At 42.5% G+C, this 144,179-nt stretch overlaps 2 protein-coding genes across 2 annotated transcripts; one reads left to right on the top strand and one right to left on the bottom strand.

Annotated features, from left to right (window-relative positions):
* Nucleotides 1-20,739: 20,739 nt before the first annotated feature.
* Nucleotides 20,740-26,541, top strand: LOC306776027 (CMP-N-acetylneuraminate-beta-galactosamide-alpha-2,3-sialyltransferase 1-like; the record flags this gene model as incomplete). Its single annotated transcript, XM_079266616.1, has 7 exons — nt 20,740-20,949; nt 22,658-22,854; nt 22,948-23,127; nt 25,528-25,552; nt 25,653-25,772; nt 25,940-26,103; nt 26,352-26,541. The coding sequence occupies 7 exons, from the start codon at nt 20,740-20,742 to the stop codon at nt 26,539-26,541; spliced, it is 1,086 nt and encodes a 361-aa protein (XP_079122742.1).
* A 51,279-nt stretch (nt 26,542-77,820) lies between these two features.
* Nucleotides 77,821-136,782, bottom strand: ephb3b (eph receptor B3b). Its single transcript, XM_079267599.1, is given in 17 exon segments — nt 77,821-79,714; nt 81,756-81,911; nt 84,826-85,025; nt 86,283-86,432; nt 87,531-87,746; nt 88,208-88,455; nt 90,473-90,595; nt 90,829-90,881; nt 92,649-92,757; nt 93,294-93,456; nt 94,091-94,215; nt 96,601-96,936; nt 97,919-98,074; nt 101,532-102,204; nt 106,399-106,463; nt 136,091-136,132; nt 136,135-136,782. Coding segments are annotated over 17 exon segments (2,964 nt in total). The 5' UTR covers nt 136,175-136,782; the 3' UTR covers nt 77,821-79,605.
* Nucleotides 136,783-144,179: the final 7,397 nt, after the last annotated feature.

Here is a 144,179-nt window from a genome sequence, read left to right as displayed (position 1 = left end):
CTGACAAACAGTGTATCCCGTCTCTGTCAGCCCACCTCTCGCTGTCCCAGCCAGCGCTGAGGGTGATGAACAAATGAGAGAGTGGCAGCGAGAGTGAGAAAGTCACAGAGCCGAAAGAGGGAGATAGAAAGAAACGTTGAGGAAGGAATGTATCGAGTTTGCCCAACCCTGCCAAGTGACCTCGAGGAGGCATGCATTGTAGGCATTTTTCATCTCCAGATTATTTACACGACTCGCCCAGTATCCACGGTGCCAGATGCTTCCTTGGAGATCTCCTGTTTCACTTAGAGAAGAGGCCTTTGTTTTGCTCTGGAGATCTGTGACACGCTCATCTGGGCGTAACCCAGACCGAAAGCAATGTACAGGTTGGAGTAACTGTCCCCAGCTAAGTGCGCACAGTAACATCATAGTGTTGAGGAGTTCACTTCTTGACATTTATTTATATTTATTACAGCTCCAGTGACATGGCCATGAGAGAAGTCACGTCACACCTTTCTACTAAAATCTGTCACTCACATAATTGCAAAAGATGGAAAGGGATTGGAGGGCAAGAGAGAGAAACAACAGATGGCATGTCATGTGTCATGGAGGCCTGAGCAGATGTTTACTTCTGGGGGAAGGAGAAAACGTGACCAGCCATCTTGAGGCTCTGTTGTTTGGGGCCAATAGGAGTGAGACTAAATTGAATTAACATTCATTAGTATCGCTTCCTCTAATCGCAGGTCAGCCCTACCTTCCTAATTATTTTCAGCTCAGTATAAATCCTCAAAAGGCTTATTTCTAAATACTTGCCCTTTCTTAAAGAAAGGAATATAGGAGATCTTTATAAAAACAATATTGGAATTCCCATACTTTTCATTTGGCTGTGCTCTGAGGCAGAGGGGAAAGGTGGACGTGTTTTTTATTTCCTTTTCCCAGGGGGGCAGAAAGTCAACCGTGACAAAAACAGCATATCTTCTACATCATTGCATCTGTACTTCAGGTCTGCTTCACATATTTATGTACAGGACAAGCTTGTTGTAGCTGTCCTCTTGTCCACTTGTTATTGGCTGCCGCTTCATGCCTGACTCCATGCACTTTAACTTGTGATTCGGTGTAATTTCAGGCTTTTTACTTGCACAGATTTGTCAAAGGCGGGATCTCAACCACCTTTTGAATCGTTCAGCAGTGACATAAATCAAAATATGTACAGCATTGGTTGACTAATTCATACTAATCAAGTGTACATAGTCAGATTTTGGTAACAAGACAGTGACCTTTAAAATCTCTATGCATGGAAAAAACTAACAAACCTAGATTTCACTCTCCTCCTGCTTTACTATTTTTGCTGTTGGTTACCTTGAGATGTTTGCGTCTCTCAGTTTACCCCTCCACTCTGCCTCTCCCCTTCCACAGTACTGTGGTGCTTTTCCCAACAGCAGGTCTCGGGCAAAGTTTATATGCCTTTGAAACTTGAATCAACCATTTGATTCAAAAGAAAAGACAGAAAGCAGAGGAAGAACATCAGACAGAATAGTCATGAGAAATAAATCTTGTAATCCAATATGGGAGGACGCATTACACCGTCTTAATTTCAAGTTCAAATTAAGTCACAGTACTGTATGTACTTTTCATAGGCAAAGCTTGCTCGACAAAGGAGCCCTTTGAGAAGAAAATCAAATCTGCAGTCTGAGACTTGAGTCAGGATTTTGAAATAAGAGTGCATGTGTGTGCACTGATGAGAGTAAATGAGCATGTTGTATACTGCCGTAAGGCTGTCACGCCTCACATGGATTAGAGAAAATGTCTGTATTTACAGTATGTGTAGCAGACATTTCCTCCTCTGTAAAAAGTCCAAACCTCTTCCTGCCCAGCCTTCAACTGTTAGCTGTTGCTTCCTTTGACCAGCCCTTATTGATACCATGCATTAGGACCAGACCCCTGCAGGAATAGCACTCGGGCGTGTGTGTGCGATCACTCTGATGACATACTGAGGCGTGAGAGCTATGGTCAACTTGAGCAATGCCCTTCAAGGGATTTCCCAATGTTATTTCTGCTAAGGAAATAAACAAGCATTTTTATTTCGCCGCTCAGAGCGATGGCAGGAAAATAAGAGGCCAGTGAGTCATGGGATGAAACCCACATACAGACATAACAATCTTACCCACATGAGCACAGTCAAGGCCAAGGCATGACTACCCGTCTAAGCATTGAATCACTGTGATCAAACCAGATTCTCACAAAATTAAAGTCCAAATCCACAAGTCTCGAGTGTAATGGTTTCACATCATCATGGCTAGTTTCCAGAAATGTCTCTCCCTATGAATTACATATCATTTATTAACTAAATAAAGTAATTAAACAAAAGACATATAATGACTTTGACAATAGTATAGACTTGCTGAAGCAAGACAGGCTTAATAAACATCAGACCAAGTAATGCAAAGTAAGAATTGAAGGTGAATAAAAAATGTTTTTCTATTTTTAAGTTTCAAAAGTTAACATCAGCAGTTGTTATGATTACAAGCCGTATCAGTAAATGCCAACATATCAGTAACCTTTCACATGTTTTGCTATCAGAATAAGTGCAAACCCACGAAATACTATTTGAAGCAGCCACACATCTAATGTTAAAGCAAAAAAACAGCAGTGACATGATCTCAAGCTTCGAACAGCAAAACATACTGACTTGTTTTTTGACTTTTTCATTGTAGGTTAGCTGTAGCCAGTGCAGTGTGTTCTATGCCCAGTTTCTATTTTGCTAAATCCACAGACGACGACGTACGTTGTGGATCCTGTGAAAGCCATGCTTGTTGTCAGTCATTATAAATGAGTCAAGCCTGGAGTCAATGAAAGATGGATTGTAAGTGTGAAGTTACCAACTCAAGTGCACATCCTGGCTCAAATATCTCATTTTCTGAAACATATTTATTGTATTGTGATACATAGCTGTGTCCTATATCAGAGTTACAGTTGTATGTATTGTTCCGCTCAAGTCTATTCTCATCAGTGCTCCTACTGTGTCTCACTCTCTTAACCTCTGTGTACAGCAAAGCAGCAGTTCAATAACTATACAGTTGATAAATACTGAGATTACCGCAAGTGATTAGGGTAACAGTTCGTGAGTCATACAGCCTCATTCTTGCAATCAGCGCAGGGAAGTATCTTCTTTCTATCCCCGGTCAGCAACTTAAAATGTGGTAAGGGGAAGTCGATAAAGTAGAGGTCATTGGAGCCGCTATGCTGCTGTTAACATGACAGGATAATTAACATGCTAACGGTTGTGGAGTGACAGAAGAGTTGGTGAGATAGAACAAGATTGAAACGAGAAATAAAAGTAGATAGAAAATACGGTGAGTGACCACCCCTATGCTCATTCACAAGTAATGGCACTACATGTCCCAGAGGTTATATTTAAAGCTTGGCCATGCTGTTACCGATTTTAGATTGTTAAAGTTCCCATTCCATTTGGTAGTAGTTAGTAATCTCTGCTAATGCTAAGGTTACTTGTACAACAAAGGATTTATTGAATGAATGAATGCTTGGGAGGTAATGTGAGAAAGCAATGTGTGGTACAGAGAAGCAGAACAGGCATTTATTTATCCAAAGGTAACAGATTATTAGTTCAACCAGCAGAGTTGTGCCACGACCATACCGTAATGGTCTGGGTGAGTGAGTCAGTGACCAACAGACGCAACTCTGCTGTAAATGACGCCCCCGGCCACTGACCTCATTTTGTGGTGATGCTCTCTAAGTCATGATTGTTGATCTTGAAGAAAGACTGAGGGCTGAAACGTCATATGATTAAAAGAGAAATGCATACGGAGGCAGAGTGTGCAACTTCTTTTCCTACCTCTGATCTACCTCTACCATATGATTATGGCCACATGAAATTCAAAATAAAAAAAGACAAGGAACTAGCTTAGAGCAGTTGCTTGGATTTGAGGTCAAGAAACTTGTACATTTATTGGACAATGTTATATAATGCTGTGACGGAAGGTTACTTTGTCTGTTGCCAGTGCTCAACGGCAATAAGCAAAAGATCTGAGGTACTTTGTTTTATTGAAGTTATTACAATGCACGATAATTGGATAACATTTGATTCCAAGTTATATACCTAATGTTTCAGCTCAATAGAGCCATCATGACTTGAGTTACAGCTGCATGTCTTTCAGTCTCTGTCTGTGGGTTTGTTTGTATGCCTCCCACGCTTAAATGATCATTTCATGGTTAATGAGAATTATTTATTGTTTCCTCTGTTGTCAATTGCCTGCCTCCAATCCTCCCTCTCACTTAATCCCTCCACTTCTGTCAGTCCCATCCCTCGCCATCGCGCTCTCTCTATCTGTTTCTCCCTCTCTCTATCTGTTTCTCCCTCTCTCTGTCTGTGCAACCTGCCGTCTCTCCGTATCCAATGTGGTGGAACAGCGGCTGACGTCGGCTCTTTTCCTTCCCTCTGTGTTGCAGTGGGCCCTAATTGCTGGTCTCTCGCACAAACAAACAGAACTGCTTTATCTCTAGCTGGCCAGATCACACTTCCACAGACCCGGCAGCAGCAGAGGCAACTGCAGCATCCACAGTTCAACACCCCCTCACCACCCTCTGCATCCACCACAACTACCTTAAAAGGCTCCAATTAAACCATTACTGTAAGGGAGGGAGGTAAAAGGGGAAGAAAAAAAGAGGCAGAGAAAGACAAAGGCTGCATCAAAGAGAGTGAGAGGATGAGCTTGTGATAAATAGGAAATTAAGCATTGTTTTGCCATGCAGAAAAAAGAAGCCACAGGGAGGAAAAATATACAGAAAGTGAATAAACAGCGTGAGATTTCTTGCTATTGCAGGAGACAGATCCACCCCGTCTAAGTGTGACGCTACATACAGAAGGAAGGAAGGAAAGAGGGGAAATTGAGAAGAGATATTGAGGATGTGATTTACACTCCTTTCCGTCTTCATGTCTATGGAGCCTGAGGGTAAAGGAAATGGCAGAAGGCACAGGGAGATAAGAGCATTTGTTCCACAGAGGTGTAGAGATCGTTACATTCCACAAGATAGCCTTACACTCCTGTCGAGCTTGGCCGACTGGAAATGGATGAGAGTATAAGTAACTGTCTGAGAAGGCCAGACGCCATATTTTATTATGATTTTGTTGGTAGGTGCCCCTGGTTATTTTTCAGAGGCTTTTCTTGCAAACGCCCATTGGAAATATCTTTAAATAGAGGCCATGGAATACAATATTTGCTGAAGAAAGGAACATATCGGAAATTGACAGTTTTAGTAAAACATTTATCAAATATAATTTTTCAATATTTGCCTCAAGTAACAGTAAAACATATTGGTAAATATGCCGATTTGCTTTCTAGCTGAGATGAGAAGTTCAACACCTACCACAATTGTGTGTAAAATGTAAGGCTATAGAGCCAGCAGGTAGTTAGCTGAGCTTAGCATAGACACTGAAAATATGGGAAAAAAGCAAGCCTGGCTCCATCCAAAAGTACCGAAATCCAATTACCACCACCTATAAAGCTCACTAAAGGCATTTTCTCATATGAATTCCTTACAATGTCCAAGAAATCCGATCCGGACATTGTCCAGAGTTGGTTCTTCACAAATACATTTTACCCCTTCAATGTATTACTTTTAAATTAAATATTTTGTTATACGTTATAGAGCAAATCTTGCTTCTTGTCTCAGTGCTGACCTAACCTGCTACTGGCTGTGGCCTTAGCAGTCAAATATGAGATATTTTCATATAACTCTAGGAAAGGAAGTGAATAAGCATCCACCCCGACATGTCAAACCATTCCTTGAACATTCATTTTACATCTGGAGCTGTGAATGATTTTTTCTGATACAGATTGCAATGTCACTTTAAAATATTACATTACAGCCTAGAAACAACGAACAACCCTGACCAGTGCAGAATTTGCCAGACGTGCACTGAGTCACAGCTGCAACACAATCCTTCATTTCCACTGCTCTTGAAACCATGAGTGACTGATGAAGCCATTCCACTATAAGCAGACAGAGGGCCAAATGTATCACCAGGTATGCCATACAATTCATTATTGGCCTGCAGCTACCTGGAGGGCTGTGATACATGATAATACCTTCTGTTTTGTTTGTCATAAATATAGGCTCCCAGGCAATACAGAAATCAGCGTCCGAGAACTATGCTACCTATTTACCCAAGGCGGCCAAGCGTTGAGCCATCTGTGCCCGCTAGTTCATATATTCACGAACGCACCCAAAGGAGCTATACATCAGATATAACAGGCTGAGGGCAGGGCCCGCCGTTGGCCATTATGCAGTCAGAGCAGTGGAAAATGACACTGAATGACTCATTCGGCCCCTCTGCAGCCATGCCAAAAGGTTCTCCTTGCACAGAGGCATCTCATTGTATGTAAAGGCTTGATGGTTTTACAAGTCGAGCAGAAAACACTGAGCTGTGAACCGGTGAGTTTAGGAAAGTTTGCCACTACAGTAAGTAGGCTCTGATATGCTGCACCTCAATGGAATTTATTGTGACCTGTTTGACAGTTTTGAGAAAAGCACTTCAATCTTCTTTTTTTTTCCTTCCATTGGCAGCCTCGCATTGTGATACTTTGGTGTGAGAAAAAAAGAGAAGTTACGGAAAGGAAAGGGGAGGGACAGGGGCAAAGATAATGATGGAGTTACTAAGGGGAAATTAATTAGCTTGGGCTGTCTGTGTGTATGTGTATCATGGAAGGTGAGGATTCAGGGGCCACCCTGGGGCCTTTTCCAATGTGCTGGGTATAGGGGGTTAAGGTTGGAGGGCAAGATAAGATAAGAATGACAGTGGTGGGTGGGGTCATTTAATTGTGTTTATACAGAGCTTTGGGGCTGTTGTAAGTGTGCATGAGTGTGTGCGTGTGTTCTTAGGGGAAGCATCTCTGTGGGTCAACATGGCCTGGGAGTCATCTCAAGTCAGTTTGACACGAGGGAGACGGATCACTGTTGAGAAGGGCGGAGGACCAACACACACAGGACGTTCAGTGGTGTTTGTTAGCATCCTGTCCCCTTCTCCTTCAATAGCTTATGTCAGTGGGGAAGACGGACGAGATTTAGCCCCTAACTAAACACAAAATCACCCCCTTGGGTATTTTTAACTGCAAAGATCCAGCAATTTCCTCCCACCCACCTATTCATTCAGGCAATATGGGATCGCTGAAGGCAATGACAAGCTAAAACACCATCCCTGGTTCAGTTAATAGCTAAAAACACCCTGCTAATGGACAGAATGGTTTATTACCACTTCAATCATTCCTGACATGTCTATAGCTAGTCGTTGTGTTAGCCCCTGTTTCACAGAGGCCATTAAAGTAGCCATCTTCCAGGCTGGGGGTGGACAGGTAAATCGGTCCCCTCTAATGCAACTCATACATATAACCTGTTAGCTGTTCGGAGGTCGCTACCCTTAGGCATAGATGAATGATAATGCCTTCTATTGCCTCAGCTAAGTGTTTCTGTCTTATCACTTATCTTGTGTTGTTTTTGATACTGTGGAAGTGCAATATAGACAGTCAACTCCCAAGACGCAACAATAGTTCCTCTTTATGACTGCCGTCATTCCTGTGTTCTTAATTCTGGATTCATCTTCTGAATTGTTTCGAACAGATAGATAGATATGTATTATTTATTTAAATGAGCACTACAGCAGATGCTATCTCTACGAATGGCAGATGGCATGAAGTGTAAAAGGTCTTTGTCGCAGAAAAACTTCTGACGCAAAGAGCTGCTATAATCCAGCATACAGCAGCGGGTGATAGTTCTGTCTGTGTCGTGTTTTCTCTTTCTCAAAGTCCAAATGTGGCAAGAAAAGGCAATAACATTTACAAAAGCTCAGCCATCCAGGCGATAAATAGATGCTTGATAGAAGAAAATGTAACAGAAAAAATCTTAACACTAGATAATGCTTCCATGAACATATCTTCAATTTCCACCAAGTGAAGTTTTGAGCGTCAAGCTCTTCTTCAGACAAGCCCTGACAAGCATCACGTACACAGCATGTGCCTCCCCAGTACACACACACAAAGAAAGATCAATGATGTGCCTGTTACTGGCAATGGGAAGTATGAAGACTATCTGAGACAAAGAGGATGAGAGATCAAGATATCATCAGGGGAGAGAGAACAACATGAAGTACACCCACATGCACCCACAACACCAATTACACAAACGCACACACACAGGTGATAATCATAGATAAAGCGAATCAGCTGACTCACCTCGTAATGACTGTAGTGCTCAACTTTGACCAAATATGTACTGGTAAATAGCAGCATAGACAGAGTTATAGTCTGCCAGATAATATTCTTGTTTATGTATAATACATGAAGTTGTGTCTGTCTCGGTATGAAATCAGATGATAAAAGGTGCTCCATGTGGTCCCTTTAGATCCACCCAGAGGTACATGTATCACCACAAGAGCAGAAAGACGTCAGCGGTAATGGGCACAATACACGCTGGGTAAAGTATGCACAGGTGGCTCAGTCTTTGTAATCATTAGATCAGTGGAGTAAAAACAGAAAAGACAACAAAGCACAAAATAGAGCATGCTGTTGAAAAAGAGGGCTTGGTCTATAACTAGCCAAACCAGAACATTGTCGTCCAAAGGTGTGTCACGAAAGGAAATGACCAGGCTTATGGCTCACGCATGGCATGTTCTTTGTCTTTGGGCTTTTATAAAAGAAAACACTGAAATACCTCTATTGTTCACCACCTCAATAGATCATAAAAGAATGCTGTAGAAAGTTAAACGGCATTGAGGGGATTAATCATAATGAATGTGTTCATATGCATGTGGTAATACTGATGAAAGTTCACACAGTATCTTTGGGGAACAATGTTTACTGTACATGTATATCATATGTGAAGGAAGACAATTTAGAATACTATTTGAAAAGATAAACCTACTTCAAAACCAAGTAAACAAAAGCCCTTTTCTATCCTCGTTCAAATCAACTTCACATATCCTGGCTATAATATTCAGTTTTAGTTTAAAGGAGAATAAGATAAAGGAGCAATTACTGGCCAATAACACAAAAGAACCCCAATAACAGTGAGCCCTTGGCATATTGATTAAAGTATTGGATCTTTACTTCAATTAGCTGCTTCATTCATGTCTGTTGAGAAAATATGACTAAACTGTTGATGTCATCTACAAGCTATTGTAGATGACATAGGCTATAGGGAAGAGCATTCAGCGAGTGGATAAAGGTGATTTCTCCTTCATGAATGGGTACTCTGATCAACACATGCCACTAAGAGGACAGTTTGTTCCAAATTGCTTTTCAAAACTTCAACTTTAAATGAAACGACGAAACTGTGGCTGTGGTAATGCAAAAGCAACGATGACCCACACAGGAATGTAATGAGATGAAATGGAGTTCTAGGCCAGCAACTGGCCCAAGTGTTTCAGCAATGCATATTTGCACCTACTTGTAGAGATAGAGTTAAACGTATTTTACCACCTCCTTAACACAGGAAATGCATCCTTTCCCAACCCCAAGGAAACAAGAAAGTCGCTGAGCTGTTCTAACCTGTCTGTAGTTCTCAGCAGTCACAGAACGATGGGACAAACACACATTCCGGTTCATGTGGAAAATAAGGTCTTTCATTCACGCTCAATTGGCCACAAGTAAATACAGCTACACGCATGAAGATACAGATGTGCCTCAGCTGCGATTGCATTTGAAATGTATAATGCATATTAAACAATTACCCTACAAATAAACCTGATTATGGGAAGCTTTTTAGCAAATGTTCACATCGAATTTGGAAAATCAATCTAAAGCAAAGTAAACATCAGTCTGTTGGTAATGGGAGAGATTTTGAACACAGACAATGGATGACATATTGCATGGTACATGAATATACACACCTGGCTTTTGGGCTCGCTAGCATTGCCTATATTGTTAAAAAACATGACATTAGCCATCTGAGCTTGAAAACACACTTACCAGATATAATTCAAAAGTACATCTCTGAATTCAGTCTGGATTTATTCAGCCCAAAGCCCTGATTTCAGAATTGGCAAATTGAAAATGTTCCTCATCTGCTTAGCATTATTTCACAAGCTAACTGTCTTGACCAAGAATACTCTAACTTGACTGTGAAACTTATTAGGCAGCTGCAAAATAGAAAGGATATGAGTCAAGAGCTTTTGATTGGGCAAGGAAGGAAATGAAATAATGGAGCGAATGGGGGACATGTATTGTTAAAAAATATGATCCAGCCTTGCAATAACAGACCTTTCACATTTAACATCAAGTCGGAGGTCCAAATGTGAGGTTCTGCAGACATGATTTCATAATTCTTTACAATCATCTGATGTTTTTATAGAGGCACAATGCCCTGCCTTTAACTATCAATGACAAGCATGCTTGTTATCTGCCAACATTTTGATCCTAATTACTGTACTTTGTCAAATGTACTCATTCGTGCTGGGAACAAAACTGTAGCAACGAGGTATCCAGTTGTGTCACTCTCTTTTACGCCTCAACCTGAACTCTAACACCATGTGTCGGGCTTTTAATTTGCTCCTCTTTGAGAGGTGAGATTGGAGGGCGTTCGCTGGGGGAAATCGATGGGAAAATGGGATGGAATCTGCTGAGTGGGTCAGAGCGAATGGAGTCGGCCCCCGTGGGCATTAAGGGAACATTGGAATAAGAAAGTCTGGACAATGTTTTTAACTTCTTCCAAGAGGCTGACGACGGCAATCTGCTCTCCCAAAAGCCTTTGTTGCCGATTTGAGAACACCTAGAACATACCTTTGCAGCTGGTACAGCAGTCTTTTTAAAAAAATAATCTTAATCACTAACATCCATCCGTAGTTAAATTAAGCATCAAACACTCAGAGCACAGGCAAAGTTCAAGTGCATGCACCTAACTCAGTTAAAGCTTGTTTAGCTGGACATGTAGTGAAATCAAGGAAGGAAATGACTGTACAAGAGTTTTATCTTTTCATCTGTTTATTAAAACATTACTGGAATCACTTCATTCCTGGTATGTTAATGCATTGTTGAGGTACAGTAAAGGCTGTTGGCGCTGCTAAAGCAAAACAAGGTGAGTAACAGAGTGTGTTTTGGCTTCTGTGTGAGGACGGTGGGGTGATCAAATATCACTTTCACCAAATTCCTGGTGCAATATGGTATGATCTTAAATTTCCATCATGTAATCTGTTACAGGTGTTACCCATGTGTGTATTGCTTCACTTCGTCCCTCATATTTACAAAGCAAATTGCCCCACTTTTTGACTCAAAACTCTTTGTCCTGGACAGTACCGACGATTATCCCCATTTAGCCGGAGAGCTCTGCCAGTAACCAGCTCTCTCTTTCTGTCATCAGACAGTGTGTCATCATCACTGCCCACCGCTACAGCGCCGGACACCCTGTGATGTGTTGTCGTCTGCTAGGCCTTGTCAGTGTCACAGCAACCCGCTGTATGTCTAAGCCTCTGCCAACGCGACACACGGCCCGGTCACTGAATCGTTTGTAGCTCTCATTTTTCCTTACAGCATTTACTCCCCCCTGCGTCAACTGCTCTCTCAAGATTGTACTTCCTCCTCCCCCCCCCACGTCTCTCTCCTGCCTGCATCTCCTGTTAGTCATTATCCTGCTTGATTCCTTGCCTCCTTGTACATTTTGAGGAACAGAACAAGTCATCTGCTTCATGGTTTTAGAACCTGGTGTAAAGGACCGTATGCAGGCTCATTGTGCTGCAAAGCTAAGCAATCTCATAAATATGTTTGTAGGTTGATTCGACAGCTCGGACTATTGGTTCGTCATTTCGTAATGCTGACAGTGACTCTGCATTTTGAGATACAATAATAACGGGTACTACTCAGTCACACAAACTATGAGGGCATGCGGTTAATGAAGCTTTCCCAATGAGGACCAGCTCAGCTCAGAGCTCCACAGTCACTGATGTTTATGCTCCACGGTGAAGCAATGTTGCCTCCTACTTAGTACTACGAATCATGCCCACTGTCATTTCACTCATCAGCGATAAATATGATGTTCATAATCATGTCATGTTTTGCCCTGCTTAAGGTTATATTAGTGGTATGCAGGTGAGTTGAATCGAAGAATGAACACACGTAAAGGCTGCGTGCGTGTGTGGATATGTCACTTTTGATTCTTCCTGTTTAAATTGTGCTGGTGTTATGTTTTACCTTCTAAATTAGTTACACTTTCTGCAATTTGATGATTATTCTGGCATTTCTTCATTTTCCACCATGTTATTCATTACCTTGGTCGAGCAGCGAAGTTGGAATGCAAGACTGCAAGTTGTCATGCATACCACTTTTACGACACACGCATATTAAGCAATCATACATTTCAAATATAGCACAGGCACAAACGGAGACAAAATAATAGAGTTAACTTTTAATTACAATCATCAAGAGTCAGAGTGTAGGTCTGGTGGAGATTAATGAGCACATGTTGTGTAACAGGTCAAATAAATAGTGTTTGTGTGACCACGGGCCACGACAAGGCCCGATTTGGGTTTTCGTATTCACAGTGCACTGCACCTTTAATACCGGCTCAAACCACTCAAAAGCCCACAGATGATCTTTTTAGGGTACATGTGGCGGTGAATGACTTACAGAGACCAAGGATTACCCAAAGATTAAAACATTTATTACAACAAACAATTTAATGTTAAAAGACAATAAAAAGGTACATATCTAATATACCTGTGACATTGGTTACAATAAAGGCAGAACTATGTAAAACAAAACCAAGCAACGCATAACCATGCAAAACAAAACCAAGCAAAACAAAACCATGAATACAAATAAATTGATAAGTTTAAACAAAAAAGCAGTGGCAGTCAACGTCTCCTGCCTGCTCACGGCACAACACCCATCTGGAGGGCTTGACGGGGAATTGGGAGTCTCTTTGGAGCTGGACCGAGAGCCTGGAGGTCAGAGAGAGGGAAAGACGCAGCTCATGGTATGGCTATTTATGGTGGAACAAACTAATTGGGAACCAGGAAGTGGGAGGGGCTAAGGCATACCCCGCTCCACAGTAGCCCAGGAGGGACATTTCATTGCCGGCTACATTCGTCTCAAAGAATGCCATCATGTTCAAAATATCGATAGCCTCAGTCAAAGCAATCAGTGTCCTCCACCAAAGCAACAGATCTGCTTGCAACCTACTGTAAATGGCACAGTGCCATGATAACATTACCCTGCCGTCTTAATGATACTCCCCTATAGTCTGAGCCAACTCTCTAATGATCAAACCTGAACTGTACACAAACACATAAAACCACTCTGCACTTAATAACTAGCAGAGTTGCTTGGGAGGGTTTATAAAACCGCGCTAAACAGATAGTGTCTCCAGTTCTCACGCAACAACGGGAAGCTAATTATTTCAGCATTGTGCATAAAGACGGCTGCTGCATGGCTGTTCACAGCATGGGAGCTCCTTTGATGTCGCAAATCTGTCCACTCGTCAGCCTCAGACTCCAGACTGCTAATGATTACTTGACTCTGGGTGGCTTAGTCATTCTTCAGCACGCTCATATGATAAGGCAACCACAGGACAAACATACATACCTGCCCATAACACTGCTTTATGGCAAATACACCCTTTGATCAAGTTTGCCATAGTTTATGTTGTTGTGAATATGTAACAGCATATATTCTTGTGTGTGTACTTGCTGTGAGTTCACGTTATATACTATATAATGTGAAACGGGCATCTGGGTTCGAATACGTCTTACATTGCAAATAGCACACGTGCAGTCTTCAAATTGCAAACAGGTTGCAAGTTGAATCTTACAAAGTGTGGGATGTTTCCACCTGGTGAACCAGCGGTAGCACGAGGTCTCCACTGCGCTGTGCTCTGCAATGTGCTTTGTAAAGTCACACTTAAAGGATGTCTGTGAGCCTCCCTTCCTGTCAGAGCCAGCAGTCCACTTGAGACTCAAGTACCAACACGCATTTCACACAACCGCCCAAAATAACCCAAGCACGTTGGCTCAGCGCACCCCCACAGTGACCACGCAATGAGCTGCCATCTACAGGGAAGTATACAACAGAACCAGGACACAAACGAACAAAAACAAACTTTTGTATGAGGTTTGTTTGAATTAGTTATTTTTCCATTAGCTGCTCAAGCTTGCAATATAAAACTGTTTCTGGATTTTCAGGGTTTTTTTATGTGTCTAAGAAAAATGAATGTATATTATTCTAAACTGCTACTGTGAATTGGGGCCCTGGTGGATGGCAGTGTTTTGAAGTGCTACTACAAATGCGTAATCAGTGCCGTCAGCTTATAGAGTGGCTTTGTATCACATTAGCCAGTGGCAGGCGTGTTGTAAAAAAAGAGAGCCCGCTTTTCTAGGGTTATTCTGGGGCTTTTGTATTGTAATGGCTGCAGGCAAGTGGACTGCTGCCTTCTCAGCTTGCTGTCAGCCTCTCAATTGAATTACTCTAATGTTTTATCCCTGACTGTTCCCCGCTTGTAATGAAATTAATGCCACTTTAATTTCTGCCACCCTCTTGTTAGGTCTAGGGATGCAGAATGAATGTGGCATTGTTTGACTGCAGGACACGGCGGAGAAAAACAACACGTTAACTGACTTGTAAATGGATCTTATAAATTGTCTTTCCGGGATGCTGAAATTGCTTCAGTAGTGTGGTCAGCCAGTTATTTTTTCAGTCATCTCAGCACTCATGGTTTCATCATACGTCCATTGGTGTTGCCATCAACCCTGTCACAGGATTAGAAGTTTGGTCACTGAAGCATTATGATATACCTCAACTCAGTGTCAGGTGATGCACTGAATCATTCAGTGTGAGAATCAATGTTACATCCTCGGTGCATTCATTCTCACAAAGGCAGCAGCTCATTGATCACTCTGCCCCCTCCCATCACTGTGTCAGTCTCTCAAAGCAGAAGGGGGAAATATGTATTTTCAATGCAAAATGAGCAGAGCTATTACTCGGCATGCTGACAAGCAATCAATTCCACTACAGTGTTTTCTGCCTTCAGCTGGAAGAGATGCTCGATAAAATGAGCAAGATAAACCGGGCATGTGAATCTGGCTGTCAGAGTTCTCATACAGATGGACATTTTATGAATAAGAGTGAAAGCCAGAATGTGAGGCAGCTGTGTATGTATGTGCACGCTCCCTAACTCCTGAGGCAACTTTGAATAAGTGTGTATGTGTGTGTTACCCCGATGAGTACAAATGATGGAAGCAGTTGAAGAATTGTTGTGAGTAACAGGAAACAATCTTTAAAGACGTCTGCTTCTTAGCATCACATCAAAAATGAATTTCCTCCCACAAAATAAAAATAAAAACATGTCTCCAATTTTATTATTGTCACATGCACATATACAACGTAATGAGAGAAAAGGCACTGAACTGCGGTCACAGTAATTGTCCAGGTTTCGGAGCAGTCTTCCACCTGCTACTTGTCAAATAATTCAGCTGGTCAAAATGCTTGTAGACAAGCCCCACTGAGTCACACACAACACAACCATCTGCTTCTGTTTGCCACAATGACTCGGTTAAACCAGCCATATTATAACTGCTTGGTTATAATGGCGTGTCAGTCAAAATCAATCAGATGTGTAAATCAATGATTTCAGTGAATCGTGTAAAGCTTGGGCACATACCCAGTAAAGTTTACATTTGGATATGCAGTGCATGGCTGTTTTTGGAGTCATGCATCCTTTTAAAACATGTCACTGCTTGATGAAAGCGTCATCTCTCTTGATGATTGGACACTACTCAGGTTTGAACCATGTTCTCGATGGGTAGCTTCCCGGTGGCATTTGTTTACCTAATTGTTGGAATGCTCGCTCTCTCTCTCTGTACCTCTCTGTACAATTGTTGGTCACTCCCTCCTCATCAGCATGACTCCCTTTACCTGTTGAAGCCACTTTATAAACCCTTGCCTCTCACTGCCATTTCTACCCGCCCGTTTGGCTCGTCCAGTTCCCGGTTTTCCAGTCTTCCTGCTCTGCCTTTGACTTTTGAGACTTTGGCGGCGGGATGGAATAGACAGTGGCTGATGTCTCCGCTCCTTTGATTGGTCACTTTCCACAGCAGCAGTCTCTCTTGTGATGCACACAGCGCCGTTCGAGGCAAGGCAAGTTTTCAAAGGTATTCAATCATGAAAATGTGATGTTTGAAATGTCTTTGTTTTCTGAGGTGTTGTTTTCCCGCACAATCTTTTGGTCCTAAAACATTAGTTGTAACCAGCTGTATCTTTACTTTCACTCAAGTATGGCTTTTGGGTACTTTAAACACCACTGCCCAGGACACACAGGCAGAGCAGTTGAAAGCGATCAATCATTCATGTGATGAAAGAGGAGCGCTGAAAGGGAACAGCAGGTATCTCAAATGACAATGACAATAGCTATTGTGCCAATTTACTTCAGGTTATATACATTCAGCGCCAGAATTTGTCACTCTCTGGCTCAATGGCCCAATCCCAATCTCCACCCTTACGACCTCACGGACTTTGAGGCGCACTGCCGCGAAATCTGTGAGGGCTTAGGGTTGTCCCACTGTTAAATCATCGAGTGTTTGTGGCTCTCTGGGAGACATTTTGATCCCTTTATGAACCCTTTCTGTTAGTCAGCATAGGATGCTGACTTTGCCTCAGGGAATTACCCACAAATCATTGCAATGTGACGTTAAACACGGGGTAACCAGTGGATGCATGGAGACGTAAAATAAAAGGTAAACAAAGAGGACGGCTCACCTGTGTTCAGCCTGTTATATTACATTTATACAGAAACAAATATGACATATTTGACGTTCATATCAGCACGCGTCTGTAGTGTACATAAAGCCTATAGGCTACCTCCACCACCAAAGGTCAATAGGGGGATATATAGGCTGAGAAAACAACACATGTATTATTTATTGTATTGTGACATATTGATACAACAGTAATGCATATATTCACTGCAGCACTACTTTAAATGAACAAGTAAATGATTAGATTGAAATGAACACGCTGCCTTTTACAGACCTTTGTTGCAGACGTGTGATTGAAACATGGAGGTGTTGTTTGTGCGAGTGCTTGCTTTGGTGCAACTCTTGAATGGACACTTTTATGTCTGTGAACCACCAGATGTCACCGTTCCTGCTGAGAAGGAAGCTTTAAACCATTTTCAGCACAAATAGAGAGAAAGCCTCAACGATGCATACGGCTTCATCCGCTCATCATTACATGGAGGAAATGGACTAGGTCAGGCTCCCAAAGTGCAGATTTGTGCAAACAAACTCAAACAATTGGGGAAAAAATAGAGTCAATATACTGAAAAACAACAGCTGTGCTTCCATGCGAATCAGCTTCTCTGTAACCCAACTGAGACGTGACTCCTCCACCCTTGAGGCTCACCCATTAGGCTAATCGATCACATTCTCTCATCACCAGACGCTATAATTATTCCTCAAATAAACAAACTATACAAATAAAGTGTATATTTTTTAACATGTCTTTCCTAATATATGTTTTTTATTCACGTGGCCATTACCTCATCTGAATGCACACTGGTTACGATGGTATTTAAGTATTTAAATAATTGGTGAGTACTGTGTTATACCGACTGTGGCGCATGAGGAGAGGCTCGATCCTTGGCTGCCACGTGTCCCACCGGGCACTACTCCCGGGATAGGGATGGGTTAAATGCAGAGAATACATTTCCCCACTGCGGGACTAATAAGGGATTTATTTATTGATTTATTAATGACAAATTAAATAAATCTAATATGGTAAATACCAAAGTGACAGTGATTGGTAATATTGAAATCATCCTTGTGATTCTGGGTGTCATGTGGTCTGTCTCTGAGCTCCCTATCTCCAGATGTTTTTTTTTTTGTGGATAAACTAAATGATTAAATGCTATTTTCTTTTGGTTGAGTAACTTCTACTTGTTAAATATATATATATATACATAATAAATAAATACACTTGAGAAATTTACTTTAAATGCAGATTAGATATTTATTGCAGGTTATATTTAGTTAGTTAGCAAGGGTTAAGCTACAGCTCACATATAATGTTACTACACTTGATTCGTTACTTTAATCGTCTTCTTAGATTATACTCATTAGTTTTAGATGCCGAGACGGCTCGGCGGGAGCTGGATTTCAATGGTGCGATGAAAAGGTTATTTTGGAGTTGTTAGGAGCGAAGGTCTGGCCAGACCCTCGGTCCTCCTGCTCCCACAGCGGAGTCCGTTCAACAGTCCTCAAGGCTCAGTACAAAGTCTTTCTAGGACTGCCGCGTTCCTCCGTTGTTCAGTTGTTAAAGTCGAGCAGTGGGGAGAGGAAAATCTCCGTCTTTCAATCTTTGTCCACGAACAGCGGTCTTCTTTTCGTGAACAGAGACGAAGTCCTTGAATACTTCAGTTGTAATCGTCCGTATCTTCTTCTCAGAGCGTCTGGACGGCTCGTGTAGAAATCCCGTCTTGCTGTTTGCAAGTTTCTTCTTTTATAACACTTTTGGGCTGCCTCTCCCGTCTCTCCCCCCTCTTCCCCAACACGTCCTCCCTCAGCCCATGATTAACATGACATCATTGATTTGGTGCATGTGCTTCGAAAAGTACCTAACTTTTGTGTGTGTGCGCATGAGGAAATCACCCCAACTTCCCTGCCTGGGCGCTTACTTAATCAAGCTCTGCGCGTGTCTGGGTGTTCAACATCTGTTGTACTTCCCCTTTTCCTACACTCACACATTTCTAACACAGATTAGTTATCATAATCACAGTTACAGTTGTTAATCACTTTACTTAGTACACATTTGCTTATAAAATGATTATTGATCTCATCCTTCATCATTATTGTGCTTTGTGTCTTTTCTTCTCAACCACTGTTATTTCCCCATCCCTTGAAGCCAACACCCTGCTTACTTCCTCTTTCTCCGTACTTTCTACACTCAGACTGCACTATACTCAGATACACATTATTATTATTATCAGGTTTACATTTGTTAAAATCACTTTACATTTGTTATGTAATACATGCTTGCTTTAAAATGATTATTCGATTTCATCCGTTAAACTATAATTATACGCTCTATGTCCCTTTAGCCTAATTTACATACCGAACATGTATTCCCTCATTTAAAGCAGCTTCCCTGGGATCTCAACTATTTTTGACAATATACTGAATTTTGAATCTTCTCACTCATATTATTGTCAAAAATTGACTTCCCTTTTATACTCATTTATATTTGTATGATCTTTTTTTTAAATGTTTTTTTGCGTAATTTCTTGAACAATATGTGATCCAATCAGAAATGAAAACATGTCATTATTGTAGGTGGTATTACGGACACCATTAGAAGAGATTTAAACAGTCACGTAGAAAAATAACTTTCTGAATTCAAAACTTTTAATAGACTTTAGGTCTTTTTGACAACGTTTAAGTTTATTTTTGAAATACTAAATATGTCATAAAGATGACACTTGCGCATTAAATGTTACTTTCTCAGTATTAATTAAAGTATTTATATGAATGAAAACAATAATTCCAGGTGGCTAGTAGCCTATAATGGAACATAATGCGACAAGGCTCTCAGAAATTCTTCGTGCTTTCAAATATATATTCTTCTGAAGAATGACGATTCATTACACCAAATATAGGTCAACGCGTGTGCATGGTTTACTCCTCCCTCCTCCTTTGTGTCTCTAACCTCTTTAAATGTGCAGGTGGGACAATGGTTCATTGTAACGACTTCATAGACCCCTGGACTTTAATAGCTCACACGTAGACACGATGCAAAATATATATTTAATAATTAACCATCTTCTTCAGGGTAAAGAGGGACACAAACAGCGCCGCATGACTTCAATAGGGATAGGACACAGGTGTGTTCAAGGAGGGGCATGCCCACAAACAAACACATTGTGAGAGGAGCATATAACTGCTGCACGCTTCGGGTATTTAAAAAAATCACTTGCAAGAAATGGTTAGAACAACGACACAGAGCACAAGGAGAGATATCATGCATATACATTTCAGGAATCAAATTCTTCCACACATGCAATATTTCATTTTCTATTATTTCAATCATTTACATGTTATTAAAGGTCAAATTCAAAATGCCTCCACATCTGAAAATATTCTTTATGGTCTGAAGATGCGCTGGTAGAAATGTTATGCTTCTTTCACAAAATGTACAATTTAAAATAAGTTTGTTTATCCGCTGCACTATTATCAGCAAAAGGTACTTAAAGTTTAAAAAGTAAAAGTACCCATACTGCTGCCATTTAGTTGTTTTACTAATATATATTGGATTAATGTGTTATTATTACTGATGCATTCATGCTTGATTTGCAATTTACTTTTGTAGTTGGTCGAAGCGAGGCTGATTTGAACTGTCTATTTGTTTTACAGTTTTTTTTCACCATGAGCATCAAACAGAGGATGTCTGCTTCATGCTGCATTTAGATGAGCTTGTCATCGCTTTGACGGACGTAACGTTAGAGCAAGGCGACACAAAGCGTACGGTAGTAAGAGACAAAGACACGGAAAATAAGCTTCTTCTCAATTTACTCCAGAAAAGGTTGCTGATGTAGAAAGTACAATATTTCAGTGGAGTAGAAGTATAAAGTAGCATAATATGGAAGTACTAAGTATCACAAATTGATTAATCCTACTTAGTTACATTCCACCACTGACTACTTTCTCTTGTGTATTTCACCACATGCTTTGTTTACAGATTGGAGCAGCTTCCCATTCAGCGTCACACATCCAAGATGAAGTTAAGAGTGAGCGTTCTCAGTTTCCTGCTGGCTGTGATGGGCATCGGACTGTTTTGGAGAGCAGACATCTCACCATACTTCACACTTCTGGCTAAAAGACCCTGTGCTTGTGACCGATGTTTATCTGAAGGTGATTCGTTGTTTGATGAACCATTTTTGTCCGTAAACTACAATCTCTCAGAGGACAATTTCAACTGGTGGAAGGTAAGTCGTGACCTTGCAAAATAACAGTCTCTCAACCTGCAGTTCAAATCAGGATCAGAAAGTGAAATACAATCACTTTCAACAGTCGCCATTACTGTGGTGGCTGAACTTCAGTTCTCAGTCTGGTCTTAGTTCGACCACTTCTCTCAATGTGATCAGTAGAAATGTGTCTGACTCGTATCCATACGCCGACTTCTTTATCCAGTGGTAAACTATGTTACAGACTATCAACAGAACTCTTCCTGGGTTCCCTTCATCAGAGTCAAATCCCTTGTTTACATGTACTTAAATCAAATAAATGAATCTTATTTTGATTCCGATCAATCCTCCAGCAGATTCCACTGAGCAATTACAATCCTCGTCGTGTTACCGTTTGATAAAACTTCAATTGTTTTCCAGGTTACACATTCTACACATGTGCAGTGAGGAATTGTATAACATCCAATTAACTATCAACCAGTAAGATGCATCCAGTGGACTGCAGATCTTTGCCAGCTGTGTCTGCAACAACCACGACTGTATCGGCCCTTTTCACAGCAGCCATTTTGACATATCGTAGCACGATAAACATAGGTTTTTTTGATCAAATTATTATTCTATTTAGTATGTCACGGCCATTCCACGAGGTGGTCCAGGGCCCTAGCCACCAATGAGCTATAAAAACTCAAAAACATACAGCGATGTATGAAGGCCAGAACAAGGCGACTCACACCAAAACAATCTCGATTGATAGACCGCACTACAGGTAAGAGGAACAATATGCATTTCAGATGTTGGGGTGTACTGTCCCTTTTTAAATAACTACAAGTTATTAATACAAAAGTAAGTTTTGGGGATGCACACACATGTGTTATACCTTGTAGTCCCTACTGGCTTAGTCGTAGCAATTGAGGAGTCTGCAGGCAGCCTTGTGGATCTCCAGTACCACTGACCACCGGGGGGTCATGGTGTCAGTGGTGGAAGAGCCCTTTGATGTGGAGGGCTCTGTGCCCATGCAGCTCACCAGAGGGGACAGAGGGGGGGATGATTTATACGTTATAAAAATAATGAATTAGAAAATACAACATTCATGCATTTTACAATATGAAAAATATCTTTTGGCTTTCAATCACTGTCAAGTTATTTTACCAAACATGTGCAGTTTCCCTACTTGAGAAGCATCGATCAGTCTACCCCGAAGGATTTTACTCAATTACTCAACAATTTTTCCTTTTCCTCCTTTTTATTTTGAGGTTCAGCATATTAGTTCATTCAGTCACGAAGCCATTTAAGCCTTTGAAGCCATCTTAATCTTTTCAGGTGAAAAACTGGCTGCCTCTCAGGACTTGTAGACTCATCAGTCCTGCAGAGTCTTATAGCGGATCTCGATACCATGCGATCTCTGTCAGTGCGGGGCTCGTCAGATTATGGACCTTGTTTACTGCGACACTGTGTCACCGCATGCCTAGTGTTCCAGGCAGAGTGGTTCCGCCCTGTCTCTTTTCAGAATACTCAGATTGTGTATATTGATTGTTTTACGAATTGCTTTACCTATTATTTTATTGACAATTATCTTAAAATATTTTTAAGTCGTTTATATTGCTTCTGTTCACGTAAAAGAAAAATCCTGTGTGACTTAACAATCATTGTGGTGACAGCGACTGACAATTTGTTTATTTGGTACAATTCATGTGGTCTAACTGTAAGTAATGTTTGGTGTTCCTGACAGAGCCTACAGGGTCGAGGGCAAAACTTGACTGCCTACAGAGAAACAGTGGAAAGGCTTTTTAAGTTGGTCCCAGCCACTGCTCATGTTGAAGCATCCAGCCCTGACCGCTGCAGGACTTGTGCTGTGGTGGGGAATTCTGGTAATTTGATGAAATCACGCTACGGACCTCTAATAGATTTCCAGGACTTTGTCATAAGGTAAAAGAGTCTAGACAAACATGAACGTCAAAATCCACACCTTAATTTTCCTGACAACTACAGTGACATATGAAATATATTTGTACTATTTAGAATTAACAGAGGTCAAATCAAAGGCTATGAAGCAGATGTTGGGACCAGGACAACTCATCGTGTCATGTATCCAGAGAGTGCTGTGGATATAGACAACACCACTGTTCCTGTGCTGTTTCCATTTAAGTTAACGGATTTTGACTGGTTTGCGAATGCCGTCAGCACGGGACCTTCTGGAAGGTGAGTCTTGTTTTTTATTTCCGTTCAGGTCGAGTTGCTACGGTCCGTCCTCTGAAGCTGGCGTTCAATCCTGGTGAAGTCACCCAGCGGTACGGAGTGAGGTGGACGGACCGCAGGGTGAAATTTAAACAAAGCACTAGAACAACTACACTGTTCTTACAGTTAACTCGTTGGGCTGTACCCTATTACGTTGTTAGGTTGCACAGCAGGACTGTGCTGGCAAAGGTAATACTAGTCAATCAAGTTTGATCGTTCCTATTCTGATCCGAGGTCAATTGAGTAATGTTGGGGTCTGACGATATGGCTTCAACATGTGCTGTGGGACAAAGAGAGTCAGGCCTTCCCTTTTGCAAGCAAAGGTTTCATCCTGATTGTGGTTTGATGAGCACCAAACCTCCTCTGAAGGAATTTCACATTAGGGTGTGCATTTCCTCCCCCCCAAAAACTATGGGTTCCTGAAGTCACCTGAATGCACCGCTGCAATCTCATTGGCCGAGGGCCAAGAGACCCCAGGACCCCTGTGGCTCAGCCACTGTTCTACAAAACTACCTGCAGCCCCCCACCTCAATGCTTTTTCCACCGATCCCCTCCGGGATCGCAGGAGGCGCGCATCAACGTTGCTTCTCTTTTTAACCAAAATCCTAGGTTTAACGGTTTATATTCGCTGGCCGAATCCACCAAACTGTCTATTTTATCTTTGTTCGCATCCACGAAGCGAACCCTTTTAATCCTGCAGAAGTGAAGAGACAAGACTTCTTCAGAAAGAGAGAGAGAGAGCTCACACCCTCCACTCTCACCAAGCGCCTCGTCTGCTCCGGCCATAAGGACGCGAAACTCCCTTACCCAGACGACAGCGATCCTCTCCTACCGAGAGAAACACGGCTTCCGACGCCGCAGGCTGAGCCCACCGAAGCTCAGGAGAAGCCCCACAGAAGACTCCCCTCAATCACCACGATTGCATCGTACCGTAAGGCAAAATAGAGTCTGGGCAGAGTTAGAGAGAGTTCATTTGTGTTTATTTTATCTTGTTTTGTGTGCTTAAAGTACTGTTCATTTTTATAACGAGGTGTATGCTTAATAATCGCAGACACTAACGATCGCTGAGATCGTAGGGGTTGTGTAGGAGTAGCGTGTATTCCATGCTACTGTGATCTGTGTTGAAACAGCCGCAGTGAGGTCGAAGTTGCTTCTCATCAGTTCAGGAGGTCAGAACCGCCGGCTGAGACAAAGAGTCGCTGTTCTCTCCCCTGGCTGAGAGAGCAATCTTCCGTACTCCCGCGCGGCGCAGAGGATCGTAATCGCTTGTTTAATTTCATTTTGTTTTGTTCCTTTCCCTTTTACTAACTCACACACACATATAGCTTTGAGCTAATCTAGCTACGTGCTTAACAGCTACCAGCACATGTAGACACCGGGTCTCCCGTTGGCTCTCCGCCATTTTGGGTCTCACTTATGAGAGACGTCACCACGTCCTAACTACGTCACACATCACTGAGCTGTTCCCTCGCTCCCCCCCCCTTTGCTCACACATACCCACGCACACACACATACACACACACACACACGCCTCTTTTCAATAGTCTGTTGATTTTAGATAGCGTGCTCATGAATGTATAGTTGTTGTTAGTTTATATATTAGTTGACTAGATCATTAGTATTAGAACTTAATAAACTGTTATATTTTAAAGATCAGCTGTCTGTGATTACTTTGTGCATGCGTATTGTGATAATAATTGTATATGTGGTCTGTGCTCGAACTTAAACCTTCACTTTCACTCCGAATGTGTAATAGTACTCAGACTACTGACATTGTGAGTGAACACTAATTATGAGACTTAGTTTTATCGTTTGGTTATTGGTCCCTGTTCGCAGAGTGGTGCCCCGTTATTATTAATAATCATTAAATTCTTGACATCAATAGAATTATTGATGTAAGTAACAATTATTAGTTTCTTAGATGCTGATAACCCAAACACGCTCCTTTACGTTCCCAACAGTAATATCAGTCTGGAGCTGCTGTGGAGGCTTTGGATTTGGACTTCGTCTCTAAATGAGCACATTAACTCCAAACATGGCAGCAGAATCATTATAATGAATGCTACTAACCTAGCATATTCCTCTGCATTCCCACCACCACTTTTGTGGTAGTAAGAGTGAAGTGTCTGTGACAACTGACCGTCAGTTGCTAAAACAACTTGTGCCTCTTAACATTCATCCAAGAAAATTCTTGCAGCATCATTTCCATAAAATTCAAACACTGACCAGTGGTGGTGTTTCCTTCATGCAAGGCAAACAAGCAGTTCCATTGCGTGAAGGCCTGGTATATCATTTTACTGACAAAAAAAGTAATCATTTGGTGTTGAGTATAACATTTCATGCTTTTTTTCAACATGTGCCAAGAAAATCTAAGTTCAACAAGGATTTGGTGAGTATTATTTTTGAATGTATTTGTCAATAAACTTTATTGGCTCCAAAGGTAATGGCTCACATAATATATTTAAATACTAAGTCTGATTTCATAACAGGTGATGGTCCTTAACCCAGCGTTCATGAGGTACGTTCATGTCGTGTGGCTGCAGAATAAGGGCTATTATCCATCCACTGGCTTCATGACTGTGGTTCTTGCCCTGCATATTTGTGACGAGGTAGGTTTATTTTTTAATTGAGTGAATGTCGCGACACACTAATGATTGACAAGTTGATGCTCATGACGATGAAGAAAAAAGCGCATAATAGCATGTCATTTAGTGAGATTTATTAACACTTTTACCACATTGTCTGTTCCTAAAGTTGTTTGCCTTTGTTTGTCCAGGTCCATGTGTTTGGTTTTGGAGCAGACAGTGATGGAAACTGGAGTCATTACTGGGCACAACTCAGGGACAAAAACTTAAAAACTGCAGCACATCCTGGAGGTGAAGAGTATAAAATGATCGTGGAGCTATCGAAGCATCAAATACTCAAGTTTTACACGGGGTGGTGATGTTTCTCTCAGCATTTAACGTATTCAAGCCTTGATACTGAATCACTTACAAAGCAAAACAAGACTAAGAAGTCTTCAAGAAACATCTCTTGCCAGACTAACTCCCCTGCTGCACATGTTAAAGATTAGAAATGTGAGCGATAAATCATCCATGATCTAATGGAGAGGGAACTAACACGACATGTAAAGTTACAGTAAAGATCCTTTCACATCTTTTCACTGTGTTATAATGTTTTACATGAAGCTGTCTGAAGCTGAAGGCCGTCTTTGATGAAACTATCATCAGACAGGCCCAGAAGATCATTTCAGACCCCACTCATATCGTCCACCCTGAATACCAGCTTCAGAGTCCCCCAGTGCAGCTCAACCGCTTTAAGAACTCTTTTGTCCCCTTGTCCATCAAAGCCCTAAATGGCAAGCTAGCCAGAGCTTAACCCTGGAACACCGATTTTTATTTATTTTAATATCTGAACTATACACTACTGGTGTGTTATACAATGGGCAGTGTGAAATGCGTTTGTTGGCCGGTGGCAGTCTTTTGTAAGTACTGTAGGTACTGTGTGTCTGTGTATGTAATGTATGTGTGCAATATGTTATTTGTATTGTGTTGTTTTTTAACAGCAGACACTGTACACTGTATGTATGTTTCCAAGACAAATTTACTTCGGGACAATAAAGTCTATCGTATCTATCTTTATCTTAAATGTATTTCATTGTAATAACTGAATTTTTTTCATATTCTTTGGGTTTTGGAGCATTTTCCTGTATTTTACTTGTTGTAATATGTTACTTGTTGGTATACATTTCACTGTTAAAGGGACAGTTCATCCCAAAATCAACAATACATATTTCTCCACTTACCTGTGTGCTATTTATCTACATTGATTTCATGTGAGGTGAAATCTGCCATATTTCCATTAGTTCCTACACAAAACTGCTCACCACAAGTTCTGTGGATCATCTTGATTAACCGGGTCATGATTTCTGAAAACAGACATTGCTGTTAAGTCGAGCAAAGTGCCATATAATGCCATCATATGCCAAAAGGGGACATCTAGAGCAGGGGTCTTCAACGTTTTTCAGGCCAAGGACCCCCAAACTGATAGAGCGATGGAGCAGGGACCCCTGATTGTATAAAATTGTGTTTTATATTAAATTGGCCTAGTGTATAAACATACCTTTTTATTGTGCATTCAGTACTAAGCTATTCAAATAATACACAGGTTCATATATTCGTGTTTTCATTTTAAACTGGTACAGTGAGTAGGGAGGCCGTGCCACTGCCATTTATAAACATACCTTGTCAACTGATACCAATGCCAATATCAACATTGTCTGTCAATTGCATGATAATCATGCACACAAGCTATTCAACTTGATGTTTTCATTTTAAACGTGGAAACGAAAAATGAGTGATGGCCTATTAGTACCACTGCCATGCATAAAGATACCTGTTATCTTTCATACAATACAGAACTATTAAAATAATGGACACATTCATGTTTAGAATTCTTTTTTATTTTTTTAAATTTTCTAATCAACCAAAACTTTCGGGGACCCCCTGCAGTACCTCCTGCAGGACCAGCCGTTGAAGACCTCTGATCTAGAGCATTTAATAAACTGTCTGTAGTTGGGGAGTTCATGGCTGAGGTTTCCTTTGTTAACCAGCTGCAGCAAAATGGTCTTATGCATTTCACCATGCTTGATCTGACTGTTTCAGAAGAAATCACACCCATCTGGCCCTCCAAAAAGCTCCAAAAAGCTCTCAAAATACACGTGAAGTCTGACACTTGCTGTTTTTCCCCCTCTTATTTGCAACAGTTGAAGATCTGGATCAACCAGCTTAAATTTCTCAGGTTCTCTTGCTTTTTAAAGGGATGTCTCACATCAGGGATGTCTCACATCGCTCTCCGTGGCTCTGACTGTGTCTCTCTCTGGACCCCTTTTCTCACATTATCTGCATGCTTTAATGATCTGTAACTTGTCAAGAGGGCCTATCTGTCTCCTCGCCCCCTCATCTGACAGCCTCACTGGTGTTTCCCCCCTTCCTGCGTCAGAATGTGATCGATAGCCCTCAACCCCACTGTCTTCGCAGATGGATATCATTAAAGGATGAAAAATGCTCTCTCAAGCCAAGCGATCCTCTCCCCTAAACTGAATAGTTCAAAAGTGATTCATGAATCACTTTTGCATATGCACACAAAATTAGTTTTACAATTGTACACAAAACACTGAGCAAGTTGCAGAATCTGGTTTAAGTTAATAAAAAGTTTTTCATTTTTTTTTGAACAGTCAGCTTCTCATGTACCACTGTTGGCCCCTGAGATACCTGCACGGGCTTATTATTGGCCAGATCAGCAAGGATCTAGCTTCCGCCCACTTCTCAGTTCATTTCGAGCCTTACCCTGCGCAATACATGGCATGCTGCCAGTGAGCTTGCTCTTGTTAGCGTGCTTCTTTGAGCTTCAGGCTGGGAGCGCATAACCCAGACGTGGCACCCTACTACTTCCAGGTTTTAGGCAAATAGCCCAGTTGCTTGTCAAATAATAGCTGCACTCGAGGATCAATAAGCTTGTTCTGATGACTGAGTTACATTTCATTGCCTTTTATATGATTGACCAGGAAACGAGTCATTCTTCTGCAAAATGATATGTTAAATGTTTAATCTACACACACTTTATGACATAAACATTTCCTAAACCACTCAAGACACAATTGATATAGCTATGATGATTGGTGATATTGGGTCTTAGGTTCAATCAAAATACTATACATTTGACATTCTCTACACATTTACTGTGACATTGTTGTTAAGGCTTTTGAATTCATGTTATGACTACTACACAGTGAAACGCTGTGCTTACACAGTATCAACACCAGACAAGTATAATCGTTGTGCTTTGTAAATAGCTGTGACATTTGCACAGGCTTAAAGCTTACTGAACATCCTGTGGGAACAGTGGAACTTCCAAGTTGATATTATCAGCTCCAGGTATAAAGTTGGACTTGGTATGACTATCGTGGTTTTCACAGCAGGCACACAAAGAGACCGAACTCAACCTGGAGAGTGGATCAGATCCAAGCTGCTGGTGTTTTGTGAGTCAAGCTGTGCCTTAAGAGAGCGGTAAACTGCTCAGAACAAGCACCATGTTCAGGAGTGGCATGGGTCTTGTGCTAGATCCTTGCTGATATGCAGTGATAACAGGCTCTCTTTATCACACAGAAATACACAGACACACAGTCGCCCATGTACACACACACACTATCTTTCTGTTTCTCTCTTACAGAAACACCCACTTGCACACACACACACACACACACACACACACAGTCAGCTGCGTGAGATCCCATAACAGAACAAACATTGTCCGACAGACTACCTTAGAGGACAGAGAAGGTATGTGCCGCCACCAGCAAAAGGGCTATTATTTTAATGGGCTCTTGTGTTTTCTCAAACACTGGGGATGCTGTAGAATAACGAAGGCTTCAAGACCGCAGATAAGAACAAGAACAAACACATTACAAGGAAGGCTCAATGTGCGTTTGCATAACCTGTGTATGGACAACTGTCGCCGATGCAAGTGAGATTACCGTGTTTAAATATTGTGGTACGTTTTTGGAGCGGCCTTGTTACACCTTGCACTTTCATGATACTGCATGAGAAAACACAGCAGCTTCCAAAGAAATGCTGCATAATGCATGACTCTAGGGCTGTAGCAAGTTTGTTTCTTTGCTCAGAGCCTAAAACACCCATCAGTATCTGAGTAGTTTCCGATTAATTGATCCATTTTTCAGCACGAGAGTCACAGAGCGCTGATGCCAGTTTTTACATGTTTAAACACAATTTTAGACCATAGATTAAGCCCGAAATATAGCTTTGACTCCCTGACATGAGGGGTCTGCCTTGTCTTGAGTTATCTGGAGCTGCCGGACCCTCCCCAGGCTCTCCGAGTCCAACTCTGGGAACGATATATCAGGCAAGGAGGGAAGGGAGGAACGATAAAGGGAGGTTGCAGGGAGGATTGGTGGACGTATCTGCTAAGTTCCAGGTTCACCAACTCTTCTGTTTGACTTGGCCCACTGACGAGAACATGATCATCATAAGAAACCTGCAGAGAGTTTTATTTCTGCCAATTATCACTATCTCTCCTATTCTTCATAACAAAGCCGTCAAAACATCATGTTGAAAATATGCTGGTTAGGGGGTCAGACATGGGCTGTTTTACATCGTGCACATAATGCTGAAAGTTGTATTCTGACTATCTGACTCATGGCTTCTCTGGCATGTCAGCAGTTTTTATACATTTGCTCTTCTTGTAAAAATCACCCACATGTATCACTCTTTCCATGTCAAAATATAAAAAAACGCTTTCGTTTACTCTACAAAATATCCTTGCTTCGTTTATACTTTTTAACAATGACAACTCCGCCTCTTTGTTCCAACCTTTACTTCTAATCACACAACCCCAGTGGCAATCAGAGGAACATTAGGCTACTCAGCACATTACATTTGGAAGGTTCAGTTGAATCAGAGGACGTCCTCATTGGCCAATAGACCTTATTGATTGACGGTGAACCCTAAACTGGCCTACGAGAGGCTTCTGGAGGGGCTGCATTAAGATCAAGCTATTATTACATGTAGGTGGTATTCAAGATGCTAATTTATGTGTCCCCGCTGGCAGCTTAAGCTCCCTTTTGAATTGGCAACACCACCAGCTGGTGTGTCCTCACTCTTGCTGAAAGCAACATTGTTTATTGAGCGTTGAAAAAGTGTTTTGCGTGTACAAACCTGTCCCTGATCCTGACAGAAGTGTGGGCCGAATGGGGTGCAGCTGAAGCACTTAGAAACATAAAGACAGTCTCTGTCACATGCAATATTACACTGGAGGCTTTACTAAACAGGGCCTTCATGTAATGGTTGCTTATCACTGAGTCGTCCAGCTGTATTCCAGGAAGGAAAACTCAGTTCAGCGTTGTCTTACAGTACACTCATTGTTTCCTTTGAGCAGTTTTGTGATGGTGTTTCCCCTTTTTCTTCAGTGTAAAACCCACATTTACGTATCTGATTCTGGGAAAAATACTCTCAATGTGTCTGGTAAGTAAGAAATGCCTGTTTGGGCGTTAGGTATCTATTTTTGGAGCATGACAGTTATGCTGGCCTTACACTCATTTCAGCAATTTAACCTATTTCAGAGTTATATACTAATTTCTGAGTCAGAGTGATACCCAGACAAATATCAATACACTCCCGTCATTAATTGTGAGGGCACAGTCGGAGCTGACTTATTATCAGATGTCTTTAGTCACACAATGTGTGATGATGCATCTTCTTTGGCTGACATCAGCACACTGGTGTTGACAGGCTCTAGTAAATACAGGATGTTCATGGCAGTGTTGACATCAATTTCTGTAACTGTACAAATGCTATAAAAGTGGAAACATTGTCACACATTTCAATGGCCACAGAACACAACACAGGTAGTTCATCTTGTCTGTTCGATGAACCGCGAGTGTACCTGTGGCTCGATGTTAGCTGGAAATGATCTCTGTTGCCTGTATCGTGCACTGTGCCTTCTTCTCTTTGTTTTAGTGGTGATAGGAATAAAGGAGCGTGCACAAATCAAAGTATTGCAGTTTTATTTCCAAATATATATATATATATTTTTGTGTTGCAAAGAGCATAATATATACGTATATTCATGTAAAATGTATCAAACACGAGTCTTGGAAATCCCCCCACACTACCTCTGTATATCAATCCAACCCCAACTTAATGAAACACTAATGCCACGTCAGATACCGGATGACTCCTGCGGTAGTGTGTGCATCTAAAGGAATACAAATGAATACCTTATAGGTGGTTGTGAGTGTGTCAGAGAGAATTATATGAGTACAGGTCAGACACCCTCCATGTGCTTTCCCGTGATTCCTTACTGCCAATGACCTGTATGTGAAACTTTAGACCGACTGCCTACTTTCTTATGAGTAGCACAGCTAGAGATCTAGCACAGCGTCAAATGGATTAAACGTTACTCCCAGGAATAATTAGCTTGTTTTGTTTGGCGACATTCATTTTGGAATGCTGCCACAGGGCCAATTTAAATACCAAGCAGATTCGTTACTGATATAAGAGGCAAATAATTACACGGGCAGGTAAAGGAGCACTTGAATATGCCCCAAACCTCCTTCGGCCATCATACACAAAGGGCTTGAAATAGAAAAATGAATGAACTAAAAAAAACAGTTTAATCTGCTTTATATGGTTAGCTCCCCAGCTCAAATTTGAAGGTGTATAAATTAAGTAAAGAACAAGAAAAAGAGATTCACATTTTCCAGGTTAGTTCCATGTGTATTTACACCGTAAATGCAGTGATTGCTCTCAATTTTAAGAGTAATTATGCACACTAACTCCTGCTCCTGCTAAAGAAAATACGTCTGTGTGTGAGTGGAGGGTTTTTCCATCCTGACTCATGGTTGTCAAAAAGAACCAGAGTGAAAAAAGCGGTGTGGGAATGCATTTAGGTCACTGAAGGAAAAGAGTTTTAGAATCACTTACCTGAGTTGACCGTACATCCTTAACAAATAGCTCAGACAGACGTTACGTTGAAAATCAGTCTTGATTTTGACACTTTTTGTGGTTGTCTCAATGGAAGCAACTTTCTCAGTTTTGTCTTTTGTTTGTTAATACTTTACCTACAAACAAAGCCATGTTACAACCCTGAAGGATTGTTATCCTTTTGTTTTGATGTGTTTTGAATGCACTGCAGCAAGAAATGTGGCATTATAGGCTTCTATTCAATACCAGCACAATTCATTCATTTAGGAAGAAATCTGATGTACCATGCAACTGGTATGTCAAAAGGTGGAATCCACACATTGGTGAGAGGACGTTACAATGTACAAAGACACGAAAGCATCTTACTTGCGATGTTGTCTCATGTTGTCTTTTGTAAACAGCTAGAGGATAGCTAGCTGAGGGTATATTGCCAAAGTGATGATGTTACACACTCAATTATCAAGGGATTATGTCACTTTTTCAACATGAAAGTAAGTTTACTTCTAAGTGACTTCATGTACAATGGCTCCGGTTTAAACAGACAGACCTACAGAACTGAGCGCTAGACTGAACAGAAAGCTAAATCTCAACATTAAACAACACTCAATAATGCAAATACTAAATTAAATAAATGCATTCTTCAATAACCAAACATGCAGTTTTTTTTACAATGTCAAATTTTATATCATTGTACCCAATATATCAACCCTCACCCCTGTAACATTTCTGGGCTAAAAGTAGCGTGGAAGTGAATAGGGCAATGATCACAAGACATAGTTAAAGGGCAGATACAAAGGTTCATCCAGCGGGATGTATCAGACCCACATGTGAGATAACAACAATGAGGGAGCTAGAGCACTAAACACTGAGGCACTGTTAAGATGCTTTTTCAGAAGTAGGGGACTACTTACATCGCCAGACTGCATGTCTAAACAGCCTTGATTATATCTATGCCATGCTGCATCTCTTGACAGTCTGTAAAATAGTAATAGGATAAGGAGAGAGATGACGCAGTGTGGATCGCTGAGCTTATTTTCAAACGAGGTCAGTATTTTTTCAGACTTTGTGTGTAGAAAGATTGTATTGTTTTGAGGCAAATTACAGCTTCAATCGAATGATTTTTAGAACAAATGTATCCTCCACCAACATAAATATGTTAAGACCTTTACAGTCAACTTCGTGTATCCGAACCACTTACATTATGCAATGCAATACAGACGGTCGCAGAGGTGGACTTCAGCCAGCACACCTTCAGTTTGAACCTTATTGGATACATGTCATAAGAGGACAGTAGAACAAAGGCTGTAGGAAGCTGATCTTCAGCAGTATCCGATAAAACAAGAACATTGTGTTCTTGCCAGGGGGCTGGAACAACAAAAACAACATCAGGCAGAGAGGAGGTAAACACAACAACAAAGGACACCTCTCCACAAAAACTCACAGTGATTCAACTCATGGCCAAGATAAAGAAATGACAGTGTGGTAGTATCAGCTTGTGAGTACCGGGTCTGGCAATGCAATGTATGCAAATTGTGTGTAGAAACAATGGGATATGATATTCCAATGACTTACCTCAGCCTAACTATAGTATGACTGTTACAAAATGGGGATACAATATTATTTTGTTCACTGTTTGCACCAAAAAACGTCAGAGTGAAAATCTCATCGATATCAGCAATGCTCTGTCCAGAGGAATATTTCCATTCAGTCATGTCAGCTGGTTTACCTCCAAGTATAATGCAGTCAGGCACAGTTTTGTGTACATTTTACTGTTATCATGTTACATGTCTCCCTGGTATTTAAGTTCATTTCTTTCAAATATTCACCCTCTTCTGTGGAAGCTCATTTATACCAGGAAAATAAATAGATTAAGTATGAAAAACATGAAATGACTCTTAGTAAGACTATATCTTGGCAGTGACATCACAGCCTGATCCAAAAATGGGCACAGTGAAGACATCGAACACAGTCAGCATTTTTGTATTGTTTTTAAGTCACATATCCTGCCAACCTAGCCTTAGTCTGCCTCGTTCTACATTTTTAAATAGTTTGTCTTATCAGAGAAGAAATGCAACAGTACATACCTGCATGTCTCCTAGTTCCAGATTGCTATCAACCACATATTTATCATGTTTCACCCTCCCATGATCTTTCCGAGATGCATTTTTTTCTTGACCCGCATCAGTCGGTAGATCTCTCATCACTGTGCTGTACAGTAGCCACGAGAAAGAACAAGACAGGGTGGGGGTGAAGGGAGCCGGAAAAGAATGGATGGAGCTAGAGTTCAGAGGTCGACCGGAGTGATGACGGCTGTCCACACCTATCTAGGACAACGGCCATCATGTTTACAGGAAACCAGTTTGACTCGCTGTTGAAACTTGTGGTTCACAAACAATTCTGCTTAACAGTCTGAAAAGACCTGACTTTTTATTGGTTATTTTTTTCAGGTTGTCTCATCCTGGTATTTCTGGCCATCCATCATCCACGAGGATCAAGCAAATACAACTCAGAAATGTCAACAAAATCAACATCAACCCGGCCCTGTTCTCGCCTACACTCACTCTCCATACGTGTTCTAACAAGGGACCATTAATGTGATTGATTGGGCCAAAAAAGAACAGATTTAATAAAATATACATTCATTTAATATAAGTGTTGGATAATATACATCCCCAAATACATTAAAAGTGGATTTTTCTTACTTATATATATTTTTTTAAAGTCACTTGGTCCACATCTTATGAAGGCCGTCATGTTGACTGCTGTGTTCAGAATGAGTATCCAAATGCCTTAATTTGCTGTAGAAGAGGATCTTTGCACTAATTAGCTAAAATTGCAGCAATTTACAACAGTCCCTTGTGTGTCTAGTGCAGTGTTAGCAGAAACAATGAGAGAGTGTGAAAGAATAAGAAACATGATCATAAAAACAAGGCGAAAGGCACGTGCAAATACTTTTTTTTCTTTTGAAAGCCTTGTTGTTTTGGTCGATAATCAACAGATGAATAGATCCTGTTTTAAGTGTGATATGTGCAGTTAAACCAACATGATGACAATGCAACCTACTTTCTAATTTGTCCTTATCACACACACACACACACACAAAAGCTGCCACATAACTACAGGCAGTCTTAGCCAATTCAATTATTATTTTAAAGATGAAACAGATTATCATCTTACAATTACACAGATGAAAAAGTCCACAGTGTCAGGTGTCACAAAGGTTCATCACCTGCTGGATTGGCATCAATTTCAGGTCATTAAATCCTTAAATCTGATGTCAGTTAAATTATCTTTCTTTCACTTAGAGTACTCACCACTCTAAAATAGCGAGTGTTCTTTGTTAGTGTTTTACCTCTGACAACATGCTGCACAAGTGGAAATATTGATATCAATGAACGTTATTGCATTGCTTAGGTAGGGAAAATCTATGAGAATATTATTGATTCATACATTGACTCTCTTTCCCTTTAGCTCTCATTTAACGTATTCTATTGTTATTTAGAACACTGTCTTTCTCAAAGTTATACTCTTCAACATGTCATTTGTGGCAATGTCATATCAACTGGTTATTTATTGTGCTGCTGCTCTCACTCCATGAGTGAATAAGTGCAAGACAACATGTTCGATGAATGTCATCTTGTCGTCTAGTGCAGCTGGGAACACGGCATTGACTGAGAGGAGGTTAATTGTCTTTATCTGCAGGCAACAGTTGCTGTTTTGAGTGAGGATTTAAAGATGCTAGATTCTCTTGATATGCGGTTTCGTTTAAAGGCTTGAGTGTAGCTCAGTGAACAGTGATTGAAGGGTTGCATTGCAAATTATGAGTGTGTCATGGTGATAATTATTATTATTATGAATAACTCAGCAGGCTCACGAGCAGATGGGCACTGACTGCACTGTGTCAAATAATGTTGGTTGGATCTACAAAAATATGCTGATGTGTGTTTAAAGCAATTTTGGCATATAGGAAGGAGAAAGCCACTGCTAGAGGGTGTCAACTAAACTCCCTATGTCGGTCAAATAATCGATAAAATCTAACCGGCTCTGTACCAAACCTACTGTTATAAAGTCCTGCATTCTGCATAATACTTTGGGTGGCCAGTAACGGCTGCATACTCAAGGATCTGGCTGTGGGGATGCACACTTTCTCAAAAAAACTTTTATTGCCAGATTTTTATTGCCATTGACTGCCTGATGACTTCTCACTCACTATTCTTATGAGACCTCTGGTCATTAAGGGCCACGAGTGATTACACAGCTGAGTGCATTGCAGACCCCCAGCCGCTACTCTGGGCCCAGAGACACAATGGGGGGGAAATACTTTGCACACTTAAACTGTGTTGGACAGCTAAAGAACCTACCAGTACACTACTGAGTACCCTTCTGCACTATACTGAGTGGACCTCTCTTGTTCCCATCAGTAATAACATTGTGTTCCCAAAGGTAATCACTGAGACTCAGCTTGGCTTCAAATAAATGTAATGTCTGCAGACAGCAGTCAGTCAGTCAGTGGTTTTGGAACAATGACAAACAGAAAAATCATCTCCAACACAATTGACAGACTGACTTCTTGGTTCAACTTTGACCTAGTGCACTTGCTGTATTTTTTCCAGTGCAATGAGGAATTCTTACAACATTTTGAGTGAAGTCAATTTAAGTTTTATCTTCAAATAAAGTGGTTTAGCATGATAACCGGGCTTTTTGCTTGACGTTTTGAGTTTTCTTTTAAGTTGCATCCGTCTGTCTGGAATCAACTGTTCCCATCAAGTGCAAAAGGGACAGCCACAGAGGAGGAGGGGGACGGAGAGTAAGAGTAAGAAAGAGAGGATAATACCTCGTCTCTTGTACCGCCTTAAGCAATACATCTCCCTGGAGAGGTTACCACTGACAACAAGAGATAAAGATAGAGAGAGACAGAACAAGAGACAGAACAAGAGACAAGGAGAGAGGGAAGCGTTAGAACGGTAAATCAGTTGCTACACACGTGAGAGGTAAGGAAATGAGAGCATGCTCTACTTTGCTTTACTTTGCGATCACTAGAATGGTCATTTTAACATAAATGCAAAAATCACTAACATCAGCTGCATACAGAATGAGTGGGGTAGCACCTTGTACAAGGTGGTCACTCATGGTTATTCATAAAGAGCCCTCAATGGGAAAATGAATGCAAACTTTCAGAATTTTATAGTGGAGAAAACGTTGTCTTTGCATTTGTTAGAGGCAGCTGCTCTTCCATTTTAGGTTCCAGAGAAATGGGTTGTGGGTATGAATGTATCAACAATTTTGGGTTTGGGCAGTGAAACTGTTTACTTTCATATGGCCTAATGTAATGCAAAGGATACAAGTGGCACACACTCACACTCACTGGACAGTTGTGGGACGAAGACAATATAGTTGAACATAATAAACATTCTTGTTTTCTCTGCTTCGTTTTGTATTGATTTGATTTCAACCCAACTTGTAACATCACAAGTAATACTTCTACTGTATGACTAGTTTGGAATATCTTGGGGATTTGTCTATCAGCTAGTGCTACTTGTCCTGACAGACTTGCTTCAGTATTACCAGATATCAGCACTTTGAGTTACAATCTCATAACTACTAATACGCATGATGGCTAAATCTAAACTACATTCATCCTGTAAGACTTGTCTTTCACGAGATGGTGATGGCCTTTCTAAGGCGACGTCCATTGCTCAAAATATTTCAGCTGTTTAATTTGTCAAACCAAGTTGTCGCCTACATTCATGAAGAACTGGATGAGGCCTCACAGCAAGGCGTTGCTCTAAAATGTGTCATTATGGCCTCTGAGAGCAGCAGCATCTGAGGAATGCAAGCAGCTGACTTGGTTTTCTTGGCACGTTGTGAGTGACACTTGCAGATTGACACTGACTGACTGACTGTCTGACTGCCCCTCTGAGAGACTACCAAAGATTGTATTCCAGTGAGTGTCGGTTTGTGTGACTATATCTCTCTGAGCATGCTTCTCTGTGGTGACAAAAGCACAGATGTGTGTCAGATTGACAAAGCATTCTTGTCCATCAAAGTGGTTGGTTATCTATCTCTTAAAGGCTGTCAGGGTAAATGAGTTATCTGGTTTACATATTAAGTTTAGTACATAATGTTGGTTCGTCAAAATTCATATTTTGCAGGAAACAAGTTCACTGACCGTAATTGTACTTTCTTGGAGAGATCCTACGCACACACACGTCATGTTTTCATGATTTCTTTATTTCCTGGAGACTTACTCGAAACATAACCATAACCGCTACCAGCCTTATAACCCTAACCTTAACCTACACCTAAACCTAATCTTACACTATTCTTAAAACAAGATGTCACCCCAAAATTTTAAGATTGAAATGGAGATGTGAATTTTGCCCCCATAAGGAAAGTGAGTCCCCACAATGTGACAGTGGAAACATTTTTTGTCCTTACAAGTCATGAAAACACGCCCACACACATCCACAGACATCCACAGGTTTGCATTTCTTGCAGAGCACTGCTCAATGTTTTTCTTTCTAAGTCTTATTTCAATTATGTTGCACAAAGCAGAGGCCTGTGTCATACTGGATTCAGCATTTTTGCTTTAAGTGGCTTAACAGACAAGTAAAAACATTTCAAACTGATGAGAGACACCCATGTCTTTTGTGTGGTTAAAGTTGTAATAAAAGAATTCTCACACATTGACATGTTTGTCCCCACAGAAGACTACAGCAAGGAAAGCTATGTTCATCAGCCAAAATCATTCAGGTAACTATGCACTCAAACACAAACATAAACAGACCTTGTGCTATTGTGACATGGATCCAAACACAGACACGAGACAATGCGGCGACACAGACACTCCTCGGAAGCAGAGTCGCTCGAGATAAGCTCATCAATTCGGACTAAAGTATGGTCTAACTGTGGTTAGAGTATGCTAAGTGTATTTCAGGTTGAGAGTGAGACGCTAACTATGTTACGGAATTGGCCATTTATTGTAAAATGCTTTCACAAAGGCAATGAGGATTCTGCATCGACAACTAATAAACAACCTTAACAAACGTGAAGCTTAAAACTTAGTAAAATGAACAATACAAAAAGCTTTTTCATGAATACAACGTTGGTAGTGGTGGAGGGAGAAATATACATATATATATATATATATATATATATATATATATATATATATATATATATATATATATATATATATATATATATATATATACATATATATATATATATATATATATATATATATATATATATATATATATATATATATATATATATATATATATATCTTTCCTGCATGTGCACGAGGACACACATACATGCAGTATTCATGCACAGAACAGAGAAAAACTGTGTTGGGTGAAAACAATGCAGATTTGAAAATGTTCAAAACATTTTAAATTTCTTAATTTGAAAAATGAATATGAAATGATCTCCAAAAAGATACAAATCTTTGCAAAGTTAAACCGTAATTATATTAGAATATGTAAAAACCAGACCAAAATACAATGTTTTAATGTTTCTTGCAGTGGTTTGAAACCTTGCAAGGTCCCCTGTGAATGTGTTCGTACAGACACACAAACACACGATAATACTTGAATACACACAAATGCACACACAGTCATGCATGTACACACACACACACACACACACACACCTTGCCCAAAGCCAGTCCAATTATAGGAAGAGCACAAAGTCCTTCTTCATCAAAATGAGGAAAGGATTAAGACCTGGGAAGGAAGGAAGGCAGGAGAGAACTGGCATGCAAGTGACTGACAGGCCCTTCAAGCATCATACTGCACTGGCTGGGCATGTATACTGGCGCAACCTGTGTGTGTGTGTGTGTGTGTGTGTGGTTGTGGGTGCCTCATCATGGATTCTACTTGTCATAATCTGCTTCCTGTACTCTGCTGCCAGAGTTACATGTATTTGGGCTTCCTGGGTCACAAAGGTTTAAGAAGGTGGCAGCAAGATGGAACCTACGTAAGCCAATGGGAACCAGAATGGCTCTCAAACATTGAGCCTTGTGGGTGAGAATGGAGTGATCTGGATAGAGCTTTCCTGTTGTTTTGCTATTATTTGTGCTATTCATAAAACATATATATTTGAAAGGGTCTATTTTGACAGGCTTTATTCAGGTGAATTGATTTATAGTGTCTAAATGTCTTGACACGAGTAATCTTGATTGAAAATAGCTCCCTTCTGTGAGTTCAACCAAAACAATTTCTTAAGAGAGCAAACCACATGACGTTTGCTGCATTTTAAACACGGTCACATGTGTGCATGAGATAAGGGGTGCATAGGCTATCACACAATCACCATCACACACAAGCACACACACACATACAGTATATTGTTTCCCTTTTTTTCACAAGCTGAGCCTGCAGATGGTTGGTTTCACAGGCATGTTTTTGAACTCTCGGGTTGGGTCAATCAAACCATTTTACGGGGCAAAGAAAAGGAGAAAGCACATGCATATTATATTGTGTTGCTCTCCTGTAAAAGCAGCTCTCTAAATGAACTGTTTCTAATGTCTGTCTACAAGTCTTATAAACAGAACTAACTTTACATTGTCTTATGCAGGGAAGTGTTTTAAGGTAGACTCGCAGCATACAGGTGGATGCTGCGGAAGAGCCAACGTTACAGCATCACGAAGGCAGCAGGAGAACACTCATGAACTGCCATAATCTGCCATAATCAAAGGCCTACATTGGAAATATACTGCTGAGAGAAGAGTAAGCCATGTGAGTGTAGTGCAGACTCCAGTTGACTCCCTGAACTAGCTCACAGGCTTCATTTCTACACATTCGTAATTGAAAGCAGTTGATCAACCATTCCTCTTCTATTATCTAAGTAGTTGTTAGAGGAAATTAGCTTTGCTCAAACACCCTTTGACCGAGGTTACTGAGTGAAAGGAGAGTTCTTGTCTTTACCATATAATGAGAAGAATTGAATCTGGAAACGAGGGTTGCGATATTGTTACCCTTGTTCTATAAGCACAGGCTCCACCCTCTGGTGGACGATATGGGTAATGCTCTCCTCCAATCACAAACTGAAGATTTGCATAAGAGTAGCCAGCCAATCAGGACTTGCCATCCTAAAAGTATATAATGCACACTGCTGTCCACCAGGGATATTGTGATGTTGAGGTGTTCTGTTGTTGACGTCTCTTTTTGTTGTTGGTTCTATCTATCTATCTATCTATCTATCTATAAGGGTGTCAAATCCATGATTCTGTTTCATTTTCAAATTGAAGGACACAATTCCATTTGATTTTCATTTTAAACATTTCTATTTCAGGACTGTCATTTACATTTGAAAGGGGTGGGGGGGCAGGTGAAACCCAACAGCAAAATGTTGACAAGACTGCATTTTGAAGTAAGAAAATTGCTGAAGTGAAAAAGGTGCACATTCAGAAAAAAAAACTTTGCGTGAGGGCTGGGAAAGGGTTCATACAGTTTGTTCTGGCTGTCAGAGAGACAGTTTAGATCAGAGTAAAACCTCAGTCGAGGATCCAATATGCCAGCATAATTGCTGTACGGCAAAATAACAACCCGGCGTAGTTCTCCCTCTCACTAATGAGAGTTCACCTTGAATTTGGCCTCTCTGATCTGAGAGACAGTAGCACACTTCACCCTGCATGAGCTTTCTCTATACTTTTAAACTTTTAAATCTACCTAGAAACAGAAGTGTTCGCAATCTTGACATCGACCAGTTTTCAGTTATTCAACATATTGTGTTGGGATGCAAAAATGTGATAGTCACATGAGGAAAACACTATGTGTTAAAGTAAGAGTGTGCACGTTTTAGTGATATCTAGTGATATGTGGCAGGTTGCAACCAACTAAAAACCCCTCTGCTCACCCCTCCCTTTCCAAGCATGTTGGAGAACTACGGTGGCCTACAGATATATAGATATAGGTATTTTTAGGATTTTTGTACAACTAAGATTTATTCTAAGATACTTGGTTCTTCTACATGACTAAATAATAGTTTTAAAAAACATATAGCATTTTTAAAAATAAACCCAAATGTTGTTTATAGGGCAGCAAGAGTTTACAACAGCAAAGTCATTAATATCTTAGTGGAAACAAATGTAAAATTAAATTTATAAAGAATGAAAAACACAGACATTCGTCAGTACCAGTCCCCTGTTCTCTGTCCTCCTAGTTGCTTTGTCTCAGCCAGCATGAGAAGTTTACAAAAATAAAGCTTTTTGACGATCATGCGTGCTGTGCTTGTGTAAAAATTGCTACGGTGGATGAGCGCCTGCGGACACATCGGATTGAATTAGGGTTCACTTTCGTTTACATGTTCATCGATGAATTGCAAAAGTTTTTGCTTTTTATAATTATATTGCACGTACAGTAACAAGCGTTGTTGCTGTCAACTTGAGTATCCTTCACTTCACCACAGCTGCCTCTCTGCTCGCACTTTGTGCGTGCGTTTGTGTCGATGCGTGCTTGTAGTTGGAGGAGCTTAGCCCGTCAGAAGGCACAGTGTGATAAAAAATGACTCAGAAACTACAATGAAAACACCAGTAACGTCTGGGCTTATCAATGCAATGATGAGTTTAAGTTTAGGAACGCAGCCCTACCTTTAGATAATGTAAAAGCATGAAAGGCTCTCCCTAGAGCCAGTGTCCATCCAGGCCTGCTTTAGAAACATGGTGATGCAAGACTCCACTGAAGACGACCCGCCCCCATAGATATAAATGGCTTTTTCTAAGCTAAAGAAAACATTTAGTTTCAGATGATTGCACTCTGATTAAAACATACATAGGAATATTGTATTTAATATCTGCCAATATATTACCCCTAAGTGTTAGACACTGCTACTTTAATTACCTCCTAATTGCCTCTAACAGCGTATATTTTTGTTCACCATTTAGTGGCACAACGATTTGGGAAAACATGAAATTTCACTGCTGTGCTGTCTTTTTAGAAGTTGTAGTGTTCTACCCCTAAAAACGCTGCATTATGTTGGCCAAGGTAATTTAGACAAGATGATAACAATTCAATAAAGTAAATACACTGGCACCATTTAAAAAACTTTCCTGCAGACAAGATTAAAACAAATGTAGCTGTACTGTAGTTTTATTTATATTGAAGCAATAATGGATACAGATCTCTGTTCACACAGTTTAATGCTCTGGTTAAAAGCAGCAAATCTTATTTATTTTGCTGACAAAGACTGGAATCAATGTTTACTCTCAATCCAACCGATGGTTTGGAGTAAGATCCAAATAAACAACAACACTGTGCCGGTCAAAGCTTCACAGTTTGACGGCATACCACAGCCAACTAAACAAATTCTGACTTTATTTGATGAAGCATATGATGGATCTTGTTTAGAACATTTGAGAGTTTCATTATCAACTCAATGTTCTTCAAAGTAAAAAGTAATACCAACAGCTAACACCTATTTTGACCCCTCATATTTTCATTAGTAGTTGCTGCTTCTACTACTGCTGCTAACTCCGGCTCTAGCAAGCTACCACTTGGCTTGGATTACAATATGTTCTTGTTGTTGCACTGTCTAGTTCGGTCTACTGAAGTGTTTGGCTGTGGGCTGCCACCAGCTTGAGTGTGTTTGTGTGTGTGTAGTCGGCTTTTTAACAGATTGTACCTCCCAAGGTTGTGCCTATGGGGAAAACACGAGGAGAAGACAATCCCACTCATACTGCCATTGAGACAAACACTTGGCAGTGTTACAACTGTCTTGCTCCCAGGAACGGACTCAAAGTTCCTGTGCAGGAGGAGAAATATTCCAAAGGATCTGCACAGTAATTCATATAAGCAAGCAATGCGAGACTTTGCAGCAAATGCAGAAGGAAAGAACTGACGCATCTTAACAAGGCCAGGTCGTGGTGATGAACACAGATAGAAATTGAAGGATAAACAAAGGCCGGGAAGGTCGTAAATGGCCGTGAGGTTTTATGATCCCTTCGGGCCAAATTTGCTCAATGGAAGTTCTTTCAGCAGTACACGGTGTCTGTGAAATTGCTTCCCTTGAGACGTGACGCCTGTATATGTCATTGTCCTCGCAGGGCTCACGTCCACACACAGCAGGAAGGACCGTCGTTGGCAAGAGGTCAGACCTCGGAGGAGATGACCTGTCTGTGTCCTGCCTCTGCTTGTACTTGCCTTTCCTCTTCCACTGTGTCTCTCTGTCTTTGTCTTCTTCCTCTGTGTCATATTCCTTTCTGTCTATAATAGTCTGCCTCTTCTGCCTCACTCCTGTATTTTATACTTACTTCTCACTCTGCCCTTCTTTGTCCTTGTTACCATGGTTACTTCTCCGAATGAAGTGGGGAGGCAAGAGGACTGATACAGGGGCCTATGATACTCTTGCCATTCATCATTGTCCTCCTCTCTCTCCTGTTAAATCTTTATCTTTCAAGTCTTCAATTAACCGCCGCCAGGGGAAAGTCATGCTGAACAAGTACCAGATCTATGCTTTCTTGCTGCCCTGTTTGTCCAGTAATTGTTCACCTCAAAGACTAAAAAAAATCATAAATTTGAGACAGGCTTTCACGGAGCATTTGAGGACTATGTCAAATTCTAATTTGGGTTTAAGGACATAATAATCGTGATAATACCAGGCGATCTTGGTTGGCTAAAGTGGGTATTAGAGATTGTATTGGTATAGTATGAAGAAACATAAGCAATGGAAGAAACCCAGAGGAACAAAGGTATACTCACAAAATGCATGTTAGAGAACAGCAGATGAAGAGCAAAGGGGGAACAAGAAAGGTGAAAGGGATGTGCAAGTCTGGGATGCAGATCAAAGTCCAGGTGATACCCAGGGTGGGAAGAAAAGAAAAAGGGAGAGAAAGGACAAAACACGGATAGTGTTTGTGTGTGTACAGCCACAGAAGAAGTGAGGCTTGTGAAAAGAAAGGGCAGTGATCAAAGAAGAGATGAATCAATGGAGGAGGCAAGGGGGAGACACAGGGAAGAGTGGGAAGTACAGTCGGAGCTACAAGGCCTGTGTGTACATAGCAACTTTATTGTTTTATGGGAATGTTTCTCTTTCATGATCTCTTCCCTCTTTCCTCCTGGCAGATGCGTGCAGACACCCAGCCGCACATAAACAAACTGTCACCACCTTGCATGCCAGCTTATCTGCCAGGCAGGGGAAGCACCACGGCCATAAAAGATGTGGCCAAACTGCACATCACAGCTTTGCCTTGTTATCCTGACCATAGAATAGCCCCAATCAAAAAAACGTCAACTGATGTTGCAGATGTCATACCACCTTCCTGCATGATCTTCAACGAATGAACAGGCACCAGTGGAGACCAAGATGAGGGAACAGCAGGAACGTTTAAATACACGTGGCTTCCGCGCAGCAGAAGAGGAAGTTATTTACATAATGCCTCTCTGATTACACATCTCCCTTCCAGCTTGTACTTTTATGTGTTAGTCTCATGGGTGAGGTGAGAAAGAAGGAAAAAAGTAGCATGGGCTCAATTAGGATTTCCTGTGTAGTGCGGTGACGGCTAATGAGATACTTGTTTAAGACATTGACTTTCATGGCCTTGGTGTGCACAGATCAAAGGGAGAGGATTTGTTTTATTTATGCAAAATATTACAGTTTTTCCTGAGCTCAATGTTTTATGTTGTGCAAATGTGTATGCAAATCAGAGGTCCTGGGATGCGGGAGTTAAAACAATAAAGAGTACCACCCACACGTTTTTTATGATAATGCTTACATTAAACAGTACGTGCACAGTACTGTTAGGAGTATAAGCTATGGTCATAGTTGAGTTAAGCTGTTTGACTTTGATATCCTGGAATTGTGTCTCCCTACTTGCCCTGACTTCATGCAGTCTCCTGTCAACGGACTAAACGAGTGTGAAAAAGATGAGATGTTTCCTCCGTCGTTTGACGAAAAAGGGAGATAACTGCTTATCCAAACGGAAACACACTTCTGACGGCCTTTGTACTCCCCCCCCCCCCCCCCCCCCCAAATCAAAATGGAACACATCGCCCTAAAGAAGACATTGCTGTCAAAGCTTTGCTCGAAATAAAAATCATGTAGTCTTTGCATCCAGGTTGCAAGGGTACAGCAGACTTTATTTTCGTGAAGTTTTCAAAATGTGCTGTGCTAGCATCGGTGTTGGTGAGTGTGTGTCCTTTATCCAAATGTATGCAAAAGACGAAGTCAGAGCCTAACCTGACGGCATAGAGGAGAAAAAGTTAAAGCAATGAATTATGTATATTTGTTTTTAAAAGAGACAGACACTATAAATGTTCACAATAAACATTAAAAAATATAAGCTTAGCTCAGTTGCATAATGCATTGTGCCAATCAAAGCTGCAAAATGTTACATTAGAAAAGCTCTGCAGACGCAATGTCATGAACCAAACAGACCTTGTCATGAAAAGTTTAATTCAGAAGTACTTTCTGCAGAGCTGCCCTCACTAGTTTGTGTTCATTGTTATGGATGAGCAAACTTTAGTGACGACATTGAATTGGATGTAAAAACACAACTTTGTGGACTTTGTGGACATTTGCAGAGATTTGTATGCACAGCAGCTAAACACTACTGCTACAGTACTTCAGCAAGTGCCACTGCATCATATCTTTACTGTGTACAATGTTTACAACCTTTTCCATGTTGACAACAGCACCTCTTTTAGCCACGAGAACTATTTTCTTCTGCAAGTACAAATTTAGTTGCCGTGTGTAGTTTAATTGTATTTTTTAATATGACCCTTTAACAATGTTCCCGATGATCACACCACAGACTTAACCAGATTGTATCCAAGTAATGACATTTACGGTACACAACCCTCTAGATTACCAAAGTAACTGAGTTAAGAGTTGGATAGATAGAGCAAATGTTAAAAAAGGACACAGTAATTCACATTATCGTCGTCATATGAGACCATCCACCACCTCACACCCCCGTAGAACGTGAGTCACTCCATAGTTGTCTTATGATGGTCAAATACGGTTCACCCAGGTGACAGTTCTTCCCCGCAACTGAACACCTTGTCACGTTTACAGACAGGCGGGAGAGAACATAACTCACAAAGGGCACTGGGGGGGCCGGCCTTGGCCTGGAGGTTGGATGGCCCCAGAGCTGCTGAGCTTCTCTTTACACTCCTCATGAATGATGCATGGCTGGCTGGAGTTTGGTACAGTGTGGGGAAAGAGAGGGAATGAGAGACAGCAGCCATAGAAGCAAATGAGCATTGATCAACGGCGCTACAATTACACTGACCTCAGCTAGTTCCTTCCAGTGGGTGCCCCGAGGAGCGGAGGAAATGGCCTTGGTGTGTGTGTGTGTGTGTGTTTAAATATGTTAAGCAGGGGAGATCTTGTAACTGTAACTTTTGAATTTGTCTTTTCCCTGCTTGAATTGTAATTTTTCATTCATTTTGATCTGCAGAAGAAGATTTAAAAGTCTTAGAAGTGAAAGAATCCAAAGGACAGACAGAGAGGCAAGAAGGAAAGAGTGATGTCAGGCCTGAGAAACTAATTTAGCGCACATGCATGTATTTTGTCCAACAGCCGCAACTTGGTATGATAATGCTTCAAATGGGACTGTGAGTAGGTGACAGGGATAGACTAGGATGAGGGAGGGAGATGTGGGGCGAGGGTGGGGGTGTAGGTGTGAGATAAAAGGGAAAGATGGGAGGAATGCAAGAGCGAAGAGGAAAGGTGATACGGTGGGCTGGGGAGTCGACAGATTGATGGATGGCTTCGCTGCAGATGGATACTGAGCAGAAACAGAGCTGCAAAAACACACATTAACACACACATGCCGACACACCTAAATGCATTCATACACACACACCCACACACACATTAGGGTTACCATTATGAAAAGACTCACAAATTGGTACGTCCATAAACAGACACTCTTATCCAAAGGCGGCATTCAGGTGCAGACATTGAACCCAGAACGCTTCCTCCTCTCCTTCTCTAACACACACATTATTAATGTGCGTCATGCAGCACTGGGTAGTGCGCTGACTAATAACTGTAAACAAGTATCACCATGGGGCCTATCACGCAGCCCAGTAATGGTTATTACCATCATCACTCTTCCAATGATTATCTAGGCCCGTCGTTAGCTAGAACACCGTTCCTAGCCAAATGTACCACTGGCATTGCAAAAACATAGGAGATCCCTTCCCATTCTGCTCATTTACATCCCGAGCACATCTGTTCGCAAGGTGTCACCGCCGCTGCATTAAAGGTGTCAAGCTGATCTTCTGTCAAAGACAAAAAAAAAAAAGAATGCTTGGTTTGATGTATCTGTAACAAGCAGCAAGTTACTCAAGAAGGCTGTAATGTCCCCATCTGTTGATGTGTTGTAGCGCACCGTGGTGGCAAACTATGCAAGCTGAGTGTACAATATCCACATGGGGAGCGAGGGCTTGTGGGTTGCAAATGCCAGAGAATTGTGTATACTAACAAAACTAAAGGCAACTGTGAAACCCTGCCAGATGTATCGAATTTTAAGATTGAACAAGTACCAAAATGTATTTCCAATTAGGAGGTATAGTCTGTGTTTGCTTGGTGTTTTTTTGTGTGTTTTTGGATCTGGGTGCACATTTGGGATTACAGCTTTAAGTGTTGCATGTCTTTATCTGCCGAATACAAAAGCAATCTTTCTTAGGTCTTCAAAGTATGTGTCACCAGCTGTAGGTCAGAAGGAGGAGGATAACAGGATTTATAGTTTTTGTTCTCTAAATATGTCATCCTGGCAATCGGAGACATTTTATCCGAGCTTCTTTACAGTTTATTTTGTCCTTGGTCTGAGGATGCACTTTATTCCCTTCATAACTCCACAACCTGGCCTGATCAACACTCATGCTGTTTGATGATCTGCTTAGTGTAAGGTGTTTGAGGGCACAAGTATATTGGCGAGTGATCAGGTTTCTTACCGATTTGCATTATGCTGTCAAACATGTTCATGCTTTTTTTAATTCATTATTTATACACAGTTATAAAGCCAGACCAAGAGGCTTGTGCAGGATGTTCTGCAATGATATGAGACGTTTGTTTGTATCTAAATGCTATCAATGTTATTGATGACTGTTTACATGGGTGCTAACAGACATATTTAGATAAGGTGCCCAGTTTCAATATGCAATTATATTGGCACTTTTGTTGGTTCACCACTGCGATCTATTCATGCCACAGTTTTATCGGTATACAAGTCGAGTTATTGATACACTTGATATTAAGGGGGACAATTGATTTATCTTAAATTATTCAAGGTGAATACCACTATACCACTGCCAAGGGGATTGTTGTATATCTTTAACAATTACAAAGCTCAAATCACATCTTACCAACAATGTCTTTTGTTGTGCATGCTCTGTGTATTGCAACCAGTCCAGAGTTTATTTCTTCAAATGTTGGTCACCTCACTGTTTGTGTATTGTAAAGGCAGAGGTATTCAACACACGCTCTCTCTCTTTCTCTCTCTGGATAGATAAATGCTTGAAGAGTTATGTTTTCAATAAAATAAAATGAAAATAAAACAGTTAAAAGCAGAGCACACAGAGGGGGGCTTAAACGGGAGGCCAAGACTTTGAAATTGGCTCCCCATGGAAAAATAGGCATCGCAGTCTGCAGCTTACACTCTTAGGTCAGGTTTAACGGAGCCACAAGTAGTCAGACACTTTTTTTTTATTAACAGTAAATACAAAGCCTGTAGCTGTCTTCATATTTTGTCCTACGGCAGGCGTAACCACGACTGACCTGTTTCAAGCTTGCTGAAACACATCCTTTTTTGTTGCAGCTTGGGACCACATTTTTCTGCTTTAATCAGGAAATTAATGGCCCTTAGTCACAGAGGCCCCAATAATACACTCATTCACTGTAAATTAATTAACAAACACAACAGGAGACAGTAGACAGTAGAGGGAATTATGTAAATTGCTGCATGCATACATAATGGTCGTATAAAGTGTGCTAATGCTGCATCTATCAGTGTGACATTTAATGTTATCCAATGAGACAAACAAATCTTCAAAACAAGTCAAGGTCTTTATGTAATCCATAAGCATTTGTTTTCTTATCATTTGGTCAGCTACAGTGACGTTATTGTGCGTGGGAGGATTGTTGCTTATGGACAGCAGAGACAATGCCTGGAAACTTTGGTTTTTAATGTGCTTCTTCTGGTTCTGCTTCCTCCAAAGAAGTTAGTGGCAAGCCACAGAATAAATGGTGAAGATCATGGCAACACAGCAATGGCTATAAGCTGGACTTGATCCCACAACAATACAAACCTACGCAAAAAACTCCTGGTCACTGAACCACTCTGCCTTTCTCTGTCACAAAATGATTACCATCATAATGCAAGTCATCTATATTTCCCTGGACACAGGTGCCTTCTTCTCTCTCTTTCCTGAGGAATAGTGGACACAGAACCGCAAGCAGTTGATTGTGCTTCAGAAATGTCCTCCCACCGAGTAAACATGATGAAGGCAAGGGAATATTTAATGTTAAATAATCACTGCTTTCAACGCTGTGGCAAAATGGGCTACACAGTGTTTGTTGATGACATTCTTATACACCAAAATGGCAAACTTCAGGTCTCAAAACGACAGTCCACAAAGCAATGGGTGACGTCATGGTGACTGCCCTCAACCTCTTATATACATTAATGGTATAGACCTTGCACCACTCACTGACCGTTTATTTCCCTGGAGACAGCGTTTAGTGGTGTCTAAGCTTGAAATGCCAAATGGAATTCCCATTTTCTCCCTTTGTTCTACTACTGTGTGTACACAAGCGGTATGGCTTTCCCTTCTCTTTGCTTTCATCCTCTCTACAGTCATGGCAGGTTCACTTTTTAATGGATTAAAATGGCAAGTGAACCAGAAGCTACTATGATGAACAACAATACTTTCTACTTGACATAAAGACACAAGATAAAATTAATTGCTTATATGAACAAGCCCCCAAAAGGCAGAGAAACACCAAAAACCCATTACTGGCCCACAGTGGCAACATGAAACACGTCGTTGGTTTGTTTCTGCTTAGTGTACCGAGAGATGTATACACAGCCAGATGCTTGTAATGTACATGCACACATAACTACTGAAGATACATGCACTATGATGCGCAAAAGAATGCTTACAGTTTGAATTTGTTAATGTTGGGCTGTTGATTTTTGTTGGATTTACCAGAAATGAACGTTGTGTATCCACTAATTCTGACCAGTAACAAGGATTCTGCTCCAACCACTAATTTCCTGCGTAACTCATTCATGAACATTAGATTTCTAGCATGAGGGTATCAGTAGAGTTGTAATGACGCACAAATGAAACAGTGGGTGGCTGACGGGCTGGTGTCACTTCCCTGCTTTACAGTGCATGGCAGCAGGATTGTAGCGATATCGTGAGATCAAGCGAGTATCGCAGGATAAAGAGATCACTAGAATATCCATCTTGTCATAATTCAAGTAATGCGACATTGTCTGCACCAACAGTGTCCAGACCAATCAACTCCCTGTAGAGCTACTGGCAGCTACAGGTGTGGTTTAAGGTGCGCGGGACGACAGATTGACAACAGAATAGATGTGTGTATATACATATATATATATATATATATATATATGTACTTAAAGTACCAAAAGTAGAAGTACCTGTGCAGTAAATAACCCCACGCCCCTAGGGTTCATTCTGTACACACGACATCATTGCACTTCTGTCCATCCTGGGAAAGGGATCTCTCCTCTGTTGCTTTCCCACAGGTTTCTTCCTCTTTCTCCCTGTTAAAGGGTTCTTTGGGAGAGTTTTTCCTGTTTCGGTGAGAGGGTTCTGGGACAGAGGATGTCGTATGTGTACAGATTGTAAAACCCTCTGAGGCAAAAAAAAAAAAAAAAAATCTCCTCCGCGAATCGCCACCGTATCGTGGTGGAGGAGTTTGAGTGGCTCAGTGATCCTGGGAGCTATGTTGTCCGGGGCATTAGCCCAAGGCAAAGAGGTTTCAGGGGAGAGCCCAGACTAAGAGCGGTTCAAAACGACCCATAGATAGCCCACGGACTTTAGCCACCTCGCCCGGACCAGGGAAACCGGGGCACCCTCCCGGAGCCAGACCCAGGAGGGGAGCTCGTAGGTGAGCGTCTGGTGGCCGGGCCTTTGCCCATGGGGCCCGGTCGGGCTCAGCCCGAATAAACACCATGGAGCAGCCACCCTGTGGACCCACCACCCGCAGGGACATGCATCGGGTGCTATGCAGACCGGGTGGCGGATCGGGCGGGAGGCTTGGGCATGCCGATCGCCGGCGGCATGGACCAGCTCTAGGGACGTGGAACGTCACCTCGCTCGCGGGGAAAGAGTCTGAGCTGGTGCAGGAGGTAGAGCGATACCAGCTAGATATAGTTGGACTCACCTCCATTTACCCCTTTTACATTTTGAACTTTTATTGAAAAAAAAGTTTTCAAACATTTTAATATTCAATATATACACAAGACTCCGGTTTAATTCTCCATCTCTGTGTTGTCTTCGTTAAGTTTGGTCTCTGAAGTTATTCTGCCAAGTACACAATGCTGAGGTTATCTGTCCTTAAATGTGTTTGAGGTACGATGAAGTGACAAAGTTCTCAGAGTCCCTGGTTTTGTAATCATCATCCATCCTCAATTACTTTCCGCAACAGTGAAGACAGAGTTCCACCTTTACCAAACAGCACAAAACATCTCTCCCTGAAGATTAATTATGTTCTGAAATTGGTTTCTTCAGAAAAAAACTGAAAAGCTGACCCTTTAAAGGAATTGCTGCTTTTGTAGTGGTTCAGTGCCCCATCTATAATGAATTGTACTTGCGAGGGACATGACAAATGGATTTTCTTGTGTCTTTTGTGGCAGTGTTGGAAATGTTAAAATACTTAGGAGGGCCTGAATCAACACAAGAAAGGGCAGCTCGGCTCTGCGTAACAGTGTTGGACCACACTGACTCACACACACCGTTAGGGACGTGGGATGAGCTGAAACACCTCACAAGACCTGCAAAAAGATGAATGACGCAGTGTAATTATCTATTCATATTGGAAGCTGAGAGCGAGTCTGAATGCTTGACAATCACGCATCTGAGTGTTACGCTGACAGTTGTATTATGCTTTAAAGGGCAATCAATTCATCCTTGAATTTTTGCTTTGTTTTTACAGAGACCAGGAATTAGCTTGAGATCATTTTTCCCAGCGAATATTTAGCCATTTATTGTATCAATGTAATGTTATCATATGCAGTTATAACCTTATTTCTCAGTGCGTTCCTCTGATATTTGAGAGCTTCTCTTATTTTTCTCTGTTTTTGGCTGAGTGCAGCTGAGGGCCGAGTCTATGACAAGATAAAGATCATGCTATGTTAAAACAACAAAAAAAAAAAATGAAAGAGGAGCTTTGGTATTTGTCAATCTGGACTCATGACGAATGGGGACAACGACTTTTCAAAATCGGCCCAGTTTTTGAGAGCAAGAGCGCTTTAACTGCCAGTAGCAAAACGACCTGTGAGGACAAATGAGATGCATGGGACATTGATAGCTCATCACATTTCCTGTCATGGTGTTAAATGTCACCTCTGTAGCTTGCAATTATGAACGCAATGATGTGGTTGGTTCATCATCTGCAGTGTTCACTTCCACAAAAATGTCCGTCCAAGCACACATACGCACACACACACACACACACAAACACACAAAGTTACAGAAAGACAGAGAGGTCTAGAATAATTTTATGTTTTTATTTATTGATATGATGCTTGATGCTTTTTTGAAAACAATGATAAAATGAGTGTCTGTGCATGGGATGTTGAATACATAGTTTTCACCTTATTGGAGACTGCTAGATGAAAACATCAATGCCCCTCTCAAATAAATAGAAAGCTGGTTAGCTTAGCTTAGTTTAAAGGCTGCAAGCAAGAGGAAGCAATTACTTCTTGGAGTGTTCCTCAGTTTGATTTTGGCCTCTTTTTTGTTGTTGTTGTTGTTTTTCCTTGTCTTACCTTTTATAATATATTTTGGCTGATTATGTGTCAATGTACTTCACTTGTTCCAAAAATGCCAGCAGGTAACATTCTTTTTTTCTTTACGTTGGGACCTCCCGCCATAGCTGTTTCCCCGTTTCAAGACTTGTGCTAAGCTACTCTAAGCTTTTCTGTTTGCTGCTGCCTTTAATTGAACCACATTCAATTAATATATTTATCAATTTCCTGCATTTCTGCATTTTAGCTGTAGTAAAAGGCCTCGAAAGAGCACCCTGGCATCAGGTGAAACTGAAGGAGAAGAGAAAGGAATAACTTCAATAGCTCAGCAGTGCAAGGGAATTATTACACAATTATGAAACGGGGAAATAACCTCGGTTTGCTGTAGCATTCATTATGATTCTAAAACATTTCTAAAGGGGAGCCTATGTTGCATACAGCCAGGAGCTAGACCCCTGTTCCCTCATGCATCATGTCAAATTGCCGCCGTAAACAACCTATTAAGTGACCTACCGGTAATTAACTGTTTGCTGTCAACTTGGCCCATCACTTCATCCTCCAGTATCTGGACTCCCCAGGAACCTACGCCAGGATCCTGTTTGTGGACATCAGCTCTGCTTTCAACACAATCATCCCGTCTCTGCTGCATGACAAGCTCTCCCAGCTGCACGTGCCCGACTCCACCTGCAAGTGGATCACAGACTTGCAGCACGTGAAGCTGGGAAAGCACGTCTCAGCCTCCAGGACCATCAGCACCGGTTCCCCCCAAGGCTGCGTTCTTTCCCCTCTGCTCTTCTCCCTTTACACCAACAGCTGCACCTCCAGTCACCAGTCCGTCAAGCTCCTGAAGTTCACGGATGACACCACCCTCATTGGACTCATCTCTGGTGGGGATGAGTCCGCCTACAGGTGGGAGACTGACCATCTGGTGACCTGGTGCGGTCTGAACAACCTAGAGCTCAACGCTCTAAAGACAGTGGAGATGGTTGTGGAGTTCAGGAAGAACGTAGCCCCACCTGCCCCTATCACTGTGTGTGACTCCACCGTCGACGTGGTGGAGACCTTCCGCTTCCTGGGCTCCATCATATCCCAGGACCTCAAGTGGGAGCTTAACATCAGCTCCATCACCAAGAAGGCTCAGCAGAGGATGTACTTCCTGAGGCAGCTGAAGAAACCCAACCTGCCAAAGACAATGATGCTGCATTTCTACACAGCCATCATCGAGTCCATCCTCTGCTCCTCCATCACGGTCTGGCACGTTGCAGCCACGGCTAAGGACAAGGGCAGACTGCAGCGCATCATTCGCTCTGCTGAGAGGGTGATTGGCTGCAATCTGACGTCCCTCCAGGACCTGTTTGCTTCAAGGACCCTGAAGCGAGCACGAAAGATTGTAGCCGACCCCGCTCACCCTGGTCATGATCTGTTTGTGCCCCTTCCATCTGGCAGGAGGCTGCGGTCCATCAGAACCAAGACCTCACGCCACACAAGCAGTTTCTTCCCGTCCGCAGTCGGGCTCATTAACAAAGCCCGGGTCCCCCACTGACTCTGTCACCCCCAGGACATCTCCTTCTGGTCTCTCCCCTGCACATCCCTGTTTCTTTATTTAAACACACTCATCACTTTTCACTTTTCACTTACACTTCACTTGTTTTACAGTCCTGTTATCTGTTTTGTTGTACACTTTATTCTGTATTTTGTTGTAAATTTGAATATGTTTCTATTTCTTGCACTGTGCTGATTGAGATATTTTAATGTTATTGTTTACTGTTAAATGTAGCTCAAGCGCAAGTTCAGTCAGGAAGACATTCACTAGTAATCGCTGTCTCTCCTCTCCTTGTAATTACTCTATCAGCTGATTGGGGGCGTGCACGGTTAAGCAACCAACCAGATTCGGCACACAGTTTCCTTAAGCCAATCAGCTCGTTGCTGTCAAACTTTAAAGTGTTCTCCTCTCTGCTGCTGTCAGTTGTCATTTCAGCGTTAAGCAGATGCAACCCGCCTCCACCCCAGTCGCCTCCAGTCAGCAGCACAGTCAGGCTCCTGATGCATCATCAGATTGCAGCAACTCCTTTCACCACAACCACCAGTGTCTGGACTCCAGGGGGGATGAGGCCTGTTGGACCTCAGTATCCCTACCCTCGGTGATAGTACTTCAGGATGGAGTCCAATCGCCAAAGACTTTGCACTTTGCATATTTGACGCTTGTATAATAAATCATTGTTAAATTATAAAACAAGTCTCTCCTGATTGAAATGTTACGCACCACCCGCCACGACAAATACCTTGTAGGTGCAAACTTGCTTGGCAATAAACAGTTCTGATTCTGATTCTGATTTATCCAAATCAAACATCATCACTTAATCACATTGTGGGGACTAAAATCAAGCACTTCATACATTTTAGCAAATTACCATTTTCACTGGCTGTACTGAGGTGATAGAAGATCTTCTATTGTAATCATAGAATATTCTATTCCTTCCATTATTCGTGATCTGTACTCATTTTGATATAATATTATGATGATCCAGTTTATTCTCCGGCTTACACTGTAAATGCTTTATCATGGTGACCCTCTTGAGACAACTCTTAATATAGGTGTAATTCTATGAGGAGATGCCATACCCATTAGTTTTATAGAATTTATTTACAGTAGTATTTATTAAGGCAAGGCAAGGTTAGTTGTATAGCACATTTCAACAACAATGCAATTCAATGTGCTTCATATAAAACCATCAAAACATAAGGCAAAAGAAAAGGAGATTTAAAAACAATTAAAACATTGATTGACACATTAAAAACATTAAAACACTCATTAAAACACTAAAAAGGAGTGTAAGAAATAGAATAGAGTAGTATCGCAAAATGCAGAAATTGATCTCAATTAAAGGCAGCAGCAAACAGAAAGGTCTTCAATCTTGATTTAAATGAGCTGAGGGTCTCAGCAGACCTGCAGCTTTCTGGGACTTTGTTCCAGATATGTGGAGCAGAAAAACAAGGAAAAGAATCTTCAATGTACATGCAACAGACATGTTGTGAACTCGAATCCTGCTTTTAAATAGATTTTGTCTGTCGAACAAATATATATTTTAAGGCACAAGAAACAAGGAACTTCCATGTTCTCTTGACAAGCAGCTTCCTTGAGCACTGGACAGTATCCAGCTTTACATTCGTACACCACATTCATATTACGTTTGTATTCATATTTTTAGGGAATTAATCGAATTAATCAATGATAGCATTTTATATTGGAATGTCATTGAAGTGTTTGTTTATTTTTTTATAACAGATCCTGTTTAAATCACACAACTTACATCTTATTTTGTCAACGGGACTTTTCTGGTCAGGATGTCATAATATTAAGTGCCAAAGGGTTACGTATAGTATATGCTGTGTTTAATGCAAATTAATAGTATTCCACTTAGAACACACTGTGGTAAATACTTAAATTGTAGTGGCGTAAGCATATATCCCCAGAGATAGAAATGATGTCCATGGCTCGTATCGATGTACTTCAGTGAGGGTCTGGGTTGGAGAACGAGATGGAGGTAGTGCTAGAGAGAATACATAATAAAGTCCTCTGAATCTGATCTGAGTCACACCTCCAACACTTATCAGATATGATCCGCAAGGACTGACGTTGAATAATTTAGTTGGATGCTACTGAAGGACATTTAAACACATACACCTGTTTTGAGAATTCTGTTGAATTCACTGGCCAGAAAGAAGCAGTGGAGAGCTCTGTTTTTTTACTGGAACAAGCGCTTTGCTGTGGAAGTAGGTCTGAGCTGAACCTCAACCCTAATCCGGCTGCTCACACCCAAATGTTACTAATAGCCTGCCTGCACTTCAAATATCACTTGAAAGCTGATTGGGAGAGGGGAGAAAAACAACCAATTTCCATTTTTCAAGCACCGTTCTGGCAGGTGGAGTGCCAATGAACAGTTCTATGATCCATTAATCGGGATCTCGTTTGTACATCGGCCGTCATCACAAAGTGGCACTTGAGTTTGCAGGGTTCCATCAGAAGGGTTAATGGAGACAATAGTACTAATCAGTCCAAAGCAAACAGTTATCCTCCTGTTTCGATTCACCAGCAGCCAATCAGAAATGTAAGATCTCAGTTTAAATGTCATCAATATGGCCTCGTACAAGGAGACTAAAATGGTACGATGGTCTGGTATACAGAACAAATGCTGACAATGAAAAATAGGGGATGATGTATCGGCAGGGCGTTAAGGACGTTTTATGACCCCACTGACTCCCAAATGTCATGAATAAAGGTGCATAATGCATTTGTGATTTTAGGTGTGATCTTTCTCAGGGATGACATCCAGACCAGCTGAGGGAGAATTCTGCACTTAAGTCCCATTTTAGATTACGTTGGTCTTTATGCTACCAAAGCAAACTAGCTCTTACCAAAGCTTTGTGTTTACACGGTCATACCACTGTTAAACCTCAGACAATATTACCTCTCCTGTCCCCTTCCATCATATGTAAACCAATGCAGCACATTCCTCCCATTTTATATAATCCGCAAGTTCCTTGGCACTAGTCCTCTATCCCCCTCTTCTCTCCACATTGACATTTACACCAAATAATGTATATTCTCTGCCTGTTATGTAGTCCACATTTGAACCAGTATTGTGAATTGAGATGTCAGGGAGGACAAGGTGAGCTGACATTGGCACATAAAAAGCAGGTGATACAACACCTACGTAGGTGCTGAACATAAGGGAGAGTGTGGAGACATGCTGGCCCAGCCTTGACCTTATGAGTTAACCACTATTTAAGAGCCAGATGACGAGAGGTGACGATGACTGTTGGTGTGTAACAAAAGGAAGCGTTGAGAACTCTGTGGCAAATCAAATGGGTGGAAATTACATCTTGATAATAACAGTAATGTCCTCCTGTATAGCTTCCATTTTATTGAAATAAAAGTGTCATGGGGGGAAAGTTCCATCTGTGGAGAATGTACATATACATAATAATATTTTGATGAAGGTTTGTCGGTAGAGTAGGTTCACTCAAAAGATGCTTTTACCATGGTAACATGCCTTATTTCCATGACAACATTACCACATGTTCTGTGGCAATATTGAAGTTACATAAGTTACATAAGTTATTTATGTCAGGGCCATAATATAAACACTTGACAGGGGGAAGCCTTAATGAGTCAACACAGAGAGCTGTTAACTGTGCAGTGAATGATTTATAGTCATGCTGGAGACTGTGGCCAGTTAAGTTGAAATATTAATCAAGACATGTAGCAATTCATCTCAGTTCATCATTTTGTTGGTTTGGCCTATTATGTGTTTTTGTCTCATCTGTTGAACCGATATTTCTTCTCTGCATATTTCAATGTCCATAACTTGTATGTGCAGCACATCATTACATAAAACCTATTAACAATAAACAAGTGAATATGTTGAAAACAAAATGGAAAAGATCAATGTTAACCAATATAAAATGATCACGGCACAAAGGAGAAAATGCACAGTACAGACAAAGGGGACATGGCAGGCAATGGGCCCTGATCTAATTTCCCCATTTGGGAATTAAAACAGCATCAATGCCCATTGTAAACAGAGTAGATTCTCTGCTCCACTCCCCCTCTCTGCTCCGTGGTAAATACTTGAATAAGGTCCCACTGTTAGTCATGTGTCATCTCCAACCAATGCGTAGTGATATGCAAAATGGCTCCGATTTACTCGGGAGACAAAAAAAGGAGACAAAGCAAATGTCAAACTGTGTTCCTGAGACGGGGGGGGGGGCATGTTGGTGTCATGGGGAGGTTATGCTAAATCTATCTGTGTATGTGTGTCTGCTCCCTGGCAAGGGCTTAAATGTGCAAGCAGATGTGCGCAAACACACGTTAGCTACTTATGCGTGTGTTCATGTGCGTATGTGTGTTTGAATATGCAATTATCAGATTCATCAGACATTACCTTGACACAGCTATCTCCCCCTGTCACCCAACCATCCTGGCAAACACACACACACAAGTCTCACAATGCTTGATACTTAATGCATGGGAAAAGAGGGTGTCTGGTGTTACTGTGGGGCCCTAAGCCGGTTAATGACGCCGGGCACCAGAAGCCCCACAGATGGCTAATCTAACCATTGTCTTCCCCACCCAGCCCCTTCAAGCAAACTCCCATCCCATTGGCCCCCCATGCAGCATGCTACTGTTTACCCCTATTCTACCCAATTCTAATCCTGTTTAGCAACATTCTCAGAAATCTGAATGGCCTCCCCCGCCCCCCGCCCCAACCCTCTCCCCTCTGCTTTATCTAGCCCCTCTTCTTTTGTTTTTTCAAATGATAAAACGGGATGGCCGGGTGAAAAAGGGCCACGGTTATCCTCACTTGTGTGAAAGGAGAGATAGGACCACTGGGGAAGAAGGTGGAAGACTGAAAGCATGAGGGAGGGTGGGAGGACCTTGGAATGCTCAGGCTTTCTTTCAAGGCAAGTTCATGCTCCAGCTAATTAACGAGTATGCTTCATAGTTCTTGCATTCACTAATATGCGGAGATGATGGATATGGTGCTGACGTCTCCAGCCCCCTGATGCTGCTCCCAGAGCCTCCCTCTCTCTTTTGCTCGCGGAGCCTGTCAGTCTAACTTCGCTGTGTCGACACTTCCCTCTATCTAGGGAAGTGTCTGTGTGTGAGGACAGCATTGTATGTGACGTATAAAAAGGCCTTAGTTTTTAATCACATTGCTCCTAAGCGCACATATGCATAACTAGACAACTACAGACACATGTACACACACACACACACACACACACACTGGCTGTCTGTAACCTCTACCAAAGTGGGAATGTCACAAAGCAGCCTAGAGAGGATCAGTGGATTGGGTCTGTGTGTTCACTTTGCCCTTTCTGCTGGTCTTTTCACTTTTGTTTCCAGACATATCAAAGCATTTTTTGCTTCTTTTGCTTAGCCTGCTAATATGACACGTTGCCATTTATACTGGTTTGAATAAGTGGATAAGAGGCACAAAGGCCCACACAGAATAGGGAATGACTTGAAGCTCTTTCATCGCCAGCTGAAAAGGACATTGTTACTGTCCGACCTCACCGCCGAGTTCCAGAGGCGTTTCAGCAGCGCAGGGAGATTACAGGCGACGAGAGAATCCACTTAATACGTTTTGTTTTGTATTTCTATCTTTTCCTCTCCTCCTATTTGTTCAGCCGTGGACTTATGAAAAGGAGGAATGATACTCAAATGGGATTGCTGTCTATCTGTTGCACCCAGGTATTGGCACACTATGACTTCAAAGGCCACCGCAGTGCTTTGAAGTGTAGCTTGAAGAGAGACACCTGTTTTTTTCTTGTAGTAATAATTGTTGAACACACTGATATTTAACACCCACGCCGAATGACAGGCTTGGATTCTGTGAACCTGACAATCAGCACGGGGTCGTAAAATCCTCATATCCAATGACATGGCAGAGGGAAGAACACCAGGCACGCTCAATGATACCTTACTGAGGCGACTTTTAAAGGCAACTCCCCAAGTACTGGCTAATGTAGATAGTTACTGACCAAATACTGTTACAAACTGTGACCTCGTACTTTAATTGATTTGGTAAACTTGCACAGAGTTGTTGCTTCAGTTATTTAATATGCTTGTACAGTGTCAGCAGCTATCAATTCCCCTTATAAAAACAGTTCATGTAATTAAGAAAACCAACCAGCAGTCCACAAGGCTGCTGACTGTGCAAGTGATTTTTATTTTTTACTCTTAAATATTCAAGATGTCATGAGGCAACTTTGTCGGTAAAAGGGTTTGTGAGGCTGACAGGGAAGGTCTTGACTACGGGTGGACCCAGTAGAGCGGGTCTGCCTCAGTTAATCTGTGACTTCTCAGCCTCGCCTGTGAAGATGAAAATAAAAAAGGTATTATTTTCTGACCTCAAGCCAAGCCCTACTAAATCAACTTTGGATATGGTTAGTGTCAGGGTTACAGCACTTTGTATTAAAAATGTTTAGACATTTCTCATGGCAAATGTGCCAACCAACTGTTTTTTTGCTATTGCATCCATCAGACTGAAAGCAACATTTTGGCATTCAATTGGTGTCATGGCTGTCGGATATATGTGTCTAACATTCATTCTGCTACTGAGACTCAGTCGATATGCTGGCTCAACAAAAATAATGAGCTTGGGTGAGTCATGAATGTAATTCGAAATATACTGATTAATGCAGGCTAAATGTGGACGAATTATTACAATTTGGTAATTTTGGATGCATGAACACAATAGTCAACTTTGTTGGCTCAATGAGATTCCAATACAATTTTTCATATTTCCGTATCATGCATTTTTACATATCTGGTATCATATTATTTCAATAAAGTTGATTAGAAGCAGAGGAGCCGAGCTCTTTGCAGGCATGCAGAATATGGAAACATGTGTGCCAATGAACACATTCTGCTAATCGTTGGGTCTTCCCCATCTAGTTGAAGCATAGGGTCAAATTTTTATGACAGAAGATTAAATGATCATGTTCATATCGGTATGTTTTGTTATTTTTGAAATGGAAACTGTGCTTTGCATACGTTTGAATTTGTGTAGTTGAGGTGAGGATAAATATGCACAACCATCCTCTATCCTCACTTCTAATATTCTCATTTTGACTCACCTCCGAGGGTAGTTATTTTATGAAGGTGCAAAATGTATTTTTCTCATTTCTTTAAGCCCAGGGCACATTATTTACATTTTAAGACATTCTGCTCATTCTGAAATGTCATGAGATCAATTACACAGGTAGCCCATCCTGGAAGGGGAATGGCAAGCCAGCAGCATCAGCAGCATGGATCTACACTGTGGTTTCCAAGCTGAGCAATAGGAAGGCTCCGACACAAAGAGAGGCTCTGTTCCCCCACTGATGAGCCAGCACAAACTGCCAGTCCCCTCACTGAATCATTCCCCTAGCAAATGTCCTTCACCGTCAGCTTTTATGCAGCACAGCTCCCTCGCCCAGACTTCAGGCATTGTAAACGGCAAGCAGGGTCAGAGTAATTGAAATCATTAATCGTGTTTTATTCCACTTTGGGGCAAAGTAAGCTTGAATTGGAAAGAGGTAGGTAATGGCTTTGGATAATGTACCAGTCTTTGAGGGAAGCGAATGAAACAATATTGAGTTGCATAGAAAGGCAGAATAGTAGTAGATCATGTACTATTATGCTGTCATAATACAATCATTGATTTATCTTTTAGATGAATCGCTCACTGTATTCATTTTTTGACTTGAATTCAAACCACAAAGACATAGAAAGACGAAGAACACAAACAACCTCTGGCATACACCTTATCACTTATTATCAAAGCAAAACTGCAGAGCAAGAACAAAAGGGTTGCCGTTGATACACACAATGAGATGGGAAATAAATGCCGAAGCTTTACGCATGTTTTCACTTTTTCAAAACGTCAATAGGACATTGTTACTGTTACGAAAAACAAAATATTATCAGACAAGGTAGGTCAGACTGAATTTGAATGGTCTGCCTCACACTGGATCACTGTTTGACAAAGTTGGTCCCATGAACCAAAACTGAGCAGTTTTCCTGTAGAGCTGACAAGTGAACACCCCAATGAACATTTCAACTTATTTCCAGAAATAAACAGTAAAAATATATTTTAGTTTTCTCGTTGGGTAATCTATAGGCATTTAACCCCGTGTTGCCTCCCAAAAGCCAGAGCAGTAACTACTATCATATGTGTCTGAACCAGACAGGGCTTAAGTTCAAAAGGTGACTGTCTAGTTGACTTCATGTCCTTAGAACAGAGCACCCTGATGTGCAAGGGCAAAACATGTCCTGTACCCCCATGAGCTGGACGCCATGCTGACCTTTGGCGCCATGCTCCCAGTTTGGCTATTACCTTGTGATGTTCCCCCGTTGGTTCAGAAAGGCCAACAATGTCAAAGCTGGTGTCTGACTTGTTCCACCTTACTTATTGGATGAGGAAAGTATGGTGGGATCTTCATTCCCACAAAAGCTGCTCACCATGCACAAAAAAGTTGACTCTGTCCCACCCCATAGCACATGCTCATTTTCATCTTTCTCTGCCCTTGCATGGCCTTTCCTACAAGAAAAAAAACTAAGTTAGTTCACAATGAAATATTATTATATAATCATTAATATTATATATTTATATAAACATGTACATAAAAAGCTATGTCTAATTATTATCATATCATCTAGACAGAGACATATTAACAATATAAGTTGTTGAGGGTACTTTAAAAAGTACTCCCCCTCTGTACTTCCTGTTTGTCAGTTTGGACCCATGACCAGCAGGTAATATGCTCATGCAAACAAACATTTAGGGGATTGATAATGAACATAACCAAGAAATTAAGTTGGATTGAATCTATTTTTGCTTTAATTAAATGTGTGTGCCTGTGACAAATGGATCTTTACATTCAAAATGTGAATGTGGCAGTGTTCATATGTATGTATACTGAAATGAGAAGATATGTTTAGCAGGTTAGCGTGCTAAACTCCATACGTTCCACGTGCTACCTTAGCCTCAGGCTTTAGGCTTCATAATGCAAAGATGGTTGGCCTAACTATACAACTAAAGGACCACATCCCAATATTGTCTGTTGGATGAATGAATGAAATGAATTATAGAATTGAAGGTACTAGTGTGTATCCAGGCAGTTTGCAACCCACTCTGAGAGGGCACAGGTTAGCACAGTGATGGCTCCCACCTCTGGCTCTGCTGCTTCAGTTCTGGTTTGCTGCCCTCCCCAGTGACCTGGAAGAAGTCATCAGCCTTCTTTGCTGCAGCTGTGCAATCTGCTATACTGACTGGCTGTTGTCCCTCAACCTCTTACTGAGCAGGTGTTGTGAGATGCTGGACTCAGCGTTTCTGGGACCCACCAAAGTGTTGGGAAATCTGAGTTACCGGAACTACACAACTTCATCCCCCTTAGTAGTTTGTTTAGCTGACTCACTGCCAGCTGCAGGTAAACTTCACAGGCCATCCTGAATCGCTCACACCACCTCTCTTTCGATTGCCTGTCCAGCGCTGAAATCAGCAGATTGTTCAGATTGTTAAGCCTTCAGCACCAGCTCAGGCATGATATGTATATTTTCCACTTGTATTTTCAAACCCTAACCCTTTAGAGCAGGGGTCTCAAACTCCCGGCCCGCGGGCCGAATCCTGCCCGCCACGTCATTTTATGTGGCCCGCGAATCCGCCAGCAAAAAAAAGTACATTTTTTTTTTTTTTTTTTAAAGTTCGACTTGATAATAAAAATATCCCCATAGTCGAAATTATGAGATAGAAAGTCGAAGTTATGAGATAGAAAGTCATAACTATGATAGAAAGTCATAATTCTCAGATAGAAAGTCATAAAGATGAGATACTTAAACACAGAAGCAGCTCTTTGGCTGGTTACTACATTTGAAATGGAAATGTATTGTGAGTACATTGAAGACTACTTTAAACGTGGCTTTAAAACACATGAAATACTTCACGTGGGATTGTGCAAACGCACCCTTGAAAGGATTTTAAGCTTTGAACAAAGTTATTGTAATAACTTGTTTGACATTTGTCTTTGATATTTTCTGTAATAGTTTGAGCTTTGATAGAGTAATGTGGGGTTCTTAACCCTAAATTAAAAGGATTTAAGTTATAATAACAGAAATGTGCTGAAATATATGTTTACATTTATATAACTGCATGTACAATATTTTTACACTTGAATAAACAACAATCAAATGGTGGAGGTTGAGGCCAAGCATGCCTGCGCGCTCACACTGTGCGGCATGGCAAGGCAAGCTTTATTAAGCGCTCACTGGAGATGGAGTGGGATTGCTTTCCCTTCCATCATGCAAGCTGGCGGACCTGTCCTTATCAGGTTAGCTGGCTTGGGACAGGTTCAATTGTGCTCACTCACTGACACACAGGGAATACGAACCGTGAAGGCAAGAAAGAGAGTGAGAGCTGCTTCTGGAATGCAGTTTCTTTTTTTAGTTTTTTTCGGGGGTTTTATTTCATGATTCTATTTGCCAGATAGCCTTGTTAGCATATTAGTAGCATTGGCATTTTTCCACAAATGTATTTATTGACAATGTAATACAAGCAAATGAATCTAATACACATGACAATTACAGGGAAACACAAAGCATTCTTGTATATCCAGTTTATGTGACGCCCATTACTATCCCTAGACAGACATTTTCAATTTTCTGTTGATGAGGTTTGTGTTTCTGTTGTCCTCAGGCGTTTAAAGGTGCAACCTTCTGACGATGATGTATACCATATCAGCATGCATATTTTGCCAAATTTCTCACAATTTTCTGCTCAGTTTCTTTTCTTCTTCTTCAATCTTCAATTAGCAGGTTAAAAAATTGTAATCTTTGGAAAGGATAACACAACTTTATACAATGGTGAAATATGATTAACGAAAATGTAACTTCACCTTGGCTTGATCAAATATCTCATACTCATTGCCAAATCCTCAAAGAACTCCAGAACTCAACAATTATCAAATCTCAAACACGCGAAGTTAAACTTTCAGAGATCTTTTTATTAATATAATTATCTTAAACATCTTTCACAAGGCTAAAAGTTTGATGTTATCCACTGATGAGCTTCTTCAGACTGTAATGATTTCCTTCAAAGTAATCCAAAAAGCCTTTCTTCTCAACAGCAATTATACGACAAACCCCTTCCAAGAGGTGTGTGAACCCATTTTGTGGCCTGATTGAAAGCCATTCATCACAGTTGGCAGCCTCCTCACTTCCACATCGCACGCGTACGTGTGCCACGTCTCAATCCTCCGCGAAAAGGTTCTTAATTTTAAGATCTGAGCAAAATGGTCTATGCCTATATTCACTGCTCACGACATACCTTTTAGCTTTTATATGGTAAACACTCGAATACAAACTGTATTCATTCATTGTGGATTTGTGTATACGTGACACTTGAAATATTCTCATCTCTCTTTGGTCATCATCAAGCTGCAGTCTTACGGTGGCATGGTTGAAGTACTTCCAGTATGTTAAAATAAAACACCTGATAGGTATTTTGTACCATTTTCAACAAGCCTGCACAAAAGTTTATATGCACATACATCATGTGTAAATAAGCAAAAATATAAGCTGTCACATTGAAACGAAATGGTGCGTGGGAGGAGAAGATACAGTATTGGAGAGGTTTCATTGTGTTTCCTAAAGGCTACACGGAGCACGTACACTTAACTCCCCAAGTCATGAATATGGGTCAGGGAGGACGGTGGAGGAGGACGCAGGAGGAGAGAGTAAGAGGAGGCAGGAAAACATGATCGAGGGAGAGACATATTTGTAATAAACCTACCGTATGTCATCATTTTTCACCAGAGCTGAACTCCCTTTTAGTAAACATGACCACTATTTGACCATCGGAGCAGGGGGCAGATGGTGTTGAGGATTAAAACGAAGGCAAGAGGCAAGGGGGGGGGACAAAGGCATGGGGGATCAAAGAGAATGCAACACTGGAGAGTGAGAAATTAGTGTCTCTTTTAGAGCTTGGCTGTGTTTTTTTTTTCTCTTTTCTATACACCATAACAAAGATATATTACCATAATCACCGCTTCTCCACTAACATCAAATCGATTCAACTCCCCATCACTGTTATTAAAATCCCCTGGGAGAAGCATCATTGTGTTCAAGGTGAACCGTGTGCAGGAGTGCTTGTTTTGTGCGCGCATGTAATGTGTGTATGTGAAGGTTGCACTTCTGTGAGTCCTGTTTGTCAGAGCATGTAGAGATACCTGGCAGAGGCAATACAGTCTGGCAATAATCACCAGTCCAGTGAGAGGGTGTTTGTCCTCAGGTAAAAACCGGCTCAGCCAGCAACCACGGTGACATTATCTCGACGACACACAGCGGCAAGTTAACAGTGAGACACCTTTTGACCAGAGGGTCGGCAGTTCAAACCGATTTGGAATGTCTGAACAGGAAGGTGAATGAAATGTCTGTTTGCCTCTCAAACTCAACCTGTCACTTCTATTTTTCTCCATGGTACACAGTGTGCCAGGAGAAGTGATCGCTATTGGATTGAGCTGTGTCGCTGCATGTCTTTCTGCATGTCTGCCATGCCTCTCAGCCTCTCGTGTGATGCTTTTTATCACATCACACGAGACCACTGGAGCATGTGTGGTCGGAGGTGTGCTTGTATTGTTGTTGTCAAGCATGTCTCGATTTTTCTTTTTTTTTTTTAAACCTGCTGCTAATCCTTTTTTTCTGCTCCTGTCAGGGAGGAATGGTGTTCATATGTCAACACAGCAAAACCGGCTCCTCTGAAGACAAGCACAGCTGAGTATGAAGACATGAAAGTAAACATGAACAGCCAAAGGTATGACCACACACAGTCACATAGACATACAGCGGTTACCTGTCCAATGCAGGTGCAACCATCTGAAGGATGCAAAAATCACAACCATCAAGAAAGATACTTCAGTTCAGAGCATGTCAACATTTGAAATAACTGAAGGAACTAAAATGTGAATTTAGTTACTGAACTCATTTTGACAATCATACCATACTGATTGTTACATACCTTGTACAATAGCTGAAAATCACTGGATTAAAGCTTTGTCTGTAATTGAACACCAACATACAGGAACCATTAGGTGTAGGATTAAGGGTAGACAAGAACAGCAGAACAAACAGGACATCACTGCTGCTAAAATGTTCCTACAACCAATTTCCTTTAAAATCTCTTCGACTACTCGCAACATACTACAAGATAATACTGCCCCACAAATTATCACATCCTAATTTTATTATAGAAACTGGGTTTATGGGCAGCCTTTGATGTGTGGAGCATCTCTTTTATTTCACATTTTCCATGTGTTTAATATGACACGGCTCTAATCTAGAATGTAATGAGAGGCAATTGTCTTTGCTAACTAAAGCCTTTATTGTTCTTCATTGGACACCATTTACACCCTGATAGCACACTGCCAAATTAGGCTTGATGCAAATCTTTGTTAATGAGCGATATGTGAGCAGTCTGTGTTTAGGTTTGTCTCAACACAGCTATTAAACACAACACTCGCTGATGTAGCATGAGAGCAACACCTATCCTTAAAGCGTGAACGTCTGATTAGTGTATTTAAATCTGTGTCTAGTTTAACAGAATGATAGCTTCTCTGTTTACCGGCTGTCCTACATTTCCGCTTTCACAACTGCCCTCCGCCTCGGAAAAAAGGACACATTTTACCCAAGATGCATCTCGATCTGGCCTTTGTATGACCCCATCCACCATGATGCGAGTGTCTGGCCGCGGGCGGGGTTACATATCGGTCATTTTTGTCCAATCAAAATCCTCTGATTTTGTGTGTGGCTGTGATTGGTGCTGAGCCGGGTGATGCGATTGGTGTAGCGTCGCAAAGCAAACGCAACAATAATAACGGCAAAAAGAGGAGAAAAAAAAACAACATAACGTGGCCAGTCTTTCAATCTGTGAAAGCGGACGATGTCCCGCTTTCCATGATTCATCCTATTTTATCGGAACAGAGAGCGCTTTGGCTTTCCCGCTGCGCTCGCCTCACATTCAAGCCGCACTGTGTTTTACCCTCCGTCTTTGTTTCGTGACAACTCTAGGCAACTCGTACTGTTTCCAGGTCATTGGCGGTGCAGAGAGGTGAAGCCGAGTTCGTAATGAGGTGACACTTGGTTCCACATAAAAACACGCACGAAACCACACAGCTGCACAGCCCACAAGAATGTTAGCACATTAGCCAACACCCCCCATTGTCTCACCTTTGTCTGCCTGCCGCCTGACATTAGGCTGCTTCACTTTGGCCTTGTTAGAGGTCCTTAGCGAGGTCAAGGGGTAAGACTGGACACCTGATGGTAGATTTAAAAGATGACAGTTTGTGTGTGAACAAAAAATGAATTTGCCCCCTTTTTATTTATTAAACTGGTGTATTGTTTTTTTTTTGTGATTAAAATCTCAATTTGCACAAGTTTGTTTCAAGAAAACCATAGTCCACACGTGAAACAGGTTTTTCCTGAAAGATTATAGTTCAATTGTTTGTCTTTTTGTCTGTCAACTCTTGATGGCAAAGTTTCTATTTCTTTCATGCACGTCTCCTTTGTTGATGCTATGGTTTGTATAAGGGGATTATTTTTCCTCCCGTTGATTCCTGATGGCATTATTATCAACTGCTTTAGGCTTCATATTTGTTTTCTTGTGGTTAAGTATTTTGAGGGAACAGGAAAGAATATTATTATGTGTCAAAAATACTATCGGCCGACTCTGTGATATCTTGTTCGATTATGATATTTTAACCATATCAGTCGAATTAATGCACAAAACAATTTTGGTAATATCTTTTAAGGTGGACAATATGATTTTACAGACAAAATAAATGTGTTTTGATGGGGGTGAAACAGTCAGTGCAATAATTCTTTCCATTGCGAATGTAGAGGTATAAATTCCTGTGACAAGGTAATTTCTGGAATGTAAAATCTTGACAGTTTTCTAAACCCCCCTATTTGTTGTGGCCGCACAATAACACAACCCTCGACTGAATCTTTTAAGAGAGAAAACAAATCGTCTGTCATTATTGCCAAGCTTGGATGCTGACACATTTTATCTTTTGCAGTATGTATTCAATAAGGAGAGATAAGGCAGAAGCTGGGAATGTGCTCCTTTCAATTCCATCTTCTGTATTCCCCCCGTCCCTCTGAAACTTTCTCAAACATGCCAGACTGTTTCCGTAAATCAAGGACAGTGGGGAGGACGAGGTGTGATTGCTTTCACACCCAGGAAGTAATCACACCAGACCTGCCACAGCTCTGATTAAGACTGATAAATATCGACAAGCAGTTAATGAGATGTCAGGCAGGAACAAGGCCCTTCCCTTCATGCCTACCGATGACACCAATGGAGAGGAAAAATGGCCTTGACTTGGCAATGTCACGACCGTCTTTCAAAATGTGCAAAGCACAAGCTATTAATTATCTTTAGTTGTTGAGCAAGATTATCGATGGTGCAGCGGGATTATTCACGTTAACGAAATAGGGGCCAGCAGGTGCTTGTTGGGATATTATTCTTCATAATAACGTCAGCTAAAATAAGAATGATTGTTGTTAACAACAGACAAACATGAAATCAACAAAAGGCTATCTTCAGACAGGTGAATTCGCTGATTAAACGATTGATTGGTCCCCATCCTTGAGTTTATAATCTAAACCCTATCAATAAAGTTGAAATGGGTACAGATTCACATTGCAATGTTGAGATCATTTATGTTTTTGGTCAGCATAATGACACTGCATTGCTAGACGTCTGTTGAACTATGATGAGGATGCAAGCTCACCAGGGGGCTGAAAAAAGCAGGATCATTATCTCGCCGAGCATCATGTATGCATTGCTCTATGTGTGCGCTCTGTTCCCCTGCGTATAGGCCCACGTTAGTGCGCTTTCATTCTAGGCCATGTGATTTATGCATCACGGAACTGGTATTACGCTCTGTTTTCAGTCAATTAAGGCTCTATCTTGATAAATGCCGCCATGAGAACATCTTATCTTCCCACAGCGGCATTTTGATGTGCTTGTTCAATGGCCTTGCTGTACCTGAAGGCTGCCATGCCTCTCACATGTGACACATTCCCACCAACTGTCCAGCTTTGACCGTGAACTCCAGGTCACCCCACGGTCCCCAGGCGCAGTCCTGTTGAATATTGTTTCCCTGGCAGACATACTCAACCCGTCAGACAGAAAGACCATGCAGCTGCACCCAAACACCCAACAATAGGATTCTTGTTCTGGTGCAGAAAAGGTCGGGTCCCCTTTTTTGGGGAAGGGGGCGATGTGAGCGGGCGGTCGAATATTTCAGGGGTTTTGCAATAGGATAATCCTTTGTGATGGAAGCGACCATCGGGAGCATTCGATGAAGGGAAAAACTCATTATATATATATATATATATATATATTAGGAATTGGGCATTTGTTCTGTACAAAACACTTGACTATTTCTAACAATGAGTTATATTAGTGACAGTATGTAATAAAATTGCTAAACAAGAACTACTACTGTTTCAGTTATGTATAGTCATGACTGGTTAACAGGCCTAAACAAATAAAGGGAAAATCAAGCCCATATTGGTGCAACATGATGAATCCATTGTTAAAAGTAACAGGAATTAATCAAATGCCAAAAACCCTGGGAAAGGATAATCAGTTCAATCAGGTCTGCCAGAAAGAGCATGTGTTGGAAAGATGGTGTGGGGCTGTTGAAGAGTGGTATAAAAAAAAGAGTAAAAAAACAAATGCATGGTGTGTGGAGAAAGTCTGGAACGAGCTAAGCTAATCAAACAGGACATTTAATTAGCATTGTCATGACAAACAGCAAAATAATACAACAATAAATATCCATGACCATTAGAAACGCAATATGAGGAAATTAGTGACACATTTTGTAACTCCTGCAGCCAAATCTCTGACTCATATTGTGCACATTGCTTATTTTTTCGTGGTATTTTTTTGTTGTTGATGCTGTTTGTTTCACAGGACCCTTAACTGAAGGAAAGAAACAAAGATGCAAACCAACACACACATGCACACACATACCTCTTTGTTGGAAGTATTTGCCAATTAGCAAGTTGCGGGGTCGGAGTGGTAATTAGGCTTTCCGGTCGGCTGGTGTCTGTGTACAGCTTAGCTGAGACCGGTCCGAAGCTAAATGCCTCGCTATTTGTCCAGCAATTATGTCAGGTCCCCATGTCACAGTACCGATGTGACCAATTAGCTGTGCCAAGCTAAAGTGAAAGAGGGGGATTATGGCGGAAGCGATAGGAGAGGATGAAAAAGTAGACAGAGAATGGGTGTGGGGGTGTGTTCGTAAGAGGGGGTGAGTGAGGGATCGTCTGCAGGGAACAAGAGAGAATAAAGAGCGACAGAGTTTGGCTGTGGAAATGAGGGGAAGGAGTGGGTAAGGAGGGTTTGAGGGAGCGGATTTCTTCTCTTTTTTTTCAACGTCTGTGTAATCATGTTTCGCATTGATCCTCGTCCTGACCGACATGTGGCAAAGACATGCTAATGCGTTGCAATATTTATGCTAATACCGCCTCACTGACGAGAAGGGATAAGGAATTGATCTTAATTGACGTCTCCATATTATCCCCTCACATTATATGGCATATTTTGATGAAACAGGCCTGCATACAATCAATATTCTCCAGCTTGGAGTAATGTGACTGTGTATGCATGTGAATGCACATGTGAATGTAAGAGGCATACAGTGCTCTAGTTCATCTTGGCATTGGTCCATATTTTATTTCAAACTGACATATTATACTATGTATCGAGCACTGGAGGAGCACCCGCTATCTGGGTCATTCAAAACACCTCAAAACCGATGACGTGGTCCCCAATCTGTCTCAGGACACATGCAGTAGTCGTGGTTATTTTTCTTTCTTTACATTAGGTTTCCTCTGCCAAAGTGGTGCCAAGAAAATGCTGATTATTTGTCCATGAAATGCTGCTGGACCTTCAATACAGTGTGTGTCCATCATCTGACAACAACAGTGGAGAAAAGTTGGGGAGATCAGAGATAAAATGTATTCTGCCTTCTGCAACACAAAAATAACCCACATAATCCTCTGTTATAAGTTCTCCGAGCGCATCTAGGGGGGGAGCGCTTCAAAAATATCTGCCCTACCCAGACACCGAGACCAACCGTTCCAAGGCTCTGTATTTAATTGGACAGAGAGAGGGAGAAGATGGGAGCCAGGGGACAAGGTGAGGGGCGGATGAGGTTGAATCTATGATCTGAGCATCTTTCCTTTTTTTTTGCTGGAATAACAAGACTGTTGGCTCAGTGCCTGCAGAGATGAGAGGAGCTCATATAAATGAGTGGGCTTGAAAGACAATATGGGGAGCTTTAGTGTTGCATGGCATTGGCATGGCTCTGTGGATTGCAAACCTTTTGATTTGATTTTGACAATGTGCCTTGCAAACTTGTGAGCCATGTTAATAAGGTAACTTTTGGTAAATTGGATCTGATTTGGAATTAGCCAGCTACATTTTTCTCTTCCTCTGGTCAGATGTGCAATTTAACTCGGGCTAATCGCAGCTAAATTTGGCAAAATACTTAAGGATAGTGGTCTTTAAGTTGGCAACTAAAGGAGCATTAGAAATGAATGAACTCTGGGTAACTTCTCCAAATGATCAATATCCATTCATCAGATGCATGTAGCTATAAATGATGAAAGACAGCATTACAAAATATATTTTTACAGACAGTGTTACTCTAAATACCCTCAGGCTTTTCCAGGGCAAGGAGAATGATGCAGGCTAAACCTTTTTGAAAGACAAACATCAAATCACAGAGCTTTGGATGAAAAATGAACAATTTCTACTTACATGTACACTTTATAGTGATAAGCAGAGTTAAATCTGGGAGTGTGGTCGATTTTTCTGAGCTGAGGCCTTTTGGTACCACTTCATCAACAATAAATGGTGATAACTGCTGAAAAACGACATACAGTTCTGGTCATGACTACAGGAGTGAGAGACGGCCATACATTTAAACAGTAAAGTGAATGTGTTTGTATTGAAGGTCCAGCAGCATTACTCGACTGGATAACGTGCGGTTATGTGTTGGCATTGCACCTCACGGAAGAACGATATACTTGAAGTCCACATGGATGAATTATCAATTAAAAACACAACATAAAGACTCAGGAGATCGGGTCACATTTCTTAAATAATTTAATTGCAAAGGTATTTAAAAAATATTTCTACAAGAATGCATCATCATTTTTTCTAGTAATTTGTTGTGTATGTCTGCAGCATTACAATACATCTTAATGCTTTTCAAAGAGGAATTAACAATTGCATTTCTCAACGCTTTACTCCGTCCCTCTCGCGGATCACTATACACACACAGTACTCTCTGAAACAGCTCACTTCCTTGTATGAAGAGGGGGTTTTCAAAAGTGACCAAAAGACAGATGTGAAGTGAGCTTGTTAGAAGATAGCAGAAAAGACAGCACTGTATATATTTATTTAAAACAGACAACTGAAGAAAATAAAGTTAGAAGGTTGTAACTGATGGGGTTTCGGGAAGGGTGGGTGTGTTTGACGGTCTTTGGAGGATGCAGAATAGGCAGAGAACATTTGAAGGAATGTTGGGAAAGTTTGAATCCTTTTGGCACACAAAGAGAGGCACCACATCTGACAAAGGCTAAACTATGCTGATCAAAGTGTCTCTGTAATAAAGAATGGCGATCCTTTTATTTCACACACTCTCTCACACACTTAAACACAACAGTCTATCTTAATTTCAGCAACGGGTGCAGTCAGAAGTTCCTTTCCTGCATGTGAATTTTAAATATTAAACACTCCCATAAATGTGGGAAAAATCCAGTTGAAGAATAATTGTTAGCAGTTGATGTGGGAGCAGTTTAATCATTTTAAGATGCGCAACAGTGCCAGTTGAGCTCATCACTCACGGCCGGTTGACTTTAGTGAACACAACTCCAGACCCCAGCGCACCATGTGCACCTCATCAATAGTTCATGCAAGCTCCAAAGCGCTGACATTTGTAAGAGTGGGAATGTCTGCCATCTGATTGTGTTTAGCTCCTATATGCCCCCCCCCCCCCGCTTTATGTTTATGCTCATCAGCTGTGTCTTTTTTGGTGCCACATGCCACTTTGCAACAGAGGGGCTTAGCTGATTAAATGATTGCGCTGAGGGCCGCTGGGAGTATTATTGTGTATTCCCGGGAGACTTTAGGTGAAAGTGAGCTTCTGATTGCATTAATTCTGGTCTTAAAAAAAAAAAATACTCTGTCAATCTTTTCCTAACAAAATTATGTTTTGCCATGTGGAGAAACTGAATAATTCTGCCGAATGATATCAAGACAGATGTTTGCTCATCTAACAGGCTCTTATAACATTTTTTTCATTGTGATAACAAATCTGACGTTACCTGCGCTTCTGACCTTCAGCCATTGTAGTAAAGATCTGAGCCGACGCCAATCTAAGGATATGATGCTTCGTGTATAGTTTGTGTTCACAAAAGTTAAATTACGACTTGATTTTGTACTACACATGTTGCGGGTTGGTAACACCCTTTGCAGAGGGTACGAGCAGTAGTGAAAACATCCGTATGTGGAATAAGATGGAACAATAGAAAACTGGAAACTTTGTTGTTTTGCATAATATCCTCCATGGCTTTTGAAGGGACTTGAGAGAGGCTGACAAAAAGTGATATGGGAAGACACACTGCAAGGCCGCTAACATCACGCTATCATTACACACCGAACTAATAATATAATATTCACCTATTGCATTGATCAGCTCCAACCCAAACAATATGGAAGATCACACCAGTGGTGCAGCCCCATCCTTTAATTCAAACATCTTTAAACACCCCTCTGTTAGAAGTGCAAATAGTATAGCGTCCGTGATGCAGCTGCTATCATTTAGGATGAGGTGGTCTGCAGATTTGGGCTTTCTGCCAGGGCTGTTGATCCTGCACTGTACTAATCACGCAGCAGCCTGAGCTGAGACAGGATGATTGCAGGCCCGACAGGAAATGAAGAGAGATAATGATAGGTCAGCCAGTCGTATGTCTGCGCTCACCGCATGCTCGTATCCTCGCAATGCCAGATTGGCTGCTGCATTAATCGACCTGACAGACAAGGACCAATAGGTTTCACTTGACAGCTCTGGACTCAGATGAGGATCCTGTTGCAGGAGGGCAAACAGCGGGTCTATCGACGGAGCGCCGCCTCTACGGTCATTGAAATGATGAGCAGGTATAGGCTGCATCATCTTTGGACCATCCTCCTAATAACTCCTTAACAGTCCAACATCAGATTGATTGGGAGGATCCCATTGAAAATATGTGAAATTAATAACGAAATTAATAACTTAATAACCACTCAAACACATTTGAGTGGTCAGAGGGACGTTGAGATTTGGAAAATGTGCCGAAGAACTGCTAAGTGCTTCACAGATGAATGAGAATGGACTGGGGAAGCATAATATCCAGTTTAGGTGGCACAAACAAACTTGAACACACCGACACAGAGAGTCGCACAACAATGGACGGAGAGCAAGAAGGCGACATGTTGTCTAACCGTGGGTGTTGTTCATCTCTTCCTCTCTAACTCCTTTACCTATTCTCTCTCTTCTTACTTTACTTTCTCTTAATTTCACTCTGAATCAAACATGTCACAACAACAATTCCATTTTATCAAAACACCATTTTTCTTTTGTTATTTATCGTATTTTTGTTACAAAACATGTACAGGCTGTTTAGAACAACAACAAAAATACAATATCCAATTCATATGCAATTTCTTTTGTTTAATAATCAGCAATTCATAAGGTGAATCCTCTTAGAGTTTCTCTTCCCTCTGATTGTTTCAAGTCCTTCCCAAATACAGTCCATCTGGGTGTTGGTGGGGAGTCGGGGTTGGTGGGCGAGGTACAAATAAATACATAGGGCAGGATGTCAAGAAATTGAAACAAAAAATTTCGATTATTTCTAAATCCAGATAATAGTACGTAGAAAGTAAGGTGTCCATCATGGTTTCTCTCCGTTTCTGCATGTGTGTGTATACATATATATATATATATATATATATATATATATATATATATATATATATATATATATCCCCTAAGTTCATTTTTTGGGATTCAATAAAAAAGAATGTTTAACAGTTGTCCACAGAATATAGCGTAATTGTTTCAGATATATTTGCTCCATGTCATGGTTCAGTTCATGCGTTAGTTCTCCATGGTGGCAAATAGCGGAAGCTGTATTGTACAGTATACTTGTGTGCAACTTGACGTACTCGCACATCCAAGCACACTTAATCACACACATACGCACACATGTGCACGCACACATACAAAACCGCACACAAAAGGCCGAGTGGTCTTTCTATAGTGTTGCCACAGTCCTTGTCTCCCCTTAATCACATGCAGTGTCCAGTGGGGGTACTTGGGTTTGACCGGCCATTTTGAAACCACAAATCTCCCAAAAATGTGTAAGAAAGCCAAACAAACATGAAAGAAAAAAAGGTTTGTGGACAAACAAATATAAAACATTGTATCTGTAAAAACACACTTGATGAGCAGGTGATCCCATGTTTTGGAGCGATCCTGAGTCACTTCAGGTCAGGGTGAAGAGGTCATCTGGTGACCTTTTGATGATTCAGCAGTCAAAACAAGGGTCCAAAAATGTGACCGCCCTCCTTTGACCTATTTGATCCCCGTCATCTTCTTGACCTTTGATCTCAGCCCATCATATATCCTCTTCCATCACCTCACCCTTCTCCAGCAAGTGCCCTTTTACATTACACACCTTCAATATGAAGATGGAGAACGACACGCACGTGCACAGTAAAACAACTTCTATCAGGGAAAGAATTGTCCTCTATCTCCTGTGGGTCCAAAACACCTCTGCTGTTTGTTTCGTCTTTTTGTTTTTGTTTTTTTTGTGTGTGAACCTTTCGTTCACTTATTTTTTCATACCAGGGCGTTCATTCCTTACTATGTATCGCGTCCATCAAAGCTGGGTTGAGAGGTCACGGAGAGGGGCTCTCGAGTGAGGATCAGAGTGTGTCATTTCAGTTACAGGGCTAAGGCCAACCTCACTAAAACACACATGCATGCAAACGTCAACCCACACCAGAGCTGGTGAGGCACGCATGGAATATAAGGGGGGTAACTCTTCCTCCTCTTTCAAAAACACACAAATTCTGATTGGATGGAAAAAAAGAAACAATGAGGAATAACAAAAAAAAAAGCAGGAACAGGAAATGGAAGTGGTTGTGAAATAACGAGAAAAAGAAATAGTCAGAGGCACTGCAAGCCAGTTTCGTAGCGTCTAATTGGCAGAGATGGGTCAGGCAGCTAGGGTTTTCCAATGGTTCTCTCTGGCACAGTTCCTCCCCCCTTTTCCTGTCTGGCTGTCCTTCGACTGCATCGGTCTGTTTGTCCTGACGCTCACACCTGGACAGGAAGTGTTTGGTTCATCTGTAGTCTCATGTCCTGAATGCTACCGAGAATCTTCTTCTGATGGCCAGCCAACGTGACCCCTATCCGCAGCAAGTCCCTGTGGAGTGAGAAGAAAATAAGAACAGGTGGCTGAGTCATAAACAATAAAATCAAAAAAAAAGTAGACAAACATCACATGTTCAAAATTGCAAATTTCACTTTTCACCTACTAGTAATCACACGCTCAACCAGGTGCGAACATGGGCAGCACCTTGGCAATCACCCATAAAATGGCATCCAGAGGGTATGCCAACAAAATGGGAACGCTCAACCAGCTACAGTGAATGTTGGTCTTAATGCAACATACTTCTGTTGCCTGGCAGGTGGGCAAGATGAGGAGAGTCAAGGAGCCATAATGCGATAGTTAATGATTAAAGAGCAAACTTAGCTACTGTTCGGCAGCTGGCAGGCTTCACAGAGTCCACAGCAGCCTGCCACTTAGCTATAGAAACGGCAAAGTAGAAGATCTTTTTTTGTTTTTTGTACCTTCTAAACAGATTACTCGGTTCGGGGCCTGTCATTCATACTTAGAATGGGTCTGTCAGTAAATCAGCTTTAGCTCAGCCACTGTTGCAAACCACATTCCTCATTGCTCAAAAATATCCAAGAAAATACAGCTAATAAGACTGGAAAGTGTAAATTAGTCTTATAGCCGAGGGCTCACAGCAGCTATACGGTGTAATCTTTAGAGTCAGTTGAAGGTGCAGTGGGAAAATGTGAAATGTTGGCATACTGTAAAGTTGACATTACTACACCCTGGGAGAAAAGGCCTGGGAGAGTGCACCTGCTTTGGCCGTCATTAGTCAGTCAGCATAATCTAATCACCATGGCTCTGTTTGTTTAACGCTGTACAATTATATCACGAGAACCTCTCTTTTCCGCTCCCTTGTTTGATTTCCCCAGTCGATAGAAGAGAGCGGACGGCGTCTGGGGCAGCGATTAGCTAACTGTTGGGCCTCTGCCACAGTCTGCGTCCTCTCCGTTCAGTCACACACACACACACACACACAAATACTGGTTAATCTAATATCACACACAGACACCATATACTCTGCTTGTCTCAATGACTCTGTGGCCCCATCCATTTTAGTAAAACAGTGTGCACCGAAACTCACACATGCGCAAGCAGACACATAGACATACACATTCAGTGTGTGCGTGTGTGTGTGCACACACACGCACATACACACTGCACATCCATCCTCTCCAAAGCCAAATAAGGGTGCATCACTGCAATTTCACACAAATAAATGGTGTTTTTTGGGTTTTTTTTCATATTTCGCCACCCCCATCAGTGCAGCGATGGAGGATGAAATGAGAATAAATGGGAACCATTAGAGGAATTACTGGCCATTAAGGGCAACAGAGAACCACAGTACACCACACCTGTCAGCCTGGCCAAATTGAAACAAATTACCCCCACCTCCATTGCCTATTATGCAGCTAATGAGGATAATTTATTTATCATTATAATGGTAATTCATTTATTTGATCATCTCTGGCCTCCAATTTCCATGACTTCCATTACATCATTTCCTGTTGGTAAACACAGCAGAAGGTGGATGATCGTCAAGGTCAACTGGAGCACGTAGTGAAGGAAGCAGCGACGAGTGCTTTGCTGAAAAACTGTTCTACTCTGGTAAATTGTGTCTCTGTCGATTGTGTACAAGCCTCTGGAGCAGGTGATTGTTATTAGTCCCCTCGTGATTACATAGTCCTCCCCGTTCAACAGCAAACCTATCCTGATTGATTACCGACCAAATTATAGGAAAAGTATGGAGGATCTTGTGTTTTAATGTTTCCAGTAAATCTTCCATTTTCCTTTTTTCCTTAAACTACAGTATTCTTTATGTCTACAGAAATGCTGGAACACATAACAGTAGATGGCATGATACAGTATTTCAAGGTATGATTTATTCTTTACATCTGTTATTAATTTGATGTCTAATCGGAGCCTCTTTTCCACATCTTATCATGTTTAATTTCGCCATGAGACCAGTTTTATTCCCTCAATCTGTATAACACAAATTTGGCTCTCAAACCCAGCACAATCAATCACTGTACAGCTGATTAGCTGCATCCACTCCCTCTCCACTCACTCTGCTGTCATCTGGGCCACGAGGTCAAAGGAAGCAAATCCGGCATTGACAAAGTTGTCACGGTAGCGGCTCATCTTGATGGCGTCCAGCCAGTCCCCCACAGTGGTGAAAGTGGTATAGTCTGGCACACAGCGGTCAAGCAAGGGCTGGGATACCCTACATTGGGGAATGGGGGAGGGAGGAGGGAGAAAGAGAAACAGAGAGAGAGAGAGAGAGAGAGAGAGAGAGAGGGTTAAGGTCGTCACTCTACTGCCTCTACCGGCCAACCTCACCCCCATACGCCCCCCACTGAGCGCCACCTCTCCATTTCTCCAGCTCTCCTCCTCTCTTCTCCTCTCCTCCACATGTAAGGAGTTGTGTGCAGGGGGGTGGGAGCGGGGTCACTTCTATGACTGTGGAGAGACTGGCTGGAGGCCTGGGTGGTGGGTGGTGGATGCTTGCGCTGAAGCTGGTGAGGCAAGGTGGTGTGTGTGAACAGATGTCAAATCTTGACTACACGCATTGAAATATTACAAGGAACCACATCAGAATCCAAATTCAGAAACTATAATTATTTGCTATAATTACAACAACAGCTGCCGTAGTAACAAACTGGATATGTTTCTTAATTAAGAATTCATTTATCTGGCAGCATCAGTGATGTAAGAATGTGCCATGTTTCCCGAAAAATGTCTGGATTGCTCACTTCCTGTTAGTTGGCCCTTGTTCATCTTGTTTCAGTGAGATGTCACTGTGTTGCATGGGGACTGACAGAACAGAAAAACAAATCCCACTTGAAATTCAATCTGAGACTTTGTACTGAGTTGCACTTTCAAACCACATGCAAATGTGGTTTGAATCCTTTACATGTGTTTCTTCCTGGTCAGCTCAAACCAGATTTGGTCTCCCTGTATGAGCATAAGTTTAACTCGTAAATTAGACAATTGTATGCTTTAATGTACATTGTACATTGCACAGAGGTGGAAATGCATTTTGGGAAAACGCTTCATGATATCTGTGGAATGTAAACACAGATGTCGTTTACGTGTTTGTGTGATTGCATAGTAGGACTGACTCATGAACCTGCATGAAGTGGCAACAATGGAAGGAGTTACTCACAAACCTTCATGTGTGTATTCCTGAAAATGTGTTGGAGTGTGTTTTGCATGTTCTTGCACACCTGTTGACAGCCCTAAAGGGCCTTTTCAAAGAACAAAGCAACCCCTTCGCTGATCAATGCTGGAGATAGAGAGGCCACCTTGGGAGTTTTAATAAAACTGTGCTACAACTCAGAGAGAAGTGGAGCGGATAAACAAGGGAGGAGATGATGGTGGAGGGGGAGACAGGGAGGCGTGGTGAGCAGAGTGGGGAGAAACAGATGAGGGAGCAGGCAAAGAGAAAGAGCGCCACTGTCTCCCCTCCTCTCTGCTCTGTTGATCCCTGTCATTCTTTTTGATGGCATTAGATTCATTAACAATTAAAAGAGGAATGGAGAGAGAAAGAGGGGGAAAAGAGAAAAGGCATGGAGGGGGAGTTAATAACAGTGATACAGAGGCTCCATTGAGTGGTGTAGATGGAGGGATTTTTAATAAGGCTTGTGCTTCGGAGCCTCAGGCCGTTGTTAACGCCAGACCCTGGCTTCTCTTAATCGAGTATTGTTAGTCGTCCTCCTCTAAAGTTGGCTTCCAAAGGGTCCAGACCCTTGCTGGCCACATGTGAGCCAAAAGCAGAAAAGCAGAAACGCAGCAGGAAAGTTGTGTAATATTGTTCGCTAGCTAGTGAGACAGTTACTGGCCAAGCCTAAATGTAAGGTCTACGGTTGGGACTGTCAACTGTTTTCCAAAGGGTTCGGTCTGTTGAACTGTTAATCTGCATTTTTAAGAAGTTTAGAGAGTGGGAATGTCTGCATTTATAACATAGACTCAACAGTAGAAATGAAGCACAGATGGTGCAGGAAGCCTAGCATCACCAAACCTCAGTTGCTCATTCCACTTTACACCTACAATGCAATATGCAGCCATGTCAAGTGCACATGACGCACACAACCAAAGGACTTTCATCCCAGACAGTGTTAGCTAACCTCTAGCCACCCTTCAATGCCGACCAGGACGGCGGCATCATCTCTCACTCCTCCCTTGTTAGGTTTGTCGGCAGGAGGCCACCTCTCCGCTGGCCCGTTTAAAATCTCGTTAGTGGCTAATTAAAAGGCGCTCCCGTCTTCTTTTTGCATCGCCTTAATCGAGCTAATTAACCGCAAGCTTAATCTTCTAAGAACGTCACTCTGGTGGCCAACCGAGACCCTGGTGTCCCCCATGAGCCTAAACCAGGATTGTCTGCAGCCCTCCCTCAAGACAGAAAGACCCTGATGCAGGGACAGATAGGTAGGTCATTCCCCTCCCTACCGCTCCAACTCCACCACCTTCTAAGAAACAGGTTGTGGAGGAAGGTAGTGCAGCTAAATGTAGATGTGACATCATTGATTAAGCTCCCAGTTGGCGGAGGAGTTGCTTTAAGGGCTGTATTGAGTGATGGTAATTTGGATTTGCATAATGGCCCAGGCTGCATTTGTGAGAATTAAAGAGTTGTATGGGGAGAAATCTGCACTTTAGAGGAGTTGAGAGATCGTTACAGCTGACTCACGTACACCGTATTAACTTGGATAAGAAATATTTGCACAATGGAAATCATTATCGCGGTGGCTCTGGCTCAGGTGCAAATGAGATTGCTCTGCCAGTACTCTCACGGCTGAAAAGTCAAGTGACTCCATTCAATAAACTGATGACCTATTACTGTAATCTTTCACAAGAGTCAGCAGATATCCTCAACATACGACCTAAGGAGACCGTAGAAGATTTTTAGAAAGCAATCAGCAGTAATATCTATGATGCGATGACCATAATGTGACATTATTGCCCTTTACAAAGATCACTAATCCACTTACTAAAATCCAGGACCTCCAGAGAAACTAAAAGAAATGATTTCTATAATCTCCAGCTCCACTGAGCATACACAAGATACAACATTTGCATTGAAGCTTAACTTGATGTGACCCACATACTTTTTTTCTGTAGGAATCAAAATGACAACTTACCCAGTGGACTGTGCGCTGTTGGTGACCACCTTGAGGCTGGCAGCGTTGCGGATAAGCTTGTCCAGCGTGGCCACAATCTGGGTGAATTTGGGTCGCAGGTTCCTCTCTTTGACCCAGCAGTCCAACATGAGCTGGTGCAGTGCTGTGGGACAGTCCATGGGTGGGGGCAGTCGATAGTCCTGCTCCACGGCATTTATCACCTGAGAAAGGACGACAGAGAAATCTCAATCACTTCTAATCACAGAGTACGGTGTAGAGGCAGTATGGAACACAATGAGAGAGATGGGTTGATGGAAATAGCAAGTAAGGGAGGACATGAATGAGGGAAATTATGGAGTCAAAGATAAACGGGAAAAGATTTTCCGGGAATGCGTAGAAATAATGCTGCGTTCACACCGGTCGCGTTTATTTTTTGACGCGCGTCGAGATTACATACAAAGTCTATGCACAGACGCGATGAGACTGGCGCGCCGCGATTTTGCGATGGCGCGGCGCGTTGGACGCGTTATTGCGCCGCGGTGGACGCGGTGGACGCTGCAAAATCGCCAACGCGCGAGTTGAAATTTTTCAACTTCTGCGAAATAATCGCGTGACGCTGTGGCGCGATAGCCTATCAGCGTTGAGTTGCTCCCCCTGTCATCACTGGCTTTCTGCCGTTGTTGAATCAGGAAATAAATCCTGTAGCCGTCTGTGTTCACCCAGAGCTCTACGATACCTCATATCAACAGAGACCGGACCAAACTATGTGTATACATGCGTGTGTGTAAACCATACGGTACAAACAATGAATAGACGCTGCCGTATTTACGTCTACGTGACGTTATTGAGTGCTGGTGGAGCTGCTACGATGTTAGCATAGCCTAGCACCGATCCATCAGAGCTCCATTGAGAAGACAAGTAGCCTACAAATCGGCATCATTACGTAGTTATTTCGGAGTCCCTTTTTGTCGGAGAAGACAAGTACAAATCGGCATCATTACATAGTTATTTCGGAGTCCCTTTTTGTCGGTTTATTGCCGTTGAATCACAGCCAAATCAGTTTATTTTGTGTTCCTACAGCTGTAGTAAACAGCGACCTGTGGCTTGCTAGACAGTGAATACAGCTCGATACAATCCACGGAGCTCCTCTGAACAATATTATGAACCAGACATGACGGCGTTTGGTGTGAACACGACCGGCGGTGCGTTGGACGCGATTTTGCAGTGCGTCAAAAAATCAACGCGACCGGTGTGAACGCAGCATAAGGGACAGAGAGCGATTAGTTTTGAGTGGTAGTTGTGTATCGGCATGTAGAGAGAGAATGGCTTTTAGGCAGAAGTGGTTGAAAACTTGCAAATGTTTATGCTCGATATTTCAACTGAATAAAATGTATTTTAAATCAATAATATACAGTGTAATGTCACATAAATGATGCATATATCACGTAATGGAAACAAATAGCCTCATATCAGCTTACATCTTGATTGCTCATGTCCCAGTACGGCCGTTCGCCATACGACATCACTTCCCACATGACAATGCCGTAGCTCCACACATCACTGGCCGAGGTGAACTTCCTGTAGGCAATCGCCTCTGGAGCCGTCCAGCGAATGGGTATCTTCCCTCCCTGTGGATATGCGAATGAGTAGGTGAGCATGAAATACTGGAGGGATGGAGCACAAACACAGAATCACACACATACAAGAGGGAGAGAGAGGGTGAGAAAAACAGTCTAAGGGAAATGTTGATGCACAACACATGGGTGCATGCTGTACAAACCAAACACCACATACGTACAAGGTTAGAAAATGATATGTACAAACATGTGAAGCTAGAAGAACATTTAACGTGCTACAAACTATTTTTCAACATCGATCTATCACTGCCGTAGAATCCTTTCATATAACTATCGGACAAATTGAACTCTGTGAGAAAGTGCTGGCATGAAATACCAATCACCTCACCTTGAGGAAATAAAACATGAGGTAGACAGATAGAAGATACTTTATTAATCTCCTTGGATTCAGGTGCCCAGTATATTAGCATTAGTATATATACATTTTAGTTAAATTACTATAAATGATAGGTAACACCATTGCTTCCTTGCCATTGTAACATATTCAGAAGGTTTTATTTGAGTTGCACTGTGGAAGAAGAGAGCGCTTTCAGTCAACAGACCCAGAAGGAAGCATAGACTGATGTATACGGGCCAAAGAGGTGGCTTTTATAATTTTAGTATCCTGCTTGGCCAATTTTACATAGGATAAAGAATCTTAGGATCAAGAGTCTTTCATAACAGACATGCCAGTAATTTGTCGGCAAAGGATATTGCAAAATGTCTGTAAAGCTGATTCGGCAAATATATATATATATAAATATAGACGTACTATTGTGACTCGAAATGTCATAAATACAGCGATTAACAGTGTTTCAGCTGCATTCTTTTGAATGATCTTATTTTTTCCACTTCCACCTGCCATCCACAGTGAGAAACAAACCTCCCTCTCTACCCATAGTGGTTATGTCGCATGGGAACAGACTTGACACAGATCTATTTTTTTTTAATACGCTCATAAATGCTGTGGATTAACTTGTAAAAGGGGCTAAAATTAACATAATTGGTGATGTATCGATGTTAAAACTGTACATGTAGCACCTTTAAACATTGATTCCAAACATGAATACACAAACTCAAGCACATACACACACATTGACGCTGACTCACCAGGGAGCTGGTGTAGGTGGGGTCTGTGGGGTCATCCTCGAGGAAACGGGATAGGCCGAAGTCAGACACCTTACACACAAGATTACTGTTGACCAAGATGTTGCGGGCAGCCAGGTCTCTGTGCACGTAGTTCATGTCTGACAGGTACTTCATGCCTGCTGCGATACCACGCAGCATGCCAACCAGCTGGATCACTGTGAACTGTCCATCGTTGAGCTGGCATAGGAAGAGAGAGAACGGCAAGGATAGATTGGATAGTAGACCAAGGTTGCATGTTCAAAGGAATGTATGTTAGCCTCCCTTTTACCTTTATTTGTCCTACCTATTTTCATTTTTTTTCAATGTCTTTTACAGTACTTTCTTTGCATATGCCCTCTTTCCTGCATCGCTCATCAAATATCACTTCACACTGTAACGTCTTGCTCTTTGCTACCTATCCATTCTCAGTTCCTCCCTTACCCTTTCTCTGGCAGACAGTGCATGATGTGACTTTGAGGCAGTGATACATTGGAGACTGAGCTCTTTGTAAATGTCACCAATCGCCTGAAAGCGGTATATGTCAGATAAGCATTGTGGGCTCTGCAGCAGTGCTTAAGAAGACCTTTCATGGCTCCAAAGAAAGTGAGGTAATTAAAAACAGATTTGGATGGGCTAATTTGCTGTTCTTTGTTCCTCACCCGTAGGAAAGAGTCCAGTGCTCCATTCTCCATGAACTCGGTCACAATCATCACTGGCCGACTCTTGGTGACCACACCTTCCAGACGGATAATGTTGGGATGGTCAAACTGGCCCATGATGGACGCCTCAGACAGAAAGTCTCGCCTCTGGCGGTCAGTGTAGCCCACTTTGAGAGTCTTGATGGCTACGATGATCTCCCGGCGCCCAGGCAGCTTTAGGCGACCGCGACACACCTCCCCAAACTCTCCTGGGAGAGCCCACGTGAGCCAGGCAGAGAAACGGCAACAGAAGGAGAGAGAGAGAGAGAGAGACAGAGGGAAGGGAGAGAGGCATGACGGAAGAGTGGAGGAGAGTGGGGGAAAAGAGGGGAGAGGGGACAGTTAACTGGTTAGAACCAAGGAGCCAGGGAAGGGTAGCAGGAGGGGTGGGACAGAGGGAGCTGCAAGATAAGCCAGGACTCTAGGCCAGTGTCAAGGGATGGTGGTGATGGGGGTGCATACAATGACTTTGTGCTGTTAAGCTACGGATTAAAAGAAACAGCATGTTGAGTTTGAGGCATAATGATGAAATGTGAGAAAGTAGAAAAAAAAAAAACGCATTTGAAATGTGAAAAAAATGGTAAAAGCAGGGTGACAGAGTGTGAGGAGCTGAGGGGGACAGAGGAGGAGAGGGGGGCATGTATTTGGTGGGGGGAAGGGGGTGCTATGCTTCAGAGTGACTAGAGAAGCGGGCACAGGAGGAGGAGATAGGTGGAGACAGAAGCTTGGGGGCTCTTGGCCTGGTGGACGCTTTACGTTTAGAGTCTACACCAAGCGTGCGCAAGAATGCAAGAGAAATCAGGCAATGTGAGCGATGTGGAGGAAGTCAGGGGAAGGTAGGCAGGGGAGGGGTGGAGGGAGGGGTGGATTGAGGAGGGGGGAGAGGAGAGGAGGGGGACAGGGAGGACAGGGAAGAGAGGGGTTGAGGGTTCGTCACTTTGAAGGCGAATGCTGGGAAGCGACGTGTTTCAAGTAGTGGCCTCAGAAGTAGAAGAACTGTAGTAGTAGCAGTAGTAATGGTAGTAGCAGAAGCAGTAGTAGGGACTCCCATCTCTGCCATCACAACGTCCTCCATTTTGTCTCAGTACAATACTAAGAAAACTCAACCTCAATTGGCACAGTCCTGCAGCTTTTGAGCAGAGATATTACTATAAAATATATCACAAACATAAAATACTTTACTATCTACAACATATCAATTTGGGGAGGGTTTCTAAAGGAGGGGACACAACCACATAATGCCAGAAACAGGGGTTACATGTAGTTATCCAGTAGAAGCACTCTTTAAAAGAGGTTCACAAGAAACTAAAAGAAACTAAAATAAACTAAAAGGTGGGCAAGGTCAGAGACTACCATTCCTGGACAAGTAATGTTTTTATATCTTACGCCCCATGCAGACAGAAATCTATATTCCACGGGGATGCAGGAGATAAATATTAGCCCTGCTCCTTGGTAACTTTGAACAATCCAACACGCTCCACAGGCTACTACACATGTAGGATCTGTAGCGTCAGATTCTCCACATGGTCTTTCAATAACAACTATATGTCAGTAACCAAGTAATGGGTTTTGGTCAAATCTATTCATGTGCAAATAGTTATATTTTAACACACAGAGTATCTATCTGTTTAAGAAGTAAAATTAGAAAAAGCATGGCCAACAATTGTCCCAAAAAACAATAGGGCTGTAATTAATACTGAAAGAGTCCCCCCCAGAGAAGCAAATCCTGTCTGTATGGGGCTGTAGTCTTGCATTGTGCAAAATCTGATTCTATTAGATTCAAGTTTTCAATCATTTGGAAATTGACTGCTGTTTCATAATTATTTAAACCAAATGAATTTCCTCACATAGCATTTTTCTCAATCCAGGATTGGGCTCTGTTTAAACAAGGTGAAAATAATAATCCCCGTACAAAAGGTATTGCAGCTACTCTAAATGCACACGGCATGGCACACAACTTAAAGGTGCTGAAACTGTGAGAGACGCTAAGTTAAAGAGGACACACTGCAGCTAGTTATGCTTTAGAGTGCTGGAGACATCTGTAAAACTGGAAAGGGGTTCCTAACAGATGACGTGTGTGGGGTGGGGGGGTGGGGGGGGAAGGAGCAAGGAGAGGTCTAGCGATGAATTGAGTGAAAGTACCGCTTGGTGTGAAGTCCTCTAACGGTATGGCCTGGAGGTGACTAGCAGTCTTCCCCCTGTAGCTCAGGAGCTTTGGTGGGTTACCTGCGCCGATGACCTCCTCGATCTTCACGCAGGAGACGTCGATCTCCTTGGCAAACTCGCGCACAGCCTCGTTGGGATCCTCGTAGGTGAAGGGGTCAATGTAGACTTTCATTCCAGGTGTTACTATAGGGGATTCAGTGGCAAGAACAGGAAAGTGAATCTATGGCGTCAAACTTAATTTGAACTCCATGTAAAGGTCTGGATACATATTCTTTATCAACAAAGGATAGATCAATGCATGCTATGTGAGCTATTATTGAGTGGTTAAGGATGCTGAGCCATTGCTAAGTACAGAAATAATGCTTTTGGAAAGTGAATAGTGCAAGAGGCAGGAGCATCTCAGCAAAGAGACTTACTGTACTGCTGCAGTTTCTCTGTGTACTCCGACTCTGAACCGTTTCTCTGCTTTCTGTTGAGAAAGATGAAAACACAAACTGAGTCACGTGGCTCCGCACAGCAGGGTGCAAATGCCGGAAAGGAACAAAAGCGGGAGGAGAAAACAGATCCCTAATGATGTCTGCAGAGATGTAGCCACACTACGCTGTAGCATTTGAAGCAAGGGATGCACTGTAGATAACACAAGATTGGATCAATGACTGGTGGTAAAAATATTCATACTTGGGGACTGGAACACGAGTCAAAACCAAAAAAGATATCATACCATTGTCTGAAGCAGCAAGTGAAAGCCACTTACTCTCGGTACCCATAAAGATGAGCCAACGAGACAAAAGCAGACTCAAACAGCAAGCTCAGCTGTCTCGGCTCACTCGCCCTACAGACATCACACTGAGTGTTTGTGCCTCTTATTTTTCTCGTCATGGACTCTCTCTGTCTTGCTGTCATTCTCTCTTTCCTTTTTCACTATGTCCCTTCTCTCTTTTCATTCCTTTAGTTTCTGGGTCCTCATCTTCCTTCACGGAGGAGGGGAGGGGTGGCAAAGATGATGACAGAGCGAGGGGGCTGGGCTGTTGAAATTACATGTTAATGTGCTTCCTTTGTTGTCGAACCAGTAACCAGGGCGATGATACCCGATGGTGATTTGCATCTTATTTCAAATTCTAATTAGGTTCTGGAATATGCCAAAGCTCTGTGTTTTGTATTACTACCGGTACTATTTTCTTCTTTTTCTTCTGTGGCAGTCAGAGCAGCAGCTAAGCCAAGACCCTGAGAGAGACACAATGCAGCGGTGTGAAAATAGAAGAGAGCGAAGAAGCGAGACGGAGAGGTGGGGTAGCAAGGCAAGGCAATGTATAGCACATTTCAACAACAAGGTAATTCAAAGTGCTTCACATAAAACAATTAAAAGCATCAAAACATAAGGCAAAATAAAAGGAGATTTAAAAACAATTAAAAAACAGTGTAAGAAATAAAATGCAGTGGTAAAATGCAGAAATGCAGGAAATTGATTAATATATTAATTGAACGTGGTTCAATTAAAGGCAGCAGCAAACAGAAAGCTGGGAGCAAGGGAGATTATTATTCAGTCCAGCGTGACCGATGCCCACGCTTGTCAGCCGCTGCCTGAACTGGCTTGTGGAGGGAACCCAGTGGGTGCAAGTCGGTGGCGGGTGCCAACCTTCCACACGTATATACACACATGCGCTGCATTTGCTGCTTGACAAATGAGTGGTATAAGAATAAACGAGTGTGGTTAGACCCAGCTGATGCAGTGTCAGGCTTTTTGAAAGGTGTGAGCAGCCGCTCGCATCTTCCCAGTCAATTAGGCCCAGCAGACAGGGAGGGCCACATCTGGGTTCTTTGTGGTCGGGCAAACACACAGTTGATCCTGAGTGCCGGGCCATGAGGACAGACCTATCAGGCCCAACAGCTGCTCCGCTGTGCTGTGTCCAGTGAGCAAAGTGGCATTTTGGCCAAAGCTGTTTACTATTGACAAATTCAAAATTCTAATCTGACATTCAGTGGCCTCACACGTGGCACAGCAATCCGCTGAGACTCTTCTGTGGTGGTTTGGAGGACATGCAAACAAAGTTGATTTGTAGCTATCTGGGGGTTTTTTTTACTTGAAGGAAAAATATTTTCCAGAAATGTTTCTGTAAATCCTCGCTGAACATATTCTGCAGTAAATGAGTCAGCGTAGACATGTTTTGGCACACATGCTCCTCTTTTACGTCTTTTGACTTTTTGAGAGGCTGATAGAGCTATGGTGTATTCTGACCTGAGGCAGACGATAGCGATGACCACAACTGCAATGATGAAGACAAAGGCGGCGGTGGCTGATCCCACGATGAGTGGCAGCTGCTCCTGCCACGACTTTGGTGGGTCGGCTTTAGGGGTCAAAGAGAAAAAGTGGTTACTTGGGGGACTCCTCGCAAACATTCACAACACAGCCGGAAATCCATTTGTATAGTTGATGACTGTGCCAATGTGTGCTCTGTCGTAAGTCTAACTAAAAGCTTTTTACACTTCTTTTTACATTCCCACTTCAGATTTATATGCTTCCATAAGTAACCATGCCCCTGCATTCTTCAGGCTTTATTAAGCACAATGGAGAGCAAACCTGAGATTAATAAATGCAGTTTTCTGTGTCTGCTTAATGATGACTATGATATAGAGTAAAAGTGAGGCTGATACCTTGACTGATTGCTGACTGAGTACATTTTCACCAAATCACAAGTCAAATTCTCTACAAGGATTTCAGTCTTTTTGCATGAATAAGCATGGTAGCTTCTAGGTCTATAAGCCTTTGAGCCTCCGTTACGCTCATAAAGTTCTGCACAGCACTATTATAGAGGTATTGCTACTAAGCCACAAATCTTCCAATCTATCCCTGGGTAATAAAGTAGGTATGGGAGTAACATACTTTGTAAGTTGGTGCTGAAGTCGGCTGGGCTGCTGTAACGACCGTAACCGGCCACTGTTCGGGCACGGACCTGTACCACATAGGGTGTACCAGCCTTGAGGCCTTCAATGCGGGCGTTGCTCCGTTGTGCAGTCATGGTATGAGCAATGGCCTCGCCATGATCCTGCAGAGGCAAAGAGAAGCAATCGAAATCAAAACAATGCCAAATAGTGGCCCCCTGTGTTCTCCCTTCTCTGATGCTCTACCCTCCCTTACACACCAATCTAACCACAGGCCGATGAAAGAAATACGGAGATAAGAGCAAGAGGGAGAGAGACATATTGTAGCCAGAGTGTTAATTCAATGGGAGGAAGATATGACAACAAACAGAGCAGATATACACTGAGTGCCTTTGTTCTTTCTCCGAGGCATCCAGACACAACTCTCTTGGCCCTGAGGCAATCCAGAACTTTTATAATGCGTGGATTGAGAGAGGATGCGGGATCAGAGGGAGGGCAAGAGGGAGAGATGGAATTAGAGTTTCAGAAAAGGGCAGAGCATAATAGAAATACAGAAGAGGATTGGGAGGAGAGGAATAGAAAAATGGAAGGAGAGATAAAGTGATAGGAAGAGGGGTATAAGTATGGGAGGACAGTCACACAAGCTAAGATTGGAAATGGTGACTTGCCTCACTGCAACCATGTGTTTATCAGCAGAGGCATTGTTTTCCACATTAACAGAAACACGGATGAAACGGTGACCATGCACGTCAATGAAATTGGATTGAATTAGAGGCGTTGACTTACATTGCTGCTTACCTTCTCATGGTACTTAATCTCATAATCCAGAATGATTCCGTTGGGTTTCTCTGGAGGCAGCCAGGACAGGCTCATGGTGCTCGCTGTGGCCGCCATCAGGTGAACTGTGGGCACTGCAGAGGGAGCTACAAAGGGCAAGACAAATAAAGGGAAATCAGCTTTAGTTATCATTTTCTATGTAATGATTTTTTTCAAATTCTATGCCCTTTGTATGTCCACAGAAGCCCACATACAAAGTATTCGGCTGTGGGCTTTGTGAAAAGCTTTGGCCGATAGTTAGTATGCAGAACCATTCCCCACTATTGTTCAAATTCTCTCTCCGAGTCCACGGGGAGGGAGAGGGGATGTCTAATTCTCCTGTGACAAGAGAACTGGAAAACTGATGGATAAGTCTCTGGTACATGTAGTTCCCTTTACCATACACCAACTGTAGGCATGCTTAGGGGCAAGCACACATACAGATGCAGACCTTTCACTTTGCGTTCAACTGCATTAATGCCAATCTACTGCTGCACTTTTGCTCCAAACTATTGAGGACGTTTTTTTGGGACCAGTCATGTTTTCCTCCATTGGTAGTTTTCCAAGTTATAAGACATCCTATGAATGATTTACACATTTATTTATTCATGTAGACATAATTTATATAATTTGCCCATAAATAGACATGCCTGCATTGGTGGACTCACACTCACAGAGGAGCATAAAACACACTGGCACTCCACCCACCTGAGCTTCTATGCTTTGTTCACATGTGCCTATTAATGGCCAAGTGTTGTCTGCCTCTCTGTCTCTTTCCTCTTATAGGTTCAGGCTTGTTTTGTATGTCTGATGCACTCCCTCCTCTCAGTCTACCAACTACTCAGATTTTGTTTCACAACTTCAGCTGTCAATCTTCAGTTGTAGCTTCTATTAAAAAAAAAAAACATTCTTCACTTCACTATTTCCTACACAATCACCTTCTTTCATTTCCCCTGTCCTCTTCAGCGCTTCACTTTTCATCTTCCTTTTCACTAATGCAGGCCTCCATCTCCACTCTCAGTCTTAGTCCCTCTCCCTTACGTCAAGCTTTTTAATCCTCAAGTTTAGTTCTTTCATTCTCCCCCTTGCATTTCCTTTCTCCCTCGGCTGCCTGTGTTTTGGCCAGACATCCTCCTGTTTCTCTCTCTCTCTCTCTCTCTCTCTCTCTCTGCGCCCTAAACCGTCCCTTCCCTGCCTCTTTCCCTCCCCCATACTATCCACCAAGACCCACTACGTCTCCCTTTCTCCCCCAGAAGACAATGCTTCCGAGGCAGATCCCCTGGTTTCTCTAGCCAGGGGATTAGGGGCCCTCCTCCGGGAGAAGACGTTGGAGTAACCATGGAGGTGGCCCCTGGGGCTTATCGCCGCCCGAGTATTTATTTTGCTTCTTAAAAGGTGAATGCACATGCAGGGATGGTCTTGGGACTACACCAGGGGATAATCTGATCACAGTTGATGCTCTCTTGCCCCCTCCTATCCCATCACCTCTTTTTTTGTACCCAACTGACCCCAAGCAACGCCGGATGGACATTGGTCCCTGTCAGGACAGTGCCGAACCCCTTGTAAAACAATGAGGCCCTCATGCGGGGTCCTGTAAGGCCTTTGGGTCTTAGACCCCCAAACAGAAGGCCTCCCTGAAAACGCAATAGAGACAGGCGAGAGATGATGGGGGAAGGAGCAAGGGATAATCCTTGGTGTCATCTAAACCTGCAGGAATAGTACATTTAACAAATCGACTAAACAAATCCAAGGCACAACTTAAGAGCCCTGGGAGAACCTCAACAAAGAGACCAACCCACACAAACTTAAGAGTAGAGTAAGCTCAACAGCACTGAGGTTATTTATTAAGGTATGTTGAACCAACTGGAATTTGCAAAAATAATCTACCTACCTTCTTACTAACCTACATACCGATCTACCTTTTTTTAATGACAGATCATTAACCCTGAAATTAAATTTAGATTGTACATCTGACATTTGATATCAGTAACACAAGCAATAGCTTATCATTAGTACCCTAGTGTTTAGTATGTGTATATATATATCATATATCAGCTGTATTTCAGTCTTCCGTAAACATTATTTTTTCATCCAAGCACTGATTGCAACATTGGCCTAGTTGCTGTTGCTGCTGTGGGCTGGAGGAGTGATGGGTTGGAAGCAGTGGGCAGCTAGAGTACTGAGGGTTCAACACTTTGAATGCAGACTGCCTCGCTATTGCTATTTGCAGTGGTGTTAGTACAGAGCATGCCGTGGGCGTGTGAAAAAGGTCTCTTTCTAAGCTCATTCAGAAGAATGTCTTCCTTCTCGATCCCTGTTCAAAGGGAAATATGTAACACACTCCTACATGCATACAATAACTTGATCTCTACTTCTTAAGCGCAGAACATATTCTCTGACATTGTCTTGCATCTTTTTTAAGCCTTTCGCAGTGCCTACAAGTCCAATCTTGGTCTTTGACAGGTAAGCCGAGGGGCTGCAGCTGCACCTACCGGCCTGATTTGTGGTGATGTTCACTGCAGAGAACTGAGGCGTGTAGGGGCTTTTGTTGGAAACACCGTTGACCGCCTGGATCTCAAAGCTGTACTGCGTGTGGGCTTGTAGATTACGGACAGCCACGCGGCGCTGGGTCAGGCCCAGGTGTCGCGGCGAGATGTCAACGTTGTCGTCACACCGCGAGCACATTCCCCGCTCAGGCAGGCACTTCTTACAGATGACGTTGTAGAAGATGTCTTCACGGCCACCCAAGTCACGTGGGTCGCTCCATTCCAGCACAAGTGAGGTTTCGTTCACGCTGGAGATGACACTGCGTGGTGCAGAAGGAACAGCTGCAACAGAAGAAGTAAAGCGTGGTTAAGGTGAGGAAAATAGGTTTGGAATCAGAGTGAATTTAATCTCCATGCACAATAGGTGTTACAGAATTTGGCTTGCTGACAGTAGAGAGACATACTGACAATAGACAGAGATTCATACTGCAAAACACAGTTTACATATCATTATACACATACATTCATTATTCCATAGCTGCTATCAACACAATTCATGACCCAAGAATTGTCCTCGTGCTGTGGTTTTGGTACATTTTTCATGCATTAATGACAACATCTTTTCCTTCCACATAACAAGAGTCTCTTAGCAGTTCTCCAAAAAAAAGGACAGCAGTTCAAATTTAAATTGCATGCTCATTTCCAGTGTGTGTCTGTGTGTAAAGTGCTGGGGGGAACGAGCGAGACAAACTATTGGCAGAGCTTTGGCAATTCTTATCCAATTACTGGAGCCTTATTTCTCACTGCACTGTGGGAGAATCAGCCCCCCACCCCAGCAACAGAAAAAAAAAAGATCTTCTTTCTTCACCAGCGAATGAATTAGCTCCTACGTGTGCGCGGTTGCTGTTAACGAAGGCACTGCTACAAGAAAATAATCCTCCACTGTCTGTAAAAGGATGGCAGCATCGTGAACAGAGACTTCACTGGGAGGCAGACGGGGGAGGAGTTGGATGATAACGTTTAGGATAACGTTGGGAAAGCAAGCAGACATGTTTGCCATCCGTGTGGCCTGGTGGGAACCTACTCCTGATGGCTTTTATCAGCCAATGAGAGCACAATTCAGAGAAGGAAGTTTGGGAGAATATTTACCACACAGTCAACAATTTCGTTTTTATGACTAACAATACATTTGATTACTGTATGAATAAAAAATATAAATCTACGTCTGTCTTGTTTTCAAACGAATTGCAATAACAACATTTAACTTTCTCAGTATGACTTTGAGACTTGTGGCTGCTATCCGGTCAAAGCGGTCTTTACTTACTGGTACAGGGGGAGTCGGGAGAATCGGTGTCTGCGCGGTAGTAGCCGTTTCTACAGGAGCAAACACTGGATGCTCCTGAGCTGGCACGGCTGTTGGCTGGACAGGGCATGCAGAAGCTGTCTCCTTGTTTGGACTTGAAGGTGCCAGGGTTGCAAGCTGATGCAAAAAATAACAGGAAAAAGGAAAACTTGAAATAAGTAACAGTGAGGATTGTATATAACAATTTAAGGCAACACTTATATTACATTTGTGTGGGTCATATTTTCCAAAGAGGTAGTCGGCCCAAATAATCGGTTTTACGTTCACACATCCTTAGTTTTAGTATACAAGCATCCACAACACTAGTGGAACATTCCACACTGTTCCAGCTCACTGGTAAAAATGACTACAATCGCTTATTTGATGTGTTTAGCATATTTTTGTTCATGTACATGTGTGCACATGGATATGATTTGTTTTTTTCCCCCTCAAGCCCACATGTTCCCTTTTCCCCTTTTTAGAGAGTGCAAAAAAAGAGTGGAGAGGGTGTTTTGAGCAGCATGTAGCTCTTTGCTTAAACCAATGCTCACACGATGAGACTGTCATCCGGAATTACATCCACGACGCTCAGAGCCAACGTGCTGGCATGGTGCTTTCATTTGAATTCAGTCAGTTATGAAATACATATACACATGCACACAGAGAATCAAAGAGGCACACGCTGCAGTGTATACAAACATGAGTCTGGCCTCAACTGTACAAAGATGCATGTCTGTTCACACACACCATCTCGGCCTCAATTCACTTCAATTGACTTGGGGTAAGAGACTGTTGTCTGAATCCTTCTGTCTTTAAAATCTCCCTACACAGACCTTCACAAAATTAACTTCATCATACTTACCATAACTGGTTCTCGATTAGTAAAGCAGTTAATCTGATAAAAACACCGCTGGCCTTTGTGAATGCCCTTTCTACATTTATAGCCGCTGTTTGGAAGTTTATAACTCAGGTGATAAGTTGCAGGCGTGGAGGGAAACACAGACAGGCCCCATATCTTTGATAAACTGTCTCGTTAAAAGATGAATGAGTTTGCCGCAGCGCAGGTAAGACAGGCAAAGTTTACAGGGGCCAGTTGATTAGCTGACCCACTAGTGCGCTAGCTTGTCAATGTCAAGGACACACTGCGATGTTTGTCCCTCTGAATGATAATCGTCACTATAGCGCCTGCATTTCTTTTACGCTCCCTGTTGAAAACAACAACGATTGGAGGTCACATCTACAGCAGACCGCTTCCTGCGACTGCTGTTTTCCCCGCTTTCTTTTCTTGTTTTTCTAAGTTCAATATTAGCACAAAAGCACCAGTTGACTGCACCGTGTCCATTAGCACTGAGTGTATTTGTTCTTCCACCATTAATCAGAGTCTTTCACACCACTGACTAACAGGAAATACTGCTTGATACACAGATAAGAAACAACCTCGAGTTTTACCAGGTGGGGGAACAACTTCTTTGATTTTTCGTATCTTGACCCATGCCAGTTCATTTAAGTTCACCCAAAGTAAACTATCAGAAATTTCTCAACTCCCAAGGGAGTTTGGGGAGTTTTTGAACAGGTTGGCCCAAAGATTTTGATGTAGCAATCCCATTAAAAAAAATGTTCGAGGAAGGGCTGAAAGTGCTGACAACTAACTTCCAGTGATTAAAGGGGTCATCCTCTTCCTTTCATCAATTTTCCCCTTCAAAAAACGGCTAAAGAATGAGGAAGAAAGAGAGACAAGGGGCAAGAGCAAAAGGGAAGGAGAGGTGGAAGAGGTGGAGGCATAGATAATGCTAATTCTGCAACACCCCCCCCCCTTTCCACACTCCCCTGTGTATTATCCTAAGCTCTATGTTCATGCAGAACATCGAGCTTAAGGAACTGATTCGAATATATGCTGAAATTGGAAAGTATGGAGCATGACGAGAAATATATATAAAGAATATTGGGGCTGCAGAATGTGCAGCAAACAGGTGGAAAGGCAAAACGAAAAAGGCTCATCAATGAATGTTAATGCAGACATCCTTACTGTAACTCTTGTGGCGTATCAATGAGAGCAATGGCCTTCAGAGTGAGAAGGAACGGGAGAAATAGAGGAAATACTCGTACAGAGAAAGGTGGAGAAAGCTGCATGTTGGCATGAGGACAGAAAAGAAGAGTCATGGTCAAAGGATGATGAGAAATGTGTTTGGAGAGGAGAGTGGACCTGAGGAGAGGTGAAAGGAGAAGAGAAGAAGAGAGGTAGATTTATCCCTTGTGGTTTCCACTGAAGCTTGATTAGAGTATGTTTTATCAGGACCCAGTCGCCAGGGCTTTAACCTTGGGCTGCCAGGAGCAAACAAATTAGTTTTTAACCACATACACCATGCTTTAGATTTACTACGCTCTCTCTCACACATACACACTCTCCTTCTAAAGGTGAGGACACATATTTAGAGTCTGCCAGAAGCTGCCGGTGTAAAGTATCCACCCACTCTCTGGATGATCACCAGTATTGGTACTTAACTTAAAGGTCTTCTCAGTCTCATCTCTCACTGCTATAAAGGAGAAAAATGAGCCCTCTGAACCCAGGCAGGCAAACCACAGACAAACTGTACATGTGCAGACACCTCGCATTCAACCCCGCTGAAGAATAACCCTACCAGCTCCCCGCTCTCTCCCCTTCTCATTCTGCTTTCTCCATTTGACCTGCGCACCAGCCTAATTTTACGCCCCCAATACCCCTCAACACACAAACACAATCCCTCGTTCTTTTCCATGCTGTCACCTGCACTGCATTTTCGTCGAGACCTTGCTGTTTAAATTCACCTTGCTCTCAACCTCCGTGAACCCGTCATGTTTTCCATCAGACCTGAAACCATCAGAGGGCCTCTCAGAAGCAGACAGCCTCCCCTGCATTTCCATTTGTTTAGCAACCAGCTGCCGAGCAAAACTGAGGTCAGAGGAGTGAACAGTCGCCTGCTGATGGTGTCAGCTAGTGTGTACATCTAGTGTGTATTATTTTACCTTGTCATCATTGGATTAATGTGTCAAAGAATACGAGGCAAATAAAAGGCTCGTAATAATGTGGCAGCTGGACAATCCAGTGATAGTGGCTGTGACCTGTAGTCAAAATAATACCGCTTCAATCTCTCCAACAATCAGTGTGTGTCCACAACATCCTGTGGTGCACAAGAAACGTCCTTCAGCAAGACTTTGACCCCTTACTACTCACTCATTGTAATTCACCAGGCATGCAACCATCGGATACTATGTGCCTAAAATGCAAATCAGCTTTTCTCAGCAGTAATAATGTGATACATTATTGATCGCTATAGGGAAATCCCTCCACCCCCCCCCCCCCCCCCCCCAACCACCATCTTGCAGGGAAGGAAAGACGGTGAAATATGCAACAACAAAGAAATAGCTCACTGCTCTGTAAATTTGTAACGTTTCATTGAGTGGATTTGGGTAGCTTTGGGTAGCAGTTGACATAGGGCTCGGACCTTGTGTACCCCGTTGAAGTCTGTCTCTCTAACCTCTCGATTCATCCACCATGACAAACACTGAGTATTAAAATCCTCGACTGACTCAAAATACCTGTTGTGAAAACACTCACCTTGACATTGGGTATCCTTGATGGCTGGTTCGAAGCCAGACGAGCAAGTGCAGGCTCCTACAGGAACCATCCACTCGCCATCTCCATTGCAATAGAGCTTCAATGGCACGGACACCTCCAGAGCGTTGGGGACACAAGTTCCCGGCGCAATGACCAAAGAGGTTGCCTCAGCCCCAGTTGCTGTCTCTGGGAAAACGGCAAAGTTGGCAATGGTGGTGGAGCATTTTTTGTAAAAGACCCTCACTGAGATGAGTGACATGCAAGCACCAAGATCCTGAAAGGCCAAGTAGAACCCGGCTTTGGACAATGGCCCGAAACTTCGAACCTTTGTGTTTACCCGCCCAGTCTCAAGCATGGAAAAGCTCTCATCTGGGGCAATGGTATCCACCTTCACATAAGGGTTCTCCATCCAGAAAGGGCTTGTGGCTGTGGCTGAGTCTGAGTCAGACTCGTAGTAGAAGAGGTTGAAGGTCTCTTTGCAGGAACCTGGGATGTTGGGAATGCTGTTGCAATCGCGCACTGTGAATTTCATCTCCACATATACACGCAGCACATCTTTTCGTGGGATGAAGTCACTGCGCAGCCAATTATTCTGGTTGACCGCACGTACATTGCAGACTTGGTACGTCCGGATGGGGTTCATGGCATCATCGTACCCACTCACCTCTTCCCACTGAGAAGAGAGTAGAGAAACATAAACAGATCAGAGGCTGTAAATGTGTATCGATATCTTGGACGGATATTCAGACCGTTTTTTCTGCTTTTTGGGCATTTTCAATAACATTCCCTTGCCTTTGCCATGCTACACTTTTCATCTCTGGTTAGTGGAGCCAGGGACGAGGACTGCAAATTCATCTCAATTACAGCAACCTGTCACCCCCTCACCACAGAGCCACCGCAGCATGTTTACCTCATATCTGTTTGGAAGTAGCAGTCACACTGCTTCACAACCAATTACGCTTCAATTACAGAGCAATGATCGCAACGTCCTCTAATGAAGACGCCGGTTAACCTTCATGATTTTCGTTTTTTACACTCCTCTACATCTTTCAATGCTGCTACCGTACCCAGGGGGTGAATTACTCAGATAAAATGCGATTAAATTTTCTAAACTTTGATTACCAGCTTCATTACATAAGCGCAAGCAAACTAGACTTAAAAGCTTTACTGTCAGACACATTTTTCAATCTCGAATGAGGACACCAAGATTAAATCATTTCACTTCAAATAGCGATTCCTGTGTGTATAGTATATATTTGTGCGTGTGTGCTGAGGGATCTGCTCTCCTTTCCTATCAGAAAAACAGAGAGCATTTATTATTAAGGCCTGGTAAGGTTATTTGCATACATAGCACCTTTCAAATAAGTGTTTTGCAATAGGTATAGGTATAGCGATGTAAAACAATACCAGACAAATTAATAAAAGCTTGAGTGCAGTTTCAGCTAAAGGTCTGTACTATTTTACATGGCTGTCATTGGACTTGTTACCTAAATCCATGAGATTGAACCTGCGACCTTCTGATTACAGGGTGGTCACATCACTCAGCCACCCTGAAATATTAGAATGCTTGACTCTTAAATGCCAAAACATCTAAAACTAATTAAGTGTCTATGGTTGCACTCTCAGGACCAAAGTTTTCCTCGGAACCTTTGATCGAAGGCACCAATTTGTTCTCCAGAGCCAGTTCTTACTATCTGAGCATCTTAATTGAGGCTGTGATATGGATGTGGTGGAGACAAGTCTATTCATCCAGGACCCTGGAGGCCATAAGGGGGAGAGGGAGAATGGGTGTAGCTCGGCCGTTGCATTAAAACGATGGCTCGGCGAGAACGAAGAGGAAGCGACTGGAGAGAATCAATAATCACCGACCAGGTCAATAGGCTGGCTAAAAGCATGGAGTGTCAATGGGTATTTAGTTTAGTGTAATAAATCACCCACTGAAAAATAGCGTTACAGCCAAGTGTTTGTGGGTGTGTGTTTGACAATGTGCATTTTTGTTGAAATGTTGAAATGTGCTAGTGTGAGTCTGTCTGCCTGAGTGTTTACTTGCTCTGTGTGTTTATTTGAGGGTATGTACGTAAAGTTGTGCGTCTGTTTGTGTATGTGTGTGTTTAGAGAGAGGTCATCCCCCAGAGACACGCACCAGTGGCCAAACACTCTGAGCGCCTGCTTACAAAGCATGAATGAATTAATAGGTCATTCGGAAAAGGGTCAATTTGCTTGGCATCGATTTCCAACAAGATGAATCGTTCTGCAAGATTTGCGATTTCACTTAATTTTGTCTTTGTCCTTTCCAATCAAAGCTTTCAATTTTACTTAAAGATGATGATGAACAATACCTCTGTGATGCACTCCTTGCCGGTCCAAAGGCCCGCATTAAAAATATATATGGCAGCATTTTGGCGTAACTATGGGTCTTTGGAACTTTGGAATGTTGTGCTGCAGGAGTTTAAGACATCTTTATGGACAATATATGCCATTTAACAACCTTACATTAATTCATGGTGAGCATTAACTTCAACTAACCTGGACAGCGACGAAGATAAACTCCCATTAGCTTTAGGCATTCGCTGAAATGTTGTCGCCCCCACAAGATTCTGTGTGCTTTATTCTGTTTGTTGTTAGAATGAATAAGCTCTCTGAGGCTAATTTGAAGACATTTAGCTTGTTCATAACATGTTCTAGCATGCTGGAGATCTGTGAAGCAGCTTGCAATAACGATACTCATTGTCTCCACAAGCTAACTAATTTGGTATATTGTTGTCAGTTTGGTTATGGGAAACTCTGTGGGTGTCATTCCAAGTCTGAGGGCAGCCTTGCTATATAGGGGAAGACCCCCTTCATGACCCATCTGTTTTGCAAGATAAATGATACAGTATTATGGACAAACACACAATACAGAGAGACATTGGGAAAAGTGGAAATGCAAGCAACAACCTGAGGGCAGCTCGAGATAGGTGTCTACGTGCACAGACACTGACACACAGACACAGGCATGATACACAGATTCTGCAGGCTATTACTATAGACAGATGAAGACAGTGAGATAGAGAAATCCACAAACCAAAGTACAGACACAGAGGGGAAGAACACATGTGTACACACACACAGACATACAGTATGTGATGGCAGTACCTTGTACGTACAATTATATTCTCAAACCCACTGTCACAATTAGATGCAGTCTATTTTTCCTGTGTGTATCTTTATGTCTGATGCTTTATCTGTATGTGTTGTGCAACACTGTGAAAAACACAGAGATGCTGTGACTCAGACTTGACTGGACAGCATGTCTGGGAGAGTGTGAGTAGTCGATGTGAGTGAGTCTTTTTCTAAGATTTTTTCTGAGAAATGTATTATTTTTTTTCTGATATGCTGTCTCCTTCTCCCTGCTGTCTCCTTCTCCCTGCTTGGACATTTCTGTGGATTTGATTTAAATCTCAGTCGCACTACTCTCCCCCTCCCTTCCAGCTCTTGCAGTATTTTGTTTTGTTTGTCTTCTCAGCCACTGTATCGATTCCTCCTAAACACTCGTCATCCGTTGCAAAAACAGGCCGCGATGCTCCCATTGCAAAAGCCCAAAAGCATACAAATAAACATATGCACAATACATTGCGCATAAAGACAGAAAAATATAGCATTATCTCTTTGTAAGAGAAATATAAAAGGAGGGAAAGCAGGGAGGAAAGACAACTCAGGAATCACCATCTGTGGGACATTCTGCTACAAAAAAAAGGCAGGGGAGAAACTCTTCTCCAGTCCTGTGGTTGACAATGGGAGCGCATAAGGCTCTCCACTGTATGTATATCTATTGAAAAGAAGCATCTGTTGTGGGTTTGCTTGGAAACGAAACGGGATGCGTTCTGCATGGGTCTGGTGGGAGCAGCACTACTGCATTGTGTCTTAACGAGGAGGAGGGGGGCAGAGGAAGGCAAAGGAAGATGGACGGATGGGAAGGGAGAGGGACGAAGGAGAAGGAGGGCACGAAAGGCTGTTTGGGCGTTTGTCCCACTGATTGTTGCAGCTGAGGATGCTAGTGTGTCTGGCTTCATTTGCGCTCAGTTACTTGGAAGTAAAAGAAGGGGAAAATAAGGAGGGTGGTCGACTTTGAACAGCTGGGGTGGAATGTTCCTGCAATTGCAGGGTAAAAACAAAATGTAAAACAAATGGGGCCCCACCTTTTAAAACACAAGGACCAAGTCACAGGGCCACACAAAGGCAAGGGGAGGAGCGCTGGGGGTCTTTGAAGTATAGCTGAGGAAGGGTCAAGACTCCTCTTTAAGCCATTGTGGAGACCACATGGGAAAGCAAGATGGGGCTGTCACTGGCACATTGTGTGTGGTAGATTTGGATGCTGGGGCGTGCAATGGGTCAAAGGCAAGAAATATTTTCGTGTTTCAAAGGTTAGTTCATGAGGAAAATGGCGTTTTTCACGTTATCACTGCACTGGGGCAAGGGGAAGGGAACATCTGTGACTGGGCGAGTCAGTGAAATTGGATTGCAGTGTATCTTGTTCAGCTTGCTAAAAAGCGCATCCTGTTGAATCCCAAAACATATCCTGTGGAGTGATTTGCCAATGAAGTTGTGCAGGACTGTTTAACTTCAGAGACGCATGCAGACACACTGTATGTAGAAGCACAAGCACACACACTCAACACTAAATGTACCCCTTGAATAAGTATAGGGTCGAAGTTATTGTCTACACCTGAACATATATGTGAATTTCAATTATAAATCTAAAGCAGCGGTTATGTTGCCCACACAATTCTCTTTTCTCCATCTGTTTCTCCATTCATAAATCAGTCTTACTCTAGTCTACACAAACACACAAAGGCATGCAAACACACACACTGCACAGTGAACTCACCCCTGTCTCAGGGTGTGCAGTCCAGGCCAATTCCGTCGTGGCCCACTTCGTGTCCATCAGCGTCTCTGTGAACGGAAGCAGAAAGAAAACAACCAGGTCAGACAAAGAGGAACAGGGTGACAGAGGAGATCACTAGAAGTTTCAAAAGTTCGTCAACAATGTCATAAAACTTGTAAAATGAGCCGCGGAAGAGATAAGAGGCTTTGACCGAAGTTGTTCTCAGATAACTGGGTGAATTAATGAATGACAGAAAGCGCGGGCTGTATTAGATTCAATTAGACAAAGAAGTACTGGATGTCTGTGTGTGACAGGAAGACCAACAGACAGTCAGGCAAGGATCTCGGTGGGTGATCTGTGAGGTATTGTGTGACATTTTACTGTGGCTCCATGTCTGGCTAATTCATTTCAATTGGACGTTTGCTTTTATACAGGGGAAAGGAAACAGCGAGTCTCGCTGAGAAACGGCTCCGCTTCCCACAGGGCACCGCAACACACACACACATGATAACACCCCCACGTACAGCGAGTAACAGGTTGTAAAACTCCCGAAGATATACAACCCAACAGAAGGCTTCAGTGAAGAGGGGGGTTATAAAGTTAGGTGTCACAAAAGAGGAGCTTTTGAGCGGAACAGAGGTCGAAACACTTCAATTGGATTCACTTTCTGCCAATACTTGAGCACATATGCACTTCAAGTTTACCTTACTTTTGTGCCTGTCTCCTGGCAAACACAGAGAAACACACGCACACACACACACACACATACACATCATGTTCACAATACACACAAAATGGTGGACAGGATTCTCTCCTGCCTTCTCTCCTCTCCCCTTTCCACCCTCTTGTTTCAATACTGGCAAAGACGACGGCTTTGTGAGAGCAGTGAAGTAACACTATAAATGTTGAGTCTTTTACTTCCTGGTGCTCAAGGCGCAGTACGTAGCCACCCTTATTATCTCAACCGCTGTGCTGTTCTACAAGATAGTAAAAGATGATGAAACGGCACTGCCAGCAAGTGAACTTGAACCGCCACTGTTCCTGAGAGGAAGTGTGAGATGTTCCAATGTTCCAAGTCAGCTCACTTTGCTACTCTACCAACATCTCTGAGGTTTTCTCTGCCTTTATCCCCCTCCTTTTTCCTATTTCTTTTGGTCCTTATAAGCTGGCAGGAAAAAGGACTTGGGAGCAAAATAAAAGAGTAAACCCCAGCCCCCCCCCCCCCCACACCTGCTGCCTTAACTGCTGCACAAACGCAAATACCTTCGAACTCAGAGACCCCTCGTGAGTCTAGCTCTGTTGAGACGACTTGCTCCTAAAGCTGGAAATTCCCATTGAATCTCACACCCTCATGCTTTGGGTGAGTGTCCCTGACATGTGTAAATGAGACACAATGAGAAAACATGAGAAATCATGACTTCCAAGAGAGTTGCTGCCTATAGGGGAAATATGGGCAAAAGGCTCTAGAAGCTTCACTGTGAGCCACTTCTCACAGCGAGAACTGTCTCTCTGCGAGTGGTTCAGGGAGAGAATATCATGTCCAGGCAGCAGCGCAGGGATCTATCCAGCTCACAGCCAAACAATCTTTTCCCTTTCTCGCCTGTCAGTTTCCGATGTTCTCTCTATGCTGATAGTGGAGCTGCTTTCAAACAAATTATGAATTGCATCTGCTTTTGCGGAGAGCTCTCTTTGCAATCTGATGAAATGAGCAACATTTGTCTCTTGCGCAAATCAGGGCATACTTGTGTTTTCATCCCACAAACCGTGTCAGTGCATATCAGCAGTGGGACTTCCGCTGACTCATACCATGACAGTGTGTGATTTGAGACCTTTTACCGGCAGCTACGCAGGTAGGTAAGCCGCTGGGGTGGAAATTATACACCTCCGCTGCCTGGTGTTTATTACCGTATTATGACTGGCTTGTGTGTTTGGTGTATTGGCTTGTCATTAGACCTGACCTTGCTGAAAATGACAACGCGGTGAAACACTGACAGGCGGAGTCAAAGAGGGGAGGTAAAGGGGAGACAGAGACAAGAGAGAAGGAACGAGAGCAGAAAGAGATATATGGAAAACACGGACACACGGATGTGCGGTCTGACTCAGTGGTGTACACAGTGGATCATTCGGGAGTGCATGTGCAGCAGTTACACTTCTCTTCTCGATGCATCTGCATTGTTTAGCCCTACCAGGCCTGTGCTTTCGTGTGTGTATGAATGTGTCCATGTGCTGGTGTAATTGTGTGCATTTGTGCATTAGAGCTCTGTATTGTGGAGCACCAATCCGGAGTCAATGGGCCAAAGCAAAAGCACCGAATGACCCTGACCTGAACCTGCTCCCTCTCTGTCAGTGTGTGTGTGTGTATGCGCGCGCATGTAGGTGGCTGCTATGCTCATTTGTCTCTGCACACATGTGTATGTGTGTGCGTGTGTGTGTAGTACATCGGCTAATTGAGGAGCGCTGCCATATTCATGACCGTGCAGCAAAATCCAGACACTTGCACAGTAACCAAAAAATGTAGTGATATGCCCACGCTCAAAGCAACCGTTTCTGTGTGCCAAACTGCCAAAACCCGTGCTGTATGGATGATAAAGGATGAGAGAGAGCCAAAGACAGATTGAAGAGCGAAAGGTATTTTTTAAAGCAAACAACCTCTGAAAGCTTCTAAGACCATGCTGGTGGTTTGCCTTATAGAGAGAGAGAAAATAAATATAGATGGAGAAAAAACCAGAAGGACGAGTTGGGGGAGAAACAGCCATTGTGTGACTAAAGGATCCTCCCTAGTACACTGGCAGTGCACTCATTTGCCTTTTAGCTCTATATGTTTCACTTCACCCTTTAAAATCCTGGAAATGTAAAATGAGAGAGGGGATGATTGTAGGATGGAGGGAGAGAGAGAGAGCAAACAGAGTGAATCAGGCAAATGAACATGCAAATTTACTGCCGTAAAAAAAACACACGCTCTCGCACAGTGAGAGTGAAGCGCACAAATGTGGGAGGTAGCACTGGATCAGCATACACAGATGCACAAGCTTAATCCATCTTCCTTGCACGCACTCACTTTTTTTCTTAGTTGTTTTTTAACTCTTTCTCATCATCCCTGAAACGATGGATCTAATTCCCCTTCTCTTTCTCTCAATCTATCCCCCTGTTGTGACTCACTTCTCTCCGACTACTTCCTCTTTCTTCCCTCCACTCGCAAGTGATAGGTTTGACCTCTTTTCATTTGTCCTTTCCTCTTCCTCTTCCTTCCTCTTTTTCTCGCCGAACTCAATATCTGTGCTTGTGTTTTCACACTGTGCTGTGATGGATGTGACTTGTGGGGCACAGGGGAATGTTTTTCAACCTCCCACCGCTTACGAAGACGATTCAATTAGAGAGTCACTGTTTAAGTAACGCGGGGATTGCTCTAGTAAAGTAGTATTTATGATTGAGGTCAAATGCACCTGGGATAAGCACAGCAAACATGGGGGGGGGGGGGGGGGGGGGTGTTTTCACTGCTAGCTCTGATTGTGTGAGAACAATTGCAGGTATACAAACAGGCTTGGGGAGATCATATGCAGGCAAATACATGCATTCATGCACACTTGCATGCACACACGCAAAGCCAACCCCTGCACTCTAATCCCGTGATGACAGGGCAGGCCTAATAACAGGGGAGGGCACTGAAGCATTTGTCCCTATGGCCGCATCCAACTCACACACACACACACACACACACACACACACACACACACACACACACACACACACACACACACACACACAGTTACAAGCCTCTTAAAATATTTCTTTTTTCAAACAAGCAGACTTCTTAAAGAAGGAAAAAAATAAAGGCCCAAAGAGGAAAAGGGGAAGAAAGGCTATTATTGAGAGAGAGGAATGTGTCGTCGTTTCACGGGGCCCGAGTAGCAAGGAGCAGACAGGTGAGGGATTTAGCTTGGATCTTGCCGCAACTACTTTGAGCTTTTTAGCATGCTCGTCTTTGTTAGCGTGACCCCGTCCGCTGACAACTGAAAGACAACTGAACCAATCACAAAGATATGTCTCGACAACCTCGGAGATAAAATTGTTACAGACACGCCGAGCAATGTCTGAAATGTTAGCGAAAAGCTGACTTAATCACTTCCTGTTAGCTTGGTTTCCTGCTATAAGCACAGAACAAGATGGCTTCTTCTCGTTCCAGCTTTAACTGCTGTATTAATAAAACATGATGACAGCAGGATTTTGTTTCAGCCAGGAAAAAAGCAATGAAAAAAAAGCTAAAACTTCAAACCTCCCCGATGACTCTTTCCCCGAAATCCTTTCCTTAGGCTACTCCACCAGTTAATTATCTGCTCCCCACCTCTTCTCTGAGTTGCTTTTGTTGTATTCTCCTACAGTCAAACAGACCAAGCACATGGCAACCTGGCATGGGGTAGCCACTCCATTAAAATACTATGCCGTCTGGTTGCCAAACACTTGAGCCTCTGTTTAGCCAGAGAAACAGTGAAATGTGTCAACACTGAGAGTGAGGACCCCACGCTCAACTTATTAGTGCTATTAGCCTGATTGCTTTCTGTGCTATCTTTGTTGGCTCCACTTTTGTTGGCCAACGTGGGGCAGAGCAAGAGGAAGAGAGACAGGAAAAAAAGAGAGCAGGAGGAGAGATGCTATTCAAATTCAAATTGTCCAAGCAGCCTTTTTGCCTTTGTGCAGGGCCAGAGTGCGATGATTAGGAGAAGTCCCCTCCATTTTATGGCAAGACCTCCCCTTCAGCACACACACACACACACACACACACACACACACACACAGTCACGGTAATTGGTTGCTGCGACATGGACAGGCCAAGGAGGTGATTCCTCTGTGGAATTCCTGAACGGACTCGCCTCTCATGACAACCCCCCCCCCCTTCAATCAGCACACACACACACACAAATACTTCACCCCGCTTCCACTCACTGTCAGTCATCCCTCAATGGCTGTCACACAATAGGTTTGTCCTGTGTGTGTGCGTTAACAGGGTTACGCCGTTGGTGCATGGGACATAAGCTCTCGTTCCACCTTTCTGTGTCTCTTTCTCGCTCCTTGTCTCTTATTTTTAACTCAAGGCTCGTTCCTATCTCACTCAGTGTAACTCTTGTATCATCTCTGCCCGTGGGGAGGTCTAATGAACGTCAGTCTTTGCTCTCTGCATTTGTTGCTGGGCCCCCATCCCCTCAATTATTTCCCCCTTGTCAAAAGATACCTTGGGGCCTATGTGGGTTTTTTGGTCCGTCTGCTTGGCCTATCGTGTCTGCAGAGGTAATTTCTGACAAGCAGCTCTTACCAGATAACTCTGGGACTTGTGATATAAATAAACAGACACAAACACAACAATGTTCTTTTCTGTCAGAGGCTTTATGAGCAGAGCAGTTGAAATGGAAAATAGCTTTGATCACAGTAAGGAGGACATTGTGAGCGAGCGCAGCTGCTTCTTGAAATGACATATATGTGTGAGCGTGTGTGTAAGTGTGGGTATTTGCTGCAACCAAGGAGTGTATTGCGTTTTCAAGGGCTCATGAAGTCTAGTCTAGTTCCTGTACCGCCGATGGACTGGGCCTCTTTGTCTTTACCCCCTTTTTTTTCTCCCCCTCCCTATCCCCTGCTCTTACTGACTCTATAATTACTAAGCACAGTGGATCTGACGAACAGGTAGCCCGAAGGGCAGCTGTCTACAAAACCAGGTGTGCCTTCGTGTGTGTGTGTGTGTGTGTGTCTGTGAATACATGTCAGCATGTGTGTGTTTGAATGACACGTTTTTTGAAGCCGGCGTCTGACTGTGATGAGTATGAGTGATTGTACGTGTGCCTGTTTGAGTCATCGATGTGTAAGCGGTTGAAACTCGAACTTCTGCTTTGTTTACTGCATTGTCACTGTGGCTTTTACTCTTGTACCTCTTAGGATTATTCCCTCTAATGTTTGCCACTCAGGAATTTAAGCTTCTTTCTCTGTTTCTCTCTGTGTAAGTATATATTTAGGGAACAACATTTTCTTACTGACTTTACTGAAAATGCTAAAATTTGAAGCCTCACAAACTCCAGCTTGCAAACTTTCTTGCATGTGTGTGAATGTGCACATTCTCTCCCTTCTATTCCCCAACTTCCTAGTTCACCACAAAACCCCTCACCCTGTCCGAGACCCGGAATTCACAGCTGTCTGCATTGTCCCGTGCGTTCATTGAATGGCTCTGTGTTCAGTTGCTATTGAATAAGTCACAGCCCCTTCATCAACAGTACTGACAAAATAACACATACACACACACATTAGCGGTTGGGGGGAAGCCTTTAGCACTTGTTTTATTGGCTACTTCCTCTGACACAAGCACTTTGGAATACCTTAAAAAAAATCCAATTTTGGAAAGGTTCAATGGAAACCCTCGATACTGTGAGTGTCTGCATTTTGTCAGGAGTGCGATCTTTGCTCCTTTTCGTGCACCTCGATCTAATCAGCAAATTTTTTTGTCGTTCTTTGCTTTTAGATGGAAGTAACGGTCTTCAAACAGCACAGCAGAGTGCTCGAGACGTGCAGTTTTACTTATACTGTAGCTGACTGACGTGGTGTTCTCAGCCGAATACTTGAGCTATAGCTTTGAACCTGCAACCTTTTAGTAATCGCTTCATTTCCCATGCTGTGAGAGCTGTACTTAGCATTTTGCTCTCAGAAGGGAATGTGAAAGCATGTGCACAGCCGTTTTCACGTGTGTGTGCTCCTTCAACAACTGCTAATACAGACTATGGTGACTTAATAACAGAGTTCTGGGACATTGTCTAACCACCTTCTGTTTTTTTTAAAGCCATGCCTCACTGCTTGACATCAAGTTCACAGGGTTTCATTCCTCACCGAAATATTCCTCTGGAGTCATCTCAGACCATGCTGGTTTACTGCACTGAGATGTTTGGCGTTGCCTAATTAGGGCTCCCGGTGCTCTAACTTGCCTCTCACTGGAAACCAAGCTTAGGGCCATTCATTTTGATCGTGCAAACTACCTCTTCTCTTTCCGTATTTTTCTACAAATTGAAAAAGGTCGTAAAAGAAATCAGACTTGAGTAATAATCTACCAAGTATTGCTTCATTGTAGCATTGCTTTTATAAGGTTTGATGTCACATTCACCACTTACATTTTATTTTGGAACGGCGTGTTCCTAATTTTCAAATGATTACGTTAAGGGCATCGCGTCTGCCTATGTTTAACCACCACCAGGAAACGGGCGCAGAACCAGGTTTCTGTAGGGACGCAGGATGTTTACATCACCTAACATGGAAACTATTGCCTCAACCTTTACTGTAAATGAAGCGACACAGCGACAAGCGACAATTCAACACACCTCTCTCTCTCTTTGTTTTACAACATTTCAGAATTCAGTCTGGGTTAATTTTTTTCCCCCCTCCAAATAAATTCAACATCGAATGCTGACAGTAAACACTGTTTAAGCACAACACCCTCGTCATGAATTCGATTGCTGAATCCAAGCACGGGGTGACTTCTGCGTGAGACGACTAAATGCCATGATCTGATTTACTGGCTAATGACTCAGCCAACTGCATCTTAAAAATCCAAACAAGCAAGCAGGTTCGCTTTTGCTTCAAGGATTTGCATATGCAAATATGTATCTCCTAGTCAGGTTCTGTGGGTATTTGCGTGTGTGAGCATGGATGTATTAGTCAGAGTGTGAGGAAGGAAGCGAGACAGAGTCATTTGGCTGCCTATCTGTGTGTTTGTTTGTGTATGATAGTCTGGGTGTGTCACTACAGCTGGTGATTTCATTGCGTCTCACCTCGCGCTCCCTGGGGGGGGCGGCAATACCTGGAATACAATTTGTATTTAAAACACAATAGTGTAAGTGTAACCTCAGCCAAGTCTGATTGATTTGGTAGTTTGCCACGCAGATGAAAGGCAAAGAAGAAAATCACTCTCTCGCACACGCACACACACACACACACACACGCATGAATACATGTAGGTGCACATTTCAAACTTCTATAAAAAGACTTATTTGACATATATCAACAAAAACAGGAAACATGTCTGCTAACATCAGTTTACCTCGCTTTTAACCACGCCTATGCATAACATATACTGTAAAAACACCATAGTTCAGCAACAACACAGCCAGCATGACAGAAAATATTCTTTGACATCTTCCAAAACAAGATACATTTCTTCTTATCTATCCATCTCATGTTCCATGTACTCTGGCATTTAATTAAAGCGTGTTACTGGTGTTCAACAATTGCCTCATTATATGTTTATCTACAAAGAGAGAGACATAAAAGGAGGGCGGTGGAGTAATTTACTCTCAGATAAAGCAGTGCCGATATTCTTTGATTGGCTGCTTTGTCTTGCAAAACCTGTGGACTGCTCTGATGACTCCACAGTGGATATGGCTAATGAGCAAACGGCGCGAAGTAACACGCAACCCTGATACGAATCATGTGAATAAATATGAAGTGCCTCGAAGGTCAAACGAGAAGAAGGAAACATAGATTATGATTTAATTAGGTTTAAAATAAGCTTCATTCTTCCTCAACAGTCTATTAAATTTGAAGTCCTCATTAAAAAAAAGAAAATGAAATCAATCAAACATGCAGGTACGGGAGGCAGTCATCCATGGTTATGAACACAAATTTGTGGATCCAAAATCAAGCATCAACTATCTATCTATGTCAGCTTATTCTCTGTCGTTATTTAAGGAAGGCAGCATCCCAGTATTGGCTGAGTGTGTGTGTCTGTCTGGGAGCAGAAATTCACCTGGCGCCTCTGCCTCTCTAAGGGATTTTGGGTATTAGTGCTGCAGGCTAACACTGTGGCAGGTGAGTGTCAGGACTCGCTCACCTCAAAGTCACATTTAGCATATCAAGTCTGCCAACGGGGTTTTGCCAACAACCTGCTCTTATACTATGCCATCATCAACCCCTAGCGAAGACTCATTGGGAGAGTGGCCTTGTGTTTACGGAGACCATGCTGGATCTGACGCGTCACAGGTTTGATTGCCATGGTCAGTGTGTGTCCATTATGTTAAATGCGCTTTAGAAAGAAAATGAACTTGTATTTACTCAGTGATTGTCTGGAGCACTACAATTAAAAAAAAATCTACGTCAAAAAGCAATGAATGAGGAATGAACCATGTGAATATAATATGAGGATATGTGCCAACAGTCATTTTCAATGCATTACTCCCCATTTGAATACAGCCACAGCACAAAGGAAATGACGATTGAATATGGGTTTGTTTTTCGAGATAAGCAAAGGAGAGGCGATAGAGAGAGAGAGAAAAAAAGAAAGAGAGAGAGTGAGATTCCCAGCTTTGGGTGTGGTTGCTTGTGGGGAAAAAAAGCCATTCAGTGAACGCTCATTTACACCAGCATTGCTTGTAAGTCTCCCTCGATTTCTAGATTTCAGCACAAGCAACAAGAGAAAGAGAGAAAAAGGTGAAGACAAGGAGTCATGCAACAAACAGGGGAGGGAAGGGGGAGTAAAGAAGAGATATTCAAAGAGAGAGGGAGGGAGCAAAGCAGAGAAAGAGATGGGAATGAAAGGCAAGGGGGCCAGTAAGGTAACACATGTGGGGGGGGGGGGGGGGGGGAGAAAAGGAGGGAGAGGAGAGGATGGAAAGCTGGTGCATGCTCTCTTGTATTCCCCACAGCCCCTGTGCTTATTTCATTGCCACTGTTTTTTTGGCATGCTGACATGCAACGGCCTTCAGAGACTGTGTCTGCGTGTGAATGTGTGTGTGTAGACGTCTACAATGCCCTGTGTATGTGTGTGTGTCTTCCTGAAGTGTCTGTGTTTAACATGCAGCCTGATGGGAACTGTTTTTGCTCATTGCCTGCAGCCCAGGGAGCCATCGTCTACTTCACTGCTGTCCTTTTCTCTGCTGTCTTTTTCTCCTCTCCTCTCCTCTCCACTGCCCCTGTGCCAACCAGGGCATCCATTCATAACTGCTCGATAGGTCTGGCAACGGCAACAGACTGTGTAGAAGATAACGGCACAGATTCCCAGACCGAACATATGAAAACGTGATAGCAGCAACTTGTCCTTTGGGAGAATTTCAATGGAAACATTTCATTGGTGCCGAGAATGGTGTTTGTGAGCACTCACACACTCACCTGTGTGAACAAATGAGTATTTGCTTGTTTGGGTGGAAGCTGGTTATTATGTAAGTGTCTCAGAAGCAGTAGAAGCATAAACAAGCTCAAATGCACGCACACACTGACACACGCTTTTGTTCAATAGAGGAGGGCTATTGTGCTGCCGGCGCAGTTGGATTGTGTGTGAGCAGTTACCTCACATCTCTAATAGCAGGTTTCAAGCAATTACGTCTGTCAGCAATGGCTGACTCAACAAACAGAACTCAATCACATGGGAACACAAACCCATACTGTACACTTGCATAATGCTAATGCATACACGTTATGCATAATACGTTATTAAGCAATAATAACACCAAAAACACCGTCAAATAGAAAATGAGACATGTTATTAAGACTCTCTCTCACACACACACACACACACACACACACAAATCCTGGTTGTTCACAGCCTAGAAAGAGCTGGAACCGGGCATTGAATAAAAGCTGTGGCTTTTTGAATGGCTGAGCACCACAAGTAAAGGGCTTAGCACCCAGTCTCTCTAACAAACACATGCTCTCTCTCTCTCGCTCTCCCTCTACCATTGTTTCTCTTAATACAGTCTCTCTTAATTTCGTAATTTGCCATCATATCAGATCACCTTCCAGTGCAGCATGTAATGATCGTGTTGAATTTAATTAAAGATGGCTACTTCCTGTTACACGAGGAACAGCTGCCTGTGCATCTGCAGCTATAGGACAAAGCCCTGATGCGGTCCACATTTCCAGCATGCCAGTGGCTTCCAATTACTTTAAAACTGTTTAAAAAGTACTGTGGTGGTAAAGACCAAAAGTCTTTGAGGTTTGCTTGTTTCATTTCCTCCTCAGAAACATGCCCAGACAGGACAAACAAAAAAACAGAACAAAAATAGGAGCTGGGGGACTACCCTATTAGCGTGGACTCAGGCTAATTGAGCAACCGCGAATGATTTAGGAAGATGTTGCAGGGTAATTATCAAGTCAATTATCACCGCCAGACATGTTCATTTCCCAGGTATGCCCTCATTTACCTGTGAGGAGGTTGGGCAAAAAAGAAAAGGGAGAGAAAATGGCATATGGGGAATTTAAGCTGATGATTAATTATACTCTACCCCACCTCCATCACACATACAAATCATCGCACCAGCACTCCCCTGTCCTTTCTTTTCAAAAGGAAGGATAAGGAGGACCAGGTGGCGAGCAAACCCTGCGGGCAGACTGATGCTTCTCACATCAGCTTGTTAAGAAGACAGCGGGCTTGTTACAGTTTACCTGCTTGCGCCGTCATTAGCCTCTCAGGTCAGGGACACAGAGAACAAAAGGAAGGTTAGGGCAGTTCAAGTCAGGAATGCAACCCGCCAAGTCAGGGCTCTGTGGGCCCGTGTGACTGAGACACTGTCGCACGCACACATCCTTTCTGCTATAGCCACGCAAATCCATCTACACCAAGATCACATAAAAGAACAGATATCTCTTTCTCTGTACCCTCACATACAAAGAATTGTGGGAGTGGCGCTTTATGTAAAACAGGTAAAGCATAATGTAGCATGCAACATTACAAATACAAACAGCAAGGGGAACAATGGCCCAGATGCACTCACACACCAGATGCTCTTTACTGTCTATGGGCAGGTCGTTTGATTTCCTTTCTTTTACTCTCAGTAATCCATTCTTCCTTCCTCTTTCTTCTGTTTCTCTTTTGTCTCTACCTTCATGCCAGAGTCTCTCCTTCATGCATGTGCCTACCACTCCCAGTCTTTTCTATTTTGTTTTTGTCCTACCTAGGTGTGTGTTTGCTGGCTAACAAACCAGCTTTCGACTGAAGTCGTTCCAGTTTCGCTGTCTCTAAAACCTTAGCAGCAGCATTGCTCTCCTGCGTGAGACAGCTTGACACAACGTCATTTCTGTCTGCCCCTTTTTTTCATTCGCCGCACTGTGGGCAATGGTTCATGGTCTATGATGACAAATTGATTGCTGAAAAGGGTTTATCGATTTATTTTAGGGACCAGGCTTTTATTTCAATTCTGCAGCAGATGGAGGCAGATGAATTTGTTTATTTGTTGTGTGGCATCATCAACTTAAAGTAAGAGATGCAAGGGCGAGATCATTATTATTTATGGCTATTTTGTTTTCCAATGTCACATACCCACAAATGGCTGGGTGATATTAGTCACATTGATCAGTGTTGTAGTTGAAGCTCTCTTTCTCATGATATCTGTGTGTCTCTGTGTCTCTCTCTCGCACTCCGCTCCCCTCGCCACCAGGATTCTTATCAGACCTGAATTCTTAATCGCTACTGAGTTAATTAATCTCACACTTGGCGGCTGTAATAACTTGACTTGTTAGACCTCATCTGTGCAAATGGACTTTGCCTCTTCAGCAGCAAAAAGCACCAGCGATGAACCAGCCAGGAGACAGGCATAGTCAGGACCATTCATAAAAAGCCTCATATATGCTCATGTCAATGCGAATACCTGCTCAACCTTACACGTGCATTGCATTTTCAATTTAGCAATTTAAATAACATTTCCGCAAAGTGGCTTCTTGTAAGTGTATGAATGAATGAATGAATTTTATTTATATAGCGCTTTTCACAGACAGTAGTATCACAAAGTGCTGAACAGAGCAGACATTTAAAAGCATAAAAAACACAATGTGACCCTAGGGTCAATAAATTATCTACACAGAGAAAATTAAATAAATAAAATAAAATAAAAATGTAAAACATATTTTAAGAGCAGGTCTAGGACATGGGTTTACTTTTACACAAACGCCAGCCTAAACAGGTGGGTTTTTAGCTGGCTTTTAAAAGTATCCACAGTATCTGCGAGGCGTAGAGTTGCAGGCAGAGCATTCCAGAGCCTCGGGGCCACTGCCTCAAAGGCTCGGTCACCACGGGTCTTAAATCGTGTGTGTGGGACTGACAGAAGACCTAGAGCGTTTGACCTGAGAGTGCGGGCGGGTGAATAGGGGCGAAGTAGATCAGCTACATAAGTCGGAGCCTGACCGTGAAGTGCTCTGTAAGTGATGGTGAGAATGTTAAAGTGTATCCTAGATGCTACAGGAAGCCAGTGGAGAGATCGGAGTACGGGGGTGATGTGAGACCGTAGATTTGTCCTGGTGAGTAATCTGGCGGCAGCGTTTTGGATGACCTGCAGACGGTTAAGAGCAGATGCACTGAGTGATGTGAAAAGTGAGTTGCAGTAGTCAATGCGTGAAGAGATAAATGTGTGTATGATCATCTCTAATTCAGGTGTTGATACTACAGATCTCAGTTTACTGATATTTCTTAGATGGAAGAAACATGACCTGGACAGCTGCTTAACATGAGGGTCAAACGACATGGATCGATCAAAGAAAATCCCGAGATTGCGCAGGTTGCAATGGGCAGCAGAGGAGAGTGGACTAATAATCTGCCTGATCATGGGGACAAACTCCTCTGGAGCAATAACTAGGACCTCCATCTTAGAGTCGTTAAGTTGCAGGCAGTTTTCTGCCGTCCAGTCTCTGATGTCATTTGGGCAAAGTGGTACTGTGCAATAAGCTTCAAGTTCTAGATTGCAAGATGACATTAGAAAATGCAAACATCCGCTACATCATTCTGACAGCAGATGCAACAACACCTTCATGTGCCTCTAAAAGTATGATGCAATTTGAAGGTAATAAATAAAAGCTGAGGAGAATGAGAAAAGGGGTTTATACGAGTTGTTGTATTGGCTTAATAAATTATTACAATGTTTACAATGCAGCCTCTAACCTCCAAAATACACATCACATTTGGTAACATACAGATTCCAGGAACCATGACTTTACACTAAACAAGGAGATTGACTGAATGACTCAAAACAACAACTACATTTATACTGCAAACAATACAAAACTTAATTTTAGTGCCAAGATTTCAACAACATGATCTCAAGAAGACAAATGGTTGATTTAGGTTTGTATTCTCATATTTACTCTCTAAAACAAATAAAAAGGGTGGAAGGGCGAAGTGGCGGCCCCTACTTCTTTATGGAAAATTTGGTAGTAGCTTTGAGAGACATATTTTAATCGTTGTGTACCCCCTTTATATCAAATAGAAAGTGGATGAAGAATATTTGGGATGTAAATAAAAATGGGGCCGACAATGACAGGACAGGGAGAGTAATAGCCAGGCTAGAGCCTGTAGCATCCACACTACCTGCCCTCAGCCCAGCTCTGCATTATCTGGTCAATATCATGGTCAGGGATTGGTGAGGTCCCAAACGTTATTACTTATTAATGTATTTAACCTAAAGAGAAACCACTCGATAGATAGGCACGGCACAGATTCTGGGCTCTGGGCAATTAAAATAAATTGACGGATGGACGGATAGACACACAAGGCTACTGGAGTCCATATGGCAGCTGGCTTCACAGGCCCACTGCAATTACATAAAGACCTCTGCGCATTGGCATGACACACAGAGGGCCCCAGACAGCAACACCAGAGAAAGAGAGAATAAATCATTCAGCAGTTAGTAACGCGCACACACTGACACACATGTATGCACATACACATGTACAGACACAGACAGACTGGCAAGGACGCAGGTCCCAAAATGCAGAGGCATAGACACTTTCTCTAACACACAAACACAAACTCATCCTGTCCTAGTAAGATATATGTTGAAATAATCGCATCATGATTACAGAACCTCACACACTCCAGTAAATCCACTAAACCCACACCGGCTGACTGGCCTTGAGTCAATGCCTTGACTCCTGTTTCACTGAAGGTGTCCTGTTGTCCTTAACGCACCTAAACAGCAGCATAAATCTCAGCGACAGGCTAGTCGTACATCAGGACAGGGGAGGAGGAGAGGGACACTGTCTAAACAGGAAGTGAGCTAGGTTGAAGTTTCATGGTTTGGCTGAATGATGTGGATGACCAATGAGAGTAGGGTGGAATCGTGGAGCTCTGGGTCAAATATATGTTTTACTTATTTTTCTCTATGGAAGATATATTTATTTCTCATTGTGTCATCTGTCTACCTCTCCATTCCTCTGTCTTTCTCTTGGGATATGTAGGAGGAATATGGGCTACCCTAGGTAATGTGTTATTCACCCTTCATTGATGTGTAACTAAAGCTGGCAGTTAGGAGGGAGAGGGGTGTCACCAATAACCCCCACACAGTAGCTCCAGCCACAAGGCCTCTATAGGCACCCATTGATTTATTTGCTGACACACATGTTTAAGAACATTCATACGCACACACAAATATTTTCATATATCTAAAACTTGATTGGATGTCTATGTGTGTGTGTGTGTGTGTGTGTGTGTGTGTGTAGGTGTGTGTGTGTGTGTGTGTGTGTGTGTGGTATGCAAAAACATAGAAGGTCATCTGGGAATTTCAAAAGGACCACAGAAGTATAGTGGAGGTGCCAAATTATCACCGGCAGACACCAGCAGCTGTTTAGGCGTGCGTGTGTGCGTGTGTGTGTGTGTGTGTGTGTGTACTGTGGTGCACCAAACATTCTGGAAAACCAAATGTGGGGTCTGGTGGCTTGGGAGACAAAAGAAAATAAATTAAAATATGATATTCATATAAACAGACGGGGAAGATGGTAAGTAGAGCAAAAGGACAGGGATTTTGTTCATACATTTGCAGGGGTCATTGGCTGGAAAGGTCTGGTTATATGAACTGTCAATGCTTAGTGTATACATTAACCTTTGCTGTTTTGACAGCCCACTCAGTTTTGAAATAATATTATCTGGATAATTTGATTATCCAGTGGCTGATGGGATAAATTATACCACAGTGAAAAAAAGACTGGTCAATCAGGGGATCTTTTTTGTTGTTGGTTTTTTTTTACGTACACGCACAATCTACATGTATGTTTAAGTGAACACAAATAAGACTCATCTGGTTTGGCACCCGGTTGGCCGAGAGAGAATAATTAACTTTTTTTTTATAACTCGCTCAAAAGTTTCCCCACCTACCCACCTGCCTCGTTGTGATCCTTATAACACAGCCTCTGGTGAACTTAGCTAGTTAAAAAATAACAACCCCAATGTTTATGCCTAAGCTCACCCATTAGCACAAGTGTTCAGCTGGGTTCACTTCTGTTGTGGCCTGTGGCGATGAAATCTGATGGGAATACACAACAACGAGGTGCAAGTTTGTTTTTCTCTCCAACTGGGGACACAGGAAATGAAATGCACCAAAAATATCAGTATGCAGCTCACATGTGTTCCATCTACCTCCGACACACGCACAAGAACACAAGCCAGACCTCCTGGTGGTCGAAGTTAGCTAGGTGTGGTTGGGAATGCTCCAAAAGCAGGGTGTGGATCAGCACTGACCTGATTAGTCATCATCCTGACCCTGAACCAGCCAAAGTGGGTAGAATACAAATGACTCCCTTAAGGGCCGCTGGCCAGTAAATCTGACTCTGAGTCGGTGTTTATGGGATTCAAACCGCACCACACAAGGCCACAGCAAATGGGCTTACTGATCCTGAACAGTGACTTCATTGAAAGGAAGGGAAAAAGGCTTTTGGGCAGGGTGTTTGCAGGACTGATTGGTAGTTACAGTAATTATAAGTTGGGGTTATAGTAATGATGTCATGCTTCTGGCATACTTCATTCAAAAAGGTGTTATGGAGTCAACAGTATACATCTGTTGATTTTCCTTTCAACATGTCCCTGTTTAACAGAAGATACACATATCAATACGTCATGGCAGAGTTAAAACTGCGAAGCCCTCGCTGCTCCAGGAAAGCGTTAATATTTCACCAACCTGAAGCATCCAGTTCTGTCCCTTCAACCATCGTCAAGGCTCAACACATCTGGGCAGCTCTATTCTTGTTAATGAACAGGTGAGAAATTACTTAGACAGACGGAGATGGAAATTGATTTTTTTAAGTGTTGCCTCGTTATCCCATGTGGGGCACTTCATCCAGTACCAAAGAAACACAACACCAGACAACATGGGTTGTGTAACGTCAAGGTCATATGGGCGTTATGGTTCCGTGTGTGCGTTGACAGAGTGGGGGTCAGTGTTCTGGATTGAGATTGTATGGATTGTCTGGAAGCAGGGCCATTAGTGAGGGACTAATTAGGGGAAACCAAGTGGTCTCCATTCCGGTCGAAGCCAAGATTCATAAATAAGTAAGTGCAGGGGCAGCTTGGTCGCTTAATTAACAAAGCGTGAAAAAAGGGCGTGAATCCCAAGAGGCACAAACCCAATCTGGTTGCAAGGGTGGGCTATCGGCAGCGATCCTGTCGATCTTCGTGGCATTGATTGATGGCAAGCCAAATTGAATCTCTAATCATCACCACCGTTTTAGCTCCTGCACCCCTGGGGATTTGGAGAGGCCAAAATTGGCACAGGAGGTAATGCTTTGTATCGCTTTCCTGACACTAGTGGCATAAACATTGCAACCCCCCCACAACCTTTCTTCTCTGCTCACTTGACCATCCCCATCTGCCCAGGGGTTATCTGACCCCTGTGTGTGTGTTCTCGCTTACACTTTCATGTCTCTGCCGATTGTTTTCACACTCTAAGCTGTTTGGCTGAGGTATTTAAAACCCAGACACCTCATGTGACTTCCACTTAGACACCCTCTAGTCACACACCAAAGCAACATATTGCATTACAGCTCACTGAGGCACTCTTGCCTTTCTTTTTTTTGTATCCATTCCTTCTGCGCTAATCTTTTTTATTGTCTAAGCTGACAGTCAAGGAACATGTTTTGTGGAAAAAAGCTAAGGGCGACATGTTGAAAGAAAAGTGCATGTCAGACCTGTCATTTCAGGAAACATTTTCGGTCAGTGGAATGAGGGGAGATGACGTGCATTTGCAATGCCTTTCAACTGCAGACTTTCCTCTCTCCATACACAATAGGGGAAGTCCTCTTGACACTCAAGATCTTATCAAGTAGTAGGCAACAAGAAAAGGGTCTCTGAGTAGTAAATAGCATCTGTCTCCTAGCTGCTTACTGTCACTGTTGGGAGTTTTATATCACAAGGGTGTGAGATAACAGGGAAAGGAAAATAACACTGTGATTAGGACCTACTGTAACAGTGATAACCTGCGGTCATAGAACAGGGAACTGAAGAGGGGCAGAGGGCAGAACGATGGACAAAAAGGATGGGATGAAAGAACAAAGGACGAGAATGACAGTTAAAGAGAGGCGGCAGAGAGATCATAGACTATGAGCAAGGCTGGGAAAGAGACAAGGCCAAAGAGAGTGACAGGAAGGTGACGAAAGGGAAGGTAAATAGCATATAAAAGGAGGCTTTGTCTGTCGAGGACTTTTTCTGGGAGAAAAAGCCTTGTACTTTCAGTTCTTCCTCTTTGGCAGGACGGAGTGCCAAGTGGTCTGGCTGACACAATACATAAGGGGACCTTGAAGAGGTGCTACCTGATAAACTTCCACTGCAGTTATAAAACCTCAGACTCCCTCTGATCAAATGGCAATAAACTCTATTGGTCCATATAAATCAATGACCATGTGAATCAAAGGAAAACATTGTCACTCTATGAAAATAAACCAAATGTTGACACCATGCTTTGTTCCTATTGATAAGCTAGTTTAACAAGGCTTTGAATTTATAAGACATTTAACACCGTGAGCAGGTTATAAAACCACAATGTTTGGCTATTGGTAAGCTTGCAATCACAGTTCATATTAATGTGTGTTTACATACTCGCTCACACAGCCTTTTGCGCAACTCTAATTGTTTCGTTACATCTGCCATTGAGTCAACCATTCTGACATAATCCGAGATTGCATCTTGAATTTGTCACAGAATGTTTCAATTGATCTGCACCGGCTTGCTTGTCAGATTCATTAAAGAAATACTGGCAGATTTCTTCCAGACCGCATTAAAGCCTAGACCTTTCATCTGGGACCAATGTGAGTGTATGCGTGAGCAGGATACAGAGAGAGAAAAGGATAGTAGAAGGTACTGGTGGAAAGCAACGGGTCTTTCTTCCCAGGCACAATTCTGTATCTGAGAGGAAGCTGCATGGTGTGAAAGTGGAGGCTTGGTTAGTGGCAAGCGTCCAAGTCAGGAGATTACAGTTTCTCTGCTGAGATGGATCTCACAATCTCAGCAGACTGCTGCTCTGTTCCTCCACTCCTCACACACCTTCCTCCTCCTCTTCCTCCTCCTACCTGCCCTCCTCCACTCCTTTTCTTCCAACCTAAACATAATTGACCTTGGCTTCCTGCAACCTCTGGCCTTCATTGTTGCATCTCTCAACACTTTTTGAAATGAACTGGCTGGCCAATAAACAGAACTAAGTGGCTTTTGAAATATGAAAAGCACTCCGTTGTCTCCCTTTCTCTCACTTTGCATGGCCTCTCACACACACACACATGAACAGCTCCAACTTTGAGGGACTTTGATAACTGATCACCTTTCTGACTTTGACTCGGTAGGTGGAGGAGTGAAGCATGGTGAGAGTTAGACCCACCACACATCACTCACCCAGCCAAGCTTGAGACTGAAAAGCCAGAGTTGGGTGGGGCAGTTTATGCCTCATGGCCAAGAAGGGGCATCCCTGGAAGCGAATGAGCTTGCACCTGGCTGAAATCCGCCGCCTGCTATCTCCATCCTTCCCGTGATGTTGGAATCCACAGAGCTAACACGCTAGTCTTGCAAAGGTAAAAGGAAGGTCAGATGCCGTGTATAAACTCTAGGAGGAGACGTCTTGCCTTCTTGATCTTTTTTTAATCCTTTCTCCCTCTTTCATTTCACACACATACATGCACACTGCTACACACCATCAAAACGCCATATTTCTGGGGAACCAAAGTGGATAAGAAATGAGGAGTCTTTGAACTGCCAGAATGTTTCAAGCCCCTTCTTCTCCTCTCAATCTCTGAGCTCCCCCGCTGCTCTGTTGGGACGGGGAGAAAAGGGGCTGATCGATGGAGACTGACAGCAATGAAATGAATGGAACCAGCTGATTGATTCATTAGCAGCAGAGTGAGTGGATGTGGGCTCTGACCCTAAAAATGTGTGTGTGTGTGTGTGTGTGTGTGTGTGTGTGATAGGGTAAAGCTTTTGTGGGGGCTTGAGTGCATGTGTATTGGGTGGAGGTAATGTGTGCATGTGTATGGCCGTGAGATTAAGCAACTGTCACCATTCATGTGTGTTAAGTGTGTGTGTGTGTGTGTGTGTGTGTGTGTGTGTGTGTGTGTGTGTGTGTGTGTGTGTGTGTGTGTAGGTGTGTGTGTGTGTGTGTGTGTGAGTTGGGGGTCAGAAGGGATTTCCATAGGGTGTTAGAGGGGAAAGGGAAGCTGTTTATGGCCTGACATGGCACAGAAGGAGGGGGTCAGCCTATATTGTCCAGCGCCTTCATCTGGCTCATTGCAATTAGTCTTTCACAGCGCTGGTTGTCAAATCCCTGTTAAAATCACAGCTAACAACCACCATGTCAAATAGGCATGTGCTCACTAAATATTTATAACACATTTGAAATTGCATGATATATATGAATTTCAGTTTGTATCCACAGTTGAGTTTGCAGTGAAGTAAACTTAGAATACTAAAGGACGAAAGGATATTATGGAGACAAAATGGAAAATCCTTTTGTGAAATAGAACTTGACAAATAAATATACTCAACTAGTTGCAGTTGATTGCATCTTCATATCAAAAGGAAGAAACTCTACTGGGGAACAGATTTTCTTTCAACATTGGAACAGCAGCTCTGTGAACTGACTGAAGCTGATGGCAAACCCACAGGGTGGCCTCCCTTCCCTTCCTCCGTCTGCTGCTGAAAACACACATCATGAGTGTATGTGTCACACAGGCACCGCTTTATAGCCATCTACCACTCTACCAAATGGACATGTGTTAAGACCATCTCAGTAACAAAAGCCCAAAAGCAGCAACACCTCCACATTTGCTAGATTGCCGCCATGAAATGCTTGCCTGAATAGTAGCCAGTAAGGCGTTTTGACCCTCTAAATATTGCACTCACTTAAACATCAAGTCACTGTGTCACCGAAACTCCATTCCAATTTGAGCTGAGGTTAAATAAATGCTCCTCACAGCTGGAAGTGCCTCCAGGAGGCTGCAGCGTGGAACCATGGGGATTATGTAAATATCTTGACAAAAGGTCACGTGTGATTGGTGCAACTGCCACTGAAATGTGTTGGATTCACCATGTGTGACCTGTGCAGACGAGAGTGGGTTTAAGATGTTCAGGCTGAATTTGGTGCACTGTTGATAAGTGAGCATGCGGTCTGGTTAAACCTGCTGCTGTTGTCAAGAAGACAAAAAGGGAAAGCTAGAAATATTTAAAAGAAGTGGGGAGCCCTCCTCTTGCCTGTGTGCCTTTTGAAGTGGAGGTGAAGTGCAGGAGGCGAGTGTTTTTGACACCAAGGATAAGAAGTGGGGCAGAATAAGGTGTAATAACAGCCATCTGCAACACTCTGAACAGGAACACTCATACACCCCTTATCAAGTACAATATACACTGTTCAAACACTCATCTCCCCACACATACATTGTGGTTAATTACAATGGACATTTAGGCCCATCACATCATATGTGAACTCAGCTTTTTCCCTTAAATCTGTTGCTATCATCACACTTGCTACGCTGTTGGTAAAACATTAGCTTCCCTTGCTCTTGAAGGGAACAAGGCCTGGAGCTAAAGGCCCTGCGCCTCGAAACGTCCCACCATGGTTAAACTCAACAAAGGAATTTTTTCCCCAATCCCTCTTTTCCTCTTATACTTAACAAGACTGGTAAAAGCTGAAACCAGGTGATGCTGCCTTTCTCCCCCCTCCAGGCACGCTGCTTTACATCTGCGTCCACTCTCCAGACAGATGTAACTGGCTATCATTTGAAGACAAGTATCAAAGATCTCTTTCTGCGCCATTGGCAAAAATTTGTTACAAAAGTCTGTAGCTCGTAAAGAAATGCTGGGAGGAGGCCCTGAAGTCTACTCCACCAAACTCCACCCTGTGTTCCTTTGAATATCCCAGTTTCTTCTGTGCGGCAGTATGGCTGTCGCATGTCCATTCAGGCGGCCTCTCATAACTGCTCCAGGTCCTACATGCAAAGAGTAAAACTGCCCTGATCTGTAGGCTGACCACGCTGACAAAAAGAAGCCAAGCGAACACCTCTGACCAAGTCTCCAACTGTGCTTTTGACCTGGTCTGTTTGTGTGAATGTTTATGTGTGTCAACGAGCCGTGGAAAGTTGCACAGCCGATCCTTCTAAACATACACTTCCTCTTTCTGTGTATTTTTATTCACCACTGGAAAAGGATAACCCCTGGAGCTTGATTGTGTTAGAACTACTATTGTTGAGATGGAACAAGACTAGCCTTGGGGAGTAAGCCCCCTCCGAATTCATCCAAACCCCCGCCCCATGACCTCTGGATAGGGGTCCCAGGACGTGGGTGGAAAGCACAGCAGGTCCTAACTCACTTTGTAATCTGGACATTTTGACATGTGGTCATTTCAGCTGCACTTTATGGACATCCGGTGCAGACAGCGCCTATAAAACGCCAACTCTGCTGGCGATTTATATTATGTCAAACATTTCATCAGAATTTTGAAAGCCATTCATATTGTTCAGTCAGGACCAAAGAGGGGGAACATCCCTGTCTGAGTCAGCTGAGCAATGTGAAACACCTATCGTACATCCACGCAAGCACACACGCTATCCAACTTTCACATGCCGTGCTTTCCCATGACAACAAAATGTAAAGGCTCTGTTTAAGTTGTAAATGGTTTCGGTAGTATTAGGGAGTGAAAATGGTCCGAAACCTTTGAGAGAAAGGTTTTGATTAAAAGGATTAAGCTGAACCGTTGTTTTTATTAATGACAGGGATTAACACAGAGGATAGTGTTGCCACCTCTCTATGCTGCCGTCACATGACTTTTTTTCAAATACAATCCACTTTAAACCAAAATACTTTCCATATCTGCAAGTACATGACGTTCCGCCAGGGTCCAGAGGGTGTAAGCGTAGGCTCTGTGCAGGCATCCACGTATACCTCTGGCAACAAGGGCACCGACTGTACAACGACTGCCCATGGAGGACTCCAGCAAGTAGTACAAACAGAACTACTATATATGTCCGTAAGTGTCCGCAGCTGTCCGTGTACGCGTCCGCTCGGGAGCATATCAGGGGCTTCAGTTAGAGGAGTCGGCATACCATGACATACTGTACCCCCAACAATGCACACATAAACAATCTCCAACCCCTGTAACCTCCACAACACATATACACACTCCTACCCCCTAGATGTACCACACATCTTGATCTCTGTGAGTGCAAAATCTCTTTCTCTGCCTTAGTCTGTGTGTGTGTGTGTGTCTCTCTCTCTCTCCCTTGTTCTGCTCGGCTGACTCCAGACACCAGCACTGTGTCTGTGCAGTGAGCAGGCCCAGACACATTTGCCCTCCTCGCTTGCTCTCGACAGTGGGTGTCAAAGACCTGCCATCCCACAAGGCCCCTGTGTCGGATGCCAGGATGGACTACACACACACACACACATGCTATATCCAAACACAGTGATGCACGCAAGCTGCATACGCACATACTGATTTGAAAATTGTCAGGAAAATATCCTACTATCCTGAAGCTGACAGTCTCAGCTGTATTCCAATTCTACTTGGATTAAAAGGAGCACGTTCAATTTTCTTTAATTGGGTCACAATACTCATGTCAGAGTATTAAGTACTCGTGTCTTAGAGTTATTGCTATTATGCACATACTGTATATTCATAGCCATTGACATTTATATCAGGTGAAAAAGATTTAATGTGGAGGTCACTGTAAACTAACACTAACAAACTACAAAACATATTGTATTACCGTAATAATAATACGCTTGCACTGATCTTTCTCTGAAGTATCATTTCACTGCCGGTTTTATATTCTACTTCTGCTAATCCTGTTTTGCCTCCTGTTTTGCCTGTTTGTCTCATGTTTAGTAAAGACTACAAAGTGCAGTGCTACTGAAGCTGGGTTCACAACATCCCTATTTCCTCCGGTCATCCTGCTTTGTCCAATTTTTTGTGTGTGAAGGCCCCAGCAGGCCTAACACGGCTGTTGCTTTCCTACATGTTGAAATTGCAGCTCGGTGAATCGTTCCCTGCCGCCATATGAGCCATGAACCATCAGTCGGTGCACATGAGCGCTCCCGCAGGCCCGTTGCATCTGTAAAGTCTGTCAGCTCTGCTGCTCTCTGATCCAAATCCGCCCCATATCCCAACCACCACCTCACAGCTTCCCCTCGATGCCATCCCACCCCGACTCCCAACATGTCGTCATCCACTCCCCCTTCGTCCTGAGCGCCTACGCCAATCTGAACCTAAGTCACTGTACATCTGTTCAACATGGCTGCTGCCTTGCATATGACCAACCGACTGGCTGCGTTCCCTGTCGAGGTCAATGCACCAGGATACTGCTGAGGGTGATTGCCGATCATTTATAGTTTATTCATTTACTCTTTTGAATAAGTGCATATCTGTGAATGTTGAGATGGATCTGCATTGCTGTGCCAATTTCTAGTACCTTCAGTATTAGAAATTCAAATGCACATAAAAGGACTGTTTGAAAATGTTAACATGTTATAAACATAAAAAAATGTATTGACTTTATTTAAAAATGTATGTACACTTCATATTAAGTTGACCAATAATAATAATATATTACAATTACATATTATATGAATTTCATATTCATACTTTTTTTGAATTATTTACAATTTCCTGCTATTTCTTGATTGTATGGTTTGTAAGTCTAAATTCGTACCGACGGGCAATATCTTTAGTATTAAGTGTTGTTGCTTGTTGTTGGAAAACCGTTTGTTCCAAATGCGCAATGATGAACAATTGATTCAGGACGCGTTGATAAATATCCTGATGAATTGTTAATTGCTTATCAGTTCAAAGACAGCTCTGCATTCTTTCGCATCAAACCTGATTCTGCGGTCTTAAAAGGCTGAGCAGCGCTGATTCGCTCGATCAATAAGTCCGCATCAATTGACACTTGAAACACCCTTGTGTGTTGTGTGTGCTCTGTTCTGTTCTCTACCCGCAGTATCTTATTACTTAACATTATTTTTTTGTATTCTGCTTGATAAGCCAACTTTTATAAAAAATAAATAAATGCTTGTGATAGATGGATAGATGGATTGATTCACTGATCCAAGTCATTTACCATTTCGCTGACCTCCACAATGCCCTCGGTAATGAGTCATCAGTGGAATTGCCAGAATGACTTTGCTTTTATTTTGCAAATACACTTTCACGCCTCTTTAGCACGTTTCCACTCGGCCCTTAAATGGGCTGTGTGATAGCCAGCACAGAGCCTTTAACAGTTCCCTTTGTCACTTCAATTGTGACCCTAAATGCATTTGTTCAGTAATTTGCTTTTGAATGTTATGTAGAGCTGCTCCTGGAGTGAAGTTGAACTTGGCAGCTTCACCGTGAGTTCTACTCAGGGCAGGCCACACATGACTGATGCTGCGCTCTTAAATAAAGCCAGGCGCATGAAGGCCTTCGGACAGCAAGCGTACCGGACAAAATGGCCACATTACACCGTTCGTCATTCATGTTAATTGAGTTTAGTAAGATGCAGCCGTTCCAAATCTCTAAAAATGCCCACGTTTGATTTTGCACTTTGTATTAGTATCAGAGAGAACAAATATCAAACAAACTGCTATAACGGCTATTTACTTTAATTAAAAGCATCTAGGGTGAAAAAAGCATCAGTTCAGCATTTACTATATTTCCTTCAAAATAACGTAAAATCGCCTCAGTTACATTTTGGTTGATGCACCTTTGATATTTGTGGGAATATATCATTTTTTAATTTTATTTTTACATTTACGTATTTTTGTAAGGATAATATAACCATAAGTCATCATTTACAAGCCCCCCGCCGTCACTGTATAGGATTTGCCACTGCTTCGCTGCCAATGTCTGATAATATTATAATGGTGAGGGGACCTCCTAAGCTAAAGAAAGAGCAGGGGAGAATACATCATGGAAGAGAAATGTGCCAACTGCAAACAAGCACAGGAAAGCTCCTGTGGAGGTGTGATCTCACCCACATAAAAACATAAACATGTGCGCTTCAAAAGGTCCAGCTTGTGCGTAATCACTCCAAGAAATGCACCGCCATCAATAGAAGAAAAAAAAAACATGGAGAGTGAGAGGGAACCCTGAGCTGAGCTACGGCCATAAAAGCCCATTTGTCTGACTTCAGACAGAAAATGATTCCAGGTGACTGCTGTTCAGCTGGAAGTATTTGTAAGAGAAACGTGTTTCTGGCTGAAGTGCAAGCACAACGGGGTGGATGCTTTTGTCACAATAAATACGCTCAAACTTTTTCAATGAACACAAGTCGATTCAGTTGTAACACCTGAACGGGACCCTGAGTTAGATTGTTGACCTGAAACTGAACAAACTGAACTCTGTGAATAGAAGCCGCATAAAGACAATACACTCGGATAAACAGCATCGAAGTGGGTGTACTGTCCGCGTGACTGGCCGGAATATCATTATAGCGCCTATTTCATGCCTTTTTTGTCCTGTGTTTTCTCCCTCCATGACAAATAATGTTCACCGAGGAGTAACCACACCGCCTGTGCGCTACAGAGGACTGTCATCGACGCAATTTGTCTCCCCAGCACACTGACAGCCGTTCAACAAGGCCCTATGAGGTCCAGGGAATAATGATCTCAAAAGGATTGCAACGATCTATTACTTTTTTTGTCAAAAGCAGAATGAAATTCACTTTATAATGAAAATAACTGAAGTGGAATTAGATCCTCAGACAATTAACACATTAAACTCCAAAATCAAATGACATACGATGCGACCTGGCTATTTCATTACAACAGATCCACAAAACAGTATCACAAGAATATACAAAATCATGCACAAAATAACTGGTTATTCTTTGTATACGTTTTATTTAAGCCATGTAAAAGTGAAGTGACATAAAAGTGTATGGACAGATTGACATTGTTGTTTGGTATTGATGTTTGCTGCCACTGAGAGCTCAGAAACGGCCGACGCTCTGGTTGTAATAGGCCCATAATTAAAAAATTTAAAGTAAACAAAATTTAAAAGATTGAAAGCGTTGACTTCAACCATTACATGGCAATTTAAGGGGTGGATGTGGAGGGAAAAGGGACCAAAAGAAAAAGGAGGGAGAAAAAAAGAAAAGAAAACATGAATACATTAAGAGCATTTCCGCGGGCTGCGTGACCCCTGGACCCAGAGAGACGCACGGTGGGGCCGACGGAAACTTCCCCACCAGGCCGCTTGTTTCTCCTTAAATCGCAATAAACCCAAAGAAGTCCCAGCAGCGGCCATAAATTACCTCGCTGTTTTAAAAGCTTTGGTAAACCCCCAGCTAGGTCAGTCGGGTACAATTTATGGCATCACTTATGTACGGAATATATTGTCCTAACGAAATGCATCAACTTCAAGCCTGTGTGCAGCCAACTCGCTACTATTGTCAAGAAAACACCCCTCTCTTTCCCCCTCTCTCTCCCTCTCTCTCTCTCTCTCTCTCTCTCTCTCTCTCTCTCTCTCTGGAGCCTTCTAACTTCTGCACAACAATAATCCACTCATCGATTCAAGCCATGTGTTTTAAGTCAGAGATTCCCAACTGGGGTCCGGTGACCTATTGGGGTCACTGAGAAGGGTCCAGGGGGGGGGGGGGGGGGGGAAAGAACTACAATTCCAAAACAATTTTGCTCAAAAGAAGTTGTTGTTAGAAAATTGTAATGGAATTCATCCATCAATCTATAGAGTGCAGCAATTAATTCAGTACTTCAAGTTTGATTTGTGGTTCAAATATAGGAAATTTGAGGGAAGAAGTCACTTATGTATAGTGGGACGTTTATCGTAGCCTGCTTCGAGCCTCAATAACTGTTATTTAATGGTTACCTACCAATAAAACAACAAACCGTATCAGATAAGCTTTACAATATTTTCCCAAATGATTACGCATGTTTTCTTTACGCATGGTCCCAGCAGAGGAAGCAGAGGGGCTATTTAGTCGGAATGGTGACATCAGGAAGAGTTCAAAAGCAGCGTGTAATCTTTCCTCAGACTGTAACATACCTCCGGATGTTTGCTCAAATTAAGGTCAGAACACTGAAAAGTCATTTGAAGAATAGACTTGAATCAAATGCAAACATTTTATTTTAATTATTCAGTTTTGTGGATGTTGAATAAGTAACATGACCTTCGGGTGAAATACATTATGGTTCCCTTATATACAATACACTATATATACTGTATGTATAGTCGTTTCAGCCGAACTACTGTATGCTGCCTATTCACTGGCTGATGTTTACATTTTATTTGAAAGCACTGACGTCAGACTATTGTCGTTAAAAGTAAAACTTGCCTTGAAAAATACATTTTAACGTCATGACACGTCTTTCAACATGATTGACGAAAATAAAACTCGCACGACGTGCGGACAGGTCTGGAAACAAGCGGAGAGAGAAAGGCGTTTACTGAGCCAGTGGCCCACTGTCCTACTTTCCTACTGGCATCGCAAACCACCCGGGAGCCTCGCCTGGGCTCCAGCATTCATAGTTCAAGCTGCAGGCCCCTTTCAACCTTATTATACTGTTCCTTATCCTTATTTGCCCAAACAATGCAAAGTGAGACATTCCATAATGTAGGAAAATGAATAATAAAGGAGTGCAACACCTCGCTGGTGGGGAAAAAACGAGAGCTTGAATTTCCCATCGATTTTACGCACGGCAAACACCAACACTCAGCGAAAACAGATGGCTTTGTTTTTGGAAGCAACTGTTTTAAAATGCAACTGTAAATAATCAATCGATGCCGCTTTACTGAAAAAACATGAACCAAACGAAAAATCGAATCAAAACAGAGATAAATCAATACCAGTAATTTTATTTAATTTACATTATTTGAATGACATTTTGCTTTTCAAAGTGATTTTTGAAATTTGAAAAATCATATCAGCTTTTTAAATGAATTGGGTATCAAAATAAACTAATATGGCGTTTTTTGAGCGTATACTTTAACCTCAAACTGATAGTAAACATGTCAAAAGGCCACACACTCATACATCCCTAAAATACGCGCAGCCGACCTGAGGGAAAGTGGCTGGGGGAGGCACGGAGCCACGACTCCCTGGTGAGATACAGTGTGGAGCTAATTTCCTTTAAGTGACAAAGAAAGCTGTAGCAGTCGGCAATAGCTGATGTAAGGGGAAAACACAATATACAACCACCATTGAAATGGTTGAGCTTTCGTTGACGCGCATTACAGTTGTGTATGGAAACCTGTACCGGCCACAGCGGTTGGCTGCGTAAAGCCAATAATGCCATTAGTGATCCTTTCAAACAAGCCAGATGGACACTTTGAAAATGAAACGTTGGTGGTTTAAATTCGGCGATGGTAGAAAACGAAGAATTTGGGTATAATACAGGAGCGTCACCCGCTGCGGTGCCCAGCCTCTGAGAGGTATGGGTGCTGGCTCACTTGCTATGGAGAAAAGAAAAATACGCTTTCGGCATCCTGCTACGCGACACCCAACTAAAGATGGAATTTCTTACCTTCTACGGCGGACACCACTGGCAGCAAGAGGCTGCATAAAGCAGAAAGTAATCCATTGTCAATAAAGCAGTCAGGTCGGACATGTAAACAGACCCGAGAGAGAGGAGGGAAACACAATCCTGGGTGATCCCCCGCTCCGCGCACTCAGTCTCGTCCCAGTCCCAGCGGTGTCAAGCCTCCAGGACCAGAGTTACCCCATTCACCAAAACACGTAAAGGTGAATGTTGGGAGGAAATAACACCCGTGGTGTAAAATGTGTGAATATAGCAGCCCTTCTCGATTTCCAGTGATCTCCAACGTGCCTTCTTAAACCAGAGGAAAGGCAACGGGCGCAAGTCTGCCAGTCCCTTCCCTCGTATTGAGGTAATCAGCGGAAAACAGGTAGTCCAGTCCGCGGTCACCATCCGGACAATATTTCCAACAATATTTCGTTGTTAGTCAATGGGGGGGAAAAAAATGAACAACCGCCTTCGCGAGGAGATCCAAAGACTTTCTCTGTGGTCAGAGGAGCAGAGGCAGAGATAGCCGCACTTGTGTCAGAGCCATGGTGTACAGTCCCAGCCAGGCATGTGCACTCTCACATGCGTCCGCGATCGCGTGGTATTCCTGTAAAGACACAGCCGCGCGGTTTTAAATATATTTATTCCCTGAGCGAATGTGTCAGCTTTGGCTGCTGCGTGTGGACCGTCTGCTTCGCTCGGCTTGTGCACTGGAATGAAGCGCACACGGCCGTGGAGAATAACGGCAGAGTGGGGAGAGAGAGAGAGAGAGAGAGAGAGAGAGAGAGAGAGAGAGAGAGAGAGAGAGAGAGAGAGAGAGAGAGAGATGAGAGAGAGAGAGAGAGAGAGAGAGCGAGAGAGAGAGACTGTGGGGGGTGGGGTGGAGGGGTTGGCCCAGGAGGAGGGGTTAGCGTTGAAGCAGCTGCATTGAAAAGAATGTCTACCTTGACAACCATTTAGTTTCACATTTATTATGAAAATAAAATCTGGCCGTTTAAAACATGGGTGCATTCTGAACATTGCTTACTTCTTCCTGGAGCAGTCTTTGTTTCCGCACATGTAAAACAGCATGTCAGGCGCTCTTCTCTTCCAGACACTTGATTTAAGACCTTTCTGTGACACAAATAGAATTATTGGACATTCGTGGAATAATGTCGCGCAATATTTTTAATTACATGTTCAATTGAATTTGTTCAAGGATATTGCAAGCCATAAATGAATGACTTGGTGGTGAAGTTGGTCTTTGTCTATGTATTTGTTTTTTCTGTGCAGCGTGTCTTTCCCATAGACATGGACACACAGCGCCTCCCTGCGGGTCGCTCCGTTTCGGTGCACGAGAGAAAGGACGTTTTTGCTGACTTTTTGCTTTCATTAAAAACACGTTGTTGCTTTAAACTGCGTGAATTCAAAAATAGCAAAGCATTTTGAAAAAAAAAAGAAGATTTACTGTGAGTATGATAGTGACATCAAAATATCCAATGTGTTCATATTCTAGATTTAGATAAATATGAATAAAATATTAAATTTAAAACGAAAACTTCGTTTCTATAACAAAGCTGATCAAAGTTTCCCGGACGCGAAACTTCTGCTTGAGCGGAGCAAAAACAGTTGCAGTTGTTGAAATCGCTGGTTTGTGTATCACACAGTGAGACGTTTAACTCGGTTGGTCGGGCACACCGGAGCAGGCAGTGTTTCTTTTCCTGCACGATTATAGACCTGCAATTTTCTTTTCTTCTCCTTTGGATGTGTTGAAGAAAGAAGGGGTATTTGTCACGACCCGCGAACGAGCTTTTACAGTCTCCTCAATCTCTCCTTTACAGTCGTTTTATTATTTATTTATATCAGTCGGTCTATTCTCAAAGAAGCAGTAAAAACAAGTTGAGTAATCTGACAATAATTATACATTTCAGTCCAAACGGCACCCCTTTATATAACTTTGTATTAACTTAATATGCATTTTCCAGCTCCAGGGGTCATTATGGTGCTTTAAATGGACGGAAATAAGATCATAAAATCCTGATCTGTGGGGGAATCACAGCGCTGCTGAAAAAAGCAGAGCCTACAACACACAGGTTATAGGCACACCCCGATGTAGGAGATATTTAATTAACATGGACCCTTACTTCAATGCTGTGTAATATTGTGTCCAATTTGTTTTGTTTCATTTAGAAATAACCAGCTGATGAATTTCAAATATCGGAGCCAGAGATGACAGGCGCAGTTCTACCAGAGGCTGAACTTGGCACAGCCAGCATTAATACTGGGCTACTACATAGCAGGAGTTGACTACATTATTAATAGTGCTGAATATTGATGTGTACTGTATTTGGAGATAAGAAAATAAGTTAACTATACACTACTCACATAAAGTGATCAGTACCAAAGTTCATTTAAGGGATTTGCAGTAGATTGCAGGCTGCTTCAACTTTAATCTGTGTGCAAAGAATAACAGTTATGTTGATACATTGGAATTTGTCACTTATTCTTCACATATATGAAGAAATGGTTTCAGTGTGTGAGGAGGAAGCTCGAGCTGTGACATGTCAAAATGAAGCCAAATGAGTGGTCTGTTAGTGTAAAGTTGAAAGGTGATTGGATGCCATTTCCTGTGAGGTGCAAGCAGACAGACGTAACCATGCACTCTGTGGTGTGACTGTGTTTTATGTGTCTGTGTTGCCACCATGGCAGAGTTGGATGGTAGTAAATAGTTACAAAAAAAGATAATATTGTTCCATTTGGTTAATTAGTGTAACTTATTTCAGTATCAGTGTGATCAGCAAAGTTGTTGCTCTTGTATCACCAAATCTTCCATTGCATCTCATTACCTACGTTTAAATTCAAATTATTTGAAAGAGTATGTTTCTTTTGACTTTTTAACGATAGTTTGTATGTGAAAAGGCAGAAGTGTTGACTTGCATTAGGAAGAAATACTTTGAGTACTTTGATCAAGAACAGAATGAAATGCAAAATGAGAATGCTAACCCCATGCAGACTCAATTGTCAAAAATATTTCAGCGAGAGAATTTTTACTACGAAAAGGTTGTTGTTATTTTGTGATTCTGCTTTCAGAGCGTTTGGGCTCAGTTGGCCGAAATGTTCCAACCCTTTCAGAATGACTGCCATCCCTTACCAAACTGTTTTCTTATTACTTTGGATCGACCACAGAGGAAAAATATGAAAAAGAGTTTGGACTCCTGGTTATGAATGGGAACAGGCAGGGAAACTCTTCGAAGTTTGCAGCTTTGTGTTACAGGCCGACTCGTCAAAGGGATGTTTTCACTTTGTTCCCTTGTGTCGGAAAACCTCTTTAATGTTTGCATAGTATTATATATATAGTATATATATATATTTATTTGAATGACTATAAAGATGAAAAGAGGAACATTTTAGGATATGTTAAGCCATACTGTTCTTGTTTTGAACAGAGATTCGCTCAGAAGCCAATATGAAAGCTTGATGTCATTTTAACAACAGTGCCTTGCTTTTAACTCTGCTTTGCTGCTGTTTTATACAGGCTGTTACAGTAAATATATACCTTTTAGAAGTTCCAAAAAAATGATATACAGAGAATGTGAGACAACTTTTGGGTTTTTACAAAAATAAATTATATGTATATATATATATATATATATTTACATACAAAGTAAAAAAGTTATTACTATATTGTTTATATTATAAGTATATTATATAATTGTCAAAAAAAATGAATGCAAAAAAATGAATTCTTGTTTTGCCATTGTATTTTCTATTATGCATAATTTTATGGGCTTGATGGGCTCAAAAACTCAGAAACAACAGCAGCAGAGATAAAAAATGTATTAAAAGCTCCCACATACTTAGTCAACATATTTTGGGGTGTAGGTCTCGCTGACAAAATTTGTCAGTTTCCGATTAGACTTTTTGTATAACTCACAACGACATAGTCTGCTTGAAAGGAAAATTGTTTCATAAGTGAAGCGACTTGGGTAAGAGGATCTGTGGCGTCTTCAAAGAAGACTGTCTCGTCTGTTGCCAAAACCACCGAAGCACCAGCTCTCCTGCCTGGTCGCCATTACAGGGCAACCAGAAGCACACTGAGCTCATGACAGCCACCTCTGTTACTTCTTTACGTTTACGACTGCTCTTAAAAGGAAATGAGGTATAAAGACTTTAGAGCAACTTTGCTAAGAAAAGAAAACATAGATTTGACAGATTTCTGTCGGGGGTCTGTTCCACCTTTAAAGGTTTCTTCCAGAAGATCAGAAACCAAAATACTATGTCTATGATAAACAAAAGAGCTGCAGGGGTTAGCCTCAGAGAACTGCTGAACCCCCAACTGTTTGCCAATGTATAAGATAAGTGTGTCAAACCAAAAATACAGGCTTGGTATAAACCAGGGGGGCACTTTTTCCAATGACTGCACATCGACATGAATAAATCAACGGTTCTGTGCTTCGTAGCCATGGTTGGGTTTTTACATAACTTTCAGAGGTTTATTTTTCGACATTTTATAGTATGTGTCATCTGGGTCCGGCTTGACTGTTGATAGTTTTCTCGTCTATGAATGGCAGTAGTAAAACTGTATATACAGCCGTGTTGTTTTATGTTGAGTCCAGCGGGTCAAGATTAGTTCTGAAAACACCCACCAACACACACACACATCCTATTTCTGGAGACGGTGCATTGATACTTTTTTCCTGGAGCCTTACCGTAACCATTACCCATAACCATAACATGCCTGACCCTAACCATTGCCCTTACCTTTACCCTATAATCTCCCCAACTAGGACAAGAGGATATTTGAGCTGTTCCTGAATGCAACTGCTTTCAAACCAAATCGTGGACACCAATTTTGTCCCGAAGCAGTGCCTGATCTGGTTTGGAGTTTGCAATTTGCTCCAAATGTGACTTAAAACAAATATGTGTACACAGATACAGTACACAGCCACAGAGACATGGTCCACCAGCTGTTTGTGAGAAGCACCTGGCACACATTAGAAACTCAATAAGTAAAGTGGCAGACATTTTACTGCCATATGGAAATTTCTCAAGCTTACACCGAGTGCACCCTCACCAGAACCTCGCAAACCTCATCCATCCTTCCTCCCCCTCATCTCATGCCAGGATCTCAGTGTCTCTACTTTCTCTCTTAAAAAAACGCTACACGGAGGCACACACACACACACCAACATCGACCCAAGACCTTTTTCTCACACACACTTAACTTCTCTCTTCCTCCCTCACAAATCACATGCCCGGACGCAAACACAAACACGCACACAGTCACCCCCTCTAGCATGCATAAAACTCTGGCAGACTTCAGACACACACCCGTAGCCCTTATGTCTGGGTATGGTCTAATAGCAGCACTAATGTGTTGTGAGTGTGAGGGGATCGCTTTACTCTGGCAATATTAAGGGAACGGTGAGCCGTTGGTTATGTTAGAGTGTCTCTTGACGTGTATGTATGTGTGTGTGTGTGTGTATGTGTTTGTGTGTGAACAGGCAAAGTGTACTGGTAGTACTGGTGGAGGAGGAGTTGGTGGTGGGAGGCTCTGGAGAATCTCACAAGGGCTCAAAGCTGGAATCCAGGCAGAGAGGAGGTGTGTGTGTGTGGGGGGGGGGGCTGTTTACGAGATTTTTTTGAGGGGAGGGGGTGGGTGGTATAGGGATGGGGGTCTAATCCTAAAGGCCTTCACCAGTGACCGAGCACTTAACACAGGATCACAAACGCAGCCCCAACTGAACCCCCCTCAAGACCACCATCACCCACCCTCCTCCACACACACCAGCACAAACACACACAGCCAACACCAAATCCACTCTGTCACCTGCAGCTGTAAATCAGCACCTCCTTGCCGAGCACCCCCAACTATCCTCTTCGCTTACCACCACCAACACTCCAACGTCTGCCACAACCAGCTACTGTCTGTCTCTGGTGAGTATTCCACCTTTCAGCACCTTCCCTACCCAACAGAATAGACATACTTCACTGTCTCAGGTGACTACAGATTTATGACTCAACCTACCATCACCCCGACCCCGCTGTCTTTGTGCCGACAGACAGACAGATAGTCAGGCATTTAGGCAGACAGGCAGTCATACGCAGTCATACACGTATGAGGGTCACGGTGTCACAGAGGCGCACACATGCACATTACAAGCTGTGTTTCACTTCAGATTGTAGTCAGTGTTCCACAACTTTTTTTACATGTACATATAAATCAATGTCAATCTTATACGCTATACATACAGCGTAAAGGATATAGTCTATGGATACAGCCATCTTCAAATGTACATACTGTACATAATCATCCAGTCCATGTATATCCGTTCAGTATTTATTTCTTTGTTTGTAATATTTACAACTTATAGAGCACTTGACTTGCACATACACATTTTATTTATTATTGACATAATATTTATGGAATCACAGATTTTTTTTTCTTCACTGTTTGTGTAGATAAGAGTCCTGTCTGTTCTTTACCAGCTTTGTTGTCGTCGTTTCCGTGTAAGTATATCGAGAGAAAGAGTCAAATTTATTTCCCGTGCAAACATATTTGGCAAATAAAGGTGATTCTGATTCTGACGAGTATCACTACTCTGTTATATACTCTCTTTTTCCAAAACCCTCTCTGTGGCTATTAAACATCAATGTGTGTCAGACAATTTGTCCAGCATTTACAAAGGATGTACCAGGGTAGGGTGTATCATCATTGTAACCTGTAAAAGAAAGTAGAAAGATTGACATTTAAAGTCCCCCTCCATTGTTGCTTCACTTGAATATCTGTAAACCAAGTGAAGTGTATGAATGTTAAAAGTGACGAGTGTGTTTAAATAGAGCGACAGGGATGTGCGGGGGAGAGACCAGAAGGAAAGAGACCAGAAATCTTGGCAATTGAGCCTTTTTGCGTAAAAATTACACGAGACAGAAATTATTATTCCAAGCAGCATGTTGTTTCGGTCTTGAAACATGTCTGGAGGGGACTTTTAATCATCACATTTAACCAACGTGCTTCCAAAATGGATATGGTCTTACTTCAAAAGCACTTACTAGGAGTCATAAAGCAAACACACATCAGTCCATCAGTCCAGAGGTCCGCCTGCCTGTGCATTCCAGATGTACGTGCTGCCTCCTTACAAACATGGCTGAGCTTGAAATATCTTGAATTTAGCTCAACAAAGTCGCTTAATATTCTGAACGTTTCCATCACGGGACAGTGGAATATTTTAATGTTGGACTGAATAAAAGATCACTCAATTGTCTTCCATGACTACATGTTTTGAAGAAAATACAGCCTTGACAAACTCCCAAGGACGAAGTCCAGACGGAGAGGGAAGAAGGAGGCTCATGCAGGAATCATTTGACGTCAGCCAATATCAAAGGTCCAGCATGAATTATCACCGGTGCCGGTCCAATAACAAAATGATTGATTGGCCCAGAGCCCAACGCTGTCTGCGATAACATTGTTCAAAGTGTCCAAACACAATGTAAACACAGTGTCTCCCTCGTGGTCAACGTTCTTCCTTCATACCCATAAACCCTGTGTTGACCCTTGATCTTTCAGCATGTCCAGCTGCAAAATGTAATCTTCCATGCAGTCGTAGACCCTGAGGGCTGCCAACAGTGGCACATGGTGGCAGATGATCTCTGTAGGTTATTGGAGGTCACTATAAACATCTCTCAAAAACAAGCCAGGAAAACAATTTATTAAACAGGCCGGGAGGAATTTTCTGCCATTTGAAAGAACATCAAAATCTGTGATGGTGTCGTTATGGCTACACTCGTATCTCATACAGAAGACTTACTTGAGGCCATTGACTGAAGCAGAGGTCAATAGCTTTGGTGTCGACTTTTTATGAGCATTAAATCACAACAAATCGTCCCTGTCTAGTTACTGTCAGTCAGGTGAAAAGGGATTTTCTTCCCCCTCGGTGTCCAGCTCGACTCCGGCTCTCCCAGAGGTAGTTAGTCATGACAAAGTTTCTAACCGCAAAAGCACATGGTTTCAGTTTAGCCCTCGCTACCATTCAACATGGCTCTCATCCGGTCGCCCTCTCCGCATGATCACACCACGCCTATACGACACACCATGACCCAAGCAGCGTAA

This window comes from Melanostigma gelatinosum (genome assembly GCF_949748355.1).
Source record: "Melanostigma gelatinosum genome assembly, chromosome: 4".
Classification (NCBI taxonomy): Eukaryota; Metazoa; Chordata; class Actinopteri; order Perciformes; family Zoarcidae; genus Melanostigma; species Melanostigma gelatinosum.
The sequence above is the reverse complement of the archived record's forward strand: the minus strand, read 5'-3'. Positions and strand labels throughout refer to the sequence as shown.